At 36.5% G+C, this 144,179-nt stretch overlaps 7 protein-coding genes and 1 long non-coding RNA gene across 8 annotated transcripts; 6 read left to right on the top strand and 2 right to left on the bottom strand.

Moving 5' to 3' along the window:
• Nucleotides 1-21,138: 21,138 nt before the first annotated feature.
• LOC145006984 (uncharacterized) lies at nucleotides 21,139-30,104 on the bottom strand. The gene is made up of 5 exons (XM_078965994.1): nucleotides 29,083-30,104; nucleotides 28,503-28,559; nucleotides 28,323-28,418; nucleotides 22,039-22,123; nucleotides 21,139-21,261 (listed from the first exon to the last, which is right to left on the bottom strand). The coding sequence occupies exons 1-5, from the start codon at nucleotides 30,102-30,104 to the stop codon at nucleotides 21,139-21,141; spliced, it is 1,383 nt and encodes a 460-aa protein (XP_078822120.1).
• Nucleotides 30,105-49,598: 19,494 nt separating this feature from the next.
• LOC145006021 (uncharacterized) lies at nucleotides 49,599-51,879 on the top strand. The gene is made up of 3 exons (XR_013662754.1): nucleotides 49,599-50,299; nucleotides 50,394-50,562; nucleotides 50,684-51,879. It is a non-coding gene; the product is annotated as an uncharacterized LOC145006021 (long non-coding RNA).
• A 2,506-nt stretch (nucleotides 51,880-54,385) lies between these two features.
• On the top strand, nucleotides 54,386-55,739 carry LOC145005610 (uncharacterized). The gene is made up of 5 exons (XM_078964722.1): nucleotides 54,386-54,784; nucleotides 54,874-55,165; nucleotides 55,239-55,314; nucleotides 55,416-55,540; nucleotides 55,648-55,739. Exons 1-5 carry the CDS (start codon nucleotides 54,641-54,643, stop codon nucleotides 55,731-55,733), a joined length of 723 nt encoding a protein of 240 aa, XP_078820848.1. The 5' UTR covers nucleotides 54,386-54,640; the 3' UTR covers nucleotides 55,734-55,739.
• A 1,185-nt stretch (nucleotides 55,740-56,924) lies between these two features.
• On the top strand, nucleotides 56,925-58,244 carry LOC145006985 (uncharacterized). The gene is made up of 3 exons (XM_078965995.1): nucleotides 56,925-57,605; nucleotides 57,724-57,964; nucleotides 58,048-58,244. Exons 1-3 carry the CDS (start codon nucleotides 56,925-56,927, stop codon nucleotides 58,242-58,244), a joined length of 1,119 nt encoding a protein of 372 aa, XP_078822121.1.
• Nucleotides 58,245-58,295: 51 nt separating this feature from the next.
• On the top strand, nucleotides 58,296-59,687 carry LOC145006986 (uncharacterized). The gene has a single exon (XM_078965996.1). The coding sequence runs from the start codon at nucleotides 58,296-58,298 to the stop codon at nucleotides 59,685-59,687; it is 1,392 nt and encodes a 463-aa protein (XP_078822122.1).
• Nucleotides 59,688-59,792: 105 nt separating this feature from the next.
• On the top strand, nucleotides 59,793-60,200 carry LOC145006987 (uncharacterized). Its single transcript, XM_078965997.1, has one exon. The coding sequence runs from the start codon at nucleotides 59,793-59,795 to the stop codon at nucleotides 60,198-60,200; it is 408 nt and encodes a 135-aa protein (XP_078822123.1).
• A 95-nt stretch (nucleotides 60,201-60,295) lies between these two features.
• On the top strand, nucleotides 60,296-61,022 carry LOC145006988 (uncharacterized). The gene is made up of 2 exons (XM_078965998.1): nucleotides 60,296-60,910; nucleotides 61,017-61,022. Exons 1-2 carry the CDS (start codon nucleotides 60,296-60,298, stop codon nucleotides 61,020-61,022), a joined length of 621 nt encoding a protein of 206 aa, XP_078822124.1.
• A 9,313-nt stretch (nucleotides 61,023-70,335) lies between these two features.
• LOC145003981 (uncharacterized) lies at nucleotides 70,336-78,636 on the bottom strand. The gene is made up of 7 exons (XM_078962888.1): nucleotides 78,227-78,636; nucleotides 72,715-73,500; nucleotides 72,514-72,636; nucleotides 72,279-72,431; nucleotides 72,066-72,179; nucleotides 71,522-71,958; nucleotides 70,336-71,447 (listed from the first exon to the last, which is right to left on the bottom strand). The coding sequence occupies exons 1-7, from the start codon at nucleotides 78,612-78,614 to the stop codon at nucleotides 70,797-70,799; spliced, it is 2,652 nt and encodes an 883-aa protein (XP_078819014.1). The 5' UTR covers nucleotides 78,615-78,636; the 3' UTR covers nucleotides 70,336-70,796.
• Nucleotides 78,637-144,179: the final 65,543 nt, after the last annotated feature.

Raw genomic sequence — 144,179 nt, forward strand, 5'->3', positions numbered from 1 at the left:
GGAAGTCTTATGAGATTCCAATTAATAGCCAAATAGTGAAATTTAGCGATAACATAAAATTTGAAATAAGTAAAATTTTATTATTTGATTTTGTAAATCATCTCGTTAGAAACTTGTAGGCGAAAACCTTGTTGAAATCCGAGTTATAACGAAGAAGTTATGACCAACCGAAGATCTGCGACAAAAGCGGCACGGCGCCGAATGACGGAAAAAGGTGAGTTTTTGATAAACTACTTTTTAGACTTAGAAATCTAAATGAAACTCATAGTATTCGTTAAACCGAGAAATTCGATGAAAAGAACGCCAAAATCTTACTTCGTATGAGGAAGTTATGATTTTTCGAAGTTTCAACTTAGCAGTAGATAGCTATAAACTCGAATTTTAGATCGAGCGATATTTGACTGGTACATCCTAAACGAGAATCGAAGGTCTCGTCATATGTAGTACAACGGTAAAAAGTCTGACGAAAACAGATGTCGGATGAAGAAGTTTTGAATTTTTAACGGATTTTCCTGTCCCGGTCTGTTAAAAATAATAATATTAAAATTAAAGTCAAAATTAGCTGACGAAGTCTAAACAAAAGTTATAGATCGTAATTTTATCTATGCGTGCATATAAAGAACATCAAAAACGGAGCTTGTATGCGAAAGTTATGGATTTTAGAAGTTCGGGGCACATTTTCCGAAAAATCTCGCATGAATAGTACTAGCCATGTCACCTCGCACACGTGCGTCATCGGAGACGTGGCCAAATCCGAAGTCAGCAAGTGTCACAAGAAGATTCGCTCAGGCCGAGGTCCAGCATGAAGGGGACACGTCTCGCATCGGTGGCCAGTCCGACACGAGACACGTCTCGCCTACCCGCCTCACACCCGGTGCCACGTCCGAGCCTCGCAGTGGCCTCGTGGCCTTCGCTCCTCCTGCTAGATGTCCGAAGCTTGCAGGTGCACGTCTTCTCCCCTCCTCTCGCTTCGTGGCCTTCGCTCCAGCAGCCACGTGCTCGCTTCTTAACCACAGGATTCGAGCCTCTCGCCTATAAATAGGAGGCCTGCGAGCCTTCTCGGGTAATTTTGAGAAATTGCCATTTTTGGCCCCTTTTTCCATATTTTCACTATTTATACTTTTCCCAAAGCCCCGGTATCAATTTTAGCACCCGAAACACGTCCCGAGACCCCTGAGAAGCCCGAAAATTTTATCTTTTCGGTTTTGAAGCCTTACCTTCGCAGAGCCCGGTTTTCAATTAAGCTCCCGGTTTTCAACATAGAAAGACATATTTAAAGCCGAAATGATGTCCAAATTACTATTTTAACCCCCGGTTGACTTAAGGTGATTTCAATATATAGGAACAATTGTATGTTATGTGTTATATGTGCTATGTGCTTCTCAGTGTTATTATTCTGAGTTATTCTCCCGTGTTATTTTATTCGCTATGTTTATAGCAATTATAAAACCTTTGACCATGTGATCAGTGAAAGGAATTAGATTCACATTGGTACTGGTACGTAACCTCTATCCATGTAGAGCATGTCTCCATAAGAGAATGACTTCTATTCTATGGCATTGGCATAAGGTTTGATAGGAATGGTATGTAGCCTCTGACCATGTAGAGCATGACTCCATAAGAGAATGAACTCTATTCTATAGTATTGGCAAATGGTTAGACAGGGCTATAAGCCTGAAATCTACCAAAATGTTCATTAGAAATTATATGTCTTCTGTGCCAATTTGGCCAAAGCTTTATTGATGCATATCAAGTATTGAAATTGTTATGTCTTATTGAAAAGTATATCTTTGAATAAAGTCTTTGATTGATATGAACACTTGTCACATGATTTCACATATGTTTTCTTGCTCCCTTTTGCTTCCGTCATATTGGTATATGTAAGGCATAAGATTATATTGTATCTATCTATTGAATTCACTAAGCGTTATCGCTTATTCCTCTCAATATTTAACAATTGCAAGTGATGAGTATTCCATTATAGCATTATACTACTGAAAGATTTAGAATAGTTAATAGTATTTCTCTATATTTTTAATGTTCATGTATGTATATGAATAGTAGATTCCTGGGTAGACATGAAATTGTAATAAAACTTAGTCGGTTTGTATCTAATCCTTTGTAATCACTTTATCAATATAAAATATTGTTTTATAAATATGCATGTAGCATGTTTTGAGGAAGTAACTTAAGAAATCTTTTGAAATAGTATGAAAGTTTGAGTTTTTCATAAATACGAAAGTTGGGGTCTTTCAATAATATAGCTCGAAAAATGGTCAAAAGTTCTCAAACCAACATAAAAACCTTTAGACTTGTTTTCTTTGTCAATTTTGTATGTGATTGTTATTTTTGTGTCTACTCAAAGAGATTGGTCTTTTGTAGTAGACTATCAATTAGTTGCTTATTAAAAATATTATATAAGTTTTAATACCTATGAATGGTTAATCATTATTAAGAGACTTTTTAGTGGTGTTCATTCAAATAAGAGGTTTCAAATGAATATGGTTTGAGTAAAATGCATCATGGGAGTTTCAAATGAAAGTGGTGAAAGGAAAAATGATTCGTACATAAGTATATAAAGACATTTTCCTCTTATTCACTGAGCTGAATGGTTAAAAGGAAAATTACTGAAATACTCCCTGTAGTTTGGTTAAAACTACTAGTTTGGTCCCTATGGTTTTTTAGCAATCTCATACAAATTCGCCGTTATCAAAGCTTGCACAAGTGTCGAATATCTTGTAGAAAAGTTTATTTTTAAGTATGCATCATGTTATCCTATTGCCGTGAACCAATCATAAACAGAGATGAAGATGCTCATAGTTTTTTATTTGGAATTACTGAAATCATTTCACCTCTACTTTCAATTTCTATTAGCAAAAATATATATATACAAGAAGATCGATCTTTGAGCTATCAAATCACCTTCTAACAATTCATGGCAAACCATCAGTGCCATCCATCGATCGAATCAGAGGCAGAGCTATGAGAGGGCCCAGGGGCCATGGCCCCTTGATTTTTTGCATTCTAATACATATGTTATATATAATAATAGATTTATCAGTTTCCTAACGTCTGGCCCCCACGATCTATTATATATAGTAAGGATACTCCGTAATTGAAAAAATTATTTATAAAAGTAATTAATGAATATTAAATAATCAACAAATCGGTTATCTTCGATTATTATGCACATAAATTAGTTCCAACAGAAGCCAGAAATTTGTTGAAAAAAATCAATAACACTTCTAATAAAACTAGGATACTGATTTTATTAAACTAAAACTCTATAAAAGAAAACCAAACAACAAATTTAACATCCAAATTATTAACAAGATAAGAGATCATCAAACTTGCTTCTTCCGGAAATCATACCCACAGCCAGAGTGCTCATCCACTGGAGTCACCCTAAAATCCACCGCCTAAGTTCGCACGGGAAAAAAAAACCATTGCCGGAAAACATACCTCATGGGTCTCCAGTCAACACTGCCCTTGCTGATCTGTTACTCTGACCAACATTGCCTTGATATCTTCTGTGTTTCCGACCACAAATCGCTACACTAGCCACCATCACCGCTATCAAAGTGCTTACCAGATGCCCTTTCTCACTTCTGCATCTACGGCCACCGATAGATCGATCTCCGACCAGACTGTGCGAATCTTCAATCTCTCTTATCGGCTATATCCCCTGTAAGCTTCTTGGTTCTCTCTCGAGTCTCCTTTCTTTCTCTTTCTCTCTCTATAATATCACAACGACGTTTTTGTTTCTCTCTCAATAATATGTTAATGTTTGAAACCTAATAGGAATGGAGACATATAGGTATTAGTTGTCAATTTAAAAGGTTATAATTTTTAATTGTTTTTTATGATATGTTAATGTTTGAAACCTAATAGGAATGGAGACATATAGGTATTAGTTGTCAATTTAAAAAGTTATATGTACAATCCTGGAATCGCAAGAGTAGAGTTGAAGGGCTAAAAGTGTAAGTGTTAGAGGGTGACTCGGCGAGTCCATGGATAGACTCGGCGAGTCAGGTCGCGGGTATGGTCGCGTGTCAAGTGGCCTACTCGGCGAGTCCAAACATGGACTCGGCGAGTAGGTGTTGTATGGAGAAAACCCTAATTTTCGGGGTTGAGCCCTATATAAAGAGCATTATACCCCTCCACAGCCTCCCTTATCCCCCCCCCCCCTTGAGTTCCAGAAACCCTAAATTCATGGAGAGTTCATTTGTGGAGCAAATTAGAGCTTGGAGAGGTGTTGTTTGAAGAGATCTTGAAGGAGAAATGGATTGGATCAAAGGGCTTTGCTTGGATTCGAGTTTGGTTACTATTGAGGCATCTTTTGGAGGTAATACTTTCGTTCTTGGGCTGTATCTTCCTAGTTTCTCATTTTGGGGTTGTGTGGGGTGCTTGGTTGTGTGACATTTTGATGTTGGAGGATGGATCTGAGGTTGCTACCTCAGATCTGGAGTGGAGAAGACCTTAAGAGCATTAAAGCCCCTGTTCTTGTGTTGTTAATGAAGCTACCATGTCCCAAACCATGGTTTTAAGGTGAATATGGCTTAGATCTCGTTAGATTCACGTAAAGTTTGCCACTTTACGTGATGGATGGATTGTAGGAGGTTGGATCTATGTTTTGGATCAATTGCATGGCCTGAGATGCTTCTGTATGGATTCAGACCGGTGGTACTCGACGAGTCACATGGGTGGACTCGACGAGTTGCTTGAAGATGGCCTGGGACTCGATGAGTTGGAAGAACAACTCGGCGAGTAGGTTGAAGATAACCTTGGACTCGACGAGTCCATTTGGACTCGGCGAGTCTTGTCGAGGAAGTCCCAATATTTCTGGTTGAGTCGATGAATCGGTGAGTCAAGGGATGACTCGGTGAGTTGGGTGCGAGTGGACTCAGAGTTGTTAAACTCGACGAATCTTGGGGTGACTCGGCGAGTTGGGTCGCTGATTGAAGGAAGTTCTGAGCATATGGACTCGGCGAGTCATCGGGTTGACTCGGCGAGTAGGGTTAGTCGGGGGTTGGCTTTGACTTGTCCAAGGTTGACCAGTTGTCTTCCAGGGGTATTTTGGTAATTAAGGGTATTTATTGATTTGTATGTTTTGATGTTCAATGGAGGAGTTCTTGTCAGAGTTCGGAGTAGCGGGATCTTATCTCTTCAGCCGACAGTTTCGAGGTGAGTTATCCTCACTATATCAACAGGGTCTAAGGCACCAAGGCCGACCCTTTATTGTATTGAGATTCGGTTAAGGTTATCATGTTATTGTTTGATGTGTATGCATCCTGGTAGCTAGGATGGTACATGCTAGGAGGCCTTGCTTAGTTCAGTTTCCCGATATACAGAATGATGGTATGCTAGTGACCGGTTAGGTCGGTAACCCGATTAGGGTAATGAAATGCTATGTGATCTGGTTGCTCGGTTTGTTGACTATGACTGTTATATGAATGTATGTTTTGTGCACATGGTTGTTTGGACTGGAGATGGGTTGAGGCGGGTCCTGCTTTGTGTTGTAGGCCAAGATACCCAGGGCGGACCGGTTGCTCCGAAGGCCCAGCGAGCGGTCCGGATAGGCTGTAGGCCCCACGAGGGCGGACCAGACGTGCCGAGGCTCGGAGAGTGGACTAGGCCGACTGAAGGCCCGATACGGTGGACCAGTCACACAGTAGACCCGATATGCATGGTTGTTCTATGTTTTGTTATGTTATGTATGTTTTATATGTTTTGGACCGGAAGGTCGCAGCCTGGAAGGGCGTATGCGTGGTTGGTATTTTGGGGGTATCTCACTAAGCTTTCGGGCTTACAGTTGTGGTTTAATGTTTTTCAGGTTCATCAGGAGACTGTGGCAAGGCGAAGGCGCGATCGTACCGCTCCTCGTGATTTTGTAGCAATGTGATTCTGGGAATACTCTAATGATTTGTATTGAAAACCTTTTTGTAATCATTTTAATGAAAATCGGGTTGTTTTGAAAATTTTAAATTTGGTTGTATTTTTCGGATGTTACGAGTTGGTATCAGAGCCTTGGTTTGAGTGAATTGGAGGAACACTTGTGTGACTCCAGTCTCAAATCGAGGAGGGTTTTCAAAAAGAGAATTTAAAATGGTTTTCAAATTAAGTAAAGGAGGACGCGGAGGTACGATCTGCCGAAGCCAGTAAGTAACCCCAAAACACCATACATGACAATTGTTTTATTGAGCTTTGATAGAACAGCATGCTAGAGTTAGGCTAGGGATCTTCAGGATTTCTTGATGAGTTGCCTGATTTATGATTCCTGCTATCCTAGGGTTCCTTGTGAGAGATTTCTAGTGTTCCTCTAGTTGTGAGGATAGAGTGTTGTTATGTATGTCGCTAGGGTGTTGTGGGAGTACTTCATACAATATGGGTAGGTGTGGAAGGTAGTATAGGCTCGTACTACTGAAAGCACGGACTCATACGCGTATCAAGGAAACAATGACCTCTAGGGTTGGGATGAGAGCTGGTTCCCGGGATAGTGGAATATGTCTGAGATTTGGTGTTTTATTTTTAGTATGGAGATTTCAGGGCACACTGGGAGTGGATCTGGGTCAGGATCAGGAGCAGGAGAGGGAGTTCCGGGTGGGTCTGTACAACCCGAGGTTGTCAGCCAGATGAGTACGCACGAGTTGGATGCGAGGATTCGTGAGATCTTGCATGATAAGGTTGCTGCATTGTTTCGGGCTGAGCTGTCGGAGTTGTTTGGGTCGATCAAGACCGCCATGGTGGAGTACTTTGATGAGCGCTATGCGGCTCTCACGGAGACGGCTGCCGCGGCGGCTACAGCAGCTGTAGCAGCGGCAGGGGGAGGAGCTAGTAGAGTTTTTCAGTATCGGGACTTCGATAATACGAAGCCTCCCCCTTTCGATGGAGTTCAGGATCCGATCGTTGCTATGAGGTGGTTATCAGATGTGGAGGGATGTTTCTTCACGTGTTCATGCCCTGCTGATCAGAGGGTGAGGTGTGCTCTGAACCTGTTGAGGCTCGGACTAAAGGATTGGTGGAGATTGACCACGGGGTCGTACTCGGATGCGCAGAGGGCTGCGATTTCATGGGATCGGTTCAGAGAGATGTTTAGCACCCGTTATGTTCTGCAGGTCGAGAGGGAGAGGTTGGCTCAGGAGTTCTTGGAGCTGAAACAGGATTCGGAGTCGGTGACGGAAATCACCAGGATGTTTACTGAGAGGGCGATGTTTTACCCTGAGTTCGCTTTGGAGCAGGCTCAGATGTCCCGATATCTGAGTATGCTAAAGAGGGACATCAGACAGTTTGTGTCTGCGCAGAAGTGTGAGACTTTTCTGGAGTTGCAGGAGGCCGCCAGGCGGCGTGAGTTAGAGATTGAGTTACAGATGCGTGAGCTGAGGCAAGCTCCGGTTCAGTCGCAGCCGGCGATGAAACGGTCTAAGACCGTTGATTCCAGGATGGGAGATCAGGGTAGCCACGTCTGTGGAAAGTGTGGAAGGGGTCACGCCGGGGTTTGTCGGTCCGGTGGAGCATGCCGCAAGTGTGGAAAGGAGGGACACTATGCAAGGGATTGTCGGCAGTCAGTGCCGGTTCGGGATTTGAGGATATGCTATCATTGTCATCAGGTTGGACATATGAAGGTCAACTGTCCACGGATTGCTGCAGGACCGGTGCAGGCTCCAGCACCGGCTACGTTGAGGATCATAGGTGGAGGTCAGGGTGGAGCGGAGCCCCCAGGGGCTTAGGTCCGTGTTTTTCAGCTTGCTGGTACGGGTATGTTCTTTTGCTGTTTTTGATTATTTATGATTATTGTGGAGTATTGTTATCTGCTAGTTTCGTTGGTTGGTTATGAAATTGCGTTTCGGGTTTTCGTGAGGTATCCATTGTTCCTTGAGGGTTTGGCGAGTTGTGATCGAGATTTCGTTTTGGTATCCTTTATTCCCTGAAGGATCGATATGGTTATGGATTTGTACTTCGAGCTATCATTGATTATCCTTGTGGGGATTGGTGGTGGATGCGGCGTTGGTTTGAAGGTCGGGTAGATTCTGCAGACTGAGGAATGGATATTTGAAGATTGGGTTCCTTTCGAGCGGGTTGTTCAGTGTGGAAACATGATTTTTTTTATGAAAGTTGTTGGCGCTGGTGAGAAACATTTTGCCTGTAAGTGTTGATTTTCTGCAAGGTTACTTTGGGAGATCGGTGATGGCAACCGGTGATTTATTGTCAGTATCTTAAGTGGGGGAGAATTGGAGATTCTCCGGATGATCGTTGGGTCTGAGAGGTTGTTTAGCTGCTTGGGGAAATTCAACGATATTTCTATCAGTCGAGAGCAGGCTCGTATGGGTGAGTAACAGGTGTGCGGGGCGGAATACAGACCTAGACCAGTTGATTGTGGAAGGCATGGGAGCGGGCCGGGATCGAGTATGTATGATGGAGATAGAGTTCGGAACCCCTAGAGGGCTAGAACGGTATGCACGGGAGGATTTCCCGAAGGGATAGTTCAGAATGATGAATGTTAGTTGAGCGGTCCGGGTAGACTGAAGGCCGGTAGGCGTACCAGTCAGGCCGAAGGCTCGGAGGATGGTCCAGTCAGATTGGCTGAAGGTCCTGAGAGTGGTCCAGAATGGCTGAAGGCCTGGGGAGGCGGTCCAGTCATGCTGAAGACTCTGCGAGTATTGTTGGATCGGTTCGAGGTTATGGGTTGCGTATGTTGCAGTGGGATTTCATTGGGAGGTCTGGCCCCGGGTAGCGATCTTGAGTAGTGAAGGTAGTGCATGGGCTTGAGAGTCCCTGCGATGAGAGTCAGAGTGGTGGTGATGCATGGATGTCGGGTACGCTTTAAGGAGGTAATGTAGCGTGGGATGAGCACCATAGTGCCTGTCATGGTGACTGGGCGGACGAGTGGTTTCCTTGGTAAGGAAAGAGGGAGGAATGAAATTCCGAAAGGGGAGTGCGAATTCATGGAAGTGAAAGCGGCAGTGTAGAGTTACGATCGGAGTGGTTCGTCGATGGTCTTTGAGTAGTGTGTTGCGGCGGTAGAATAAGAGCTCATTCGACTTGATATATTGCTCTGGGCGCGGAGGGAATACCGCGGCGTAGAGCCTGGGAGAGGGGTTCGGAAGGGATACAGAGAAAGAGTCTTGGACTCTCAGTGAGATTCTGATCAGGGTTTTAGGTATGTATCAGCGGTTCATCTTGGAAGGATGTTTGAGGATATCATCTGTGTATCAGGTTATCCAAGCCTGAGGGTGCTAGAGCTAGATCGGCATATGTGTGGAGAACTCGGGTGAGTTGCTCTGGAGTGGAAGAATGGATCTTTCGGTCGACATGGGATGGATAGAGTGGAATTCGGATCGGGGATCCGATGGTTTGTGGCTTATTAGCCATATGAGTCAAGTGAAGGATGAGAATTGGAGCAGTAAGGCATCATGGGTAATTCTCGGTTGTTGAGTGCGGTTATCGGAGGGTACAGCTGGAGCCCGGTTTGAGTAGGTGGAGGGGACACCGTATGGAAAGAGAAAGTGAGCTTCTGGGTTCTATGATTGTACCTTGAGGGACTTGGTTCGGTCAAGGTCAGGTGGCGCGTCGTGGGAAGTAATTTGAAGATGAGATGTCGTAGGCTTCGAGAACGAAGCCTAATTTAAGTGGGGGAGAATTGTAACATCCCGGAATCGCAAGAGTAGAGTTGAAGGGCTAAAAGTGTAAGTTTAGAGGGTGACTCGGTGAGTCCATGGATAGACTCGGTGAGTCAGGTCGCGGCTATGGTCGCGTGTCAAGTGGCCTACTCGGCGAGTCCAAAGATGGACTCGGCGAGTAGGTCCTGTATGGAGAAAACCCTAATTTTCGGGGTTGAGCCCTATATAAAGAGCATTATACCCCTCCACAGCATCCCTTATCCCCCCCTTGAGTTCCAGAAACCCTAAATTCATGGAGAGTTCATTTGTGGAGCAAATTAGAGCTTGGAGAGGTGTTGTTTGAAGAGATCTTGAAGGAGAAGTGGCTTGGATCAAAGGGCTTTGCTTGGATTCGAGTTTGGTTGCTATTGAGGCATCTTTTGGAGGTAATACTTTCGTTCTTGGGCTGTATCTTCCTAGTTTCTCATTTTGGGGTTGTGTGGGGTGCTTGGTTGTGTGACATTTTGATGTTGGAGGATGGATCTGAGGTTGCTACCTCAGATCTAGAGTGGAGAAGACCTTAAGAGCATTAAAGCCCCTGTTCTTGTGTTGTTAATGAAGCTACCATGTCCCAAACCATGGTTTGAAGGTGAATATGGCTTAGATCTCGTTAGATTCACGTAAAGTTTGCCACTTTACGCGATGGATGGATTGTAGGAGGTTGGATCTATGTTTTGGATCAATTGCATGGACTGAGATGCTTCTGTATGGATTCAGACCGGTGGTACTCGACGAGTCACATGGGTGGACTCGACGAGTTGCTTGAAGATGGCCTGGAACTCGACGAGTTGGAAGAACAACTCGGCGAGTAGGTTGAAGATAGCCTTGGACTCGACGAGTCCATTTGGACTCGGCGAGTCTTGTCGAGGAAGTCCCAATATTTCTGGTTGATTCGATGAATCGGTGAGTCAAGGGATAACTCGGTGAGTTGGGTGCGAGTGGACTCAGAGTTGTTAAACTCGACGAGTCTTGGGGTGACTCGGCAAGTTGGGTCGCTGATTGAAGGAAGTTCTGAGCATATGGACTCGGCGAGTCATCGGGTTGACTCGGCGAGTAGGGTTAGTCGGGGGTTGGCTTTGACTTGTCCAAGGTTGACCAGTTGTCTTCCAGGGGTATTTTGGTAATTAAGGGTATTTATTGAGTTGTATGTTTTGATGTTCAGTGGAGGAGTTCGTGTCAAAGTTCGGAGCAGCGGGATCTTATCTCTTCAGCCTACAGTTTCGAGGTGAGTTATCCTCACTATATCAACAGGGTCTAAGGCACCAAGGCCGGCCCTTTATTGTATTGAGATTCGGTTAAGGTTATCATGTTATTGTTTGATGTGTCTGCATCCTGGTAGCTAGGATGGTACATGCTAGGAGGCCTTGCTTAGTTCAGTTTCCTGATATACAGAGTGATGCTATGCTAGTGACCGGTTAGTTCGGTAACCCGATTAGGGTAATGATATGTTATGTGATCTGCTTGCTCGGTTTGTTGACTATGACTGTTATATGAATGTATGTTTTGTGCACATGGTTGTTTGGACTGGAGATGGGTTGAGGCGGGTCCTGCTTTGTGCTGTAGGCCAAGATACCCAGGGCGGACCGGTTGCTCCGAAGGCCCAGCGAGCGGTCCGGATAGGCTATAGGCCCCACGAGGGCGGACCAAATGTGCCGAGGCTCGGAGAGTGGACCAGGCCGACTGAAGGCCCGATACGGCGGACCAGTCACACAATAGACCCGATATGCATGGCTGTTCTATGTTCTGTTATGTTATGTATGTTTTATATGTTTTGGACCGGAAGGTCGCAGCCTGGAAGGGCGTATGCGTGGTTGGTATTTTGGGGGTATCTCACTAAGCTTTCGGGCTCACAGTTGTGGTTTAATGTTTTTCAGGTTCTTCAGGAGACTGTGGCAAGGCGAAGGCGCGATCGTACCGCTCCTCATGATTTTGTAGCAATGTGATTCTGGGAATACTCTAATGATTTGTATTGAAAACCTTTTTGTAATCATTTTAATGAAAATCGGGTTGTTTTGAAAAATTTAAATTTGGTTGTATTTTTCGGATGTTACATTATAATTTTTAATTGTTTAATACTATTAGCTCTCAAATTAAAAGGCTATCATTTTTAATTGTATAACATACTATTATCTATTATTTGTTTTTTAATAAAACCTTTTAGAAGAAGTTTTTTTTAAAATAAGTTTTGTTTGTTTAGTAAAAGCTTTGAGAACAAAGTCCGATTATTTGTTTTCAAACATATAATAATAATAATAATAATAATAATAATAATAATAATAATAATAATAATATGTTAACTATTATTTTTTATATTATTAATATTTTACTTATTTGTTAACTATTTATTAATTATGCCATGTAGAGTAAGCCAAAACGAAAAAACAAGCAACACTTGATGGATTTTTTAAAAGAAAACATGAAAGTTCTTCTCAAGTATCGGTAGAGCCAGCCCCAAATGTTATAGATGAAAATACTCTTAATGATAGTGATCCTGTGGCCACGAATCAACCCAAAAAACCTTGTCTTGAAATGAATGATGTTGATCTTAATACACTAGAACGAGATCCTAGTTTGCGTATCCAAATTTACGATTATCCAATCAATCAATGAGATATAGTTCGGCAAGCTTATATGAATCGTGGTCCCTTTCAACCAACACTTTCTGCATATCCAAAATCTGGACCAGAAGACCATAAATGTAGCTTTCAAGGTTCTTGGTTCAAGCAATTTCCATGACGTTGAATCGAATAAATTTTTTTAGTGCTTCTTTTAAAAATTTAGTTTCGGCCCCTCGGGTACAACTTTTCGTGTTCCGCCCTTGGATCAAATATGACCGAAAGGTTTCCTATATTTACCTACATACGATCACTATTCAAAGAAGGTTGATTAATTATGATTCTTTGTTAAAAAGCTTCAAAAGCTAAAATTCATGAAACAGTGGAAAGTCACATGCCATCTCAAACAACGATGATCCAGATTATGCGCTCAAAGTTTTCGACAAACTGTGGCAACAATGAGAGCAGAACCGGTCAATTCATAGGTCTGCATCGCCAAATTCGTTGCCAAATCGTCACCATAGCAGTTCGGTCATGTCTGGTTCGGGTATCTAAGTTTGGTCATGTATTTTTCGGATAGCTTTGGTTCTATCACCAATGATCCATCATTAACTACCAAGGCATACATATGGGTCGATGTTAACGACTGTTGTGTTTCTTCTGATATTCAAAAATAAATAAATAAATAATAATAAATCTTCTACATTTCTTTATTCTTCGGTCTCTCCATTACCATGTTTACATATTCCATCTTTTTTCTATTAAGGCTACCCGATATGGGGGTAGTTTTACGCGTCTTGGGATGAGGTGGCAACCTCTCCCACTCGTGAACACCGCCCCCAAGTCCAGTGGGCTGCGTGTGGCGTGAGGCGGAAGACGGACGAATACGAGGTGTTTGATTGGGCAATTGATTTTCGAACGTTATATGACCGTTTAAATAAAAAATAAACTTTTTTTTAATTTTTTCAAAATCTCTATATATACATCTACTTTAACCACCATTTCTGCTAAACCACACCCACATTTGTTCAAAACAAACTCACACATTAAACCAAAAAATGGATAATTTTCCACCTCCAATTCATTCGTCTTCTGATGATAACAATTCCGATGAAGATTTGATTTCGTATACATTGTTATCCGTGGCACGAGACGTGGCAGGTGAAAGGGGCGAAAGTTCAAACGTCGACAAGAAGCATAGAAAATGGATCAACCGGGATCGAGAAGCGGCACATGAACTTTTGGTATGTGATTATTTTGTTGTTGATAGTTTATATGATCTATCTAAATTCGAAGAACAGTTTCGTATTAGTAGAACTTTATTTTTACGTATAGCTAGAGATTTGGCACGTAATTATGAAAATTTTCAATTACAATGGGATGTGAGAGGTAAACGCGGTTTTACTACAATACAAAAATGTACGGCTGCTCTTAGAGAGTTGGGATATGGTATAACCGCAGACGTATCAAATGTGTATCTGAAAATATCTGAGAGGACGGGTCGAGAGTGTACATATTTATTTTGTGAGTATGTCATAGAGCTTTACCGTGACATATACTTGCGACATCCGACTAAAAGCGATGTCGAACAGTTGTATGTCACGCATCAAGCGAAACATGGTTTTCCAGGGATGCTTGGTAGCCTTGATTGTAGACATTGGGAGTGGGAAAATTGTCCCAACGCGTGGCGTGGCCGATTCACGTGAGGTGATCATGGGGTGCCGACTGTTATTTTGGAGGCGGTGGTTTCAAATGACTTATGGTTTTAGCATGCATTCTTTGGTATGGCCGGGTCAAACAATGACTTGAATGTGCTCCAAGCATCTTCGATATTTAACGATGTTTTACAGGGCAAAGCACCAAAAATGCCATATGTTGTCAATGGAAATGAATACAAATATGGGTATTAACTAGGTGATGGGATATATCCAGAGTATGCTACATTTATCAAGTCATACACATTTCCGACTGATGATAAACGGAAAATGTTCAAGTTAGCACAAGAATCTGCAAGGAAGGATGTAGAACGGGTGTTTGAAGTCGTTAAACAAAAGTGGAACATAATCAAACATCCGGCACGAACATGGGACAGAGAAAAATTGAGGACGATGTTGACTGCTTGTGTTATTTTACGTAACATGATAATAGAAGAAGAGGGTAAGGCTATTTGCTCATATACCACAAACCATGTACTTAACCCACCCGCAGTAATACAAGTTGGCAGTCCGGCATACTTCTCAAGGGTTTTGGAAATACAAAACCATGAAACACATCACAATCTACCACTACTAGAATATAGGCCTTTAATGACGTGCAAACCACGACATGCAGTGATATACGATACGCATAAGCGTGCGTCTTTAAAATAATGTCATCTCTTCTAAAATTTAAAGGATAGTGGTCCTTGTGGAAAAAAAACTATTTCCTGAGACGGAAATAAAGATATCAAATTTCTACCAAGATAACTCGAGACACGCATTTTTGCGTGCCCTTAAAATTAGTGTCAGAACAAAAAAAAAACACGCAGGGCACTCAGCTTAAAAGGCGTGTCGTCTAAGTGTGTCATTTTATAAAGTTTTCATCAAATGCGCGTTCTCCATAAGGGGAAATCAAATCCAAAAAAATTAGAAAACCCCGCCTAGGCGATTTAGGGTTCATTCCATCCTTCTGGTTGCTTCCATCTCCGCTCTTCATCTCCCAACTATGATTTATCTAATCTGAAAAATAGAGAAATCCTATAGCAAATTCCACCCTCCCCTTCTCTCAAATTTTCTTCATAAGTATTATAATCACCAATTTTGTGCAACCCCTTCTTGGTCGCCTTATTTCCACACCACTGGAACAAGTGAAGCAAGGTCATCCGTCAATGATGCCAAAGCAAATTCCACCCTCCCCTTCTTTCAATTTCTCTCAGATTAGGGTTCATGAAAGCTCTTGAATGCTCCTAAAAGACTGCAAAGTGATTTAGGGTTCGTTTCATCCTCTCATATCTCTATTACGCTTGAACCCTAATTTCAGACATCAGTGTCTCTTTTTTTTTTCTTGGGACTTCGTTCTCATTCCTTCTTGCCTAATCGATAAATTTCTACCAGGAATATAAGAGACAAAGAAGATGGTTATAAACCTCCAACCTGATGACTTAAATAAAAACTTTTTTCCATTAATGGTTCCTGGTTTTCTACGTCAATGATTATCCATCTATACGATTCCTTATGTTACTCAAATTCCTTACTTTCACTTTTGCATTCACATTTGGATATTTCTTTTTTGGTTTTTTCCTTTATCAATGATTATCCTTGTCTTCGATTTCTTTTTTGATTATCCATGTCTACGATTCCATATTGACATTTGGATATTTCTCTTTTGGTTTTTTCCTTTATTATATGTTAATTTGGAAATGAGTTTTTAATAAAATGATTGACTTGGTTTTGTTTTCAATTAGTATGGATATAAATCAGATTATTGTTGTTTCAGTGAAGATCTTTTCATCTCATTCCTTGATGGCATCTCATAAATTGCTTTTTCACGTGGAGGTCATCTACTAAGGGTTCTACTAATTCGATTCAAACAAATTGTGCAAATTACATGTGCCTAGGTAGATAGATACTTTTTACTTTTTACTAGTTCTTGTCTTCATCTTAGTTTGGTTAATTCTTGTTGATGATTTGCTTATTTTTGTTATGATTGTTTGAGTAGGCTGACACTGTGGCAAGTAGTTTGGGAGTTATGTTTGATAGTGTTTTAAAGACAAGATGTGAGATAATTGAATATGGATGGACTAATGATCGGGCTCCTGTGGATACATTTTTCATGGGATTAGCTACAAAAATTCGTGAACACAATGATTATGAGGAAAAGGTTTGGTTTTTATTTATTCTGTCCTCAAGTTTTATAAATTGGTCATTGGAATAGCAGCTGTAGGAAACAAACATTATGAATTCCCTGTTATGAACAACCCAGAAAACAGAAACCAAAGGAAAATAGCAAAATAAGAAGACAATAGAAAAAAGGAGAACAATACAGGAAGAAAAACAACTCTGTTATGATACTTCTAAACTCTCTCTTATTAAAAAAAATGGAAACACTACATGTATTTATAGGGAAACAAAGAAAAGAGTCTTAAACCTTACGTTCTACTTGTTGAACAAGTAAACAACTAGCTAGCTTCCTAAACTAATTCAAATTCTAAAAGATAGATAGGTATTTCCTAAAATACCCCTGGGTATAATTTGTCCCATATTTCTGGATTAACCCAACAGCAGCATTATGTGTAATTGTTACCACTTGTATCTATTACTTCAGGATGTCAAAGATAAGATGGTTGTTCCTATGGGTGTCAAAAAAACCCAAACCCGACCCTAACCAAACCCGAATAAGACTAATAGGGTCGGGTTTATTAGGGTCTGAATGTTGAAACCAGGTTATCCGGGTTAACCCGATTAACCCATACCTTAATAGGTTCGGGTTTCGGATTAGATAGATTTTGTTTATTCGGGTGCGGGTCAACCTGATTAACCCGCTCCAGCCCATCAGCTTTAAATTAATTAAACATTTTCACATTTATGTTGTACTACTAGCCTAGTTTGTACCTCATGAACTCAACTAATCAAACAAGTTATTTCTTATATGCGTGATATGTGTTTATCGTGAGTCTCATAGCTAATTTCATGCATATATAGTCCTCAAGTAAGTTACTTTTTAAACCTTGTGGTATGTCCGTTGTTATTAGCAAAATGGAAGAATATATACTTATCGGATAAAATGATTTTTTTTAGTTTATGAAACTGCAAAATGGAAGAATATATACTTATCGGATAAAATGATTTTTTTTAGTTTATGAAACTTGATACAGGAACATATATTTAATAACAATTTTTTAGTTTTTGAAATTTGGTCGGCGTTCGAGACTTCGAGTATATGTGTCTTTGTTTTGCATAATATGAAATTGATTTTGAAATGATTGAACTTTACATAAAGTGGCTTTATATATAACATAAAATAGATTTTTCCTTCCATTATACATTTTCAACGCGACATAAGTATCTAATAAACTAAATGGCACAATATTAAACTATCTTACATTTAAAATTCTTAGACAACATTATACCCAACCCTTTTAACACGACACCCGATTAACCCAACCCCGACCGTACCTTAATAGGGTCGGGTTTAGGGTCAAAAATTCTTTTTCAAAACCCGACCCGAATAACCCGAAACCCGATCGGGTTGACCCGAGTAACACCCCTAATTGTTCCTACCATACAGCTGAATGTCATCCGCTTGCTTGCATAGCTAAATGTACAAATTAATAAAATTGAAGTGATTGACACAATATTACCATTATTCATTGAAAAACTAGAGAAGGGTGATGCTTCAACACCGGGCTTGTTGCGCCTCAGGGTATTATTCCTTGAACTATTTGTTTCTTTTCTTCACAAAGATTATATTTTGTTTGAATTTTTGTTTATATTATTTTTTGTCAGTAGAAGAGACTAATACGTTACGTCTTGAGGTATGCATTTTCATTTTCAATTTCATACTCATTCTCATTCTCATTCTCATTCTCATCCAATGGAGGATCCATGACCTCACCATCTGTTTTGTATCAACAATGATATTTTTTATGGCATCAGCTTTCTTCTGTTGATGAGCAGCTGCATTTCTTGCTCCTTTTTATCCGCATGAGAGAAGATGGAAGCAAACAAGTACAGATAGTGGGCTTGCAAGAATACAGAGTCTCAAATATGGAAACAATCAAGGAGTTAATTGATAGAGGGAATTCAACAAGGATCACAGGGACAATAGATGAAAATGAGGAATCTTCACGATCACATGCCATTCTTCATTTATAGATCTTGCAGGAAATGAAAGAGGTGCAGATACAACTGATAATGATAAGAAAACAAGATAAAGGTTGGAATATAGAATGGAATGAGTCATTCCATTCCATTTCTTCCCTCTCTATATTTCTCTCTCTCTTTTTTTTCTAATGATCAAAGTTCTTGTTTTTAATATCAGTTTCCCTGTTCTCTTTTATACTTGATGCACCTTTTATTTGCAGGCTTGGCCTATGCGTACTCCAAGGACTGTTGCTGATACCCCTCTTCTTACTGGACAGGTAAGTTTCAAATCTTTTGTCAATTACTCATTCTAAATATTATATGCTGAAACTATTATTATTATTATTATTATTATTATTATTATTATTATTATTATTATTATTATTATTATTATTATTATTATTATTATTATATTCACTCCCACCATTAATTGTTATGCAGTAATCAAATGCGGACACTGTTGTTATACGTTGGTTGTGGATAAAGAGGAAATGAAATGGCAGAAGTATGATTTCCTTTATTATTATTATTATTATTATTATTATTATTATTATTATTATTATTATTATTATTATTATTTTTCTTATTTAGTTTGTATATATACAGTGCTTCGTACTTCAAAAACAATGATATTACCATGAGCAAAGATTTTCCATGTCATGTGCTTTGAGGAGTATCTGATAATCTTAATCTCAAGTTGGTTGTGCATGTGACAGGTATCTAGTTTTCATTGTAGATGGAATGGATGGTGCTTTTCTTGTAGTCAAAAGTATTAAAAAGGGTTTGAATGCTGAGTGTAGGATCACAACCAATCACTCAAACGAGGAAGAAATTGATCTCCCTTGTTAAATTGATTGAGTAAGTATAAATTTGTTTCTGTTAACTATTTATCTTTACCATCATCATTATTAAAAACTCTTTTGGCAAAATTTTATTGGATCTTTCATTCTTTTTGTTGTGGATTTCTTATAGTTTACTTAGCTTCTTAAATCAAAGAGTATAAAGCTTTCCTAACGTGTTCTAATAATTAAGAAAATGGTGTTTTTTTGAAAAATGCTTCTCAATTTATCTTATTAGGAAGAATGGAGAACATGCCTCAAATCATATGTTTTTTTTCCAGTAACTTCCACTTCCTTCATGGGTTTGTAACAATACTGATGGACTCTGCTATTTTGTTGTATGGTGTATTACCTTGGTTATGGAAGGTGGGCAGTTTAGTCTTTCCTATAAAGTTCAATTATGTAACAAGTTTTTAGTTGTATTCACAACTTTTTGAATGACAACAGAAATCAGGTGATACTTTGGAATCAGTTGGCTTAGATTCAAAGAATGAAATATATCATACACTTGCATTCTTAGGTGGTGTTATGATTTCGTCTCAGGTATATACGTGGGCTCTTTAGTCTTTTTCACTGCCTTTTAATTTAATCTTACAGTTGATTTACATTTTTTATCTAATATACTTTTTGCAGTTGACAGACTTACCATTTTCTCTTTACTCGACTTTGTAATTGAAGAGCAACATAGTTTTAACAAGGTTTTATAGAACATGACTTCATTTGTTTTTATAGTCTTCTCTTTTTATTAAATTTAAATTTGGATATAAGTTTGTAACACATGGGATTTATGATTGCAGCAAACAATCTTGCTTTTCTTTCGTGACATGATTAAAGGCATGTTTTTGGCTGTAGTTATTGGACCACCTGTTGTGGTTGCCATCATTTTAATAGTACAAGTATTATTCTATCTCTGAGAAATTTCATTTGCCATGTCATCAAAATCTGCAAGATGGACTATTATCTTTCATGTCTGAGTTGGTTCTCAACTTGTAGAAGAATAACATAAAATATTTTGGCATCTGAGTGTAAAAAATAATATTTGAAATCATAAGTTCCTTAATAATACTTTATTGTGTTACACGTACTTTATTACTTACTCATAATATATACTTCAATCTGATTATTGATTATGTTTGGTGAGATCATGTTCTCTGTTCTTGATGCTGCATCTGATAGGGAACCAAAAGTGAGGGGTCAGGAGTGAGCATATGCTTTTACAAGCAATGCTTTACAATATTGAAGGAAATTTGGATAAAGTGCAACATGAACTACAAAAGGCAAAATTAATTCTTAATGAAACATTGATGACTTTTCCACTTGAACCTGCACTTTCAACAGTTTGTTAAAGAGGTACTGTTTAGAATCTTGCATGTATATATGACTATATGTACTTCATACAAGTTTACATGATACTCTTCAATAAATATAGTTACTTTCTACGACTTTGTGACTTTTTTTCCCCTGACACTTGAAATAACAGGGCAAGGAGAGCATTCTAAACATTCTGGAAACTTTAAAAGAAGAGGGATATGGGTACACAAAAGATTTTGGAAGTTTTAGTCATGTTTCTTGTAGATGACTTGGTCGTTCACTTTGCAACAAAGCCTCCATCACTTGGAGATTAAACTTTGAAAAGCATTTGAGGGTATATTTTTTTATATTTCTTGTAACTAATTAGTTTGTAAATTTTTGTTACAACTATTGATTTGTTTTATCTTTCCATGGAACGATTATTTGTATGATATTAAATTTTATGCAATGGACTGTATTTTTGTATATGATATTTTGTTTTCTATTATGAGACATTAAATACAAATTTAATTTGAAAATTAGTAAATCTATAAATAATATTTTTTAAAACATTTAAAATTATGATACGCAAAAATGTGTGTCATCTTCATTTATAACATGACTTTTCTTGACAGGGGCTTTCTCGATACGTATTGTGTGTCATTAACACACGCGTCGTAAGATTACGACACGCGAATGTGTGTCATCTTCCTTTATGACAGGGCCTTTCTTGATACGCATTGCGTGTCGTAAACATGCTTCGTAACTGCGCGTCGTAAATGAGCGTTGTCTATAGACGATGCGCAAAAGCGCGTCTTCTCTCTTTATGACAGGACCTTCCTTGACGTGCATTTGCGTGTCGTCTGAACCTTTTACGACACACAATGGGCGTTGTAAAAGGTTGTTTTTCTAGTAGTGTACGACATGATTTGACCGAATACATATGGGAACGGCAATTTCAATGGCAAAATGACGGTGAAGACAATGATGATGACGATGGTGACGATGGTGACGATGAGGAGGATGACGACGGTGGCGACGAGGCGGATGATACCGGTGACGACAACGACGACTTATTTTTCTATGTTTTTTATGTTTTTTAATTTTTATTTTATTTAGACAATGTAATGTTTAATTTTACTAATTTAAGTTTTAAATTTCTATGTTTTAATTAATGAAATGTGCTCTTATTTTTTTATGTTTTAAAAAATTAATGTATGTTATAAATTATGCGTTTTAGTTAATATAATGTTAAAAAAAATTGTGGAGTGGTAACGATTTCTAGTCTTTAGTGGGTTGGTGGTGGGTTGGGTGTGAAGCTGACATGGCGCACATTTGGCAGCACTTTTCCGGTGGGGTATGTGTGACCACTCCCTATAGCCTAAATGTCTGTGAAAGAAACAGATTTATATCTTTTAGGTTAAAGCAATTTATTAAAACATGTCTCGAAAGGGGAGGATGAACTATACACTCCAAGTGCACGACAAAATGCTCCAAAGAAAATCTTGCCGACACCAAACCTTTTGACAATCACAGGATGTGCAAGAAGATTAACAGACGGTTGACTTTCATTAAAAACATGCATCTCGACTCTCAACCCACCAAACGACCGCATAATTTAAGACCATGTCTACCACCTGATCTTACTAAACCACCATAATTACCACTCACTCACAGGGTATCTCTAGAATTCGTGGAACTTCTAATTGCATCACAACCTCAAAGAAAAACTCGATTTCCTAATTCTTTTTTGTTTATTTTTGTTCAACACTCAATCCCACCAATGGTATTAAACCCATTCGGTTGTCCAGTTCAATAAAATGCCAATTTGGATTGATACCAAACTACAAAAAGTTACCTGCATCACCAACTTATTTCCATTGCTTTTATGTGTTGGTTTCAACTCCGCACCAAGCTTTAAGTTTGATGTCGTCACCAATATCCTGTGTTATTGAAGACAAAAATAAAACCCCATACTCACTTCTACAATGCGCAAAATAAAATATTTTTATATACATTTTGGTTGACTTGAGATCATTTAACTTGGTCCTTGTCGATTCAACTGCCTAAGAAGCTTTCCACGGGTGCTATTACATATACACCTACACATATGTTTGTCTCTCATTAGCACCATTCAGGAGACTTTTGATTTCGTATTTGAAGCATTTGACCTTCCATAAGATGGGTTAAGCTACTTCCTAAAAGCACCTTATACTTCCAAACTACATCATACAATATGTGTCGAAAGGTACAATTTACATATTTTTAGTATGTTGTTAATAATAAGAAAATGTGAATAGACAAAGATAATGTGTGAATTGTACCACATACTTGTTGCAAACATAGTGTTTTTGTGCGATTCAACAATACATTTTATTGTTTGAATGTGATATTTTATTATTCCAAAGTATACCTTGCACGATAAATCAATTTCTCCTAACTCTTTGTTATGGTTTGATCACCAAAGTCATCTAACTCTCGGTAGCCAAATACATTGGTTTATACCAAAGCCACCATGATTCTTACAGCATAAGCCAACATCATATTTATTGGAATGAAATTTACCAAGATAACAATTATCGAAACGACGAGTACCACAACTAGTCGAAAAACAATCGGATAAGAAATATAAAAACGACTAGTACCGCAACTAGTGGAAAAATCTATTGAATAATATCGGGCTACACCCGATGTCATAGAATTGCTAAAACAACTTTTATCGAAATGGCAATCTTTGAAATTAACACATGACGAATATCGACGAATTATACATGTATAAACGAACATCGTGCTTCGTAAGATCCATAGAAACTGAATGTTGATGTTGTGTGTAAACCAACATCAATTTATTGCTTTTTAACATTCATAAAAAAAAACTCAAAAACAATGTTTATCGAATTAACAACTTTCGAAACGAAATCTATCGAAATAATACTTATCATATTGATAGTAAATGACACATATCAAAACGAAGTCCGTCCAAAAAAACGGATAAGTGAAACACTGAATGGGCCCATATAGAATACAAACATACATGTTTGTAACTTTCTATAATTAATAATTAATCAAAAGTTATAGTTAACATCGTAACTAACCAAAATCCTGACTCGCGCTATAATTCATTTTAGTATAAGTCCGAAGCGGGACCGAACATTAAATCGCTCATACTTCAGACTTAGGGGACTTATTGGACAGATCCCTTTTTAAGGAAATTCGAACAACGTTAGTTTTTTCTACACATCAGTCATATGCGACACCTTCGACACCTTCGATTTACTAAAGCTTCATGACGATAGGAAGTCATAGCGAAAAAATGTTAACATAAACAGTGTTGTTATAACTCTAAGCTCATTTACATGCGCTTGAAGACATTTGATTGCGTATGCATGCTACTATAAGTCTGAAGCAGGACTAGAGACCGACTCGCTCCTACTTCATACTTGGGGGACTTGTTGATATGTATATCTCATCGACGTGTTAGAAATGTGTAACAGCCGGATTTCCAGGTATCTTTTATGTTTAGGATTTTGGTGTTTTGAGAGGGGACTCGGCGAGTTGGAGCTCAGACTCGCCGAGTAGGATCCCGGATCTGGTCGCGGGTTTGCGCCTGGACTCGGCGAGTTCAGGATATGGACTCGGCGAGTCCGCGCTGTGTAATGAAACCCTAATTTCTCGGGTTTGGGACCTATTTAAAGGGCCTTTATGGCCGTCATTTGTGCTCACCAGTCCCTTGAGTGAAACCCTAATCGAGTGTGAGCGTTTGGAACAAAGTAGGAGGCCATTATTGATCTTGGAGGTGTCATTTTGCAAGGAAAGGGAGAACCAGCTAAGGGGAAAGCAAGTGGAGCCATTTTCTGAGAGTTTGGAGTCCAGAGCATCACTATTGTGGTAATATTTTCGAGCTATCCTTTTCCATGTTGATGTTATTTTGATTTAGGGTTTGTTGAACCCTCTTGTGGCTAGATCTAGTGCTCCCTTGGTCCCTTAAGCGATTTAAACCATAGATCTGGACCCTTGGAGGTCCAGAGTGTCCCTTTGCCCAAGCTTTTTGGGAATCAATGGAGGTTTTGGATTGGAATCCTTATGCCTTAGGTCAAAATGCTATTTATGAGCCATGGGGTGTGTTATGGACACCAAGCTAGGGGCTTTACATGATGAATCAGTCTAGGAAGGCCAGATCTATGAATTGTGGGAGTAGATCTGACCTTAGAAGCAAGTTGGAGTGGTTGCATGGCATGGACTCGCCGAGTCCGATGAACAGACTCGGCGAGTAGTTTGAAGATTGCCTTAAGTTCACTTAGTGAGTGGTCCAGTCGAGTCATAGGTTGACTCAGTGAGTCAGGGTGAGTTAGAGAGGGTCTACAAGTGGACTGAGTCGAACTGGGACTCGCCGAGTTGTTCTTGAGACTCGGCGAGTTGAGTCGGGGTGGCCCCGCGATTCTTCCAGGTGGAACTCGTCGAGTCAGGGGGAGTACTCGACGTGTAGGAAGGGAATCCTAGAGAGTTGGTGAAAACGTCTAGACTCGCCGAGTCGCCCTAGCGCACTCGCCGAGTCAGGTCAAAGTTGACCATTGACCGTTGACCGTTGACCGTTGACCGGAGTTGACCTGTGTTGACTTCTTAGGGATAGTCAACCTTAGAGGTATAAAGTGTTAATCAGAGACATATGATGTTATAGGAGGATTAGAGCTCAGAGGATCGAGCACGAGGGATTTCCAGGATTCGTGAGATACCGAGATACACGAGGTGAGTCTTCTCACTATACTTTACCTTGAGTAGGTAACCAGAGTTATGTGATAGAGTATTTGTATGCTATGTATGTTATGTGTTGTACTGCATTATTTCTATGTGATTTATGCGGTGCATGTTTACAGAGTTAGAACCTGAGGGTTCACAGAGTTTGGGGTGCACGGACCCACAGAGTTATAGCCTCGAGTGGCTGATATGTGTTATATGTGGTATTTTGGGGAACTCACTAAGCTTTGTGCTTACAGTGTTTAATGTTATTGTTTCAGGTACTAGTGACGACCGCAGGAAGGCGCCGGCTTGATCCGTACACACACACACGGAGTTTATATATTTGTGATCTTGGGATTTTGTATTGACTTGAATTGGATAATTAATATGGTTGTTTTATGAATATTAAATGAATTATGTTTTACGAAAATTTGAAAAAATTTGTTTTGAAATTCACGGTGTTACAAAATGGTTCGACCAGTTCTGCATGGAAGTTCGGTCGGTTCTAGACGGTTCTAGACAGTTCGACGAGTTCTAGGAAGTTCGGCCAATTCTAGGCTCGGCAAGTTCTAGGAAGTTCGGCCATTTTCGGCTTGGTCCTTCCAAAGACGAAAAGTACATCAGTCACCTCAACCTTCTCATGTTCAGCTGTTAAGCTTTCTCCCCAAGAAATAAGGTACATCTGATTATACTATATATATATATATACAGCTCTCAAGACACTTCAAAAGGAAGTTACATCTCTCGCTCTCTCTCTCTCTCTACATATAATCGGGTTTCCTTCCACTCGAAGGACCCGACCACGTTTCGTATCGATACTAACTTAACCGTCGGAGGCAGCTCCTGGGACGCAAGTCCTGGGGAGACTCTAACGATCTCGTTTATGAGTGTGACAGGAATCAAATCGGGGCTCACTAACAACAACGAAGCTCATATCTCAATCAGACTCGTGACGATTTCTGGGTTACGTCATATGCTTTTGTTTTTTCATAAATTATAAAGAAAAGGGCATATTTCTCCTTTTTCCCATATAGAAATAACCCTTTTTTTTGCATTTTTAAGCATAATTGGTGTAATGGTGATTTCGTAAATCATACTTTTCTACTATAAACAAAAGGGCAATTCTGCCATTATTTCTTTCAAATAGAAAAGGCCAATTCAGCCCTTTTCTATTAAGCTTGCACCTTGTCTAAGGACAATCATAAGATCTTTTGTCTGACTTTGCTTACGTACTCGACTTTATTTTATGTAATCAATCTTTTATTTTGATTATAAATATAGAATCAAATTTTAATGTTAATAATCTAAACTATGTTCGCAATTTAACTTTGTTACATATTAATGTTTGCAAATTACTAAGTTATCTAGTGAAAAAAACTGACATTATTTCTTTTAATAGAAAAGGAAAATTCTGCCCTTTTCTATTAATCTTGTAGCTTCTCAAATTACAATCATAAGATCTTTTGTTTAACTTTGATTACAAACTGGACTTAGTTTTATGTAATCAATCTTTAATTTTGATTGTAAATATATAAATAAAATTTAAATATTAATATTAATCTAAACTGTATTCACGATTTAATTTTGTTTCATATTAATCTTGCCATTGAAGTTTGCAAATTAGCAAGTTATATTGTGAAAAAAAACTGCCATTATTTCTTTTAAATAGAGAAGGACAATTCTCTATTAATCTTGCACCTTCTCAAATTACAATGACTTCAAATGAAAAAAAAAAATGAAAATACAATTTTGTAATACAGAAAAGCGGAAATATGATGCTATATAATACGCAAATAAATGAAAACAAGTTGCTAGTTCTAGCATTCACCAGGTTTATCCGGGCATCACTTAATGAGTAAAATGAGACTTACATTGATGGCTAGAACCGAACTTGTTTGAAGCATGAATGAATTGGGGAACAAATAGTTGAGGGGCAAATCGGGAATTATGTTAAAAAATCGAAAGTTTTGTTTGACGGTTATATGCATTTCTAGGATCCAGTGATGGTTATTGTTCCTCCTAACAAGCTACCACCTGCGATAAATCATGTTGATGTTTTTATTTAAGTAATGACCTCCTCATCTATGAATGAATAAATAAATTGTTTTCCTTCTTAACATCATTGTTTACAAAGAAAAACCATCTAACCCCCCAACACCGGGGATACATCCCTAGTTTGTCATAAAAATAGGAAAGGAAATTGTTATACTAAAATAAGAATATAACTTTTGTTTTTTTATATTTTGCTACGGAAACATGTTCCATAGCTACTTAACTACATAATATTTTGCATCTAAATAGCTACAGATTTCGATTCCATAACTATTTTGCAAATTCAAAACCAACCATATACACACTACTACAAAAAAAAAAATTAAAAAATTAAAAATAAATAAATAAAAGCTTATAGGACCCGGTTAAATTAATCAATTAACCCAGTTTTGAACCGGGTCTTGTGCCCAGCGAGGCCTATGCAAAAAGAGAAACAAAACCCGATTTTAAAACCATGTCCTATCAACCTAAAAACACATGGTTTTTTTTTATAGAAACTCGGACATATAAGTATATTAGAGACCACGAACCATACTACATTAGGAGATTAGGTCACAGTTCTACCAATCAAAAGCGGGTCATACAATGAGATAAGAGCTCGGATCCAATCCTAAAAGCGAGTCACATAATGACTAAAATGGCCCCAGTTCCTTTCAAATAACTAGGTCCTATAAGAAACCTGGTTTTTTTATAATACTTTCTTTTATAAAAATAACTATTCGGACTTGCATCAAAAAATCATACTACATTCCAATTAACAACCGACACATATATACTGAACTGAGACTTACATCCAAAAGATATATTTAATACAAAGAGTATGTTTTGATGAACAGGTTATGTTAACGTAGACATTCTAAATAACCAACAATGATAACCATTGACATAAACATGTTTGAATGTTACAAAAAACTCATTGATTTGGTTATATCTTACTACATAAAAAATTTCAAAAAATGAAATTGTTATCGCATCGAAGTAGGATTGTCCCGTAATCAAGTGTGGCAGCTATCCTTTGATCCTCTTTTGTCTAACATTTCAAACCAGTTGAATTTAACAAGCAATAATTAAACTAAAAGTAGGAAGTTATAAAGATTAACAACCAATCTTATATACATTTTAGACAACATCATTCGTATAATTATTTAGAAATTCTTTAGCCCCACATACCAATCTTCATAACCAACTCCCTTTCATGTAAGGGAGTTTTTCATTCCAAAGGGTACCAAAGTATATGAAACATTAAATTAAAACTAATTAATAACAAAACATATTGTTTCTTGCTATAGATAAAATGAAATAATAATAATAATAATAATAATAATAATAATAATAATAATAATAAACACTTACTCAATATTTGGGATTCCATATTGTCTAGTCATCCCAAAATCAAGCATCCATTTCATTACATAGTGCCCATTCAGCTCAATCGCCAATTTGGTTGCACTGAAATTGTGATATAAAGGAAACATAAAAAAGAAAAATGAAACTACAACATCTAATTGTTGGATAAGTAATAAGATGAATTACCTTAGCAAGCATCCATGCAATTGGAGTTGATGTGTTTTTTCATACTTAGAAAAAGCCCTAAAAATAAACAAGAAATTGACTTCTGTTCTAGTTTATAGAAATAATATTATCATACTGCAAACAAATTAAGTAATATCTTATGAGTAAAGGATAATGAAGATATTTTGAGTTAGAAAAAGGGCATGTCGAAGATTCTTCCATTTTAAGTTAATGTATATATAAGGTAGATAAAAAAAAAGTAAAGGATAATGAAGATGCACCTAAAGATTGGAATATGTAAACACGATTTTTTTAATCAAAATAACTCTTTGATTATATGAGAAACTCTCTCAAAACTCACGATATTACAATGTTTTCCAATGATCATAACTAGACCTAAAACCATGTGTATATATACTCCTAACTACCGACTTGTAATTAGATTACAATTAGGAAACTAGAAACCTACTTGTTTATGATTTTTTAAAAACTAGGTTGCTATTACTTGGTCTCCAAGTCCTACTCGACTTAGGATTCCAACAATCACCCCAAATCTCTAAGTCCTTTTAAAGAATTCTTCAACCTGATCCATTTTTAGAACACGGATTCGTCGATGTCGTCACGTTCCGAAAAATCATTGTCTTGTAATTTTTGGAGTCGTTCCGGACATTCAGAAGCAAAATGACCCGGTTTGTCACACCGAAAGCAAATCACTTTAGATCGATCCTTTTCCCTGTTTTTCCGATTCTTGCCACAACAACAATTACAATTTTTGCAATCAGAATTAGAGTTGGACAGTTGATTCGGCCGATTGCTTTGAGAAACCCTATTATTCCCTTTGGGCCCGTCTGATCCGCCGGACCCGGATAACCCACTAGATCCGGACCCACTTGACCCGCCAGTCCCATTAAACCCATTCACTTCACTCTTTCCTTTCCACTTTCCATTTTCCTTCGTTCCTGACAAGTTACCTCCACCATCGGCGAACACGACTTTCGATTCTTCTCCACCGTCATCCGCTTCCTTCACCCTCTCCTCGTAAGCTTTCAACCGCCCAACCACATCTTCGAAGCCCACCGTCTTCAAATCAAGAACTTGCTCAAGGGAGGCCACGATGTGGATGAATTTTCTTGGCAGTGACTCCAGGAACTTTTTCACCATCTTTGTTTCTTCAATTGTTTCCCCAAGGGTTGCCGATTGTGACGAAATTTCGTATAGTTTTCCGGCGAAGCTATCAATTGATTCCGTCTCTGTCATCCTCAGCCTGTCGAAGTCAGCGTTTAGGGTTTGAAGACGGGCCTCCTTTACTCGATCAGCCCCAATGTATCGAGCCTTGATTGCGTCCCAAAGCGCCTTCAAAGACTCGACTTCTCTGATTTGCATGATTAACGATTCTGGGATCGCCTGATACAATAATTCCATTGCTAGGTAATCCTTCTCATCGTTTTTCTTTGTTCCTGGGTCGATAATACTCCATGATTTATGAATTTTTAGAACAAACTTCATACGCAGGGACCAAACTGTGTAATTTGTGGAATTGAGCATGGGACGTTGAAGTGAAGTCGATCCAGTTTCCTTCATAGTCACTGGAGCAGATCCTCCCTTGCCCCCTGCATCAACCATATTGACCTGACTCGTCAACAGGTAAAATCGATCTCACGGTTTCTTGATTCAAGGCTCTGATACCAATTAAAGATTGGAATATGTAAACATGATTGTTTTAATCAAAATAACTCTTTGATTGTATGAGAAACTCTCTCAAAACTCACGATATTACAATGTTTTCCAATGATCATAACTCGACCTAAAACCATGTGTATAAATACTCCTAACTACTGACTTGTAATTAGATTACAATTAGGAAACTAGAAACCTACTTGTTTATGATTTCCTAAAAACTAGGTTGCTATTACTTGGTCTCTAAGTCCTACTCGACTTAGGATTCCAACAGTACCTTGGTGAGAACAATTGCAATCCACGGCCAATGAATTATAGTGTCAACTTGATCTTGTAGGATACCGACTTAATTTGATATCACAGGAGCATAAGATTGTTATTATTTTTTTTTTCTGCAAAACTCTCAAAAATTAGCATATAAGAACAACTAACTACAATATTTTCATGAGTCTATACATACATATTTACATCAAAGAATTTCCAATTTTTTTCCTTCAAACTTCCTATTTTGAGGTATTTCCATTTAAATCAGCATTATTATATGATTCCATGAATATATACATGCATATATTCATCCACAATTTCCAAAATTTGAACTAAAATTCACTAAAGCATCGATCCATGATTAGTTGTGAAGAAATGAAGCAAATCTTATTCACAAAATGCATGTTATGAATTAAGATATCAGTAATTATGTAAAATTTAAGCATGTAAAAGAATTAGGAGATGATGGATTGTTAATTGATTATATTCTTTATATGTGGATGTGTGTCCCTAGTACCCGACCTTGTTTCTTGTTGCCTCCAACATGGGCATTTTCTGGTAATATGTTTACTAAAATTTCCTAAAAATAATTGAAAACCAATAACGGTAATACAAATAAACAACAGAAACATGTTGATTGTACATGAATCATGTCGTATAATGTTACTAGATATGTGGGTTGTCATAAATGTTTATTACTAAATATGTGATTGAGCAATGATAAACAACAATTACAAGTTCAATCTTTTGAACCAAATATTCTACAATACCTTATGTAGACTTTTCTAGTAAAATTTTCAAAAAGAAGATAACTAAAATAGGGTAACTGCATAATGATGTCAAGAACCCATTTCATCAAATCTATGATAATGAAATGAAATAATAAAATCATATACCAATGAATAAAGCTTACAAAATATATCACTAGAAGGACGTTTAGACAAGTTTTGTTGCACTGGAAATGAATTGTCGACCTAGTCAGACGATGTAGGGGATAGGGTAAAAGAGGAACGAAGAAGGGTTTGAGGCACCAGAGTGGCTATCCACACAATGAGGTGGAGTCTTTGTGGTGGCACAGGAGAAGGGTTTGAGGCGACTGTGCGGTGGTCAAAGTTGTTTGTTGCTGCAACGGAGAATAAGGGGAGGGGTCGGAGTGTAAACATGGTGTAGGGTTTGAATATACCTCAAAATTTGTGTAGGGTTATGAATTAAGATATCAGTAATTATGTAAAATTTAAGCATGTAAAAGAATTAGGAGATGATGGATTGTTAATTGATTATATTCTTTATATGTGGATGTGTGTCCCTAGTACCCGACCTTGTTTCTTGTTGCCTCCAACATGGACATTTTCTGGTAATATTTTTACTAAAATTTCCTAAAAATAATTGAAAACCAATAACGGTAATACAAATAAACATCAGAAACATGTTGATTGTACATGAATCATGTCGTATAATGTTACTAGATATGTGGGTTGTCATAAATGTTTATTACTAAATATGTGATTGAGCAATGATAAACAACAATTACAAGTTCAATCTTTTGAACCAAATATTCTACAATACCTTATGTAGACTTTTCTAGTAAAATTTTCAAAAAGAAGATAACTAAAATAGGGTAACTGCATAATGATGTCAAGAACCCATTTCATCAAATCTATGATAATGAAATGAAATAATAAAACCATATACCAATGAATAAAGCTTACAAAATATATCACTAGAAGGACGTTTAGACAAGTTTTGTTGCACTGGAAATGAATTGTCGACCTAGTCAGACGATGTAGGGGATAGGGTAAAAGAGGAACGAAGAAGGGTTTGAGGCACCGGAGTGGCTATCCACACAATGAGGTGGAGTCTTTGTGGTGGCACAGGAGAAGGGTTTGAGGCGACTGTGCGGTGGTCAAAGTTGTTTGTTGCTGCAACGGAGAATAAGGGGAGGGGTCGGAGTGTAAACATGGTGTAGGGTTTGAATATACCTCAAAATTTGTGGCGGGATATGAAATTTTCATGGCGTGATATCCAAAATTTTTATCTCAAAATATGTTAGCCATATGTACTTTTCGAATGGTAGATACTGATGGTAGCCGATGGATGCCTTTATTTGGTGAACTACTTTTAAATGCTAATTGAATTTAGTCAATAATAAGTTACATGGTTAATTAGTGGCATTGACTTTCGATGGAATGCAATCAAATTCAATTTCATATTCGTTTCATTTATTATGAAGATGAATTTATTTACATTTTCACTCCCCCCCCCCCCCCCCCCACCCCACCCCACATGTTAGTGTTAAGAATTTACTTGCCTATTTATCAAAATTATCATGAGATTGGACGTATGACGGATTTTTATGGCTTAGATTAAATGACGCCAAAGGTTGACAAATTCCAATCTCTTGAGCAGTTTAATAATATATTTCTGATGCATTATTTTCTTTAAAATTTTAATATTATATATATATATATATATATATATATATATATATATATATATATATATATATATATATATATATATCATAACTTCACCACATTTGTATTGATTATCGGGAGTTAACAAGTTAACTGTGAAGAACCGTTACCCACTTTCTCTGATTGATGATCTTTTTGATCAGCTGCAAGGTGCATCTTGGTTCTCCAAGATCGATTTGAGGTCAATGTATCACAAATGAGGGTAAAAGAGGAGGATGTGGAGAAGACAACATTTTGGACTCGTTATGGTCATTACAAGTTGGTTGTGATGTGGTTTGGGGCTCACCAATGCACCTGAAACATTTATGGATTTGATGAATCGAGTGTGCAGACCGATGCTCAATCGATCTATTATTGTTTTCATTTATGGATTTGAAGACAACATTGGTTTGGTTTATTATCCCCCCCCCCCCCCCCCCCCCCCCCCCCCCTTCCAGCCCACATGCTAATGATAAGAATTTACAATTTGTGCCAATGTATCAAAATTATCACGAGACTGGACATGTGACATATTTTTACGGCTTAGATTAAATGACGCAAAAGGTTGATAAATTCCACTTTCATGATCAGCGGTTTAATAATATATTTCAGATGGATTATTTTCTTTAAAATTTTAATATATATCATAACTTTGCACGAAATTAAATTTGTATATAGAATTCTCTTTTGAAGTTTCGTTTCAGTCCTCTAATTTTTAGTGCTCATTTTATGCCCTTGTTTTTAGGTGTGATTTCGGTAAATAGTGTTTTTTATCAAAACAAATATACATTTATTTTACTGTTCAAGTATCGTGTTTTAAAATATAGCTCGGTTATACTATGTTACTACAAATTTATAGTCACTTTGCTGTTTCATATTGAATAACTTCTTTTACCTGCCAAAATACGAGAGTTATACTATGTCACTACAATAAGTAAGTAGTGTCATCAACATCAGTGTTTGGAGATGGAAAGCTTATAGAAAATGGGGGTAGCTAAGCAAATTATCATACTCTTTCTCGTCCACGACATAAAATACTTGGGTAGCTTGTTTAGCTATAATAAATGGTTTCAATACATAGTTGTTTAATTGTGGAAAGGTTAAGAGCTATAAAACCATCATTGTCAACTTTAACGCCTTGTTGGTTGTTAAACAATTCTCACTTGAAAATAGGTATAGTGATAGAATCACGTTTCACTTCCAAAATTTCTATATATGTGGGAAATACATCTCGAGCTAGCATAACATCATGATAATATCACTTTCCCATGACTCTAACACCTGAGGATCAATAGGTTTTATAATGAATCATGTTGAAGAACAGACATAGTTTTAGCATTGTGTATCAAATGCGAATTGGTTTATTCCACGAATTGCCATGGGAACATATATGGCATCAAAACATGATGCGAAGCTCCACTTTCCACGAGGCATGATGAAGAAGGCATAAAATTTGTGGTGGCAACTTGAACCTAAGCAACTTTGGGGTTGGTATAAGATTGACTGGTTGTGTTTTGGGTAGAAGGCAATTGGATATGTGGAAAATTTTGTTTAAAAAACAGGTCATTAAGAAGCATAATGACCTGGTACATAATGACCATGTAGGTATGATACCATTCGCAATTATCAAGGAACTGTCGAGATGCTCGGGTACATGATATTGATCCAGATTGTGGTGTTGGTAGCAAGTCATTGGAATGGGTTGAGGAACGTGTTGAGGTATGAGATTGAAGGCTATTAGGATAGGTTGAACGGGTGGTCATGGCATGTGTACTTGTTGGGAGGGATGAGATGGGAGATGACTAATTTTTAATGGTGAGTTCAGGTTTATAAGTTTCTTGTGAAGTTCTTCAAATGCAAATAGAGGTATCTCTCACATTAATAGCATCAACCATGGGCTTGTAGAAATCATATCGGAGGCCTTCAAGAATTTTTTTCAAAGATGTCTTCATGATCTAAGGGATTTCCAAGAAGTGAGAGTTCATCGGTACAACTTTTGATGGGTTGCTTGTAATCAGTCATAGATCGAGTTGGTCTTTTTGTGATGTGACAAAGATGATCTTTGATCTGATGGATGTGACTACGAGATGGTTCGGCGTATGCTGAGGACTGAATATTCCATGCATCATGAGAGGTTTTGGATTGGGAGATGAGGGGAACCAGAGTAGGAGAGGTGGTGCCAATGATTGCACCAAATAGGAGCTTATCTTGGCAAACGCAAGTTGAATAAGCAGGGTTAGGTTTTGTCTTGGAATTGACTAAGATGGTGTGAAGAAGGGAAGGATGGGAGCCATCTATGTGCGTGTAATGGTCAAAGCCAAAGAGCATGAATTCAATTAGTGTCTTCCAGGGAAGGTAATTCGTTGGAGTTAGTTTGAGAGAGTTTTGGAAGGAGATGAGAGTGAGTGGTTTGGTGGTTTCATTGGGAAGATGCAGGTATGAGGAGTTACTAATTTAATACCATGTAAATGAGAAGAAACTTAATTTTTCTTATTAATGAGAGTAGTGTAATTACTATTACAGAAGCTACAATTGAGGAGAAATTACAGCTACAAAGTATGTAAAAAACCCCATATGATTTTGTTTCCTAACATAAGAGATATGTACAGCTAGCTATAACATATTACATATATGATTACTATAATTTCTTATCTTGATTGACATGTGGTACAATATCATTAACATTATTTAAAGTATAAAATCGTCTAGTTAGAAGCCTACACCAAAACATAAAAAGAAAGAACCAAGACAATATAATGGATGATGAGGATAACGTATGTGGCATTTCAAAACAAATGTCCAACCATATCCATTCGAGCAGCTGTTGTAAGGCCGTACTCACCAATAGAGAAAAGTTTTCTGATTGCAGAGACATTCGTCAACTCGTATGCGCACCTTATAAAACAAATATTAACAAATTGTAATTTTTCATTTGTGTCAACTTTTTGTTACATTGTTCTTTTGTATACGTGTTTGGATATCAAGATTTTAATTAGTTTATGTGAAAGTTTATGATTTCTATGTTGCTTAGATCTTTTGTGTCATCTTATTCCATTATGAAAGTTTTATTTCATATTTACACTTCCATTTTGGTTACTTGAATGTTGGTGATTACACAAATGGCGAATTCCTTTATTATCACTACAAGAATAATGACCATTAGTGTGTCGCCGTTAAAAGTCCCGATTGTCGCCGTTAATAATTTAGCGGCGACCCGTCGCCGCTGTTGGTTCGTCGTTAATACCCATTTGTCACCGCTAAAGGTGGTTGTCGCCGCTAATACCTTATCGCTACTAATACTTTTCGTCGCCAATAAAAGTGTCACTACTAATTGTAGTTTTCTCATTTTTTTAATTTTTTTTTAAAACATTCTTCCATATACAAAACAAACGTTATAAAATTATAAAAAATTTTATAAAAATATAAAATTTTGATAAAACATATAACCAAAAACACATCCATACATACACAAATACATACATAATACACATACAAAAACACATATACTTACATGATACACATACTAATACACAAATACATACATAATACACATAAACACACACATACACACACACATATATATATATATATATATACACACACACACATATATATATGTATATATATATGCATACTAATACACAAATACATACATAATATACATATAAATTCACAAACATATATAAAATACACATTCTACATACAAAGAGAAGTGAGTTCATAGAAGAGGGAAGAAGGAGCTGAGAAATGAGTTCATAGAAGAGGGAAGAAGGAGGTGAATAGGTTATATCTTCGAATCGAATTAGCGGCGATGGCTTTTAGCGACGACAGGTAGAGTATTAGCGGCGACATATAGAGTATTAGTGGCGACACCTTTGGGTGGAAATTTTGATGGTCAAAATTTTAGAGTATTATCAGTGACAACTTTGGGGGGAAACTTTGGCGGTCAAAATTTTGGAGTATTAGTGGCAACACCTTCGCCGCTATTGGTGTCGCTGCTATCGGTTTGTACGTTATTGATTTTCAGTCCTTCGATTAGGGACAAAATCAACGGCCAAGGTTTCACCTCATATTTCGACGCGGATCGTGGTTGATAGGCATTAGCGGCGACGCTTTTAGCAGCGACCGCCACCTTTAGCGGTGACATATAACGCGAAAGTTATGTATCGTTGCTAAAGGTGTATGTCGCCGGTAAAAACATCGTCGCTAATGCCCATTATTCTTGTAGTGTATTTGCTTGTGAGATGGGTGTTTTAAAAAATATATGTAAATATTTCAGATATAAAATTATATTTAACCAAGGTATTTTCAGTTTGTGAGATGGATTATATAAAATTTAAATAAAATATAAAAACATCAATTAACATAATTCTTAGTTTTACCAAAGAGTGAAATCAATTCTCTTTCTCTACCTTATTATCTCTCGCCATTTTCATACTCTACTTCAATGCTATTTCTCATTACCACACGCACACTTAGTATCTTTAAACATTTAAATACATTGCACCCTCCTCTAATGCAAGGATTCATATATAACCCCATCCAAAAACCACTTTACCAATGAAGCGTTAACCTACAATGGCAATGAACTGTACACTTAATTAAGTTACAACTATTATACATCTCAAAGTACCAACATAATAGAGTTACAGATCGAAATTTACATGTTTCACAACTTTCTTCTCCTTCCTTATGAGGATTTCATTAATGGAATAGCCCTGCAAGTCATCTTGGGTCTCGTATGTGAGGTTCGACACGATATATCTTTGTTTGTTTGAAGATGCATATTCATTTCACTTACCGAAAAATAAGCGAATGTTATCCGGATTAAATATAATGTTATTGTGGTTGCTTGGCTTTCCAAATATTCGTACATATGTCGACTGAAACAAATCTACTATGAGGGGGATTTGAAGAGAACCAAACGAAGCAACTGGAACAGAAGCTAATACACATATTAAAGCAATATTCCATGCTTCTCCATGACATAATACCAAATACAAGGTCGCACCAAAGGCCACCATCATAGTAGTTGTAGACAACATCAAGCTACAAAGACCAATAATCAATCGTCTTGGCAAACTGACTAGAAAATCTTGCTTGGAAAAACGTCTAGTGACAATGGACAAGAACATTAGTAATGATGTACCACTACAAGAAAGTAGAGCATTATCGGCGACAGGCATCGTCGCTAAAAGTGCGGCTTGTCGCCGCTAATAGTATTAGTGGCGATGTGTCGTTGCTAAAAAGTCGACGCTGATGTTTTGTCGCTATTAATCAAACTGTCGCCGCTAATGTGTGTTTGTCGTCGCTAAAAACTTGTCGCCGCTAATAAGCACACGTCGCCGCTAAAGACGTGTCGCCGGTAATAAGCTAGTGTCGCCACTAAAGGTGTCGCCGGTATTGGTGTTTTTCTTATATATATATATATATATATATATATATATATATATATATATATATATATATATATATATATATATATATATATATATATTTCACTTTAAAATAATAATAATAATAAAAACTTGGTATGATATTAATTAATCTAATCCTACATCATTCCATTCCAAAATATTAATACAATATCTGTTTAAAATACTCGTCTGATTTAACATATAACAACATATCGAAAATACTAGTCTAAAATACTTGCACAAATAAAACATAAAAAATCCTACAACTATCTACTCGTCATCATCGCTCTTCTCGTTTCCTCCAGTTTCATTTCGTTGTGGCAACGAACGAAACCAATCTTCAAGTGCAGCACTACATGCCAGATCTTATAAGTAAACTAGCATTATAACATTCTATATACAAAATAAAACAACTACAAATAAAACAACATAGTCTTATAAGTAAACTAGCATTATAACATTCTATATATAAAATATACATTCCACATATTGGGTATAAAACATTCTAACATTGTACTATAACTAACAATTACCAAATTTTGAAACTATTACTAAACCAACAATTACCAACATTTTAAACAATTACCAAAATTAAATAATCTTGTCACCTGTGATTGTGGTGGTGGCTGTGTCATTGGTTGTTCCTGATCGTACATCAACACAGCCGTAGAAGGTTTACGCCCGATGCCTCTGATATGGCCCGTCGAACACCCAATATTTTTTCAAAACAATTTTGTGTATCCTTTGTTGTTAGACTGCTGGCTTCAGAGGAAGCTTGAGTTTGTTGACTGATCTCAAAGAGTAAAGCATTCTGTATTTTCAAATAAGAAATAAATATAATAAAAATTAGATTACTAACTACCCTTTGACGATATAAGCACTTATATGAAAATACAAATTAACCACTTACGTATTTTTGCTCGACTGGAGGACTACTAAACACCCCTTGGCGATCAGTATTGGCCTTATGAAATGCTTCGATTCGAGCGATGTTCTATTTAACATTAAAAATTAGATTAATTATAATTTAAATAAACAGTTAAATATATCATAGCTTACTTCTTTGAAACATGCATTGCTATAAGAGCAAGATCCCCCTCTGTTTACAACTTGTTGTTGTGCACGGACTCCTTTGTTTGACGCCGAACGCTTTAGAAATTCAGGACTTTGAAAATGCCCTTGGGATATCTATAAGCCCCCCGACATTCTCAAAATAAGTATGCGCTTTATTTTTTCGTCCTCTATAAATTCTTTGCAAGGTCGCATCAATGCTCCGCAACAACTGAGCACGCTCGGGATCCGAGTTAACCTTATCTAAATCAAACTTATTCTACAAATACAAAAAAGTTAGTTAAATACCAATTAGAACGAAATTTAAAATATTGTCCAAGTTACCTTTAAATGAACCATTGTGGCATTCCTTAGAGCGGGGGAAACATTGTCCCAACCAGATACGTTCAAAGGGATGTTCATCTATATATACTTCCCAATCTCACGGGTAAACCAATTACCATGGTTGCCGACACGGGAATATGTCAGCTTCCCTATCGAAATCCAAATCTACAGGTTTTCCCTTGTTTGCCCGTATTATCTTTGATACTTGAATGTTTTTTGCTAGGCCTCTTCTTTTCTTAGGGAGCTCAGCTGAAAAATATAATTAAAAATATTAGTTATGATAACTTATAATAAATGGATAAAAATATCTAACAAATATATAATAATAAGACTTACCATCTTGTTCGTGTTGACCACGACCAAAGCCTCCGGGAGGTGGTGGATCCCCGACTCCATCACCTCCATGTCCTAAGCCCATAACATCCACCATCACGTAGAAGAGTATCGCCCAACTAAACCCCATATATAGCTTGCAAAATTACAATATGAATAGAATTTACACATTACATATACAAAAATAATACAATTTCTATTATAACATTGTAGTTTCCAAATTGCATACAAATACATACACAATATAACATCATACTTTTTTTTCCATTATTGCATCCTACTTTTTTGTTCAATTTTTTCCATGAACTAATTCATTATACAAAATAACCTTTATAAAAAATATCCTTTAAGTCACTAACAAAATGGTAAGAAATTAATAATTTCTAAAAATTAATTAATCTAAGGCTTACTTAATCTAAAATAAATCAATATTATAAAAAATATAAATAAATTTCTGAAGTTGAGGTTTGATCATATATATTTTGTAATGGAGTTTGGTTAAATCAGGAGGTTTGATACCTCCTGTATCCTCATCATCGTTCATCCCAAATGAGAAGCAAGAAAAAAAATACAAATTAATGGCCTTCTGTTTATCATCTACCAACGAATCAAGAGATTAAAAGGGCCAATAAATCAAGAGATTAAAAGGGGATGGATGGAGTAGACTTAGGAAGAAGGAAGCAGCAGCACATGTGCTATAAACAATATAAAATGCATAAAATCCAACAAATTGCACAAACACTTTTAATCTCAAAATTACTAACAATTTATCATACAACATAGCAACAAAACTGGAAATAATAGAAAATTAGAGAAATTTGACCTTGAATGTGGGCAATTTCGGTATTGAGCTCAAGGATCGCCGGTTTTGGAGGTTTTGAGGGAAGCTATGGTGGTCTTGTGGCAGCAGAAGGGGCTAGCACCGGTAATTTACCTTCGTCCTCCACCTAGTCGAAGTGATCAAACCGAGAAGCAGCAACAGAAACGAGAGAATGAAAGGATACAAGCAGAGGAAAAAATGTCACCGAAAAGGAAATTGGAAAGGGTAATCTATAATGCGTATTAGCGGTGACAGAAGGGTAATAGCGGCGACACCTTTGGAGGGAAAAGTCAGCGTGTTGTCGCTTTCCTCTACAACCGTTGGATTGAAATCAAATCGGACGGATAAGGGTAATTTGACACGGATCGCCGATTTTGAGCATTAGCGGCGACGCCTTTAGCAGCGACGTGTAGCAATAGCGGCGACGTGTAACACGTCAACTACATGTCGCCGCTAATGCTCCTCGTCGCTGCTAAAAGCATCGCCCATAATGCCAACATTTCTTGTAGTGTACTTGATGCAAATAATGATATGGCATCCAATAAAGCAAAGAACGCGAACGGAATCTTGCCTGTAAACAAGGGTGTGCCTAAATTTTAATCGTTTCCACCTGGTACGGTAATTGCTGCTGCAAATACAATTGTTGTAATTAGTGCTCCAGTGATGCTGCATGATTCTGCTACGTCTTTCATCCACTTTTCCCCCTCCTTTACCAAGTTGGCATGTTCCTTTGAGAACACCATATCAGGTGTCTCCATAAAAATATTCTCTCTAGTAATGTATGATGGAAACACGAGCTTCTGTACTTCCTGTATAAAATTAATTCAGTTAGTTTATGCACCATACAACAAGAAATAAAATCCTACAATTCATTAAAGGATGTACCTCACGCCATTGAAGCTCTCTTTGTAGTTGTAATGTTGCACCAGTTCTCAGCTTTAGTTTATGCAAAGGAGCTAATCTTCCAGCCAAGTGCAACATATTATTCTTAGAAGAATCTTCGATCATTCTATAAACACTCCTACGCTCCCCAATGATATTGATAAGGTTGTAGATTTTTTCTGAACGGTGTATTACTGCTAACTGTATGATGTCATACCCACTTTTATCTTTATACCGAATTGCTTCGGAGCATCTCATTAAAATCTCATCAACAACCTCATAAGCGTTTTGACGTGCAGCCTCAAGAATCGAGTTTGTGTAATAGCGAGGATGAGCATCAGGGAACTCCGACTTGTCTATTTCACACTACTAGAAAAAAAAAGGTGTTTTCCTACGGATAATAGCTACGGAAAATTTCCGTAGCTAATTAGCTACGGAATGGCTACGGATTAGCTACAGAATTGGACGCCCTAATTTAGTAACGGAATAGCTACGGCATAACTACGGATTCAATTCCGTAGGTATTCCGTAGCTAATTAGCTACGGGATAGCTACGACATCACTACGGATGCTACTCCGTAGCCATTCTGTAGCTAATTAGCTTCGGAATAGCTACGGAATAGTTACGGATCTTAACCTATAGCTATTCCGTAGCTACTTAGCTACAAAATGGCTACGGAATAGCTACGGATATAATATTAAACAATTAAATGAATAAAGGATCTCGAAGGTGCAAACGACTGTATCAACACTATTAATGACTATAAGTTGTTGAAAATAAAGATAATCGTGTATAATAGAGGTGGGAAAAAAACGAAGAGAAAAAAACGATGTTTAATGCCTGGAAAATAAAAAATAATAAAATCCGTAGCAACTCCGTAGCTAATTAGCTACGGATTTTTTTTATTTTCTATTTTTCGGGCACCAAACGTCGTTTTTTTTGCTTCGTTTTTTTTACACTTCTACTATACATCATTATCTATATTTTCACCAACTTATAGATATTAATAGCATTCATAAAGTCGTGTGGACCTTCGTGATCAAGTATTCGTTTCATAGTTTTAACAATGTAATTACTATACTTTTCACCAAATTGTGATGAATTTATTTTTGTATATGTATATTTACATACATGAAAGAGTTGTGGTATATGTGTACGTGTATGTGTGTGTATACGTGTTTGTGCGTATTTATATGTGAACGTAGATCATAAGCGTGTTAAACCATTAAACGAGTAATGGATCTCATATGTGCACACAACTTTATGAATGATATTAATAGCTATAAGTTGGTGAAAATAGGGATAATCATGTATAATAGAGGTGTGAAAAAAACTAAGCGGAAAAAACGATGTTTGGTGCCCGAAAAACTGAAAATAAGAATTATCCGTAGCTAATCCGTAGCTAATTCGCTACGGATTAGCTACGGATAATTCTTATTTTCAGTTTTTCGGGCACCAAACGTCGTTTTTTCCGCTTCGTTTTTTTTCACACCTCTATTATACATGATTATATCTAGTTTCACCAACTTTTAGCTATTAATATCATTCATAAAGTCTTGCGCACCTTCGGGATCAAGTACTCGTTTAATAAGTACTCGTTTAATGGTTTAACAATATAATGACTATATTTTTCACCAACTTGTGATGGATTTATGTTTGTAGACATGAATGAGTTGTGGTATATATGTATGTGTATATGTGTATGTATACGTTTTTGTGAGTATTTATATGTGAACGTAGAAGATAAGCATTAGAGTTTAAAACCATTAAACGTGTAATGGATCCCGTATGAGCACACGACTTTATGAATGACATTAATAGCTAAAAGTTTTAGAAAATATAGATAATCATGTATAATAGAGGTGTGAAAAAAACGAAGCGGAAAAAACGACTTTTGGTGCCCGAAATGTCGAAAATAAGAATTATCCGTAGCTAATTAGCTACGGACTAGCTACGGAATTCTAACGGAAATAATAATAATAATAATAATAATAATAATAATAATAATAATAATAGAAATAATAATAATAATAATAATAATAATAATAATAATAATAATAATAATAATAATAATAAGATGTTTAAATAGAATAGTCAAGCATGTTAGTATGGATGTGGCATGCTCGGCCGGTTGGTAAGTTTGTGGTATTGTACGTAGGCAACCCGAGTTCCAATCCCACAAACGTTTTTTTTTTACAGGTCGTAGCTAATCGGTAGCTAAACCGTCGCTAAATGTGTCCGTAGCTAAGCCGTAGCAGATTCCGAACCTATGCCGTAGCAAATCGGTAGCTATTTTTTTTAATTAAAATCCATTTTATTTCCTTGTTATATTCATCCCACGACAATAATAATAATAATAATAATAATAATAATAATAATAATAATAAGTAGCTAAACTGTCGCTAAACGTGTCCGTAGCTAAGCCGTAGCAGATTCCGAACCTATGCCGTAGCAAATTGGTAGCTATTTTTTTTAATTAAAATCCATTTTATTTACTTGTTATATTCATCCCACGACAATAATAATAATAATAATAATAATAATAATAATAATAATAATAATAATAATAATAATAAGATGTTTAAATAGAATAGTCATGCATGTTGGTATGGATGTGGCATGCCCGGCTGGTTGGTAAGTTTGTGGCATTGTACGTATGCAACCCGAGTTCGAATCCCACCCATGTTTTTTTTTTGCAGGCCGTAGCTAATCGGTAGCTAAACCGTCGCTAAACCGGTCCGTAGCAAATTCCGAAGCTGGGCCGTAGCAAATCGATAGCTATTGTTTTTAATTAAAATCCATTCTATTTCCTTATATCCCACGAATTCCCCCCCTCCCGTTCACCCCTTGAGTTCAGCGAACAGATCCAGAAAAGAAAGAACCAAACTTCTCCCCCCCCCCCCCCCCTCTCATTCCAACAATCACCGGCGATTCTTCCCGCTCTCACCGTTGCCGTCGCCGACCGGCGCTGCCGTCGCCGGCTTTCTTCTCCGGCGCAGTTCCCTTCTCTCTCTCGGCCTTTTGCTCGATTCTTCCCTAAAAGGCAAAACCCTAGTGGTTTTTTTTTTTTTTTGAAATTACTTGATGTATACAATTTAGATGCTTTATTCATTGATAATGCTAATAAGTTTTGTTGAATGTGATGTCGAATTTAAGGATTTAGATTTAATTTGGTTGAATATTTGGTTAATTTCATAGCTTGGTTGAATATATGGTTAATTTCAATTTGTTAAAAATGTTAATTTTGTTGAAATGTGATATATAAAAAATGTTGTGAGCTTTAATTTGTTAAAAATGTTAATTTTGTTGAAATGTGATATATAAAAAATGTTGTGAACTTTAATTTGTTAAAAATGTTAATTTTGTTGAAATGTGATATATAAAAAATGTTGTAAACTTTAATTTGTTAAAAATGTTAATTTTGTTGAAATGTTAGGCTAATTTTATAAATTTGTTAAAAATGTTTGATTAAATGGGATGTCATATATGTATCATTAGTTATATATGTGTATTATGTATGTGTATTATGTTAATAATTTTTATGGGCTTTTTATGTATCATTAGTTATATATATTAGATTAAATGAGATGTTACACTATTACTTCATGTTTAGTTTAGTTTAAAGTCACCGAAGCTGAAATGGAAGCAGATGAAGTCTTTCAGGTTGAAGAACGGTTTGAGTCACCCCTTACTGTAACTCGTGTGGAACCGCTATGCCTAGCCTCAACTATAAATACATATGAGCAAATATCTAATGAAGCGAATGAGAGAATTGAGGAGGAAGACGAAGAAGTGGAAGATTTTGAAGACGGAGGTGATGAAAACGAGTTTTATTATTCAGAAGAAGAATTTGAAGACGAAGATGATGGGGACGAATGTTAGGAGCATTGTCTTTTGTTGATGTTAGGAGCATTGTATTTTGTTTATGTTAGGAGCATTGTCATTTTGAAGCCTGTTGTACTGTTTAAACGTTGTTTTGTTAATGATTTTGATTTGGATATCCGGTTGTTTTAAACATTTGTTTTGTCATGACTTATCAATCTTATATTATATATCTGACCATTCTTGTTCTATTAAATGCAGCATGTCAGGTAATCGACGCAAGGATAAAGGCCACAGTACCAACACTTCTTCTAGCAGTGTGGGGAATAGGAGGGGGGAGGGTTATCCCCTAATTCTACCGACGAGCCACGTTATAGGACATCACTCATACCGATTGATATGCCGATAGTGACAGGAGTCGCAGGCTCCAACAGTCAGGGTGCCATCAATGAACAAACCGAAATGGCTGATCCTTTAGCAGATTTGGCTGGGATTCTTCGCCATCAGGCTCGAGGGCTGGGTCATATGTCCCAACTCATACAGACAGATTATAGGCTCCAATCCCCACAAATGGGTTATACGCCTCAGTTTCCAAATACAGGTGCTGAGTTGCCGACCCCACAAACGGTTTTGAGGCCGGGTGGTCGTGATGGATTTGAGGAGTACTATTTTGAGGGTGCAGATGCACAGACAAACTTTCGGTCGCCACAGACCCCGCACACGCCACGGCCACCGAACACGCCACCGACGCCGCATGGCTCCACCTCTAGAGGTGTTACGGGCGGCCACGACTCGAATGCGAGTGATTTTCAGGAGTCTTCGTTGCCCCTCATCAGCCGAAAAGGGAGAAAGTTAGTGTTTTCATACTTTAAAACTTTAATTTTTGATGTTAAAATTCTACTTATATAGTTTTTTTCAATGTAGGTTTGGGTCTAGGAAAATCCACAGCACGTGTATTAGTCTCTATTGGGAGAATATGGATCATCCGTGGCCCCGATTTAGTGATATTCCCAATGAGGCCCTTTTGCAGATGTTTTCGCGTTTCAAGGCAATATATTAAATATAAATTATTGTATCTTATACTCATTTGTTTTTACTTTGTATTTTTAGATTTACTTTTTATTTTTTTACAGACCATGTACAGGTGGAATTCACTAGAGAATAGTAACATATTTGATGCCTTCAAGTGTGTCCTCAAGGATAGATACAGGGATCGGATGAAGCGTATCAGGATTAAATCTGGGGAAATGGCACGAAATGATGGGAAACCCGTCCCCTTAGGTCATTGTACCTACTACGAAGGGATGCATGACTACCGCCCTGGGCGCGTACCGGAGAATGTGTGGCGACGTTTGTGTGATGTAATGGATATGATACTTTATTATCTATTTTGTTGAATTTTAATCTCTTATTGTATTAGTATCCTTATATTTTTTTTCTTTTCACAGCATTGGTCGACAGATAAGTGGAGAAAGAATTCAAAAATTGCTCAGCAGAACCGCAAAGTCGCAGATGCTAATGGGTCGACAGCTAGGCACACCGCGGGTAGTATAGGATTTGACGAGCACCGTAACAACTTAGTAAGTATCATAATTATAAATTTTATTATCTTATTTTTTTAACACTAACTACATCAACTATACTTTGTATTTTTATGTAGGAAAAGGTATTGGGTAAACCACCCACACAATTTGATGTTTTCATGAAGACGCATGGTACAGCTGAGGCGAAAAAAAGATATTTTGCGGGAGATCATGAAAATCTCGAATATTGCTCACTAACTGCCAAAGAAGCACAAGTAACTTATCTTTTATCATTTATTATCTATTTTGATGTCTTAGTATTTTTGTACATGACAATGATACTTTTTTGGTAATTTGTAGGAGATGTATCTACAGGAGATGGCCAAAAAACACGGAGAAGACTCTTCAAACCATAAAGATGATGCGAGGGTATGGGAGGAAATTCAACTTAGGAGAAAAGGAAAGAAGAAGGGTGATATCTATGGCATAGGAGCATCAGATATACATTTTGAGATTACTGGGACACCGTCTTCCCAATCCACCCAATCGGATAGTACACAACAAGAGGTATGTTGTTATGGTTTAAACGTTAATTAGTATGTTGATAATATTGATATAATAAACTAAAGTACATTGCTAATATTGTTTAACTATTGCATTGTGTTGCCATTTTTTTAGGTTGATAGGTTGCGTGCACAAGTTTCTACCATGGAACAACAACAACAACAACAAATGAAAGAACAAATGGAAATGGTTATGAGGATGATGAATATGTCTGGAAATCAACCCCGTGCTCCCCCTGATAATCCACCTGAGGACAATTGATAAGTATTTTGGAACAATTTAGTTTGTAAACATTTGATATTGTTTGTTTTGTTTAGTGCTTACTTTTGTAAGATATTTTGGATAATGGATTGGAATGTGTCAAACTTGGTATGCCGGACGTTTTTTGGTGTATTTTATACGGTATTTGGGACAAATGTGAATTTAATGTGGTATTTGACAAAAAATTGGAAATTTTTAAATTATTTTTTTTTTAAATAAAACGAAGTTAGCTACGGAATCGCTACGGATTTCCGTAGCTATTTACTTGCGTAGCGATTCCGTAGCTGTTTTGTTCCGTAGCTATTCCGTAGCTATTTGTAGCCGTAGCTATTCCGTAGCTATTTTCTTCCGTAGCTATTCCGTAGCTATATAGTGTCGTAACTATTCCGTAGGAAATCCGTAGCTATTTAATTCCGTAGCTATTCCGTAGCTATAGTAGCTACGGAATATTCCGTAGCTATTCCGTAGCGATTTTGTAGCTAATCCGTAGCTATAATTTAGCCACGGGCCATTATGCTACAGCCAATTTTCCGTAGCAATTTCGTAGCTATCCGCTTATAGCTACGGAATAGCTACGGATTGTGCCGTAGCTATTGCACCAATTTTCTAGTAGATCACATACTAATTTTATAACTTCTTTTCCTTCTTCCCATTCCTTTTTTTTCTTATGGATATGCTTAATGGGTGCAACTGCAAGTTAATATATATAAACTTATTTTAGAAGTATATCCTGTAAACATATTAGATTTATATCTAAAACTCACTTAGCATTGGATTAGCTCCATATTCTCTTACCTACTTTTGTAGCAACGTTCCACAAGAGGAAATAAAACATAAAGAATGGGATTACTTTTATCAATATGAGGAGGCGAATGAATCGATAGATCAAAATAAACATCAATACTGGACATGTACAAGCACAAAACTTTTATTAGAAAAATACGATTACTTTTCAAGTTCATATATGATTATTTTTTAAACTGTATCTACGGGTTATAAATAGCTCACCGCCAAAGATGAAGAGTAGTATGAGTGGTATAATAAGAATTGTCATTAGCTATATCTTGTATGAGTTCGGTTACAGCTTCATAGTAATCTTGTAATATTTCAACCAATTCCCAACTTCTCCTTACTATCCTTTCGTAGATATTATCCTTAACTGAATGAGGAAATTAAAACCATAATAAATAACAACAAAGAGACTATATATATTAAATATATCTCTTCTATATTGCCAGCAGTACATTATCATTTTCCACAGCAAATTTTGGAAACTTTTTGACAAACTTTGTTGCTAAATCTGACATGCATATTTGAAAAACTGTGAGCATTTAAAGATGTAAGTCTTTGGATCATCGTATTTCTGGGATATATATATATATATATATATATATATATATATATATATATATATATATATATATATATATATATATATATATATATATATCTATACTACCTTATAATAGAAATCCAACTATTTCCATAAATAGATTCAATATAATAATAATATTTTTTAAGACGTCCAAACCATTAAGCTGTTAGTACAAGTAATCATTAATAAAATAATATTAAATTTTAAGAGGTATAACCCTTATTACGCTATTTACAATGAGTTTATGCATAGAAAAATACCAAATCTTACGCGGTTAACATGAATTACGTACATATTGAATAGGCTTTGGCTTTCTTCTTCAAATTGAACTGGTCAAAGAAGAACCCGTCTTCCTCAGATTTTGCCAATTGAATCGGTCTATAGATAAACTTTATATATCATCTCTTATCTTAGTATCTATAGCCCTTCCTTGTAGAATAACCCTAGATGAGTCGCCATCTCTTCTCTCCTTGAACTCTCTCCCTCTCTATTAAATACTCTAAAATTCCTCCCATATTCGACGCAGTTACCCACCACACCTTGACCACTGAGACCATTACAGTCGCTGCTAAACACCTCTGCCTTTCTCTTCTCTTGCATATCTCCTTTAGAAACCCGAATATCGAACATCACAACACCATCAGTAAACTTTGTTGTCACATAACCTTCACTACCATCAAACAGGCCACCTTCATCATCATCGCACTTCATCTTACCACCGTTCACAACCCCCATCTCTCGACATCTAGCATATGCTACTGTTCTATTCTCTAATTATTTGATTTTGATCGATTGCACCGGTCAAGTCTAGAACGAATCTTTTTCTTCATATCTCTGCCCCATCCCCTTATATGACCAATTGACTGCAAAAAATTTCTTATCTGTGAGGTCGTAAGTGTTACGCATTTTACACACATACCTGGAGACCTAACCATCTACTACTCACAGCTGGTCGCACTCGACTCTCTAGAAACCTCAGACAACCATTTTCACAAGTGTCACAGTGGACCAGGATCCAACACGATTTCAAGGTTAGTGCTCTTTAAGCCATATGCACACACATATTCTCTTTTTGTGGTCATAGGTCTCCAACCATCTCTCTCTCTCTCTCTCTCTCTATTGCAGAACCAGGAGGCAAACACTATTAATTTACAAACGTTCTCTAACAATACAGGTTTTTGTTAGCAATTTTAAAGTGTTCTTTTCAGTCATTTATCACATAATCGTCAATGTTTACTCTCAATTTCCGGTGTTTCCTCTCCATTTCAGGTTCTGATGTTTGTCTACATTTTGGGTAATCATTTGTATATTAAATATTCTTGTATAAGTGTATCTAGAGTAAAGCTTTCTTGTTTAAGTGGTACTAAGGGTATTTGTGTCCTTTTGACATTTCTCAACTATCTGTATCAATTCAGGTATATCTTCAACTATCTGTACTGATATGGACTCCAGTTAATGAAGGAAATATCTTATTACTCTATCATTTTACTATAGTTGTTGAATCCTTATCCATTTAATTAATGTTTGTTTTCAAGAAAAATAACAATTTTTGTTATGAATTGGGTGAAAATCACAGAAATCGAACTGTTATCATGACCTCACCACCATCGTCTACCATCTTTGTCTTCTCCCCTATCTTTGTATTCACACTCTAATTAAACCCCAACGTTGAAGCCTTCACTAACCATCTCCATCTTCACCACTATCCAGGTAAATAGTTCTATCAAATTCTCTGTTCCATGTTTTTTTTTAGTTTTACTTAATTGTCATATAATGATTTTACTCTGTGTTTCATGGATATATCGATTCTTACACTCACCTATGTTGTTTAAGATTATTTAGAGCTATTCATAAATGCCAGATTATTTGATGAGATCAGCACACACTATTTCCAACCAGTTTTAGGGTTAGTTGTTTATTTTATTCACAATTTATGAGCTTGTTTTACATTATTTTTTGCAGGAGTATATTGAAAATTTCATAGTTAGTTTGATGTTCTTAAAGAAATAAGCAACTAGAGAGCTTGTTAATTTGTTTAGTTCAAGGTATTACTTTCTTTCCTTATCGTTTCTCAATTTGGTTGTGTGTGTTTGTATGAGTCTATGTTTATCTTGCAAATCACCAAGAGTCAATTAGTTGTTTATAAAAATTCCTAGATCATTGTTGTTGCGAGACACTACCTTTTTTCTCCTTCCATGGCTATCTTTGCTTGCTAAACCCACCACCTTTGTTATCGTTCTTTGCACTTCCCCTTTCTGTCTCTCTATCAAAAAGCTACCTCATAGCTTCCACATATTAGTTTCCTCTATGCATCCTTCTAAAATTCCGGTGCTGCTGACCATCGTCCTGTATCTATGCGTATGTCTAACTTTGTGTTTATGTGTGTTTACAGGACTTGAAATGGATTGATATAAACCAACATCTCAAAGAAATCGTGGGTAAGCTTCTTAAGATCTGAATATGATCTTCTTGTTGGGTTTTTAGAGCTCTTGTAGTTGAATGTTTAGTTTTTTCTTTAAAGTTGCAATATGTAAGTTTTTGTTATTGTTTGGGGTAAACCCATTTGTAAGTTTTGTTTTTGAAAATTGCAATGCATAAGTTTTTGGTTTCATTTATTGTCAGACAACAAAAAAAATTTAACTGACAAAATTTTGTGAATTTGGATTGATTTGTTTCAAATTTTATCATATACATATTTGACTATTGTATCATTCTTATATTTGAAGGTACCATATGAATAATAGTTTCTTCTTTGTTTTGTATGTATCATGTACAAGAACATGGGAGTGTTTTGTTCTTAATATTTTGTATGTAAATGAAAAAAATAAGCTTTATTTATGCATTATACCATTTGTGAATGAAAGTTTTTTTTTTTTTTTTTTTTGTTAATTCTCATGTGTCTTTCTTTGACATTCGTAATTGGTTTGGTGGGTTCACGTTATGTGGTTATATTTTGGTTTTCGATTTTGTTTTCGGGTTAAGTATTTTGTTAATTAATTTATTAGGAAACTATGATTTCATTTAAGATTAAAAACTTTCTTCCGTCTTTGAGTTCATTCGCATTTATACATTAAAAACTTCGCATTTTCATTCAAATTCTTCGCATCTTGCATCCATCCGTCTTTGAGTTCATTCGCATTTCATCGCATTAACTGAGAAATTAATCAGTTGTCTCATATTCGCATTTCAGTTGTTTGAGAAACCCAGATACGAACCCAAATGCGAAACCCACTGATTTCAAATGCGAACCAACCAAAAATCATCAACCACGTACTTGTGTCACCAAATGCGAACTGAATATCACCATTAAATTCTCCTCGCATTCTATAGATGCGAACACAATCCAGATCTCCGACTCCAAGCTTGCGAAATCAAAATCAATTAACCTCAAACAAATCGTGAACTTCTTATGCGAACTGTTTTGACCCACAAAACCAAATGCGAACTCAATTGATGTCATATGTGAACTGATTTCATATATGCGAACACAATTGATTTCTTATGCGAATCCACATCCATCGATATGAAACCAATACCAGTTACAAGCAATTAGTAGCAACCATCGATCCTCTAATTTTCAATTACTCAGCCTTCGCTTTTCATACAACCCGTCGACCCTGAAAAATCGATAAACACCAAATGTCTCATTTTTAGATCGATTTTCTGATTAAATGTCATATTTGAAGAATGATCGATTTTCTGATTAAATGTCATATGTGTGACATTTAATCAGATTACAAAACATGTTTGTTATTAATGGATGAGATAGATTTAATGTATATCATCAGTTTTTTTTTTAAATGACAATTTAAAAAATCCTAATCAGTTTGGATAGAATTTGAAGTGCTTATCTGATAAGCACTATGATAATTTCGAAGTTAGTGTTATCTTTTTCTAATGAATAATGATATAAACTGTAAAGATAATTTCGAAATTAATATGTTGACTAACATTGATCCTTAAAATTTGGGATATGAATGGTTTTGAGCGGGAAAATATTGACACCTGGGTAACCCTCTACAATAAATACCTATGGATTGTGTGACATTGGTTGCCTTTTAAAAGACATAAAAACAAGGCATGCATTTATACCCCAGAAAATAATAATGTAATAGCAAAGGAAAAACAACACCATAAAAACATGTTACTTATTTGAAACAATCCAAAAAAAAGACAACCATAAAAATTCCAACATCAAATAAATCTACTAAAAAACTTAGGTGTTAACAACTGCATCTTCATCATCCTGAGATGGCTGGTTTTCAGCTGTAACAGTAATCAAACCACTCCTGACAAAAAAATAAAATTTAAGGCATTCATAAGTTTCTTGATCCTTGAAATATATAAAAAAAAACAGTTTTTCATGATCGTTTGTAAAACAAAGTACAAATGATCTTACCCGACATCAACAGGAAATTCACCATCTTCTTCATCACGAAGCCTATAACATCTGTTTCGGCTTTGAACTTTGACACGGGGTCTCTTCAGTGGTGGTGACAAAGTTTTTGGTTTTGTTGAATCTAATGTGTCAGACTTTTCCACAGCTTCATCATCCAGCTTTTCATCTTCAGAACTTAGAATATCAATAACCTCATCCCAATTCCAATTTAGCAATGCCCATTCCCTTTTCTTTTCTTTCTCATGTTTCTCATGCATACAAAGTTGAAGGATGATTTGTTCACATTCCTGCTTATTTACAATGCTACTTGAGTTCGACATTATGGCCGTTTTTCTATGTCAAAAGTAGTATTAGTTACAACGTAACAATTAAATCAAAAGAGAAAACAAAAAATATGTGAACATACCTTCTTCCCAGGTGGAAGAATCAAGTCATTATCGAATTTCAGAGAAGCAAACATAGGTATTTATTGTAGAGGGTTACCCAGGTGTCAATATTTTCCCGCTCAAAACCATTCATATCCCAAATTTTAAGGATCAATGTTAGTCAACATATTAATTTCGAAATTATCTTTACAGTTTATATCATTATTAATTAGAAAAAGATAACACTAACTTCGAAATTATCATAGTGCTTATCAGATAAGCACTTCAAATTCTATCCAAACTGATTAGGATTTTTTAAATTGTCATTTAAAAAAAAAAACTGATGATATACATTAAATCTATCTCATCCATTAATAACAAACATGTTTTGTAATCTGTACATATATACGTATTTAAGATTACGAATCTTGCTTCCATACTTTACCATCAAACCATTTGTTCCATTGATTTCATAAAACCATCTGTTCTATATGCTATATCAGAATCAAACAGGTATTGAACTTTTACTTTATTTCATAGTACAAGCAATATGTATTAGAAAAACCATCAAGTATAGCAATTATTAACTGAAGTGTTTTTCAGTTGAAATGGATATTTATCATACTACTGTTAATGAATTTTCTGCTTTGGGGCAAATATATGAATGGTGGAACATTACAAGTGTTAGAGTATTGTATGTTTGGGAGGACATGGAAAACAACAGGATGCTCTTGTGGATGATAGATCGCCAGGTAAGGTTTTTTTCCAATTAAAATATTCAACTTCTATTAAAAGTTTAATTTTGTAAATAATACCATTACCATTTTGTTATTTACACCAGAGAGAAAAAATATTAGCAATCATACCTCGCCATTTAGTGCCCGGATATCGAAACATGAATCTGAAAGGAAATGTATTCTCTGTGCAACATTTCCAAGTTGATGAATACCATTTGGACAATCCAATGTACCAACAGTACAAAATCTGCACCAGTGATAAGGCGATAATGATAAACCATGCCACAACTTTTACTCGGTTAGCAAGCGATTTTGCCAGTGGATATCCACTTTATCCAATTGTGTCTACTGTCACAACTGTTGCACAAGATCATACAAATAAAAGAAGGCTTGTTGGTATATTTATATCTTTTCTTTAATCATTTTTATATCATCTACTATAAATTTAACAAGAAAATATGTTTTTTAGATGTGGTTGGAAGAATAGTATGGGGAAATCGAATCAGACAGCTGCGATCATTTGAGTTAATTCTCCAAGATGAGACGTAAGTATATATGTATTTAAAAAAAAATTAAAACAACATAGTTTTTTATTAAATTTATTATCATTCATTATAAGAGTTTAAACAGCATTACCTTTTAATAGGGGGAACGTAACAAAGTTATTGTTGTATAACGTACCAGCAAACCTTATGATTAAGGTTATTGTTGCAACATACAACAAATCCATACTCTATGTTTCTTGCATGAAGCTGGTCCACAACAATTTGGGTCAGTTAAAAAATATGATCAGTATATAATTTATATTAATATCAACATATTCCAAATTGTAAATACATATTATTAAATTTTATGCCACATGTTTCATGTTTTTGCAGGTAATTTATTGGTTTCTACTGTTTTAACCGACTTTGATGTTGAACCACAAATGTATGAAGCTGATAGGATTAGAGCTAGATATTGATGAGAGAGTATTAGAAAAAGATTTTCTTGAAAACTTTTTTAATTCCCGTGTTTTCAATTCAGTTGTGGAACTTTTAACACATATGGTTTTACCACATTATATCTTTTATCAGTTCTAAGTTTTATTATTGGTTTTGTTAATTTGTTAACTTTTCATTCGTGAATGTGGTGTTTTTATTTTCTTTTTGACTTACTATCTATATATATATATATATATATATATATATATATATATATATATATATATATAATTGCTTGTAACTGGTATTGGTTTCATATCGATGGATGTGGATTCGCATATGAAATCAATTGTGTTCGCATATATGAAATCAGTTCGCATATGACATCAATTGAGTTCGCATTTGGTTTTGTGGGTCAAAACAGTTCGCATAAGAAGTTCACGATTTGTTTGAGGTTAATTGATTTTGATTTCGCAAGCTTGGAGTCGGAGATCTGGATTGTGTTCGCATCTATGGAATGCGAGGAGAATTTAATGGTGATATTCAGTTCGCATTTGGTGACACAAGTACGTGGTTGATGATTTTTGGTTGGTTCGCATTTGAAATCAGTGGGTTTCGCATTTGGGTTCGTATCTGGGTTTCTCAAACAACTGAAATGCGAATATGAGACAACTGATTAATTTCTCAGTTAATGCGATGAAATGCGAATGAACTCAAAGACGGATGGATGCAAGATGCGAAGAACTTGAATGAAAATGCGAAGTTTTTAATGTATAAATGCGAATTGGGGAAGAAAGTTAGAGTTTCGCATTTGGCACCTGATCTTTTCAAGAAATAATATAAGTGGTCCAACTTCGCAAAATGGGGTCATAAAAAGACAAGTGCAGAATTTTCATTTCGCATCCCTGTAGTTGGACCACTTATATTATTTCTTGAAAAGATCAGGGGCCAAATGCGAAACTCTTAGCTTTCTTCCCCAATTCGCATTTATACATTAAAAACTTCGCATTTTCATTCAAGTTCTTCGCATCTTGCATCCATCCGTCTTTGAGTTCATTCGCATTTCAAAGTCAGCCTGACGTAATACTACCTCCACGCGATGAATTGATAACTCAAATTTCAACATCAATAGGTCAGTATTTGATTTTTACCGAAAAATATCATATATATTGGCTAATAATTATGTGTAATTATTTTAATTTTATTTATATTACATTTAACTAATGAATAAAATGTCTACAGATCCACAAGGTTGTATCCATGGCAATGTCACTCCATCAGTACAAAATGGTAGCATCTCGGATGATCCATATAGTTTTGTTTTCGCCGGTATCCGTAAAAAACATCGTGTGGTGAAGTTCAATGATATATGTAGTTATTGTGGGTCAAAACGACTAAAATTTGAATCTGCTGGCTTTTGTTGCATGAGTGGAAAGACAAAGTTGGCAGACTCATCTATTCCTGACGAATTACACAATCTTTTCACCTCAGAAACAAAATTAGGCAAATTGTTTAGAAAGAATATACGTGCATACAACACCAACTATTCATTTGCATCAATGGGCGTAGAAGTGGATGAATCGATGGCCAATATGACATCTGGGGTATACACTTTTTGTGTGAATGGAGGGATATACCATAGAATCGATCAGTTAGTTCCAAGGAAAAAGGATGAACCTAAGTTCTTACAATTGTATTTTTACGATGTTGAAGCTGAGATGTCAAATAGACTCGAATGGAAGAATCTTGCTAAACCAATTGTTGAAATTTTGACTCGCGTTCTTGCTACAAACCCATACGTTGCAATATTTCGTAGCCTTGCTGATCTAGGACCGCTCGACAATTACAGAGTCACTTTAAATGCATCAGTAGAACTAGACCAAAGGGTGTACAACCGGCCAACCACATCCGAGGTTTGAAATTAATTATGTACATATGTTTTTGAGAAAAAAGATGTTTCATGTATTAAATATAACTATGCAAATTACGTACCAGTTTTAATCATATTTTTTCTATTGTATAATTTCACAGGTTGCTGGTATTTGGATTGAAGGCAATGACAACATAACCGCATATAAAAGAAGTATTATAGTATATGGAAGGTCCGACAAACCAAAAACAATTCAATCTTATTGGGGATGTTATGACCCATTGTGTTATCCTTTATTCTTTCCAAATGGTGAGCCTGGATGGCATTCTAACATACTAAGGCAAGGGGTTTCATTCAATGAGATGGTTAATGACGACCAAATCTTCGATGAAGATCTAGAAGGTACGCATAGCCACAATTTTAATATTGTTAAATTTTACAAATGTAAAAATTGATATAATTTATTCAATTTAATCATTATGTAGAGACTGATATAAGAACGGGTAGGAAAACTGTAACTATGCGGGAGTACTACTGTTACAAGTTGCAGATTCGATCAAACTTGAACGTAATTATGTTAGGAGGGAGATTATTACAACAATTTGTGGTAGATATCTACATCAAGATTGAGACTTCGCGTTTGGAATTTTGTAGAAAAAACCAATCTACAATAAGAGCGTAGTTATACCAAGGTGTTGTGGATTGTGTCAATGCCGGTGAGGTACAAGCAAGTATGATTGGGCAACGTGTTGTTTTGCCAGCAAGTTTCATCGGAGGTCCTCGTGACATGCGACGACGATTTCTCGATGCTATGGCTTTAGTTCAAGATGGAGGGAAACCTGATATATTCCTTACAATAACGTGCAATCCGAATTGGCCTGAAATCCAAAATGAGTTACTTCATTTTCAAACAGCACAAGATAGACCAGATCTGGTTGCAAGAGTTTTTCGTGCTAAGTTACATGACCTTAAGGAACAACTCTTGAAGAGGCACGTCCTTGGTGTGGTGAGTGCATATGTTTATGTAATAGAGTTCCAGAAACGTGGTTTACCACATGCTCATTTTCTCTTAATAATGAAACCTGAATGGAAGCTCACCAATACAGACCATTATGACAAGTATGTGTGTGCCGAAATTCCAAACCCGACAAAGTATCCTATACTACACGATCTGGTCAAATCACACATGATACATGGTCCTTGTGGTACATTAAACAAAAAATGTTCTTGTATGCAAGGTGATCCACCAACCTGTCGTTTTAGATACCCTCGACAATTCAACGAAGCCACAACACAAGGAAAGGACACATATCCGGTTTATCGAAGGAGAGGTAATGGAATTGCTGTGAATAAACAAGGTATTATGATGGATAATAGATGGGTTGTCCCATATAACCCAAAGTTGTTGATGATGTTCAACTGCCATCTAAATGTTGAGGTTTGCTCGAGTATAACATCAGTGAAATACATCTTTAAGTATATTTACAAGGGTCACGACAAGCAAGTTATCCATATTGATCCAGATGCACAACCTGTTGTTATCAATGAGATACAACGTTTTCAGGATGCACGATACGTCTCCGCTCCAGAAGCAGTATGGCGAATTTTTAGCTTTTCTCTTAATCAAATCCACCCTAATGTGATCACTTTGCAATTGCATCTTCCAAACCAACAGTTGGTTAGGTTCACTGATGATGATGCAATGAAATCAGTTGTTGAGAGGGAGAAAGATAAGAGATCAATGTTGACTGCATTTTTCAAGATGAATAAAGATAACGTTAATGCAAGAGAATATTTATACAAAGATTTTCCCAAACACTTCACATGGAATAAAGAATCGCGTCTATGGAATCCTCGAAAAGTATCACGAGCAGTTGGTCGTTTGGTTTCTGCAAATCCTGCTGAAGGTGAGCGATACTATCTACGTGTGTTATTATGTCATGTTAGGGGTCCTACATGTTTTGAAGATCTGTACACAGTCAATAACGTAAGACATCCCACATTTCGAAAAGCGGCTCTTGAAAGAGGGTTAATAGAGACAGATGATAGTTTATCGCAGTGTCTTGTAGAGGCCTCCTTGTTTCAGTTTCCAAATGCTCTCAGAAGGTTGTTTGCAACGATATAAGTTTTTTGTGATCCTGGAGATGTTCGCAAGATATGGAATTCCCACTACAATTCTCTCTCCGAAGATTATAGTAGACAATACGATAATGTCAATCGAGTACAAAATATGGTCCTTACAGACATAAGCGTATTCCTACAGTCTATGGGTAACAAGCTTGATAACTTTGATCTCCCGACTGTAAACACCGATTTGAATTTTCAGTCTGGAGTTTTTCGAGAGGTACAAGAAGAATGCTCTATAATTGTGGAAGATGACCATTTGCGTGCCAAAGAGTTTCTCAATCCTGAACAAAAATATGCATATGATGAGATCATGAGGCATGTGTGTACTGATTGTACAGGAGTGTTCTTCATAGATGGTCCTGGCGGAACAGGAAAAACATATCTGTACAAAGCTTTACTTGCTAATATATGCAAACTTGGTCATATTGCACTCGCCACAGCTTCATCGGGTGTTGCGGCTAATAACATGCCTGGGGGAGAACAGCTCACTCGCGTTTCAAACTTCCTCTAACTCCAGATAATAACTCATTCTGTAGAATCCAAAAACAAAGCGGTACCGCTCAACTACTTCGGCTTGCAAAAATAATCATATGGGATGAGGCATCGATGGCAAAGCGACAGGTGGTGGAGGCGTTTGATCGGACAATGCAAGATATCACTGGGGTGGCACTCCCTTTTGGTGGAAAGATAATGGTTCTGGGAGGCGATTTTAGACAAGTATTGCCAGTCGTAAGACGTGGGACACGAGCACAAATTGTAGACTCTAGCCTACGAATGTCGCCTCTTTGGTCTTCGATTATAAAGTTGCGGTTAACAATAAATATGAGAGCACTTACTGATCCATGGTTCTCAAACTTTCTATTACGGGTTGGTGATGGAGTTGAAGAAACAGTGGACGGAAGTTTTATTCGCATCCCTGATGATATGGTCATTCCATACACTGATAAAGAAAAATCATTAGATTCTTTGATTGATGCAGTGTTTCCCTCATTGGAATTTAATAGGTCTGAATCAGATTATATCATATCGCGGGCAATATTATCTACAAAAAATGATAGTGTCGATGCGATTAACGATTACATGATCGATCGATTTCAAGGAGAAGAGAGAATTTACTATAGTGTCGATGAAGCCATAGATGATAAAAATGGCTTCTATCCGTTGGAATTCTTAAACTCGATCAGTGTTAGTGGTTTACCTCCGCATTACCTTCGATTAAAAGTTGGATGTCCGATAATACTGTTACGGAATATTGACCCAGCAAATGGGTTGTGTAATGGCACCCGATTGATATGTAGAAGCTTTCAGCAAAATGTTATTGATGCAGAAATAGCTGTTGGTCAACATGCAGGAACAAGGATATTTTTGCCTAAGATTCCTTTATGTCCATCTGATGATGATATGTTCCCATTCAAGCTAAAGAGGAAACAGTTTCCTACTCGATTGTGCTTTGCAATGACAATCAATAAAGCTCAGGGACAAACAATTCCATATGTAGGTATCTATCTTCCAGAACCAGTATTCTCGCATGGACAACTTTATGTTGCATTGTCCAGAGGGGTTTCACGTTGCAATACAAAAGTATTAGTACAGCCTAACGAAAATTCAAAAGGTGATGGGGTTTATACAGCAAATGTGGTGTATAAAGAAGTATTGCACGATTAATATTTTGTATTGTCTTGACTGGTTGCTTTTTATTGGTTATTTGATGCATGATGTAACAAATAACACCATAGTTTGATTATATTGTCTTCAACATGTACTTTTTTTTAACATAACAATTTTGTAATGGAAACATATCACCGAAAGAACTCACGTGCCCCGCCGCTTTGCGCGGGTAGACGGCTAGTGTATATATATATATATATATATATATATATATATATATATATATATATATATATATATATATATATATATTGGGTACGCACCATATTGCTTTGCAGAAAGAGCGTTAACAAGAAGGTTAACGCCTACTTTCACACCAGGGCCCGGCTAACAGAATCCTCTAAAGTACAAGATTGTTTCTTGGGTTTTCCATCATCATCCATAGCTTTCAACAAATATTCGACGGTGTCAAGATGCATATTTTCATAAGCTTTCTCCAAAGGTATTTCACCTTTATGGTCTGGAATTTCCAACAAACCTCTGTCATTTTTAATCAAGATCATTGCTGCTTCTGTGTTGCCAACAATTGCTGCAATCTGAAGGGCAGTGCTTCCATCTAAATTTACCATTTTAAGTAATTGCCCGGGTTTGATTAAAGATAATATTTCACTGACGATAAAATTACGACCTATTCCAACGGCTATATGAAGCACAGTGTTGCCATCACTGTTTATTGCCTCTGTGGCTGCGGCTTTATCTTCTTTTAGTGTTGATTCTACTTCCCACCATCTCCCTTGCACAATAGCCTTAAGCAACTCCTTGTTGCGTGTGATCTTGTTTTTGCCTTCGCTTTTTGGGTCTTCAACTTTTATTTGTATATCTGTTAAAATTATGTCTTGAGGTTTTGTTTCTGTTCGAAGTGTTTCTTTTTCTTCTATTTTTGTCTCAATTGGAACATTGCTTTTGTCGTCTGTTTCTGTTTCTAGTGAATCCATATCTATATCTTTTGTTGTTTCTGTTGGAACCCTATCTTTGTTTGGAGCTTCTGTTTCTGCTGAAACAATATCTGCGTCTTCAGTTTCTCTTTCTGTTGGAACTCTATCTATGTCTTTAGCTGAATGTGTATGCCATTTTGAAATTTCAGTTAAATGACATAATTAAGAACCTTTATTAGAAATTCGTTATAAAGATGTTACATAATGAGTAAAAAAGTAAACTTACTAAACTAATCGATTACATGATATAAAGAAACATCTACGATCCTTAAATATAATCTATATCATTCGCATGATTACTCACTTGGAGTTTTATGCTGTATATTATTGCTCGTTGCCATTTTGGTATGGTTACAAAACAGAAGATAAGGTCCATTTAGATATGACTTACACTACAAGAAATTCGAGTATTAGCGGCGACGAGTGTCGCTGCTAAGGTATTAGCGGCGACCTATCGCCGCTAAAGGGTCGCTGTTTTTGGTTCGTCGCTAATGCTCCACTGGTCGCCGCTATTGCCTTCCGTCGCCGCTAAAATTGAGTCGCCGCTAAAAGTGTGTCGCTGCTAAGACTATCTGTCGCCACTAAAGGTATCGCCGCTATTTATATCTATTTTTATACATACAAATAAACATACAAAATACACATATACATACAAAAACACATACATATACATAATTCACATACAAAATAAACATATACATACATAAAATACACTCAAGATACACGCACGCACACACACACACACACACACACACACACACACACACACATATATATATATATATATATATATATATATATATATATACAAATGCAAATACAAATACATATCCACATCTACAAATACACATCTAAGATATCAAAATTTCGTCATGAACAGTGGTGGTGGCGATAAACTCCGGAGAGAACGGTGGGGGATCTCAAAATTCCGACAACCAACACAAATTTAGTTAGGAGAAGAGAAAAGGAAAAGAAAATAGGAAAAAATATAGAGGAAGAAGGGTGAAATATAGAAGAATTCGATGAAATTCCGATGAGATTGACAGTGGTGAGTAGAGAGAAGAGAGAAGAAACAGAAGATCAAGGAAGAAAGTGAAGATGAAGCAGATTTTATTGTCGACACTCTTTAGAGGTGACGCCTTTAGTGGCGACACATCTGAGGGAAAACAATATGGGGTTTCCAAAGTCGTTGGATCATTGTTTAAATCGACGGATAGGGTTGAAATGACGCGGATCGCCAGAACAGGCAATAGCGGCAACGGATAGCCTTTAGCAGTGACAAACCGAAGGGAAAACAATATGGAGTTTTCTATGTCCTCCTATTCGTTGGATCATCGCCTAAACCGACGGTTAGGGGTGAAATGACGCGAATCGCCAACATAAGCCCTTAGCGGCGACAAAAAAACGTGTTTGTTTGATTGGAGAGAAATTGAGGAATCAAGTATACTAGTCCTAGTTTTCAACTTTAACTTAAGTTTCTATGAGACTTTAACCTAATTTCTACTTCTAGGTCAAGTGCATGATGTGTCTACATGATTCATGCAAAGTGGTTCAATTCAAGGAATGACTCAAATATGGATAGTCATTACAGTTAAGTAGTTGTAGAATCCACATACCAATGTGAAATCTAAGTACATTATCTTCGATTCTACTTGTTTCCATGTTTCTAGTAGGTTATAACATAGCTTCTAGTTACCAAGTCTAGTATGTGTCATGCCTATACGTGCAACTAAGTTTATTCAAATTTAGAGTTGTCTCAAATTTTGACAGTTGTCACATGACGGATTGGTGGAGGTTTGTTACTATCTCTTACACTCTGAAGAAGAGAGCTACTATTTCATGGGAGCAGTTCTCTGAGATGCTCCGTACGAGATATGTTCTATTGGTTGAGAGGAAGATATTGGCCCAAGAGTATTTGTATTTGAAGCAGGGGACTGATTCGGTTATGGAGACCACTAAGATGTTTACTGAGAGAGCACTCTTTTGTCCTGAGTTTTGTGCTTTTGAGTAAGCTCAGATGACCTGGTACTTGAGCATGCTTAAGATGGATATCAGCTACTTTGTGTATACTCGGCGTTATGGTTCGCTTATAGAATTACAGGAGGCTACTAGGAGGCGGGATATTGAGGTGGAGCTCCTGGCGAGGAGCAGAGGCAGGCTCTGGTGCGGATGCAGCTTACGTTGAAGTGGTTCAAGGAGACTGATGCGAGATCTGGGAGTTAAAAGAACCGCACTTGTGGCAAGTATTGGCATTATGCCAAGGACTGCTGCTAGCACATCCCCACACCGACCACCAGTACATGTTATCATTATTATCATGTTGGCCATATTAAGGCCAACTGTCCTTTGTTCACAGAGGGACCGAAACAGCCCCAATGCCAACTACTTTGAGGATCATCAATGGGCTCCAGGTTAAGGTGGAGCCCCTGAGGGCTTAGGGTTGTGCTTTTCAGCTCACGACAGAGGAGGTCGGTGCGGCATCAGACGTCGTTCCTAATATGTTTCCATTTATCATCTTGTTGATTATTTATGGTATGCTTATGTTTATTTGACTCAGGTGTGAGTCAGTCCTTTGTATCTCAATCCTTCAGTAGGGATTTCTATATGCTCCTTGGCGAGCTGGAGTGCCTGAAGCGGGTTTCTATCACTAACGAGCTTGGGGTTTCTGCATCCAGGGTGTATCAGGGTTGTGAATTAAAGATCTTCGTGGTGCCTTATCCAATTTATTTGATCCCTATCCACATGGGGGATGTATGTGTAATAGTAGGGATGTATTGGCTGAGCAATTTTGGTGATATAATAGACTGTAAGGGTCAGCAAGCGGTAGTTTGAACCCCAAGTGGGGAGAAATGGTCATCTATAGAGAGGGTACCAAGATTGGGCCACGGTTTTGTTCGGTGGCCAAGGCTCGATAGAATATTCAGCATGGTTGTATGGGTTATCTCGCCTATGTGTTTGATACGCGGGTAAATGAGCAGACATTTTTTCGTCGATGTTTATCTTTCTTCCGTCATTATTTTCGTCTCCTTAGAAATTTATTTGGTTACAACTACTACTTCTTGATTTCATGCTTCACATAGATTCATGACCTAGTGGGGATTTCTTTATCCCGACAACTTTGTGGGTCGATTTTCCAAACCTAAATTCCAATTACTAGATTTATATTTATGGGATGTTTGGGATTGTTTTTTAAAATGACTTAGTAACTTATTGGTTTTTCAAAATGTTGTTAAAAGGTGTTTGGTAAACAGTAACGTTTAAGTGAAGAAAATGGCTTTTTTCAAAAAGTCAGGAATTCCTGACTTTCCAAAAAGTCAATAAAGAGTTTGAGAAGCAATCCTAAACACGCCCTTATTATGTTGATTTGGTCGATTTATAGTAATATCCAAAAAATATCAAAAAAAAATCATTTTAAAACATCAAATCCATACATCAATGCTTGTTTCCCAAAATCAATCATAGCAAAATGTATTACAAACATAAATGTAGACAACAATCATTAGTGCGGAAAAATCATCAGGGGGTGTAGTGCAGTCAAGTCATGCCCTTCCCTTTGGTACCGGAAGTACCTAAAAAATGTTTAAACCACAAAACCATAATCACAAAGCTTACTAAGTTTCCTAAAATCTCACATACCATACAACGGGCGCAATCCAACATAAAAAGGGGGCCCAACCCAACATACTAAGAGACCCAACCTAGCATTTGAAAGGGTCCAACCCAGCATTTGAACAAGCCCAACCCCATAAGAAAAAAGCCCAATCCAGCATATAGACGGGCCCAGCCAAACATGCAATGGCCCACCCCATCATTCGAAAGGCCTAGCCCAACATACAAGATGAGCCTGACCCAGCATACAAACGACCCAATCCAACGTAACAACGAGCCCATCCTACTATATAAATAAACCCAACCCAACATACAAACAGGCCGAGCCCAACATATCAATGGGCCCAACCCATAATTCGAACGGGCCTAAACCATCATCCAAACATGCCCAACCCAACATTCGAACGAGCCTAGCCTAACATACAAACAGGCCCAACGCAACATAGAAATGGGCCCAGTCCAACATAGCAATGGGCACAGCCCATCATTCTAATAGGCCTAGCCCAACATACAAATGGGCCCAACTCAACAAGCAACGGGCCCAACCCATCATATCAATAAATAAGTCATAAAGACAACTACAATCCTACAGAGTATAGTCAGAAGACTCATTTATGTCTCGAAGTCAACTAAAACTCAGCTCAATGCCATACAAATGGTGCTACAACACACCTATCGAATCAAACAAGGTTTAACCTTAGTCTATACTCAAGAACTAGCAATAAGCCAAAATTCAAACTAGGTAAACAAGCCAATGGTCAAGGAATTAGTCTAAGTCAACCTCAGCATTCTATTAGCCACGTCGTGGTAGAATAAGAAAAATAGTTGACTAATCCCACAGTCACCACATCGTGACGACTTGATGCCATATTGTGGGTATCGCGTTTTAACAACTTAATGCGTTAATCTATTTGTTATCCATTCCATGAGTCCCAAAGCTCACATCTAATTCTTCCCAAGGTCATGATGGATAATGTTTGCAACTTTATCCCTTAAGACATCCCAATAAGCCAAGATCTCAAATCCTAAGTCCTTCATGGCATTCAAGGCATGAAATCACCTATTAAGAACTTAATCCTTAAAGTCTCCAATTCAAAACTTCCAGAAGCATTTTAGGGACCATAATGATCCCTAAAAATTTAAACTTTATGGATATGTATGCCCCATGCATGCCCTTTCCCAAATTTATGTCAAAAGACGAAATATGACCTAAAATTCATGCAAAGTCTTCAAACCACCGCCAAATCCTATATTGATGCTCAAGGGGCTCACATAAACCATAAAGTTGCAATCTTTATCTCTTCGAACCATACAAACCACATCAAAGGTAACAAAACATGACATAAAACCCAGATCTAAAGAGGAAAAGATTAACATATGGAAACTTAAGGACTTACCAAGTTCCAAAATATGCACAACAAAATAATGATGAAGTTTCCTTGTTGGATTAACACACTAAAACATCTTCTTATTATTCTTCAAGCTACAAAACCACCAAAATGAGCCAAGAATCACCAAGGGGGATTGGGGTTAGGGTTACAGATGAGTTATAAAATTGGAAAACTGGATCCGAACCGGAATCGAATCGGAACTGGAACAGGTATAACCGAAAAATGGTTAAACGGTCCGTATATTGGGTTTCAAAATTACTCTCATCTGGGTTCAGGGTATTTCGGGTATGGGTCCAACGGTCCGGTTAATCCGGGTTTTTGAACCGGTTTTGTTAAAAAAACTGTAACCGGGTTTAATGGACCGGGTCCGGGTTAAAAAATCGGAACCGGGTTTAATGTGGAACCGGTATAGGAAACGAGTTTATTGTGGAACTTATTTTCTGAACTAAACCAAAATTTATATTTGCTATGTAACAAATTGATTTATGTACATATAGTATATATATAGTATAAAGTTCAAGTTTAAATTTAAGAAAAACAACGTATTTTTAAAGGAGTTTAAATGTCAAAATAAACAAAATCAGACCTCCACAAATTATCAATAAATGCAGAATAAAACCCAAATTTAACTAAAAAATAAATTGGGGGCCTATATGTTTCGCACGCGAGTCTATTTTGCATGAGCACATGGCTTTACCAGTTGAGTGCAATGACATTTTTTGAACCGGTTTTGTTTAAAAAATTGAAACCGGGTTTACTGGGCCAAAGAACCTCTTTATGTTCATCCCTATAAACATACATTACATATTACAATCACATAACTTTCACAGTAACCTAAATGTAATTTTTTTTAATCCTATTATATCACACTACTTTAAAAAAATCAATGTCATCAATAGTCTAAATGTAATTTTTTGTTTTTTAATTTTTTTTATAATGGTTGAAAGATTATGCGATTGAGGTAATTACAAAATAATAATAATAATAATAAATATAATAATAATAATAATAATAATAATAATAATAATAATAATAATAATTATGATGATAATAATAATAATAATAATAATAATAATAATAATAATAATTCGGGTTTTTCGGCTCTAAAATCATTTTACCCGGTTCCACCTTACCCACTTTCCTATTTCTGAGTTTTTTGGTTCTAGACCCACTTTACCCGTACCATACCCGGAACCGGTTCCTATATACCAGTCCAGTTTCTAGTTCTAAAAAATATCGTTAGACGGTTCCGGGTTTTCCGGGTTCGGGTCCATCCGGTCTGGGTTTGGACCCACTTTCATCCCTAGTTAGGGTTTCTATGGTTTAAGAGTAATGGAGGCCAATGAGGATACCCTAATCCTTGGGATATGACGGTTAAATATTAGAGAACCCCTGAAATCATGGGCTTAGGCCAAAACAACTGCCACATCATGGACACCTTACTGTCATGTCGTGGTACTCATGAGATGAGCGCGTTCCATATTTGGCTCGTTAGGTTGTGACATATGATTTTTCCCCAAAACCATTATGTGGACTCCTTTATGCCAATTTATGTATCTGGCATGAGTTGATTTCTAGTTAGACAAGGCGTTGATCCGTTTTATCGGTCTTCAACGATTTGTTTCCTTTCTTGACTTCAAGTTCACGTTTTTAGAATTAGTTTTGCTTATAGAATGGCTTTTGGTTTAATGACTCTATTAGCTATATGTAAACAACTTTTGTTACCAAAGTTTTTAATGATTCCTGTTTCTTATTACTTCTTATTCTTGTTTCTTGATATGTTTTATTAGGCTTCATTCTTACTAAAACAAAACTCGCATTCTCTGATATGGAAACCAAGGTTTTCTTTCCCTTTTTTTTTGGAACTACGTTTATTACTTGGTTTGAACAAAAGTCTGAAAACAATGACTAAGTAGTTAAATTGATCCTTTTGGTTTAATTAAGGGTGACTCCTTTGATTTTGATTTTTATTCTTTTCATGTATTTTCTAGGCATCAATTATGAAATTTCACGTAAATGTATTCGCATTACAATGTGATGGAGTGCAAATCACGATGCGTAGCAATATAGTATCTGTGTCCGTGCTTCTTTCACTCATGTTTATTACTATTGGTATCTCTATTTTCAATTTTAATGTGTTAACTGTAAGGGTAGAAAGAAAAGAGTTGTTCCTAAAAGGTGAAACTATAAACAAAAATGAATCAACCCAACCAACAAAAATAAAGAACATGAATTAGAGTCTTGCAATTGTTCAACCATGATATTCATGCTCAGCTAGTAGGAATTGATGTATTGTTGCAGATGTCCAATAACAAGGTATTTAGTGTATCAAACTGTCTGGTTAGAAGCCTACACCAAAACTTAAAAAGAAAGAACCAAGAAAATATGATGGATGATGAAGATAACTTATGTGGTATTTTAAAATAAATGACCAACCATATGCATTCATGTAGAGTTTGCAAGGTTGGAGCAACTAATAGAGACAATCTTTCTGATAGTTGCAGAGAAGTTCATCAAGTTCCAGTGAAGCAAAAAAAGGATATAAACCTGCTTGTGCACTCGATGCATATAACAACATTAACAAATTGTGATTCTTCATTTGTGTCAACTTGTTTATTACATTCTTCTGTAGTATGTGTGTGCTCTCAAGATTTTACTTTATTAAGGATTAAGAATTTTATGTTGCTTAGATCTTGTGTTTTTATTTTGTTCCATTATGAAAGTTATATTTCATATTTGCACTTCCATTTTGGTGACTTAAATGTTTGTGATTACCAAATGGCAAATTCCTTTAAAAATATCTATGTAAATGTTTATGATATAAAAATATAATCAACCAATGTATTTTCAGTTTGTGAGATGGGCTTTAAAAAATTTAAATAAGATACTTTATAAAATTTAAATAAAATATCAAAATATTAATTAACATAATTGTAAAAGATTGTTTTTGAGAAGTATAAACATGGTAAAAATTCATTTTCATTTCATTGACTACTCCAACCAAACAAGATAATTGATTTTCATGTACATTCTTATGGTTAATTCTTAGTTGTACCGGAGAGACAGTGGAATCAGTTTTCTTTCTCTAGCTTAATTATTTTTCTCGCCATTTTCATTCTCTACTTCAATTCCATTTCTCATTACCATACGCACACGTAGTTTCTTTAAACATTTACATACGTTGCACCCTCAATTAACGCAAGGATTCACATATAACCCCATCCAAAAATCTATTTACCAATTAGGCGTTAACCTGCAATGCCAATGAACTTTACACTTAGTTATGTTACAACTATTATGAATCCCAAAGTACCAACATAATAGTGTTACATATCAAAATTTACATGTTTTACAACTTTATTCTCCATCCTTATGAGGATTTCATCATTCAAATCACTTTGCAAGTCATCTTGGGTCTCCTATGTCAAATTCGACAAGATATTATGCTTTGACTTCACTTGAATCTGCTCTTTATCTTTGTTGATTTGAAGATTCATATTCATTTCACTTACCGAAAAATAACCGAATGTGGTCCGGATTAAATCTAATATTATTGTGGTTGCTTGGCTTTCCAAATGTGCGTACGTATGTCGATCGAAACAGATCTACTATGAGGGGAATTTGAAGAGTACCAAACGAAGCAACTGGAACAGAAGCTAATACACATGTTAAAACAATATTCCATGTTTCTCTATGACAAAATACCATATACAAGGTCGCGCCGAAGGCCGCTATCATGGTAGTTGTAGACAACATCAAGGTACAAAGACCAATAATCAATCGTCTTGGCAAACTGACTAGAAAATCTTGCTCAGAAAAACGTCCAGTGAGTATCGACAAGAACATTAGTAATGACGTACTTGATGCAAATAAGGAGATGGCGTCTGATAAAGCAAACAAAGCGAACGCAGGGTGGCCTGTAAACAATGGTGTGCCTGTAGTTTGATCGCTTCCACCTGGTACAGTAATTGCTGCTGCAAATACAATTGTGGTAATTAATGCTGCAGTGATGCTGCATGATTCGGCTACGGCTTTCATCCACTTTTCTCCCTCCTTTACCAAGTTGGCATGTTCCTTTGTGAACACCATATCAGGTGTCTCCATAAATATATTCTCTCTGGTAATGTATGATGGAAATACGAGCTTCTTCACTTCCTGTAGAGAATTAATTCAGCCGGTTTATGCACCCAACAAGTAATAAAATGCTATACAATTAATTAAGGATGTACCTCACGCCATTGAAGCTCTCTTTGTAGTTGTAATGCTGCACCGGTTCTAAGCTTTAGTTTATGCGAAGGAGCTAATCTTCCAGCCAAGTGCAACATATTATTCTTAGAAGAATCTTCGATCATTCTGTAAACACTCCTACGCTCCCCAATGATATTGATAAGGTTGTAGATTTTTTCTGAACGGTGTATTACTGCTAACTGTATGATGTCATACCCACTTTTATCTTTATACCGAATTGCTTCGGGGCATCTCATTAAAATCTCATCAACAACCTCATAAGCGTTTTGACGTGCAGCCTCAAGAATCGGGTTTGTGTAATAGCGAGGGTGAGCATCAGGGAGCTCCGACTTGTCTATTTCATCACATACTAATTTTAGAACTTCTTTTCCTTCTACCCATTCCTTCTTTTTCTTATGGATATGCTTAATGGGTGCAACTGCAAGTTAATATATATAAAAACTTATTTTAGAAGTATATCCTGTAAACATATTAGATTTATATCTAAAACTCACTTAGCATTGGATTAGCTCCATATTCTCTTACCTACTTTTGTAGCAACGTTCCACAAGAGGAAATAAAACATAAAGAATGGGAAATAAACTATCAATATGAAGAGGCGAATGAATCGATAGATCAAAATAAACATCAATACTGGACCTGTACAAGCACAAAACTTTTATTAGAAAAATACGATTACTTTTCAAGTTCATATATGATTATTTCTTAAACTGTATCTACGGGTTATAAATAGCTCACCACCAAAGATGAAGAGTAGTATGAGTGGTATAATAAGAATCATGTCATCAGCTATATCCTGTATGAGTTCGGTTACAGCTTCATAGTAATCTTGTAATATTTCAACCAATTCCCAACTTCTCCTTACTATCCTTTCATAGATATTATCCTTAACTGAAAGAGGAAATTAAAACCATAATAAATAACAACAAAGAGACTATATATTAAATATATCTCTAGTATATTAGAAACTTACTTGGATATATAAGTGTTTCCCAGTAGTCCAGCCCCATGGGAAAAGTTTTAGCTATTGCCAGCAGTACATTATCATTTTCCACAGCAAATTTTGGAAACTTTTTGACTAACTTTGTTGCTAAATCTGCAAGCATATTTGAAAAACTGTGAACATTAAGTCTTTGGATCAACGTGTTTCTGTATATATAGATTGGGTACGCACCATACTGCTTTGCAGAAACAGCATTAACAAGAAGGTTAACGCCTACTTTCACACCAGGGCTAACAGAATCCTCTAAAGTAGAAGATTGTTTCGTGGGTTTCCCATCATCATTCACAGCTTTCAACAAATATTCGATGGTGTCAAGATGCATATTTTGAAAAGCTTTATGCAAAGGTGTTTCATATTTATTGTCTTCAATTTCCAACAAACTTCTGTCTTTTTTAATCAAGAGCGTTGCTGCTTCTGTGTTGCCAACGATTGCTGCAATGTGAAGGGCAGTGCTTCCATCTAAATTTACAATATAAGGTAATTGTCCGGGTTCTATTAAAGATAATATTTCATTGACCAGAATGTTACGACCTATTCCAACAGCTATATGAAGCACTGTGTTGCCATCACTGTTTATTGCCTCTGTGGCTGCGGCTTTATCTTCTTTTAGTGTTGATTCTACTTCCCACCATCTCCCTTGCACAATAGCCTTAAGCAACTCCTTGTTGCGTGTGATCTTGTTTTTGCCTTCGCTTTTTGGGTCTTCAACTTTTATTTGTATATCTGTTAAAATTATGTCTTGAGGTTTTGTTTCTGTTCGAAGTGTTTCTTTTTCTTCTATTTTTGTCTCAATTGGAACATTGCTTTTGTCGTCTGTTTCTGTTTCTAGTGAATCCATATCGATATCTTTTGTTGTTTCTGTTGGAACCCTATCTTTGTTTGGAGCTTCTGTTTCTGCTGAAACAATATCTGCGTCTTCAGTTTCTCTTTCTGTTGGAACTCTATCTATGTCTTTAGCTGAATGTGTATGCCATTTTGAAATTTCAGTTAAATGACATAATTAACAACCTTTTTTATAAATTCGTTATAAAGATGTTACATAGAGAGTAAAAAAGTAAACTTACTAAACTAATGGATTACATGATATAAATAAACATCTATGATCCTTAAATATGATCTATATCCTTCGCATGATTACTCACTTGGAGTATTATGTTGTATATTATTGCTCGCTAGTCGCTACCATTTTGGTATGGTAACAAAACAGAAGAAAAGGTCCATTTACATATGACTTAGGCATGTTTCGCAAACAAGCTTATAAGCAATACTTGTTTTCTCTTAAAATGAAGGAATGTTATGTTTTGGAAGGGCATTTGGATGAGCTTAATTTCATCATAATAGATTTTTTTTAAAAAATGAATTAAAAAAACGACAGAGACATGAACGTCACGCTTCTACTATCATTTCCACCTTTATTTGACAACTTCGTAAACGTATTTGTAGTTGAACAAGACATTGTTACATTAGATGAGGGGAGACCATGTTTACGTTCTCAAGAGTTGAGGCACAAGGAATTGGGTGTTGTTTGTTGGGGGATATTAGAATATTAGGGTGATGGTGGAGAACCGGATTCGTGATGGATTGGGTAACTTCACTTTCCAAACTTATATTTTCACACTATGCTTCGGTTATAGGAGATCCAGTTTAGGATAATTCAAAAGGGCACTTGTGTATGTAGGCATAGAAACACAAGCCAGATGGCCATATAATTTTGGAGAAGGGTTCTATCTACGGCTCAAAAGAGGGCTCATGTATATACATGACAGATTAGGGTTGTTATCTTCCAAATTAGTTAGGAGAATCTCAAATTTAATGGCATAATCAATAGTTTACAAAACCAACAAGATTTTTCAATATTACCACAATCACCCACCAAAATTCGTTTTTCTGTACCGATTCAAATTTCCTAAGACCACTGTCTTTTGGTCGTACCGGTTGATAATTCGATCGTATATATTCATGCATTTCGTATTCACCAAACATATATTATAGAGTACAAACAATAAGCCTCTTAGCTCACATGTAAGTTCCTATTACATAAAATGTCCAATAACACTAAAATCACTAACATTTTTTGGTATAGATCAAATAGTTGTGTCTTATGTGGTGAAGGTCAAATCATATATGTGTCAAAATTGGGAGCATAAAAAAGCAAATGAGGGGTAGATCAAGATATCCTGATAAAAAGACCAACCGTGAGATGGTTGCCACAAGTGTGGCAGCAATGAGCATTTGAAATAGGATTGTCCTAATAATAAAGGAATTATGTTCCAGACGAATGTGGTAACCGATGACCTCAATTTAAGAAACTATTATCATCTTACGATTGTGGATTACAATCTTCAAATCAAACCAGTACTCAATTTTTGGTGTTCCTTTCATGTATACCTAAATCGGGCAGGGTATGTTACATACAAAAGAGTTTATGCATGTAACGTATTCATGGAAACTAAAGATTAATGTAAGATTACTAGCATCAATTCAATCAACATCCAGATTCACGGTGAAATTGTAAGAACACTCACATAGGTACGACATGTTCCGAAGAACAAGAAAGTAAAGAAGTTGGAGTTTGTGAGCATTATGTGTACTGTTAGAAAAATCGGCTTGTTTTCACTAAATTCTTTCAAGGGTTAGGGAACCCTTATAATTTACATTTGGACAAGTGGAGTCCCACCCATAAGCCATATTTAGGATGTGAAAGGTATTTCTCTCCATTATAGATTATAGTTGGTTTTCTTGATGAAAACTGTGGATATAGTCTTTGAGAAATTTGAAGGTTAGAAGATTTTTGTAGAAAATCAAACAGGTTATCCAAGTGGCTCCAACTAATCAAAAACATGATGGAATTTTACTCAAATGAGTTTGAAGAACTTTATATGGAAAACAACATTACAAGACAAAACATGGTCAATACACTCTTAAATAAAACTTATGTTTGTGAGCATAGACCTAATATCTTTTGAAAATGATAGGCGGTTCCTCTTAAGCATCTGGTTGGTTAGCATTATGGACTAGGGTGGTCAACACAATCTATTATTTTGTAGGATTGGTCATCAATGAAGACTATCGAGTGTAAGAATCCCTTTGAGGTTTGTTCATGGAAATCAACAAATTATGTAGGTCTTAAATTTATTAATTGCATTGCTTATTTCCATGCTAATGAAGAAAAGTTGGAATCTCTAGCAAAGAAAGAGGCATTTTTGGACATGTTGATGGTGTAAAAGGGTATCAGCATTGGTGTTCGTCCAAGAGGTGAGTTATTATGAGCCTGATAAGCGTCCTATGGTCCACAAACACTCTTGAACATGTGAAATTTGATGGGTTTGAAAAGGCATTATATATATATATATATATATATATATATATATATATATATATATATATATATATTACCAAAAATGAGCCGTGCAAAGTAAGATGGAAGACACATAGCTATGAGTTTTATTAATGGGGTTGTGAGTTACATTCCAACAATTGTAGGTATCCTTCCTACACACCTGAGATGTCTATGAAAGAAGAAACATGGTGTTTCCATTCCGAAAACCATGGGAAGTTTTACACAAACATGGAAAACCCTATCCCCAACCTTGGTCTTTTTCCGTAGCCATTGGAAAGGTAGTAAGTACCAAATCATGGTATTTTTCCCCTAACCATGGGAAAGGTAGATTTGTTCTTTTAAGATAATGACTTTCTTCATTAATAGTAAGGGTTAAACCTCATATAAATAGGAATACATAAGGGGCCCTTGTCCTAACCTAAACCCGAAGGGCCTTGGGCCTAAACCCTTGATGCTAACATACCAACATCCCCCACAGTTTGTTCGGGAGGAGATGATTAAAATGGAGAAAGAGCGAAAAGAACAAAACATAAAAAGGATAGATGTAGACAACGGAAATGGAGGTGACGGTGGCAGAGCTCTACCGATGGCGGCTAACAACGGCTACTCGTCGAAAAAGAACAGAGAAAAATCGACGGCCAAAGGCAGTTCCATTGTAGAAGAAGAAGATAGTCGACGCCAGTGGCAACGTTCATGTATCTGATGGCTGAGGAGTCCGGAGAAAGGCAGCAAGAAAGAAAAAGAGTTCGGGTTGTGGCGGATAGAGCCCATGTGGCAATATCGGTGACTGCATTGTTAATAAGGAGATAAATGACTATAAATCTGAGGCTTCCCGACGGAGAAGGTGTCAAAGGAGGGAGGCAGCAACAACATCGAAAGAGTAGAGTCATGGAGAGGGGGCCATCTCAGGATGAGGTAGAGAAGTAAGGGTCATTTGAGGAGGAGAAAAAAGGATCAGAGGCAGTAAGAGAAGCAAGGAAGGGGATTTCGTTTGGGGCCGATGGTTGTATTATTATTTAGGAGGAGAAACATGAAATGGAAAAATAATCGAACCAAATTAAGGCACCTTTGACGACTAATAGAGAAGGTCGTCAAAGGTAGAGGGCAGCGGTTGCGGGTTGTGGTCAGCAGGGTTTCAACCTACAGCTCCGATAGCATGTAAGATAATGACTTGTTTGATTAATAGTGAGAGTTAAACCCTCATATAGATAGGGATACATAAGTGTCCCTTGACCTAACCTAAACCCTAAGGGCCTTGGGCCTAAACCCTATATGCTAATATACTAAACCCTAAGGGCCTTGGGCCTAAACCCTATATGCTAATATACTAACAGTTCTTTGTTTTAACATGGGAAGTTTATGAGGTTTTACCTCAAGGTGGAACCAAATGGTTTTGTTCTTTATTGGTCAGGTTCATTTCATTGTAGTGTGATGTTCTCCAGATTGGTTGTTTCTTACCATGTTTGTTTGTTGTAACATGAAGGTTTCAGATGTGAAAATAAAGTGTCTTCCTTTTATCTTAGTGAAGAAAAATAGTTTATGGACCATGGAAGGAAGGAATGTGTGTACCGAGTTCATGAATCCATAGTTCAGTTGGAGCGTTTGTCACAGCAAGAGTACAAAGGTTTGTATAAAGTTAGTATGTAGTAGATATGAAGGAAGATTAGGGTTGGCTAATTGACATTCATTTGAGTGTGAAAAACACTAGTCCGACTTGAAAGGCGTTTAGTAAGGATTGCTTGTCCAAGTTTTCAAGTTCGAGGAGGACAAGGTGTTTTTTGGCTATACTTGTGTTGTTGTGTGTGAATTTCTATATTAGACATCTGGTTGGACTTTGTTTGAATGCCAAGGAGGATAGTGTAGTTAAATGGTGTATTAACCATAAGCTGAGGGACTGTTTCTATCAATAAGGAAAAGATTATAACTTAACCACATACAGTATATATAGATGCGCATCTGGGAGATGAGTTGCAAAAAGAGTCTCACTTCTTTTGTTTCTCACGTTCTCTATAATTTTCTATCCATAAAGAAGTATATAATTGTTTTTTTCATCTTTCAAGTCAATTTCTTCTTAGTTCATGGATTAGGCTTCCGCGAAGCAAAACAAAAGAAATTAAAAGCGTTTAGATAGTACGTAGTTCATGTGAGAGCAACTTGTATTGTAAATAATTTCTATATGTAATAATGCCATAGATGTTAGGTGCAGGCCCTTTGGATGAGTAGGAATGTAGAATGACTCATTATGTATATAAGGCTAAGAGTATTTATAATATATTCAAAATTGTTGTAGATAATTTATAAATGTAACGTCATAAGTATCGATTCTGTTTGTTAGATATGTACCTTGATGAGAAATTATCATAGCTGGATCATAGAACGATTTCAGCTTCTCCCAAACCTCTTTTGCTGAACCAAGATCGACAACAGTGCCAAGTAGCTCTTCGCTGATTGAACCAAAGATCCAACCTTTGACAAGACTGTTATATTGTTTCTCGATCTCTGGGTTCAAAGTTCTTGGATGGATAAATGTAGCGTCTACAATGCCATGCAGATTGTAAGTCTCCAGGAGGCAAAACATCTGTGTCTCCCAAAGATGATAATTGCGATCACTGGAAAGCTTCACAGAGACAAAGTTAGAAACATTAGTATTTGATGCATATAAGTACTTTAAGTCTTCTTGTGTTTGCGCTAAAGCATGTGGAGGGCAAAGAGGGATTGATGAGTCGGCCATTTGAATGAAGAATAAGTATATATGGATTTATAAAATATGATGTACAAACAACTAACTTCCTCATGGTTTATATATAGTGCAAACAGGTTGATTTATTTTATTCGATACTTGCCTTGTTTAGTCTCCGCTTTATCGCATTCACTTTGCTTTTGCTAAGGGCATTAAAAATGAATAAACAATGTTTGATGTAGATCCAGTTAGCCTCTTCATGGTTTATATAATCATAAATGTATTCGATACGTGAATTGCAAACTCTCTGCTTTATCTTTTTTCACTAATTTGCTTTATGAATCTTATCAATATGGGGAGGGTTTTATGTCGGTGGAATGAAATGCATATATATGGGAGTTATTTCATTTTAAATTTTACAACAATAATGATTGTAATACAAATAAAATCTCCGTGCTAAAATAATTAACCAATTTATGCACATCATGAGCAAAACAATTTTTACTATAATAAATAAAGATAATTTTATTACATGTCAATCTCTAATGAGTTTTAACACTTGTTACTTTTTAATATTTTTTCAATAAATAATATTCACATATCAATTTATGGTTTTTTTAATTTTCAAAATTAAAAAACCAAATAATCTATATATATATATATATATATATATATATATATATATATATATATATATATATATATATATATATATATAATAATTATTATAATAAATTGCAATTAATATTTTTCTTCATTTCTTATTTCAAAATTTTATTTTAAAAAATACTTATTATTTACATTTTAATATTTTATTTTCTTTAATCAACTCGTGTAATATACAGGTTTTAGACTTGCAAAAATGAAACAATATTAAAAAACTTAAAATTCGAAAAAAAAAAAAGAAGAAGAAGATTACAGTTATTAGTTACCAAAAGTATTTCTACCTGAAATTTTCATATACGTAAAGATACTATCGAATTTGAATCACCAACTATGCAACAAAAAAGTGCTTATTAGTAACCAATTTGAAAGAATAATTTGTCAAACTTAATTGATATTTAATCATTTATGATATTAGCTCACTTTTTGTACGATTGGAGAAAAATAAATGTTATGAATGATCCTTAAGGCTAACTGGTATGGAAGGCTAACCCATGCGTGACGTCCGACGTGGGTTTGTTGTGACTTGGTGTCAGGGCCAGCCGAAGGGATGAGCGAGTTGGGCCATGGCGAGGGCAGCAGTGGGCTGAGGGGCATCAGATTTTCTAGGTATTTTGTAGGTTCATATTTTATTTGGGAAAATTTTAGGGAGAATTTCATATATACCATTCTTAAACTTCAAAATATCATATTTGCCCAGCTTAATTTCTTAATATCATATTTACCCTTCATAAACCTTCAAAATATCATATTTGCCCAAATCATTTTTTATAATCATTTTTTATACCTTAGAATTATTATAATAATTAAGAAATTTAATCATATTATCCTTACATCTATGATAATGGAATGTGAACTTCTAAATTGTTGGAATGTCAGCCTCTTCACAAACAAAAAGATTCATCTTCAACCATTTCTATGGAATATATATTTTTGATTGTTTATTTTTTATTGTTGTTGATTATTATTATATTGTAGATGAAGGATATTTTAGATATTACCACTGATATTTTGATGTTTAACAAGTGCATATATGATATTTTGATATTTAAGAAGGGTATATATGATATTTTGATGTTTAAAAAGGACATATATGATATTTTGAAACTTTATGAAGGGTAAATATGATATTTAGAAGTTTTATGAAGGGTAAATATGATATTTAGAAATTAAGTTGGGTAAATATGATATTTTGATGTTTAAGAAGGACATATATGAAATTCTCCCAGTTTTAGTAGGGAAAATAAATCCATAGTGATCTATGGGGGCCGATGTATAGGTAAATGCAACGTCGCATCAATGTATAAGCATGCGATATTATTGAATCTATTGGTAAATGCAATGTTGCAGACTTCTAACCCACCTTGATCGAGGAGCCTCCTTTATTATCGGGGTTTGATTTAAAATCCGAGTTCTCTTATTTTTTATTCAAAATCTGAATTATTCTTCTTTTTTATTTTTGATTTCACTTATGAATTTAGTATTATAAATAAGTTTTGGTAGTATTGCTCAACTGTAGACACAATATTTGTCGATCATTGTTTTGCCAGTAGTAAGCAGCAAGTCGGCATACGTTAAGCAAATTCTCGAATATCTTGATGGTTTACCAAGGTAAATATTATGATTTCTGATATATGTTTTCTCACTTTCTGAAATTATAAATACTTTTACTATTTTTAGATGAACTTGTGAACGTTTTAAGTTTTGTTAGGAGATTTGAAGGCAACAGTTAATTTAATTTGGTATAGAAAAAATTAACTTTTTCTAGAATCCGTCATGATCACATCCATTGATCATAGTTAGTTATTTCCTATAATGCAGCATGCATAAACTAAACATTTGGAAGCAAAATAGTTTATGGACATGGTTTGTCTAATGGTTGTATCGTTTTGGTTTGAAGTTATAAAAAATATTACAAAAGATTTTAATTATTTGTTGTACTGGATGTCATTCACCAACATAATACTTTGATAAAAAAATATCAATCAAATAAAAGTTTTAATTATCTGTTTATAAAAAATGATATAAAAAAGGTCTTGTACTCATATTTTATTATGATATGTAAGTTGGAAATATAGGCCATATTCCTTGACCATTGTTCAAGTATTTAAAGAGATTTTTCTCTATTTTTTATTTATCTAATAGCACAGAGGAATAAGAGTTTTTATATGTAATATTGATTAAATTGGTCAAGTAATTAAAAGTCATATTGTTTGTAAATTGAATCATGATTTGAGTTTAATTTCATTCTTTTGATAGGCTACAATTGTGCATTTCATGTTTTGTGATACAGTTTTAGCAGTTTCATTCGTATACTAATTTTTGTTTTATTTGTTTTTCACATTCCAGGTCAATTTGATTCACACTGTCAAGCATTTTCAATTAACAAGTTGTAACGAAAACTTATTTGAAGCCTTATCCCTCTTTAACGAGTATTATCTTATAAGATATAATTGATGTTTTTGCTTTAAAATAACACATCAATACAACAATTTACGTGATTGCAAATTCTAGTTTTATAGATTAAGAATTTTAGGGTAAATGGCATAAAAAAACACTTTGTTTACACAGAAATTCGATTTTGACAACGTGTTTTTTTTTTTTTTTTTTTTGTTAATTTTGACATTGTGTTATTAATTTTTTACTAAATGTAACCATATGACCTACTACAGTCGGTTAACCGGTTACGTGACCCTAATACGTCTTCATGGCATCGTCCATGTCACCCCCTTTCCCCTACATGTCATCCCCCTCATCCCCCTCATTTATCATCCTACGCAAAACAAAACAAAAAAAAAAAATTGTAACACCGTAAAGTTTAAAACAAATTTTCACATTTTTAAACACATTTTATAAAACACCTTTAAAACAAAATCTCCTTGTGTCAATACTTTGGTTCACAAAAATAGTTCCTAGATCAAATACATAAAAATCCATGCGTGTGTACGAGTCATGCTGGCACCTTCTCGCGATCATCACTGGTACCTGAAACAATAACACTGTAAGCGTAAAGCTTAGTGAGTTCCCCAAAATACCATACATAACACTGCTAGCCACTCGAGGCTATAACTCTGTGGGCCCGTGGGCCCTAACTCTGTGGACCCTCTAGTCCTAACTCTGTGAACCTTTCGGTTCTAACTCTGATATACGCATGATATAAACCACATAGAAACAATGCAGTATAACACATCACATAATAGCATACGATAACTCTGGCACATAACTCTAATTACCACTCTAGGTAAGTATAGTGAGAAGACTCACCTCAGATGTCCCGGTAAATCACTAACTCGGTAGAAATACGATCTAGCCTCCGCCTAAACATATAAAGTAATACTCTCATAAATATAACTCTCAGAACTAGACTCTACTCTGTCTAAGAACCCTCAAAAGGGTAAAAGACCATTTTACCCCTCCTTTGGCTCAAAGGCCCTCATTGTTGACCAAACCGTAAAAGTCAACCAAAGTCAACGGTCAAACTTTGACCCGACTCGGCAAGTGCACTTGGGCAACTCGGCGAGTCCACCTGTGACTACTTAACTCTTTCAGTCCCATATAACACGCCGAGCCCCTTCCTTTACTCGACGAGTCCCCAGGTAAGAATCGCGGGGCTACCCCGACTCAACTCGCTGAGTCTCAAGAACAACTCGGTGAGTACATGCCATGCACAAACTCCATTAACCTCCTGAGGTCAGATCTGTTCATCTAATCCATAGATCTGTCCTTCCCAAGCATAATAATCACGTAAAGTCCAGACTTTGACACTCATATATCATCTAGATGGTATCATTGGTGATTTAGCCCTAAAAATGACATCCTAAGCTCATAACTCCCAAGGTAACTCATAAAGCTCCAAGGGTTAAGGTCTCTGGACCTCTTTGAGTATAGATCCAAAGCATAAACTCGATAAAGGACCAATTGCTCCACATAAACATACTCAAAGGAGGTTAGAAAACCCTAACTCTAAGTACCAATACAAAATCTAAAGAAGGTCCGAATAAATACTTCAAGTTAAAGTCTCTGAACTCTGAAACCACTAGAATCACATCTCCTTCGGCCTCCTCTTGCTCTTGATCACCTTCTTCTTGCTAAACAAAAGATAGAAAGATGAAATATGGCTTCTCCTTCCTCCCAAACGATCTATCTCACTTAGGGTGCTCTCAAGGGACTGGTAGCCGCAATGGAAGGCTAAGAGTGCCCTAAAATAGGCTCCAACCCCAGAGGATTAGGGTTTCATTAAACAGCGTGGACTCGCCGAGTCCAACGCGAACCCAGATCATAAACCGCGACCCTACTCGGCGAGTCTAAGCATCAACTCGCCAAGTTCCTTCACAAATTCCAAAAATAAATTACTAGAATAATATACCTGAGATTCCGGATGTTACAAAAAAAAGGAGAAAAAGTTTCTACCCTCATTAAATAGGGTTTCTACCGTTTGTAACTACGAAGAAAGGTGAAAGCTTACCATGAGGAACCCACGACCTAAGATAAGGAGAGCACAACCGTCCGATGAAATGGAAAAGGGGCCATATTACGACTCTGATTTCGAAGAAAGTGAATTAGATTCAGAATCATATAATGAATTAGAAAGGGCATTTGTTGTCGATGAAGAAATGGGTGACTATGATGAAAATGAACACACCACTTTTCCATAGTTGGAGGTACCTTTTGATGCCTTTCTTTATGATTTCTGCAATGTTCCTGTTTAAAATAAGAGGGAAAATGTTGATGATGAAGTCATTAGAGAAGAAGGTCATTCTGATAATGAAATTGAAGATGACAAGGATGAGGTTGATCAAAAACCAACCAAATATAGTGTTCATGACCCTTCTGTTCATTGGAAGAAAATGAAACCACATTTAGGTGAAAAGTATGCTAATTAAACTGAGTTAAGGTTCTGCCTGACTAATTATGAAGTTCACAATGGTTATCCAATTGAGGTGACCAAATCTTCTAGTACAAGGCTTCAAGCAAAATGTGGTTTAGACAATAAAGGCAAGAGATGTACCTTTAAGTTGTGGGCATCTTGGATGAACAAAGAGAAATCATTTCAAATTAAGGGTCTTAATAATAAGCATACTTGTGTTAGGGAGTACAAGCATGCCACATTGGTTAATCCTGACTGGATAGCCAAACAGTTCTTGGAAAAATTGTGTATTAGAACAAAAATGAAAGCCAGTGAGATGAAAGAAGAATTTTTTATGCATTGTGTCTAAGAGACAATGCTATAGGGCTAAGAAGAAAGCACATGATATTTTAACTGGAAGGTTATCATAGCATTATGCTCGTATATGGGAATATGGAGGAGAGATCATCAGATCAAACCCTGGTAGTACAGCAAAGGTTGGAGTTGATATCAAAGAAGATGGTAGTAGTGTTTTTAAAAGATTCTATGTATGTTTTAAGGCTATAAAGGATGGGTGGATTAGGGGTTGCAGGAGAGTCATTGGACTAGATGGTTGTTTTCTAAAAGGGCAATGCAAAGGGGAGTTACTCACTACAATAGGTAGGGATGGGAACAACCAGGTATATCCAATAGCCTGGGCTGTGATTGATGTTGAAAACAAGGACAATTGGGAGTGGTTTATTAAGTTGCTTGTGGAAGACCTTGGCTTAGATTTAGGTGAAGGGTTGACAGTTATTTCTGGTCAGCATAAGGAATGTTTACTCTTTTTTGTTTGTTTAATCTTTTATATATGGTTAGTCTTTTTTGTATCTTTATAGTATTTTGTATGAATGTAGGGATTAGTAGAGGCTCTAAAGGAGAAGATACCATTAGTTGAGCATAGGCAGTGTGCCAGACATGTGTATGTCAACTTTAAAAAAGGTGTACAATGGGATTGATTACAAGAGACATTTTTAGGCAGCTTCAATGTCAACCACAGAGTCATCTTTTCTTGAGACAATGGAGGAAATCAAAGAAATGAATGGGGGTGCTTATGACCACCTCATGGAAAGGAACCCAGAAAGTTGGAGCATAGCATTTTATAAGGAAGGTAGAGCATGTGAAGCAGTAGAAAATGGTATATCAGAGAGCTTCAATTCAGTAATTCTGGAGGCAAGGACTAAGCCACTTCTTACTATGTTGGAGGAGCTCATAATGTACATTATGGAGAGGTTTTATAGGATGTCTACAATAGACTTAACATGGAGGGGAGATGTATTCGCTACAATATTGACAAAGCTGGATGACTGGTGTAAAGATATGAGGTAACATTATTGACTAACATTATTTAGTATTCATTAAGATTATTCACTAACATGTATTGCATGAATTACAGGTTGTGGAGTGTTGTAGCTAGTGACACAAATGTATTTCAAGTGAGACTAGGATTTGAGTATTTTCAGGTGGACTTAGGAGAACAATTATGCACCTGTAGATTATGGGAAATATCTGGGATTCCATGTATCCATGCATGTGCAGCTATGAACCACACACAACAACAACCTGAAACACTGATCAGTTCATGGTTTTCCATAGAGAAGTTTGTAGAGACTTACAAAGGCAATATCAGGCCTCTAAATGGTAGTAAAATGTGGGCCAGGACACCATATGCCAAGCCACTGTCACCACCTGCAAAGAGGATGCCAGGAAGACCTAAAACCAGAAGAAGGAAACATGTCATAGAGAAGGATGGATAGTATAGGAAGATAAAGTTTGTTGGATGTAAAAAGATATGCCAAAACTATTGGGAGGAAGCGCATAACAAAAGAACATGTAAGAATCCAACTAAGCCCCAACCTCCAAAGGAAAAGAAAAGAAAGGGTAGGCCATTGACTAGGGATGTGGCAATGAAAAAAACAACAGCATCCACAAGTTAAAATAGTCAAAATAGTCAACACACTCAGGAAATGGATGGACAGGAAAGGTGTAACAATTAAAAAAAGGTAAGCTTTACTATTTTTATCAAATCTTTAGTGTCTACTATTGTTAACACAATTACTGTTTTGTTAATAGGGTAAAGCAAAGGCATCCCAATCTGTTAAAGAGATACATGAAGGTAGTAGCAAGGACTTTGAAGATGAAGGGATGCAAGATGTTATATTGGTACATGATTTGAAGGGGGATGCACATGCTACAGAGTTGCTTGCATCAGGATACTCAGAGGATGAGGTGTATCATGTACTATATGAACAAGATTTAGATGTTGAAGTTTTTGCTGAAGTTCCACCTATTCTTGAAACTGTGCATGAAGAAGTTCCAGAGGTTGAAGAAGTTCCAGAGGTTGAACAAGTTCCACATGTGTCTCAAGTTGACATGGTACCAGAAACAGAGGATGAAGGCGTTGCTGAGACACTTGTAACGCCCAAAAAATTTCAAACAATTTTTCACATTTTAAAAACATATTTTCATTCATAAACATTATAAAATCTCATTGTTTCACATATCAATCCATATATCACAACCCAAGATCATAACGTATAAAAACTCCTCATGTGTGTACTGATCATGTCGGCGCCTTCCCGTAATCCTCACTAGTACCTGAAACACATAACACCAAACACTGTAATCATAAATGTTTAGTGAGTTCCCCAAAATACCACATACAACACATATTAGCCACTCAAGGCTATAACTCTGTATGACCCTCTGGTCAAAGTGTCTCAGTGGGACCCTCCAGTCCCATAACTCTATGGACCCTCTGGCCCTAACTCTGTGGACCTTCCGGTCCTAACTCTGTAAAATCCGAATCACATATAGCACAGAATCACATAGATAACATATAGCATACAATATACTATGTCACATAACTCTAAATACCACTCTAGGTAAAGAATAGTGAGAACACTCACCTCGGGTAACTCGGTAAACCTCGATCTCTAAAATACTACACTAGCCTCTGCCTAATCACATAAATAATTACTCTAATTAATACAACTTCTAAAGGCTAGGCTAACCCCTCTCTATAAGTTCTCTAAGAAAGGTAAAAGACCATTCTACCCCTCTAATGGCCCATAGGTCCAAACACTGACTAAACCCTAAAAGTCAACAAAAGTCAATAGTCAAACTTTGACCTGACTCGTCGAGTGCACTCGCGTGACTTGGCGAGTACATGCATGTCCTCATTGCCCTTGGTCGTCACTCGACTCGCTGAGTCAACCCTTCACTCAACGGGTCATAACAAGTCACGAATCGCGAGGCAACCCGACTTGACTCGTCGAGTCCACTTGTGAACTCAGTGAGTTACTACCATGCCAACACTAAAATGACCTCCTGAGGTCAGATCCGCTTTCCTAAGCTATAGATATGGCTTCCCCATAACCAAAAACCACGTAAAGGTCGAAACTTGACCCACATGCAACTTGTACAAGGCTATCTTTGGCCAAAAGGCTTCTAAAATGGCAATCTAGACTCTTTTCTTCCTTAAACCAACATAAAGCGGATTATGAAAAGCTCTCTAGACCTCTATGGATCCAGATCCGAAGTCCAACACCACAAGGGACCATGAAATCAACATAACAACCTCAAAAAGGGGTATGGAAAACCCTAGATCATAGATATTAATCCCTAAACAGAAAAGGGAATTCGATTTGATACCTCAATTGTGTAGATCTGGGCTTGAAACTCTGGATCCACAACTCCCTTGACCTCCTCTTGCTTGGAACCACTTCTCATATGCTAGAACACACCAAAATCAATCAATATGGTCTTATCTCTCTATCCACTCGCTCAAGCTCTTAAGGGGGTACTCTCTCTGGACAGGTAGCCGCAAATGGAGGCCATAAAGGTCTTTAAATAGGGAACAGACCCCGAGAATTAGGGTTTCAATCCACAGCGCGGACTCGTCGAGTCCATTCTTTCCGACTCATCGACTCCGTTCATTAATCCAGTCAGCAGTCGCGGTCCTACTCGACGAATCTACGACTCAACTCGTCGAGTCCCTCTCTTTTTCTCAAAAATAAAATGATAAAATATAATACCTGGAAATTTGGGTGTTACATGCCACCATCCCAAAGGTTGATGAGAACAAGGAGGCCTTCAGAGAGAATTACTAAAATTCAGACTAGAATGAAGGATGTTGGAAAGAAGGTTGTTGGACCAGGTCGAAGTAGGTTGGACCCTGTTTCTTTGGAGTAGATTAGCGTGCAGAAGGTTAGGGGTTGATGGGCATCGTTTATGTTATCCTTTTTTGTATTAAGTAATGGACCCTTAAGTACTCCTGTTGACTATAAGTATCTTTTGTATATGGTATACCCAAACATTATTGCCCCTTTTGTAAATGGGGTGGGTAAATATTGCTAAAATGGTCAATTATCTTTTGTAAATGTTATCATTGGTATGGTGTTTATGGTAATTTTTTGTTACATAAGTAAAGGGTAGTGTTGGTATAGTGTTTATGGTCAATCATTTTTATATTTTATAATCCCAACTGTTTCATAAGGTAAGGGTATTTAGGTCCTTTTTGTGGTTACTGGTTTGTTCAATAAGTAAAGGGTAGTTTGGTCCACTAGCAACATATAGCGTCATACTTCCAATTCACTTGGTTATTTTTTCGTATTTTTCATAGCACTTTGGTCAAAATATGTGTAATGTTGGTATAGTGTTTATGGTCAATCATTTTTATCTTTTATAATCCTAATTGTTTTGTAAGGTAAGGGTATTTAGGTCCTTTCTTTTTTGGTTACTGGTTTGTTCAATAAGTAAAGGGTAGTTTGGTCCACTAGCAACATATAGCATCATACTTCCAATTCACTTGGTTATTTTTTGGTATTTTTGATAGCATTTTGGTCAAAATATGTGTAATGTTGGTATTTTTCATACTTCCAATTGTTTCATAAGGTAAGGGTATTTAGGTCCTTTATTTTTTGGTCACTGGTTTGTTACATAAGTAAAGGGTAGTTTGCTCCACTAGCATCAAACTTTCAATTCACAATCACAAACATATACACTTCACCATATATATCAATATTGGTCAACATTGGAACATACAAACTTACAAGTAGTACATCAATACATGCAGACACAAAAATGGCCAACATTGGACCTTAATTGGCATTAATTCATACTTAAAGACCTACCACAACCTCTTCCTACTTAACACTTGTACACCATCCACATCAAAATCCCTACCATGACTACTAAAATAACAAGCAAACCAATCACAACCCTAACAAGATCCATCAAACTTAATTCACCATGATGAGGGTTCCCTTTTCCCAGTCCAGTGCTTTTTTTCTTCTTTGCCATAACTTCAAACAGAAGTTCCTTATACCATGGACTTACTTCACCGTCATACCATTCAAAGTAGCCACAGTCTTCAACTTCATCGAGCCATTACCTGCACCCAAAGTATCTTCTTCCAGGATTCTTCTCACTCGTTGACATCTTCAAGGGGGCAATTACTCCACAGTAGCACGTCCTTGAGGGACCATTGTTGGACTTGTTTACCTCACTCGTTGATCCAGCTGATCGAGACGAAGACACCATTGCACAATCCTCGTGAATAACTGAGATGAAAAAGTGAAGATCGATCTAGGGTTCTAAAGGGTTGAAGTCGTTAGGGATCATTTATAAAGGCTCAATTGCCATGTAGGATCTTACGTGTATGCCACATAAACAAATGACCCACTCAGCAAAATTCAAACTGGTTTACCTGAAGGCTCAACCAGTCATATGGTTACATTAGTAAAAAATTAATAACACAATGTCAAAATCGAATTTTTGTGTAAGCAAAGTGTTTTTTGTGTCATTTACCCAGAATTTTAAAATAATAATAGGTGTTGTAATTTTGGGGCACTATTAAGATTTTTCGCTCGGGGCATGAAAATCTTATGGGCCACCCCTGCATGGTACTAGAGACGGAGGAAGACGACCAAGGAGGGCTTTTCCTCATCTGAATCGTATTTGTTATCAAAATTATTTGTCAATTCTTGATTTAATCCAGATTATTCTATTTGGTCATCATAATTGTAATCCCAATTTCTTTGAATTTTCAATTTCATCATTAAATTATGTTGTTCTTCAGCGTTAAAATTGTTTTAATCGAGCTCTAATTTGCATCTAATTCTATTCATTTGAGCTCTCGAGTTCAATGTTCGGTTTCAAATCGCAATTTCTCATCACTAACGACAATTTGAAATTTTTTAGCAATCAAAGTGCTTGGTGAAGTTCACATGATTTGATAATTTAATAAAGTCAATCTGAATTGGTATCCATAGTGTTTATGTGCTTCATTATTGATGAATCGATGTTATCCTGTGTTAATTGACGAATTGATGAATTCAATAATTGATGTTAGGCGGTAATGTATATGTGTTTTGAAGACGAAGTGGTGAAATTGGATTGAAGAAAACTGGGGTCGTTGTTGTTTTAAATGGAGAAACTAAAAAGTCAAAATTGGATTAGTTGTGGTTCAATAGAAATTAATCCACGAAAATAGATTAACTCCGATTTGGTTTGGAAGGAAATCTCAACTGTGATTCATGTGTTCGAAGGTGAAGTTTGGTGTAAAAAGAGAAACAATGATATAGATGTGGGACAAGTGTCTAGTCAATTGAATTTAAAAGCAAAAATTGATATTGCTACATGGGTTGAGTATTTTAAAAAAAAAAAAAAAAAAAAAAAAAAAAAAAAAAAAAACCGTTATGTTTTAACCAAAAATTCGATCAAAGCCGGTTATGTTTTAACCGAAGCCCAAAAAAATCAAAACTGGTTACTTTTACCAACGACATGTGGTATTTTTAGCGCAGATAAATGTCACCGTTAAATAGTTTTTTTTGTAGTGAATTTTACTCCAACCAAATAATTACTTGTTTAAGACTATGAAGACATGATTTACAAAGGGGCTTCCTACACACTACACTCTGGTGTTTCGTATTTTAAGGCGATGTAGCAATCGTTTAGGAAGTATGTGTTGCATCGGGAAGAATTTGGGTTGTTTGTGCAGTCAAATGGAAAGATGAACGCATTCACACATTGGAATGGATGATCGAATCGATAGGGTGGTTAACCATTTTTTTCGGTTCGGTTTTCTGGTAAACCAATTAACCGTTAGTAATTGAAAAGATGCATTTCATAATTAATAAACTCTGAAACTAATTTTCAAAATAATGATAATTTTTTGATATAATCTTTCCAAGACACCAAAATAGTAAATATAAAGTTTGAAGTTTAAATCCCACTTCAAAAATAAATAATATATGCTGTATAGAAGTTTAGATTTCTTGATGGGGTTTGTCTTTCGAATGATTTATATATGATTGATTGGATTTTAGATGAATACGAGAAATCAGTTTCTTTTATTGTCTACTAGTTGTTTTTTTTAATACTGAAACGGCATAAATTATCAACTAACTATGGTGTTTGGGAAATAATAATACTAATTGATGAAAATTTTCATTTTCTAAAATATATAAAAATAACATAATATTCCTTTACTTGGGTTAAAACATATTGAATTGAAGATGTAGACTCTATAACTTTATTATGTATTAACGATATAGGTGGATTTAAGATGTAGTTTAGGAATAGGTTAGATTTATCGTTTCAAAAAAAAATTAACGAAATAGGTTAATTAAAATTGATAACTCCTAATAATAAATCCATTATTAACTTGAAACTTCAAACCTAATTATATATATATATATATATATATATATATATATATATATATATATATATATATATATATATATATATTTTGACAATTGTTAAATGAAACAGATAATTCCTAATAATAAATCTATATTAACTTGATTCTTTAAACCTAATATAATCTTAAAATATAAAAATAAAAATTTGGTTTTGCGGTTAACCGTCCGTGTTAAACAACATGAACCGTAACCAAACCGAAAAACCAAAAATCGTACCGGGCAGTTAATCAAACCGGAAAAAAATATATAATAAAAATATAAGGTCAAAATAGTAGCTTCAGTTAACCTGAAAATTAGTACATACGGTTCATCAGTTTTTAGGTTTGGTTTTTCAGTTTCGGGTATTTTGAACATGATTGTTAGGTGGTACCATTACTTGTGCTTTGAGAAAATTAACTCTTATGGGTGTTGGTTGTGTCATTCATGAAGTTGACCGCTAGTACAAACTTAAATGATCACAAAAGAAAAATTAAAAAACGATGGTCTTCTAAAATTATAAAAGTCATCCAAAACCGTCGATTCGGTTATTGTTGTACCGGGTATTGAAAAACCAGTTATAGTAAAAACTAGTCGGGTTTTTTCACAGGTTAGAAGACGGTTTGTTTGTGCATTCTAATTATAATTGTTGTATTCTGTATATTTTAGAGTATTTCGTTTAGCCTTTATATATTGTATTTAGTCTTTGTCATTAATGTAAAAGATTTTAATGCAAAAAAATGTTTACAATGTTAAGTAGTATTTAATTTTTAGTTTTATTTTTTGTAATGGTTTACTATTGTAGGTTTTCTTTAGTTTTAAAATGTTGGTAAAAAAGGGTTTTTTTTCTTTTTCCTGCTAAGTGGTGTATGTATAAATGTTTGAATTATATATATATATATATATATATATATATATATATATATATATATATATATATTCTCTAATAAATGAAGGTTTTTTTTGTTACTTTTCACACTCTTATTCATTTTGGCACATGTCATTTTGTGATTATTTTAAATTAATTTTTATTTCATATGTAATTTTGTAGTTTTCCTATTTTATTAAATTCCATATGGTATTTAAATTTAATAATAAATGCTTATCAATTTTCATTAATTGACTTTCCTTATAATTTCAAAATTTTAAATTAAAATCTCATTAATTTGCTTTAATTATTTTATCTAAATGATTTGTTTAAATTTAAAAGAGAAAAAAAAAACACTTTAATTTTAGTAATTCAATATTTTTCTCATTTTCTTATAAATTCAAATTTCTCAAATGTTTATATATATTTAATTGTTTTAAATATACCCATGTAATTCATGGGGCTCACACCTTGTGTGTGTGTGTGTGTGTGTATATATATATATATATATATATATATATATATATATATATATATATATATATAGAGAGAGAGAGAGAGAAAGAAAGAAGAGAGAGAGAGAGAGAGAGAGAGAGAGAGAGAGCAAGAGAGAAAGTGATGTGTATATAAAGTTTGTTCCTTTTACACATTCAATTGTGACATTGTTTTTCATATATTATCATGAGAGATGTAACCCATTGATGAGACAAGTGAGATGATTTGATACATTGGCAAATAGATTGGGTGAATAAGTTGTTAAATACTCTAAATATGGTAGAGAAACATACTTAGAAAACATGACATGTTTGGATGAATGTCACTACGCGACGATAAGTACACATGGCTTGATGTAAGTAACACATAGGAAACGCGACACGTTTATATAAGAGACGTGACATGTTTATATAATAGACATGACGTGTTAATGTGGTTCGTTTTTTGACGTGTGTGAAAGGAATAAAATACATAGAAATACTTGAGGTACACATATGGATGTGATGTGTCCACTGTTGGGACGCCACGTGCCTTCATAGAAACCAGTCATTCAAAAAATGAGTCATTTGTTCGGTTTCTTTCGAATATGGATCAGCAGCTTCTGGTGATGAATGATGGAGGGAGGAAGTGAATATTAATGTTAGTATACAACGGTACAAGAGTTAAGTTGTTAACAAATTGAAGTATCCGTTTTCCTCCTTTCACGTTATTGTGTTCACGTAGCGTAACTGTGACCGGTTGCTACAACCTGAGCTAGTGATTAAAGTTCATAATATGGTGCTATTATGAAGACAATTGTAAGTTTAATGAGTTTAGCTACATAATGCAATTGAGTATTATGTTTTAGATGGAAATATCCAGATAAACACATGAAATAGTTATATCCTAATTTATAATATTCAAGAATTATGTGTTTTTTTGACAGCACATGGGATGGGATGAGGATTGTCACGGTCTTCCTGGAATCTCGCAACTAGTATATTTCGGGTGAGTAACTTTATCCTTATCTAGATGATTGATATATACATATATGATACTTATTTTCCTTCTCTAGATGATTGATATCTACATATGCGATCATTATTTTGTATGTAAAGAGTAGTTATAATACATAGACCGTTGTAAATTGATATTTTATGAATCATTATTTTGTATGTAAAGAGTAGTTATAATACATAGACCGTTGTAAATTGATATTTTATGAATCGAATAATTAGTGTAAATCAGAATTATAGTTGTTGAATGCCATATGAGTACTTGAGAATAATAGCTGAGAATCTCCTTTCACGTTATTGTGTTCATGTAGCGTAACTGTGACCGGTTGCTACAACTTGAGCTAGTGATTAAAGTTCATAATATGGTGCTATTATGAAGACAATTGTAAGTTTAATGAGTTTAGCTACATAATGCAATTGAGTATTATGTTTTAGATGGAAATATCCAGATAAACACATGAAATAGTTATATCCTAATTTATAATATTCAAGAATTATGTGTTTTTTTGACAGCACATGGGATGGGATGAGGATTGTCACGGTCTTCCTGGAATCTCACAACTAGTATATTTCGGGTGAGTAACTTTATCCTTATCTAGATGATTGATATATACATATATGATACTTATTTTCCTTCTCTAGATGATTGATATCTACATATGCGATCATTATTTTGTATGTAAAGAGTAGTTATAATACATAGACCGTTGTAAATTGATATTTTATGAATCGAATAATTAGTGTAAATCAGAATTATAGTTGTTGAATGCCATATGAGTACTTGAGAAGGATGATTGATATCTACATATGCGATCATTATTTTGTATGTAAAGAGTAGTTATAATACATAGACCGTTGTAAATTGATATTTTATGAATCGAATAATTAGTGTAAATCAGAATTATAGTTGTTGAATGCCATATGAGTACTTGAGCATAATAGCTGAGAATTTTAGCAAGGTATTGACATCCAGGTAAATGGGAGAATGTAGACAAGATACATAGCGAGTATTACAATATGAATTGATGAGGACATATTATTAAGATACATAGTGTAGTGATGGTATATGTTATATCGCTAGGGAGGTTTTGAACTCATGACCTCCACCTCTTGTAACCAAAGTCTTAACCAATTGAGTTGGATGCGTTCTTGGTTTATTCTTTCTCAAAACTAATTTATATAATAATAGAATCCTTAAAAATAAACAATAAATAAACTACAAAAAACATTTTTTTAAAATAATTTTTTTAAATAAAAAAACATATTTTAGTTATATTATAAAAAAAATACTTTTATACAAACAATTTGTACGTATTTTTATGTATTTATTTTACGTAAAATATATTTTTTTGTTTTTAAAAAATACGTTTTCTTAAAATATATTTTTTATCTTTGAAATAATAATAATAATTAATATTATTCATGACATAAAAAATTGTATAAATTCTTTTGGATCGCTAGTTCTAAACTCGTTTTTTCGTTTATATATATATTAAAAACAACTTAACAACGATTTTGTTATGTATCTAAACAATTATACGGTTTTTTTATGTCAATAATAGTGTTAATAATTGTTATTTCAAAAACATGGCACCAAATACGTATCTTAAAAAGGAAAAAACATAAAAAGGGTTTTCAGAAAACCGATTGAATCAAACCAAAAACATATGCGGCAAAGTTTGTCTTTCAATACAACATAATAACATATTATACCAAACCAAAAAAAACCTATTCGGTTATATATCTTATTTAAAATACGTTTTCAGTTATATGTATTTAAAAAAAACATATTCGATTATATATCTTATTTAAAATATGTATTTCATCCTAATCGAAAGTTCTAAATTGTATGTTTAAAATGAAGATGGAAAGATATAGTAATATATCTTTTTGAGATAGTAATTATTAAAACAACTTTTGATATTAAAAAAAACCGTATAAATTGTTTAAATACATAACAAAATCGTTGTTAAGTTGTTTTTAATACATATAAACGAAAAAACGGTTTTAGAACTAGCGATCCAGAAGATTTATAAAAAAATTTTATGTCATGAGTAGTGTTAATTATTATTATTATTTCAAAGATATAAAATAAAAAAAATTAAGAAAACGTATTTTTTATATGAAAACGTATTTTTTAAAGAAAATAAAATATATTTTACGTAAAATAAATACATAAAAATTGTTTGTAAAAAAAATATTTTTTTATATAACTAAAATACGTTTGTTTTATTTTAAAACAAAAACTTATTTAAAAAAATGTTTTTTGTAGTTTATTTATTGTTTATTTTTAATGATTCTATTATTATATAAATTAGTTTTGGGAAAGAATAAACCAAGAACGCATGCAACTCAATTGGTTAAGGCTTTGGTTTTAAGAGGTGGAGATCATGAGTTCGAACCCTCCCCCAGCCATATAATTGTCTTTTTTGTAACATCCGAAAAATACAACCAATTTAAATTTTTCAAAACAACCCGATTTTCGTTAAAATGTTTACAAAAAGGTTTTCAATACAAATCATTAGAGTATTCCCATAATCACATTGCTACAAAATCATGAGGAGCGGTACGATCGCGCCTTCGCCTTGCCACAGTCTCCTGAAGAACCTGAAAAACATTAAACCACAACTGTAAGCCCGAAAGCTTAGTGAGATACCCCCAAAATACCAACCACGTATTCGCCCTTCCGGGCTGCGACCTTCTGGTCCAAAAGATATAAAACATACATAACATAACAAAACATAGAACAGCCATGCATATCGGGTCTACCGTGTGACTGGTCCGCCGTATCGGGCCTTCAGTCCATCGGATCCAACCTCCAGGTCTAGTCATGTCCTTCGAGTCTACAGTGGGGTTGGTCCGCCCGCATCGGGCCTTCAACCCACCTAGTCCACTCTCTGAGTCTACAGTCTGACTGGTCCGCCCGCATCGGGTCTTCAGTCGGCCTGGTCCACTCTCCGAGCCTCGGCACGTCTGGTCCGCCCTCGTGGGGCCTACAGCCTATCCAGACCGCTCGCTGGGCCTTCGGAACAACCGGTCCGCCCTGGGTATTTTGGCCTACAGCACAAAGCAGGACCCGCCTCAACCCATCTCCCATCCAAACAACCATGTGCACAAAACATACAATCATATAACAGTCATAGTCAACAAACCGAGCAAGCAGATCACATAGCATATCATTACCCTAATCGGGTTACCGACCTAACCGGTCACTAGCATAGCATCACTCTGTATATCGGGAAACTGACCTTAACAAGGTCTCCTAGCATGTACCATCCTAGCTACCAGGATGCAGACACATCAAACAATAACATAATAACCATATCCGAAACTCAATCCAATAAAGGGCCGGCCTTGGTGCCTTAGACCCTGTTAATATAGTGAGGATAACTCACCTCGAAACTGCTGGCTGAAAGGATAAGATCCCGCTGCTCCGAACTCTGACACGAACTCCTCCACTGAACATCAAAACATACAACTCAATAAATACCCTTAATTACCAGAATACCCCTGGAAGACAACTGGTCAACCTTGGACAAGTCAAAGTCAACCCTTGACTGACCCTACTCGCCGAGTCAACCCGATGACTCGCCGAGTCCTTATGCTCAGAACTTCCCTCAATTAGCGACCCAACTCGCCGAGTCACCCCAAGACTCGTCGAGTCCAACAACTCTGAGTCCACTCGCACCCAACTCACCAAGTCATCCCTTGACTCACCGATTCATCGACTCAACCAGAAATATTGGGACTTCCTCGACAAGAGTCGCCGAGTCCAAATGGACTCGTCGAGTCCCAGGCTATCTTCAACCTACTCGCCGAGTTGTTCTTCCAACTCGTCGAGTTCCAGGCCATCTTCAAGCAACTCGTCGAGTCCACCCATGTGACTCGTCGAGTACCACCGGTCTGAATCCATACAGAAGCATCTCAGTCCATGCAATTGATCCAAAACATAGATCCAACCTCCTACAATCCATCCATCATGTAAAGTGGAAAACTTTACGTGAATCTAAAGAGATCTAGGCCTTATTCACCTTAGAACCAAGGTTTGGGACATGGTAGCTCCATCAACAACACAAGAACAGGGGCTTTAATGCTCTCAAGATCTTCTCCACTCCAGATCTGAGGTAGCAACCTCAGATCCATCCTCCAACATCAAGATGCCACACAACCAAGCACCCCACACAATCCCAAAATGAGAAACTAGGAAAACACAGCCCAAGAACGAAAGTATTACCTCTAAAAGATGCCTCAATAGCAACCAAACTCGAATCTAAGCAAAGCCCTTTGATCCAAGCCACTTCTCCTTCAAGATTTCTTCAACCAACACCTCTCCAAGCTCTAATTTGCTCCACAAAGGGACTCTCCACGAATTTAGGGTTTCTAGGACTTAAGGGGGGAATAAGGGAGGCTGTGGAGGGGTATAATGCTCTTTATATAGGGCTCAACCCCGAAAATTAGGGTTTTCTCCATACAGCACCTACTCGCCGAGTCCATTTTTGGACTCGCCGAGTAGGCCACTTGACACGCGACCATAGCCGCGACCTGACTCGCCGAGTCTATCCATGGACTCGCCGAGTCACCCTCCGAAACTTACACTTTTAGCCCTTCAACTCTACCCTTGCGATTCCGAGATGTTACATTTTTAAACAAATTTCAAAAATGGTCCCTATCGTTTACTATATGTCACGGATTCAAGCCCTTTATACATGAAAAGACGAAAATGCCCTTACAGATTCAGTCCCTAACGACTGAATATTAACGGTGTTAGTAAAAAGGGCCATCAGTGTAGCTTTTGCAAACCACAAGGACCATTTATATCAAAAAAAAATTAGGAGGGACTAACTTTGTGACTTTTGGCAAACTACAAGGACCATATAATCTCACAATTTTCAGCATAAGGGTATTTTGGTCAATTTACCTATATTAAAAAAGGAAATTTCCAGAATTTAAGGGATAATTAATTCCTTTATTTTTAAAACTCTGAATATTTTAAATTAATTCAATTTTAAAAATCCGATTTTATTTTTTCAGAATGACAGAATGCCAACCATAAACTAGTAAATATATTTTCGGTTTTATTCTTGTAGAATACATTTCCAATGCAGTTATATTTAGTAATTGACCTGATTTAAGAATGAGATATTATTCATATACATCCAACTTGGGTCTATGATTTTATTCTTAATATACATCCAAAATTATACATATTCTAATAGAATATCATCAAAAAATGAATGAAATTCTTTAAAAAATAGCATTCTTGAACATACAATTATTGAACAAATACATTTGATCCTCTTTAGTGGTCCATATAACCAGCTTGATCTTCACATATATACTTGTTGTTGAACTCGATTCCAAATATTTTTCTTGTATGATCAATATTGAATTCTTTCTCCATGCAATTATGAAAGAATAAGATACATTACTCGTTAGTATTACTAGTTAAACAAATATACTTGTTGTTAACAAACATTCTCAAAGACATTCTAACAGAATGCATTTATATAAATAAATTCTAACAAAATATATCACAAAATGCATTTAAATCATAGTCTTTTCTTCTATATGCATAAATATTCTAAAGCATGTATAAATATATTCTGTCAGGATTACTAGCAACACATGTTTTATATAATATTTATATTCTCATAGAATGAACATGTGTTTGCATTTTGATATGAAAAAAAATTAAAGAATAAAATTTGAGTTCATTGTTAGAGAACAATCATTATAAAAGAATAAAATTAAAGTTTCCCTGGCTTTTTTAGTTGTCTAGGTCTGATCAGTTTTGCAGGATTGCATGTGAATAATATTTCCCTTCTTCATTCTAAAAGAATAGTAGCCTTCCTCAAACTAAAACCCTCTTTATTCTAAAAGAATATTGCCCTGATTCTGAAAGAATTTACATGTTAACATTCATTTGGTAAAGCAAACAAGTTATATTACTGTAGGTGAAAATGAAAAATTATAAAGTTTGAAACCATTTAAAGCTAAAGTTTTCAAACCTTTAAGTATTACTCAATTAACTAAAATATTAAAAAGAAAAAGAAAAAAAAAAAAGAAAAAAGAGCACAATCATATCCCATTCTTAATTTATTAAAAACGTCATTCTTCACTTCTTAATGAGTCGTGCAACATTACAACACCAATTATAAGATGATTTTAAAAATTATAAATCATAAATAGGAACTAAAAACATCATAACCCACCTTCTGCTCATGTTTAAAAGACCCGGTTTTCGGATCAATATAGATCACTTGAGTGTCATTCCTAAAAGACAAACTCACAATTATATATACCTTACTCGTATCAAGTGTAACAATAACAATAGATGTATCCCGCAATCCACCACCTGCAAGAAAAAAATGCAAGGAGATTAGAGTCGGAATCCATCATATAACTTTCTTCACAAAATCAATCAGCAAATCAAGTGATGAAACTGCAAAAGCTTTCAAAGGGCTAACCAGGTGATTCCATGATCTCATGTCGCATCTGCCTTGGATGTTGATAACTGTGTTAAGGCTCATGAATCCTATTGGAGATAAGATACAATATGATTAAAAATTCTGTGGTTATTCGATTTTCTTCATGGGACCGCTAGTGAGATAAGGTTTACAAAGTGCAGTGTATATAAAACATATCTATGTTTTCTAATAATAAATTGGGGGATTGTATTCGGTATGCAATGCACAAAGCTACTTCACATTTTGAAATTTCGCAAGGAAAAGTTTCTAGAAATCAGAAAGTATAGTCACCTAAGTCGAACATATTAGAAATAACATACTTTGATTCTCAAGCTGCGAGATCAGGAATATTTAAGCTGATAATCACTAGCTATGGAGTCGAAACATACATATTTCTTAAGCAACGATCTACATGAAATAAGCATAAAGATACCTTAGAAAGAGGTGATCCAGAAGAAGAATGAAAGAGATGTTGTTGGCAGCCACAACGGGAACTGATTTGCAAATAGGAAGGACCCAAGGACAATGCATCGATACCGGTTTATGAAACCCGGATTCAAAACACGAATCTTGATTCTTTGTTGGTGGTTGGTATGATTACTGATCTTGTTGATATTGTTGTTGTTGAATATTGAACAGATAAAAATCATTGAGACCACACCCATAGAAGAAAAAGCAGAAGCGGAACGATGATGAGTTTGATTTAGGGCTAATGTTCTAAATTTATCTTTTGCTTCTTGCGTAATATAAGGAATTGTTGTTGATCTACCATAATTAACTATGAAAAGATTACTATAATACCCTTAAATGATTTATTTAATGATTTACTTTTTCCTAAATTCCTATTGGTGCATTCATGCATACAATAGTTGCTAGAAACATTTGAACCTAACTCTCTCTCTCTCTATCTCTCTCTCTCTATATATATATATATATATATACACATACACACACACTAGCCGTTTACCCGCGCTAATCGACGAGTGATGAATAGTTTCAAAAATTAGTTTGTAGAGGCAGGCAATGATTAGTTTCAATTCAAGGATAAGTTAGCTTTAGAAAACATATCATATTAAAAATAAGACATAATGTATTGCCGAATTACAATGTTTTGAATATTGAAGTTAAGACAAATCTATACCATTTCAAACACATTTAGCAACTACAACACATCTTTTATAAACATTAGATTTGAATGAATATTAGAAATTAGAACCAACATGTTGGGAAATACATATTTGATTTTGATACATAGTGACTCCATGCCTACAACAAAAGGAGCAAAACATAAAGCCTTTTATCCCAAAAAGTTTGGTTAGAATAAAAAAGAACCATACTTTTATCTCGGTCGAAACTTCCTATTGCTGATAAGAAACTTCTCAAAATCACTTATAAAGAATACATCAGGGTATAGAACTCCCAGCTAGTATTAAAACGATGCATGAACCGAAAGATATACTGTTATTTTTGCCAATAATTTTTTTGATATGAAAAATAGAGAAATGGTTGTTTTTAAAATGAAAGTCATATATTGAATAAGTTAATAATATTTTCACTACAGAATACAAGGAACTTGCACCTCAGGAACAACTTATCCAAATTGACTCTCAAGAAGCTCAACTATCCTGTTTCTATGTACGCAGGGAAGACAATACTACACTAATATCCATAACTTGAATATACAATAAAACGATACATTTTAGAAAGATAAAAAGACATAAATTTCTTACCAAGATCAATAATAATAAACATGAATATTGTTAGGTAATTAACAAAAAACAAAGAAATATGAAAGTTGGGAGATTTAAAATAAACCAAGGGTAAAAGGGAAAAAGAGACATGCCAAAGCTAGTATGAAAAATAATAGAATTATCAATGGTAATAGAAAGTGTGTTCTTTTTGGGGCAAAATGGTCATTATGATGATAATATGAAACATCGATGGAAGCAACAGGGCCAAGTAATTTATGATGGAACAAAGTATCTTCAACATGCCATCATCAATATGATCAAACATAACTATGAAAGTCAGAACTAGCAATGTGATCTTTTAGGGGCCACATACAGATCGAACCTTCATGTTCCTTAGCATCCTAAGGTTATTACTTAGGCCGTATACATATCCGGTGATTTTAGTAGTACGGACCGATACTACCTTCCATACCAACCTGTAGTCATCCCAATTCCTCCTCCTAGGATCCTAATTCACAAGTACTTTATCCCGTATAGATATCAAACTACTCTCCCAGTAGATTCCTCAATGCTCATCTAGGTATCTCTCCTAGATTACTCAAAACTCTCTCTAAAAGGTACTTGTTAGGTACTCCTACTAAGCAAATACATAGAGCAAATAGCAGATAATATCAATCAATAACATCCCCTAGGTTAAGGCATCATCAATCAGGCAACTCTAGCCCTAATTTCCGAAAAATATAGCCTATCCTCTAGCATGAAACTCTAATATCTCATAAATATCTCATAATCTAAACAAGTAATGGTATCTTGGGAAATCATCGCTCGGGCTCTGGTTGATTGTACACACTGCTACATCTCGTTTTCTCTTTAAAATCTTTCTCGTATTAGAAAAATCATTTCTTTTTAGAAAATTTTCTCAAATCCTCAGTTTGAGTCCAGGCATACCCGAGATTACATTTGAATCCCTCAAACCAAGGCTTTGATACCAACTTGTAACACTGTAAATTTTCAACTAAAATTTTTGTTTTTAAAATCACATAAACTCAATATCATATTTCCCAAAAGACCACAAAATGTATAAGTTGTCAAAACACATTTCAACAAATGTTTATTAAAATCCCATAATCCTCAAAATCATGATCTCTAACTAGTGTGTACAATCAAGCGAGCGCCTTCCCTCGATCCTGAGAAGTACTTGAAACAAATATCATACAACACGGTAAGCATGAAGCTTAGTGAGTTCCCCAAAATACCACATGCAAATAATTATCCTCTCATGGCTATATCTCTATAAAGACCCTCCGGTCCATGTGTCTCAGTGAGGACCCTCCGGTGCATAGAATAATATACAGCATAAATCACAAAGACAAATGCATAATATCACATAACTTAGCATAATCATATAAGACCCTCCGATCACACTGTATTACCACTCAGGTAAGTATAGTGAGAAGACTCACCTCGTATGTAAAGCAAGTATGTCTCGTACTCCAACCACCGATCTAGCCTCTGCCTAACATATATCGTAATTAACTATAGTTAATAAACGACCCCCAATGATGTTATGATAAACCCTCTACTAATTCCCAGAAGGATTAAAGACCATTTTACCCTTCCATGGCCTCCAAATTCCGCAGTTTGACCAAACCCTAAAAGTCAACAAAGTCAACACCATGTGCATACGTTGGGCGTATGCATGCATTGGGAAACTTTGATGCTATGCTGCATGTATCCGGGAGTACGCTTAGCATACGTCCCAGACTTATTTTTCCGACTCTCCTGGTCTTAATCCGTTAAGGCCGTAGCTATAATCTCAAATCTGGACTCGCTAAAGGCTAATACTCCATAAAGTTTGTGACTTTAATCCTTAGGATGGCTGAGCAAGTCTAAAACTCATAAACTCTCACTCCTTACTCACAAAAGTTCTCATATATCATGAATGGGAGATCTTGACGTCCAAGATCTCATTTTTATGGGTCCAGGCAACTAGAGACACTTAAAGGAATAGGTCTTATGCTCTAGAGTTCAACAAACTCATAAATCTTCAAGCTTTGGGAAATAAACCCTAAAATGAACCACAATATGCACAAATCAAAACAATGAGAATGCTTTGAGCTTGATACCTCCAAATGATGCACCAACCACAGGGAAACTGAGATCCAAAGATTGGAATCCAACTCTACACTCTTCAAAGCTCCTTCTTCACCCAAAGAATCCCACAAAGATCACTGAAAAGCTTCAAATGGACACTCAAGTTTAGAAAACATAAATTAGGGTTTTGAGGGGATTTGAAGACTGGAAATGGTGGCTGGAAATGAGGCCATCATGTTCCTTAAATAAGGACACACCACACAATTAGGGTTTTCACTCTGAGCCTAGTATATGCTCGGCGTACCCTCTGGTACACCCAACGTACTAGGTGGCCTCCTCTTCCATAATACACACATGAGTACGCTGAGCGTACACATGCGTACGCCCTGCATACTCATTTGCCACCTTTTTTCAATTAAGGGCTAACTTTGACAATTAAATAAAAGTAAGGGTTATCGATACATACCTTATTTCGGGTGTTACAATTCTCCCGCACTAGGATTAGACTTCACCCTCGAAGTCATCCTCTGGAAACAAATCTGGGTACTGCTCCCACATCTCAAACTCCGGCTCCCAAGTCCACTTGGATCCCTTCCGATGTTGCCACTAAAATTGAACCAAAGGTACCTCTTTATTCCTCAAGACCTTCACCTTCCTATCCAAGATTGCTATTTGCTTCTCAATGTAGGTCAGGAGATCGTCAATCTGAATGTCCTCTAAAGGGACCATTATCGTCTCATCAGCTACACACTTCCTCAGCTGGGACACATGGAAGGTGTTATGAATCTGGCTCAACTCTACATGCAGCTCTATCTGGTAAGCTACCTTACCTACTCACGTGATCACTATGAATGGACTAATGTATCTAGGGACCAGCTTTCCCCTCTTCCTGAATCAGATCACCCCTTTCCACAGGGATACCTTCAGAAGGACAAAATCCCCGAGCTGGAACTCTAGCTCTGAATGTCGTTGGTCTGCATAAATCTTCTAAAGACTCTGGGCCATCAGTAACCTCTGTCTGACCTGCTAGATCTACTCTATCATCTTGAGCACTATATTAGTGCTCCTCATCACTGTCTGCCCTACATCTCCCCAACATATGGAAGTCCGACACCTCATCCCATATAAAAGCTCAAAGGGAGGCATACCGATATTGGAGTGATGGTTGTTGTTGTATGACAACTCAGCCAAGGGCAGATAAGTATCCCAACTTCCACCGAAGTCCATAAGACATGCGTGTAGCATGTCCTCTAGCGTCTGAATCGTCCGCTCGCTCGCTCTGCCCATCTGTCTGTGGGTGATATGCGATACTAAAATGCAACAGGGTACGCAACTCCTAATTAAATTTCTTCCAGAACCTGGAAGTGAAATGCACATCTTGATCTGACACTATCGATGTTGGCACCCTATGGCGTGTAACCACCTCTCGAACGTAGATCTCGGCTAATTTCTCCGCAGAAGAGCTCTCACTGATAGGAAGAAAGTGAGCACTCTTTGTCAACCAATACACAATCACCCATATCACATCGACACCTCACGCGGTCCTCAGTAATTTGGTGATAAAATCCATGGAAATTTGTTCCCACTTCCACAGGTGAATCTCTAAAGGCTGTAATTGGCTATGATGATGTTGGTGCTCCGCCTTGACCTGGCAACAGGTTAAGCATCTCTCGACTACCCATGTCACATCTCTCATCATACAGGGCCACCAATAATCCCTTTTAAAGTCCAAATACATCTTGGTGGTCCCTGTATATGGCACCTATACCCGCCTACGGAAGGTCATAAGCCCCCGACTATCCATCTTAAACTCAGAAATCTGCCTGATCACCCACTCTCTCTTACGGCTCTCTAGTTTCACGGCCACCACCTGGGCCTCTCGGATGCTATCTAAGACTGGAGTCATCACCGTCATCCTCATGCACACGTCTTGGATCAAAGCACTCACTACTCTACAACTCAGGGCATCGGCTACCACATTAGCCTTGCCAGGGTGATACAAAATCTCACAGTGATAGTCTTTAACTACATCCAACCACCTCCTCTGTCTCATATTCAGGTTGGGCTGATCCATAAGGTACTTCAGGCTCTTATGGTCCGTGTACATGGTACACCGGACACCATAAAGATAGTGGTGCCATATCTTGATGGCAAACACCACTGCCCCCAGCTCCAAATTGTGGGTGGGATACCTCTTCTCGTGAGGCTTCTACTGCCTCGACGCATATGCTATCATGTGTCCCCTCTGCATCAACATGGCATCCATCCCTGATATCGATGCATCACAGTAGACTACGAAGTCCTCCACTCCCTCAGGAAGAGCTAACACTGGAGCTTCGCACAATCTCTGGAAAAGAGTCTTGAATGAAGCCTGCTACTCGAGCCCCCAAACAAAAGTAACACCCTTCTTGGTCAATCTGGTGAGAAGAATGGAAATATTGGAGAAATATCTTATAAACCTCCGATAGTAGCCTGTCAGGCCCAGAAAACTTTTGATCTCGAATGGGGATCTTTACACCTCCCATCGCATGACTGCCTCGATCTTGATCGGGTCAACTAAAATCCCATTCTAGTTAACGAGGTGTCCCAAGAACTGGACCTCTCGTAACCAGAAATCAAACTTTGAGATTTTGGCATAAAGCCTCTCCATCCTCAATACTCCAAGAATCTCACAAAGATGCTCCTCGTGTTGTTCTCTAGACCTCAAGTACACCAAAATCTCGTCGATGAACACGTTCACCGAACTGTCCAACATGGGCCTGCACACTGGGTTCATGAGGTCCATCAACACTGTCGGTGCGTTGGTGAGCCCGAAAGGCATCACCACAAACTCGTAGTGGCCGTAACGAGTCCTAGAGGACGTCTTTCGGATATCCTCCTCGCAAACTCTCATCTGATGATACTCAGATCTCAAGTGAATCTTGGAAAACCAAGATACCTCCTGCAACTGATCGAATAAATCATCAATCCTCGGTAGTGGATAATGGTTCTGACCATCAACTTGTTCAACTCCTGGTAGTCGATGTACCTCTGGTGTGAACCATCATTTTTCTTGACAAAAAGGATTGGTGATCCCCACGATGAGCTACTCGGTCTAATAAAACCCTTCCCCGGCAGCTCCTATGTGACAACCGTCAAAATTCGAGTCGGTTTTAGATTTGAATCAACTTGGCTACACATATATGCACAACACATACTAGACTTAGTAACTAGAAGTTAAGATATAACCTATTAGAAACGTGGAAACAATTAGAAACAATGGATAATATGCTTGGATTTCACATTGGTATGCGAATTCTACTACTACTTAACTGTAGAGGTTATCCATATTCGGGTCACTCTTTGACTCGAACACCATTTCATAAATCATACACACACATCATGCACTTGACATAGAAGTAGAAATTAGGTCAAAGTGTTATAGAAACTTAAGTCAAAGTTGAAGACTAGGACTAGTATACTTGATTCCTCAATTTCGCTTGAATCTCGGAATCAGTACATAGAATGCCAATAAACCGATAGAATAAATGACAAACACTATTTATAATTATAAAAGAGTTATAATACAATAAGATAAATTGAAGTCTCAAATATTCTATTGATTTTGATATCCAAAGATTTATTAAATCTCGAAACCCTAAAAGCCCTAAACCCTAAATCTTATAAAGTTTAACATCAAGAATTCTATAAAAATAGCTATGAGACTTATAATATTATCTTAAAATGATTAAGTTTAAGGAAATATAATCAAGGAAAATAAAAATTTAAGTCATTAACATGTACCCTTAATTTATAAGTCAAAAATCAATATTTTATGAGTAAAAACTATATTAAGGTGCACATTTTATAAAAGAGTTTGATATTTTTATAAAAGATTTGAACTTTATAAAAATATACGAGAGGGAAGCCCTTTCTTATCCTCCAAAACCGGCCACCCTCTTCCCCAAGACACTCCTCTCTTCCCAAAACACATAATTACTTCTTTCTCTCTCACACTCCACTTTCTCTCTCATTTTCTCTCATTTTTCTCTACCTTCACCACTCCATTTTCTCTCTTCCTCTCTCTATACCCACAAAATTTTCCAGAAAATAAGTCCAAGAACACACCTCATACTCAAAATCTTCATAATCTAGTGGTGTTCATTAAGGTAGAACACGATTTCCCTTTATTTTCCTTCAAAGTTTTGTTATTTTTCTTACATTTTCTTTTTCTTCTACTCCATTCTATTGTAAAATCATGAACACTTGCACCTACTCACGATTTTGATGATGGTGGTGGTAGGATTTTACCCAAAAACAACATGCATGTTGTAAATGGTGAAATCCAAGGACCAAAACCTAATTCGAAATCAACATAATGCACTTTTTCTACAAGTTTTGGGTGAAAAACACCACATGCATATTTCTATCAAAAACGATTTTATAACATTTCAAACTCATAAATGGTCTTCAAACAAACATGCATGTAATGATCTTCAAGCTTAGATGCTAGATCATCAAAGTAAGTTGTTAAAAGCTTTCAAATATGTTCATGAAGGATTTATTTCCAAATAAATATCTAAAACTCCTTTTCTGATCAAATACGATTTCCCTAGATTCCCATCAACAAAATGAGATGTTCAACAAATTTTCAAAAAATAATTCTTTTTTTTCGAATTATTATAATTATTGAAATAAAATAGGACAATAAATCATATAAAATACTTTCTGAGGTCTATAAATTCTTGGTAAATTCGTGCATGACCCCTATGCTAAATAATGACCCCACATTAAATTTTATCGGATTTGTTACTTTTTAATATGGTTTTGAATTTTCTTTTTATTTGGCTCCAATAAATCATAAAACCACTTTAGAGAATGTGAAAATGATATATAACAATTTTCACAGTTGATACCAGAGGTACAAGACTCAGAAAAATATTTTCATAACTTTTCATAATGCATTCCTATTTTCCCCCGATTTTTGTATTTTATAATGGTCTAAAAATATAAAAAAAATAGTTCTGCTCATTCAAAATTAATGAAAAATTACCAGAACACCTTGTAGTACATTAGTATGCTACATAAAATTTTTTGATGATTTTTCTCTTCTATATACTATTTTTCTTCTATTTTCCTAAGATTAAATACACTTAAACCCAATTTTATTAAAATACATACACAAAAATCATAAAATTGGGTTAAACAGTTTAGAAATTCATTTTTATATTTTTCCCAGATTAATAATGTTTAACAACAGTTCTAAAAAATTTTTGGGCAATTTTGGAAACTATTTTCTATTTATTTCAATTTTTATTAGAATAAATGCATAAAAATCATAAAATTGGGTTAAACAGTTTAGAAATTCATTCTTATATTTTTCTCAGTTTAATAATGTTTAGCAACAGTAATACAAAATGTTTGGGCAATTTTGGAAACTGTTTTGTATTAATTTCAATTTTTATTAGAATAAATGCTCAAAAATCATAAAACTGGGTTAAATAGTTTGAAAAGCCATTTTTATATTTTTTTCCAGCTTAAGTATGTCTAATTACAGTATTATAAAATTTTTGGGAATTTTTATCATCTAGATTCTATTTTCAGGAATTTAGATTGTTATGAAGGCACAAAAATTTGGAAAAATAGTTAATCACATCAAAAATTCAAGGGAAAATGTTTGGAAGACGTCTACTGTATTTGGAACAAATATCTAAAATTTGATGAATTTTGGAAACTGTTTGGTAATATTTTTGGATTTTTAGGAGTTTAAAACACCTTTAAATGTATTGAAATACCCTTAATTAATATTACAAAAATATGGAAAATGATATCCAAAACTATCTTAATCACATGAGTTATAAAATTTCACCATTTCAGAAAAATGTTTTTAACTTATCAATGTGAAATTTTAACACAATATTGACAAAATTCTATTGTAGTAGCAAATATACTAGTGTTAGCTTCCTATTAGAGACTCATTAGTGTGTAACATCGTGTAGGAATCGATAGTGGTACAAGTGGATCATAGTTGAAGGCACCATTTGCATCATCTCAATGCATATTGTGAGTATTCACGCACTCCCCTTTTTTCAGTTTTTATGTTTTGGGGTGGAAAAGCATGTCCCGGAAAACTATTATTTGTTCGTTGTATTTAAATTGATTTGTATCAAACATGATTTCTATTTTGTTGTTGTATCTCTCAATGTATGTCTATGCAACACGGAACATGAGAACTTATCGTCTTAAGGCTCTTCCCTTACACTTTTCTCTAACCATTAACTCTTTGAGCCAATGGTCATTGTGGATAGCGCTATTAGGAATTGACAACTCCTCACTCCTCCGATTGCTGGAGTGCATGATACCATATAATCTATGGAACGATAAGCATAGATCTTGATAGGGCTTCAGTCATAGTCTTGGTTGAGAACTCATTGTTTGCCCATACACATACAAACTCGTTACTTATTATAGCAATAAACTTTGTATCTCATTATAACAACGAACTTTTGTTACTAAATACTTATTTACTTGTTTTAGCAACAAACTTGGTTGCTTCTTATAGTAACAAACTTGTTTGCTCCTTGTAGCAATGAAACTTGATTACTCATTTTAGTAACAAACCTTATTTCCCATGAGGATATGAACATTGCATCTCTTTTGGGCAACATACTTTATTTCTCATGATGACAACGAACTTTGTTTACACAAACTTATTTACTCATTTTAGCAATATATTTTTATCTATGGAAACTTATATCAAAATTTTGATTTCAATTCATGAAATCAATATTATTTTTAAACTTGTGAGTACTCACCAAATATTTTTATAGTTGACGCTCATTTTACATGCTTTTTCAGGAATCATCAAGTAAGTGGCACTTAGGGACAATTCACTTTTAGGAGCATTCGCATGTGTTGTATTTCAATTTACATTGTAATTTCTTTTAAAAGTTGTTCAAACCCATTGTAAAATTATAATGATTTTTAATACTATGGTTGGTGTTGTCTTTTAACTTTTGCTATGAAACCCTTTATATTGTCACGCCTCGTGTTTCCGCTTTAGCGGGGTGTGACATCCTAGAGCTGCGAGGACAAGTCCTGCATCTCGAGCGGTGCAAGGTGATAAGGTGCCTTGGCAACAGGCGCCGCACCCTGAATCAAATCAATCTGGAACTCCACCTGCCTCTCGGGAGGCAAACCTTGCAATTCCTCGAGTAAAACATTTGGGAACTCACACACAACCAGAACATCGAAGATAGAACTCGGCCTCTCAGTAGCAACTCTCGTATCCATCACATATGCTAAATAACCCATGCATCCCTGCTGTAAACTTTGCCTCGCCTTGGAGGCAGAGTAGAAAGTTGATCCAGATCTAGTCCCCTCGTCATACACAGTAAGTAATCCCCCAGTAGGATCTCGTATGGTCACCATCTGGCGCTCATAGTAAATCACAGCTCCAAATCGACTCAACCAATCAATGGCCACTATGACACAGACATCACCCATCGTTATCGACCCCAGATCTATCAGGAACTCAACACCAAAAATCTCTAATACACATCCTCGGAATACATCAGTGGCAAAAACTACATGCTCATCAGCTATAGAAACCCTCAGTGGTCGACTCAGTGCCTCGCATCTAACACTAATGTGATGACTAAAGGATAAAGACACGAAAGATCAACTCGCACCCGAGTACAATAACACCAAGGCAGGCACAGAACTCACAAGAAAAGTACTTAAAAGCAACATAGTATAAGCATAAACAAACCTTAAAGTAATATAATTAAGGAGATATGTACCAAAAACAACATCAGACATCACTCATCGTTATCGGCACCAGATCTATCAGGAACTCAACACCAAAAATCTCTAATACACATCCTCGGAATACATCAGTGGCAAAAACTACATGCTCATCAGCTATAGAAACCCTCAGTGGTTGACTCAGCGCCTCGCATCTAACACTAATGTGATGACTAAAGGATAAAGACACGAAAGATCGACTCGCACCTGAGTCCAATAACACCAAGGCAGGCACAGAACTCACAAGAAAAGTACCTATAAGAAACATAGTATAAGCATAAACAAATCTTAAAGTAATATAATTAAGGAGATATGTACCAACAACAACATCAGGCGCGGCGCGGACCTCCTCCGCGGTCAGCTGGAATACTCTCCAACGTGCTCTCGGAGCCTCGACCTTCACTGGCCGGCCATTAGTAACGCACAAAGCAGTAGGAGCAGAAGCCTGGTATTATTGGGACATGTTATGTAAGAATTTATAAATTAGACTATTCGTGGGTTAAAGTGCAAGTTCAGGACTTGTCTCGCAAACGATTTTTGAAGTCAAGGGAGTGTTTGGTATTATTGGGACGTGTTATGTAAGAATTTAAGTAGGCGGGGGCTGAATAGTAACTTTTGGACTTCATTTGAAAATAAATTGTAGGACAGGGGATGTTTGGTAACTGTTGGATTAATTATGAAAATAATTATAAGATTAAGGGTGTAATAGGTAAATATAGGAACTGTTTTGGAAATAATTTCATGGAGAGGGACTGTTTATGCCATTATGGCAATAAGATTTGAGGGCACCGGGTATATAGCCATAACCCACCGGTCCCTTAACCCTTATCTTAAAGAAGTACAGTTGCCATCCTCCCACCCTCATCCCCCACGATACCCGGAACCGCACCTTTGACTGCCACCGCCTAGCTGGGTTCGACCACCACCTCCGGACCTGTCTCAACCGCCATTACCATGCAAAGCCTAACCACCATTCTAATATTTTCCACACTATCATCATACGTCGCCATAACCTCCTCTGCCGCCTCCAGTGAAATCGTTAACGGTTGGAGAAGCCCCACCAAGAACAAAGGCGGAGCTGTGACCGGTGGACATTAGTCATGTGCGATCGGAATGCTCACGGTGAGACTACCTTTCATCTCCTTCATCCATTTTTCTATCTATTTGGGGTCGTAACTGATGGCTCTTGAGCATTCTAACACTTCCTAAGTGTACATGCAACCCTAATAAACCTTGGATCTATGTTTGTCTAAGATACATGCAAATAATTAATTTTCCAAGGTTCATAACCTAACTAGCATGGCATGGGGAACATGAATCAAATAAAGCTAGTAGAAATGCTTACCTTGTAGTAGTAGTTGATTGATTGGAGTTTTAGAGCCTAGCACCAATAGTGTGAATGCCTCAAATGGAAATCACAAATCACCATAAACTTGGAACTTTGAGAGAATAGTTACTACTATCTTGAAATCCGCCCTCACCTCAACAAGTGTCAACTAGTGTGATTTCAAAAACCAAAGCCTCCTTTATATAGTGTGGTGGATTAGGGTTACATCCATTTAAACCCTAATACCCATGTCTCTTCATTTCCATGAGATCCATGGGTTAAAGCTCCATGGAGTATCCATGGACTTTTCCAAGCAAGCCTAGCCCATTCAAAATAAGCATTAGCCCACACTATATAAATATAGAAGCCCATATTTAATTAGTAATATCTTTGATCTCTAAATTAATCCTAGATTAATTATAGATCAATACTAATTAAATAATATGATCTTATATTAATATATTAGAACTTATAATATATTAATAAATCATAACTTGTACTATTCTCAAATATTATCCATAAATTGTTCGGGTGAAGTGCAACCCAAATGGACCATGCCGGGTCGGGTCAAGTACATACCAAATATAGTTATGGACTTAGACACTATATCCAACAGTCTCCCACTTGGATAAGTCTAATAACTATAGTTGCAAGTATGACTTCAGGAACCGATCAGCAATCGTAGCTCTTTAAACTCTGTTGAACTAGAACGCGCCATTTTAGATAAGTGATCATATAATCCTCTGCTAAAGATATCAGGTGGACAAATACATGGAACATGGTCTTACTTATTTTCCAGCATTTGTTTCTTGATTTCCGATTTGTTTGACATAGAACTTAACTGAACACATCAATTTAGTTCTGACCGGGCTCGGTACATAGGTCAAAACACAATCATCGAGGGGCCCAGATATCAGCTTCTAATCCTAGAAGGAACAGATAAACTTCGACTCATATGTTTGTTCTACCACTCATTGAATTATAAACAAAGACACGTTTTATAACATCGAGTTACCAATGCGTTTTCGTACAATCAATGCATAATCAACTCGTAAGTAACAAATCATATCTATAGGTTTGAAGACTTATATGATATTACCGTCTCACGATCACTCGAGATAAAATTCCATGAAGTAATTCTATTGAGCATGGGTTGAGTCCAATGTTCAGAACTTATGAGCACTCATGATTGTTGTAGCCATGTCCAACACCTTAGACCTCTACAACCAATCATGACTGTCTTGATTCATACCTACTTTCGATATATGACCAACTGTGGAGGTTTGAATAATATGATATACCAAACATAATTATTCTGGAAGTCAAAACATGCAAAATAATTATAGTAAACGATCAACAAGAGATAGCAACACTTTACTCATAAATAAAACACCTTTTATTAATCATCTAATGTCAATTACACTTTACAAATTTCATAATTTATCTAACTACTAAAACTTATATCATCCATCAGCCCTATGCTCCGAGCATGCTGGAGATGCTTAACCCTACTCAGTCCCTTCGTGAGGGGATCCGCTGGGTTCTCATCCGATGATACCCTCTTTGCCACGAGGATTCCTTCTTCTATTCGATGTTGATATTTTCTGTCAATGTGTCTGGATCTCCCATGATCTCTTGGTTCCTTGGCTAAGGCAACCACACTATTGCTGTCACAGAAAATCTCCATTGGCTCCTTTATATCTGGTACAACTCCAAGGTCTCCGATGAAGTTTTAGCCATATAGCCTCCTTTGCTGCCTTGCTTGCTGCTATATACTCTGATTCACAAGTGGAATCAGCCACTGTCTCCTGCTTGGAACTCTTCCAAGTAATTGCTCCTCCATTTAAGGTAAAGACCCAGCCCGACTGAGAGCGGAAATTATCCCTATCAGTCTGGAAACTAGCATCACTATACCCTACAACTCTCAAGTCATCACTCCCACCGAAGTTAAGGACCTAGTCCTTAGTCCTTCGCAGGTACTTGAGGATATTCTTTACCGCAGTCCAGCGTTCCTTGCCAGGGTTCCCCTGATACCTGCTAACCATGCTCAAGGAAAAGGCTACATCCGGTCGAGTACACGTCATAGCATACATGATCGATCCTACAGCTGAAGCATAAGGTAGTCGACTCATTTCTGCTATCTCAGCCTCATTACTAGGGCTTTGTGTCTTACTCAATCTGGTGTTACTCTGAATGGGTAAATCACCTTTCTTTGAGTAATGCATGTTAAATCTTTTCAACACCTTGTCCACATAGGTGCTTTGACTAAGTCCAATTAGTCTTTTACTCTTGTTTCTCAAAATCCTTATCCCTAGGATATAGGCAGCTTCACCAAGGTCCTTCATAGCGAAACACTTCCCAAGCCAGGACTTTACTTCCTGCAGGGTTGGGATGTCATTTCCTATGAGTAGTATGTCATCCACATATAGTACCAAAAAGCTGACTATACTTCTACTAGCCTTGACATAAACACAAGATTCATCTTCACTCCTAGAAAAGTCAAATTCCTTGACCTTTTCATCAAAGCAAAGATTCCATCTGCGAGGTTCTTGCTTGAATCCATAAATGGATTTCTCAAGCTTACACACTCTATTAGGGTACTCGTTGCTGACAAAACCTTCTGGCTGACTCATGTAAACATCTTCACTCAACTTTCCATTAAGGAAAGTGGTTTTGACATCCATTTGCCAAATTACATAGTCATGAAATGCAGCTATGGCTAACATAACCCTAATAGACTTAATATTGGCTACTAGAGAAAAGGTCTCATTATAATCCACTCCAGGAATTTGAGAGAAGCCCTTTGTAACCAGTCGAGCTTTATAAGTGTGTACATTACCATCCATGTCGGTCTTCCTCTTGAAGATCCATTTGCACCCTACAGTCTTACAACCTGGTACATTCTCAACCAAGTTCCAAACTTGATTGTCATACATGGATTGTATCTCGCTATCCATAGCCTCTTTCCATTTAGCAGACTCGGGGCCTGCCATGGCTTCCTCGTAGCTGTTAGGGTCATCCATACCTACTAGTGTCCCATCACTAATAAGTGTCTCACCTTCTGCAGTAATATGGAAACCATAGTAATGCTCAGGTGCATTCCTAACTCTCGTGGAATGCCTCAGAGGTACAGATTCATCAATTGGCTTAACAGGAGTTTCCTCCTCAAGTTGAGGGCTAGCGTTTGAAGTTCCTTCACCACTTGACTCTTTAATTTCTTCAAGATCAATTTTCCTCCCACTGTCTCCTTGGCTTATAAACTCTCTCTCTCTCGAAAGACTCCTCTTCTTGATACAAAGACCACATCATCACTAGGTCTGTAGAAGAGGTAACCAAAGGATCTTTGTGGGTAGCCAATGAAAATACACCTCTCACTTCGGGGTTCTAGCTTGTCATGAGTCTCATGCCTCACAAAAGCCTCGCAACCCCAAATCTTGATGTGGTCTATTTTAGGTACTTTACCAGTCAACATCTCGTGAGGAGTTTTGGCAACTTTCTTTATAGGGACTAGATTAAGGATATGGGTGGCAGTCTCTAAGGCATACCCCCAAAATGAGATTGGTAGCGAAGCTCGACTCATCATGGAACGAACCATGTCCAACAAGGTTCGATTACGCCTCTCAGCTACACCATTCAATTGTGGTGTCTTGGGAGGTGTCAATTGTGAGATAATCCCACATTCCCTAAGATAGTCGAGGAACTCTGAACTAAGATACTCACCACCTCGATCGTATCGAAGCATCTTAATGTTCCTGCCCAATTGATTCTCGACTTCCTGTTTGAATTCCTTAAACCTTTCAAAAGTCTTTGACTTATGCTTGATTAAGTAGACATATCCATATCTACTATAATCATCAGTAAAAGTCAAATAATAATGATTAGCATCCCTTGTGGCATGTTTGGATGGTCCACACACATCCGTGTGTACAAGGTCCAACAAACCTTCACCCCTCTCACAAGAACCTGTGAAGGGTGACTTTGTCATTTTTCCAAGTAAGCATGATTCGCATCTATCATCTGACTTTAGGTCAAACGACTCCAAGACTCCATCCTTTTGGAGTTGGCCTATGCGTTTCTTGCTTATATGTCCAAGACAACAATGCCATAGTGATGCTTTATCCAAGTTATTATTATTAATAGAATCAATACACAATACATTATTTCCTAAGTAAACAACCACAGATACTGTTTCATATACGCCATTACAAGGTAATGCTTTAAAATAAAGAACATTATTAAAGAAAGCATCAATAGAACCAACTTCATTATTAAATGAAAAGGTAAACCCTTTTTTATACAATGCATGAAAGGAAATAATATTTCTTGCCATTTCTGGTGAATAACAACATTTATTCAAATCTAAATTTAACCCACTATTTAGCGATAAAGTATAAACTCCAATTTTGGTGAGAGGTGTAACTTTCCTATTCTCACTTCTTCTTAGTCCTTGCAATCTTGATGGGTTTTGAGCATTCAAACACTTCCTAAGTGTATATGCAACCCTAATAAACCTTGGATCTATGTTTGTCTAAGATACATGCAAATAATTAATTTTCCAAGGTTCATAACCTAACTAGCATGGCATGGGGAACATGAATCAAATAAAGCTAGTAGAAATGTTTACCTTGTAGTAGTAGTTGATTGCTTGGAGTTTTAGAGCCTAGCACCAATAGTGTGAATGCCTCAAATGGAAATCACAAATCACCAAAAACTTGGAACTTTGAGAGAATAGTCACTACTATCTTGAAATCCGCCTTCACCTCAACAAGTGTCAACTAGTGTGATTTCAAGAACCAAAGCCTCCATTATATAGTGCGGTGGATTAGGGTTACATCCATTTAAACCCTAATACCCATGTCTCTTCATTTCCATGAGATCCATGGGTAAAACTCCATGGAGTATCCATGGACTTTTCCATGCAAGCCTAGCTCATTCCAAATAAGCATGAGCTCACACTATATAAATATAGAAGCCCATATTTAATTATTAATATCTTTGATCTCTAAGTTAATCCTAGATTAATTATAGATCAATACTAATTAAATAATATGATCTTATATTAATATATTAGAACTTATAATATATTAATAAATCATAACTTGTACTATTCTCAAATATTATCCATAAATTGTTCGGGTGAAGTGCAACCCAAATGGACCATGTCGGGTCGGGTCAAGTACATACCAAATATAGTTATGGACTTAGACACTATATCCAACAGGTAACCACTATTGGTCACAATTTCATTGGTGTTTCGGCGATGACTTACCACCTTGTAGGTGGCTGAATGCACGTGTGTTGCCTTTAAGGGCCGTTTATGGAGCTAATTGGGGTATATGTGCGATATTTTTCTCACGCGAATCAAGAGAATTGCCGCCACTACCGTGAGGTGGTGGCTGTTACCGCAATCCACCGTTATGCCATCATTTATGTTGTCGATGCTGTCGCAAATCTCCGCCTACCACCTCTAGATTGATGATGGGTGTGTTCTAAGTGTCCAACTCGTGTTTGTATGTGTTGTAGGTAGTGTTGATGGCAGGAAAACAGAGAAGATAACCATCATGGCCACCAGTCCTGGTGGTTGCCACCGTGAACCACCACCAGCCACCACAAGGAGTGGTTGTGTGTGTATTATTTTATGAGTGTGTGTGTGTTATTTAGACATTATTGTAAATTGTATTGCAATCCGTAACGAAATAATGAAAAAGAAAAATCTAAACCACCACCGTGAGGTGGTGGCTGCCGCCACCGACCACTGTGTTAGGTGGAGGTGTGCCTTGCCTTGTTGTGTTTAACTCGGTTGGGATGCTTGAAACCATAATGGGACCAATGAAGCCTTAATGGGCTTAACAAACCCTAATTGATCATAAGACCTAGCTATTGGCCCTATTGGGATAAGATGGGTTGGAAACCCTAATTAGGGTTTGGAAAACCCTAATGCCATGAAACCTTAATTTTGGGGTTGATCGGGATATGTTCGGGAATTATTTAATAAACTTAAATTATTAATTAACAATCATTGGCAAATTAACCTAAAGGCAATATTGGACTTAATAGATTAAGTCCTTAATGGGTTAAGTAGGAACACTTAACCCTAACCGACATTTTATGTGAAAAACCCTACTTATCATTTTATGTAAAACCCTAATTTCACTTGGGCTTTATGTTGGGCCTTTTTGGTGGGCTTTGGTGATTGGGCCAATAATGGGCCATCCAAGAACAATCAATGAACTAGAATAATTAGATGGGCTTTAGGGTAAGGCCCATATGAGGGTTTGGGCCCAATTTGGAAAATTGGGCCAAAGATGGGCCATAGTTTGGGCCTTAATGATTATATGATATTGGGCCATTAGAATGTCAAAGGTTGGAGTGGAATAAATGCTTAGGCTTTAGAATAAGACCATGTAAAGGTTTGCGCCTAATTTGTTAAATTGGACCATATGTTGGGCTTTGGCCCATTAATTGAATATTGAGCCTTTGGAGTGGGAGTTGGACTTTGGGCTTGGAACCTAATTATTAATTAGGTATTGTTTGATGTTGGCAGTTCAGGAACCCGTCAACTAATAGTTAGAGTTAGGGATGGCAATGTGTACGGGTATATCGGGTTTTGTGCTCCCCATCCCCGTACCCGAATCTCCATCCCCATCCCTGTACCCGAACGCATCCCCATTGGGGATTAAAAATCTATCCCTATCCCCATCCCTAATGGGTATCGAGGATTCCCAACGGGTAATCGGGGATTTTTCCCCGTTACAAAGTTTTGAACTTTTATGAAAAATAACTAATAATTATATATTAACCAACAAAACAAAAACTAACAGAACTAATATAAAACACTATAATCATTGAATGTCTTCAAACACGAACAATAACATTCAAATCATTTTTGTCAAAAAAAGACATAAAAATTCTTCCCAAAACTATACGTTTGATTGTTAAAAAACATTACTTTGTCTATTGAAAATTTGCTTATGCATTATTAAAAATAAAAACATAAGTAATACTATATATATATATCGGGGCCGGTTTCGGGTATGGGTATGGGTACCCGATAGGTAGAACCATCCCCATCCCCATCCCCACTTTTTATATTCGGGTAATACCCATCCCCGTCCCCATCCCCGGTCAACTCGGGTTAGGGTTTTCAGTACCCATCGGGTACAGGTGTTTTTGCCATCTCTAGCTGGAGTTGAAACCACATGACTTCAGCAATGCCAGGTGAGTCTCCTCACCATACCAGTGGGTCTAAGGCACCAAGTTCGGCCCATTTTACAATATGTGATACGCTAGCTGATTATGTGTTATGTTAGTATGACATTTGCATGGAAGACCTCGGGGGTTCCCGAGGCAGTAGACTAAGACCATGTGGGGGTTCTTATGCAATTAGTTATATGTGTTATGTGGTATGCTAGCTATCATGTGATATATGGTATGCTAGATATTTCTATGATATGCAGTGTGCTAGTTGACTCTATGTTGCTTGCATGGAAGACCTTGGGGGGTTCCCGAGGCAGTTGGATATTAGACCATGTGGGGGTTCCCATGGCATTCCAGTCTAAGACCATGTGGGGGTTACCATTGCATTTGGTGTAAGACCTTGGAGGGTTTCCAGGTCATCCTTGGGCTAAGACCTCGGGGGGTTCCGGAGGAACCCAGTGTAAGACCCTGGAGGGTTTCCAGGGCATCCTGATATGTTTGTTTGCATTACTTGTGTAGTATATATGGTTTATGCGGTTATGTGGATTATGTGGATTATGTGGGATATGCTCTGGGGAACTCACTAAGCTTCGTGCTTACAATTTTGTTTATGGTTTCAGGTATCATTGTTTAGAAAGGAAGGGCTTGGCTTGATCGCAACGCACACACCCGTGTTTTCCGCATTATGTGATTTTGGGGCGAACTCTGATAAATGTTTTAATTAATCCTGTTTTTAGAGTGTTTGGATTTGGTTCGTTACAAGTTGGTATCAGAGCATTGGTTTGAGCGATTTGGACATACTTTCGGGTGTTTCTGAACTCAAACTGAGGATATGTAAAGTTTTCAAAACGAAAATGTTTTCAAGAAAAGAGTTTTTCTAAAACAAGAAAGGGTGTGGTGCATGCAATCGGCCGAGCTCAAGTAAGTTTCCCCATAATATCCATTTATTTTATTTGTTCTGATTTGATTTATGAATATGAGAATTGCATGCTAGTTAGGACTAGGAGAAATGCCTTTATATGTTGTATGAGCTGGTAGACTTGCATGCTAGTGCTGAGTAGTCAGCGATAGATTGGCTTGATATGTGATTTCGGTAGCCTTGGAGACATTGGATGCCATGATAGAATGAAAATGATCATTGGTACTAGTAACTACTAAGTGTATGCTTTTAAAATTGTATACGGTTAGGAACATATAGCCTTAGAATAACTGATTAGCCCCAATTTCCTGTTCCTTGTCTGATTGTGGTCCTAGGGGAGAGTCTATTATTCGACATTCTATTAGATCCTATTGTGTGTACAATTTGCATGCATAAGGCAGCCGATAGTGGGATTGATGTGATGGGTTTTATATAAACAATCCTATGTGTGCATGCAACCCTAGATTTGGATCTATGTTTTCACTATTAGATACACAACATTATGAACACATGAATAAAACCCTAAAGTAGATTGCTATTTTTCGAAATTCATATATAAGGTTAGATAACATACCTCTTGTTGTTATATGGCAATAACAACTTAAATCTTCAAACCCTAAGTCTTGAAAGCAAGCACCACAAGTATAATGCCTCTAATGGCTCACAAACACCACAAACAATTAGAGAGGCTATAGAGAGAGAGAAGAAAGGAGGTAGAAATCAGCCTAGGGATCTCTTAGAAGCAAGTGGGATGATTTCTTAAGGCCTAAGGGTCTTTATATAGGATTGGGATTAGGGTTTCAGTCCTCATCCTTATCTAGTTACTTGAATCTCTTGGACCATATGGACGATTTCAAGAATATCCAATCCCTTGAATTCATCCACCCTTCTCCAAGGATAACCATTGCCCTATTTTCAACTATCACATAATTACAATTCAGCCCCTCTAGTTTAATTAATTGCACTTGATCACAAAATTAATTCCTAATTAATTATTGACCAATATTAACTAAACAAATATGATTTCTCCTTTAATATATTATTCTTATAATATATTAATAAATCATAATAACCTCTCTCTCTCTCTCTATTTATTTCTCCAGTCAAGTTGTTTTGGTGAAGGTAACCCAAAAGGACCATGCACAACTAGGTCAAGTATTTACCAAGTATGGTTGCGAGCTTAGACACTAATCCAACAGTCTCCCACTTGGATAAGTTTAGTAACCACAAATGTAACATACAACTCGATTATCAATCGTAGCTCTCAAAGACGTTGTCGTACTCTGATCTTATCAGTAACATGTCCTTTAGATAAGGGATCATACAGTCCTCTGTTTAGATATTGTGCGGACAATTTCATGGAACTAATTTTCCAGCAGTTGGTTTCTCGATCTCAGATTCATTTGACATAGAACTTAATTGAACACATCAATTAAGTCCTGACTGGGCCCGGCACATAAGTCAAATTAAATCATCGAGCGGCCGTGATATCGCTTTTACCCTCTTAGGATAGAAGTAACAGATAAACTTCGACTTATATGCATTTACTATTTATTAATCAACTATACACAATAATGTGTTTTATGACATCAATTTACTGATGCGGTTTCGCATTATCAATGTACAACCAATTAGTAAACAATAAACCATATATCTTGGGTTTAAGACCATATGATATTATCGTCTTGCTATCACTTTTGTCACATTCCATAAAATGATTCCAGCAAGCGCGGGTTTATTCCAATGCTCAAAACTTGTTCATAAGCACTCATGAACGTTGCAGCAAACCTTTTCTATGTCTAATACCTTTTAGACACTCTACTTACCAATTCATGACAATCTTCATTCATAGCTACTTCCAACATATGAACGATTGTGGATCATTCGAATAATTCGATTATTCTTAATAACTCAATTATTCAGGAAGTCAAAACATGGAAATTGAAACAATAGTTAAACAATTAACATAAGACAATAACCTTACTTATAAACAATACTCCTTTATTTAACCATCTAATGTCAATTACATTTATCCATTATATGTTTCTAAAACTATCTAATCTAAACTAATATCATCCTTCAACCCAATTCTCCTAGCGTGCTGCAAGTGCTTAACCCTACTCAGTCCCTTCGTAAACGGATCTGTTGGGTTATCTTCTAATGATATCCTCTTAACCACGAGGTGTCCTTCTTCTACTCGGTGTCTAATAAAATGATACTTTCTGTCGATATGCCGAGATCTACCATTATCCCTCGGTTCCTTGGTCAAGGCAACCGCTCCTTCATTATTACAGAAAATTTCCATAGGCTCATTTATGGCAGCCACAACTCCAAGGTCACCAATGAAGTTCTTCACCCATATCTCCACCTTTGATGCTTTTCTTGCTGCAATGTACTCTGATTCGCACGTTGAATCAGCTACAGTTTCCTGTTTGGAAATTTTCCAAGTCACCGCTCCTCCATTTAGGGTAAAGACCCAGCCCGACTGCGAACGGTAGTTGTCTTTGTCGGTCTGGAAACTAGCATGACTATACCCTCGCACCTTTAAGTCATCACTCCCTCCGAGGACTAAAAACCATTCCTTGGTCCTCCGAAGGTACTTAAGGATATTCTTAACCGCAATCCAATGAGCTTTGCCTGGGTTCCCTTGATATCTACTGACCATGCTCAAGGCAAAGGCCACATCAGGGCGAGTACAAGTCATAGCATACATGATCGAGCCAACTGCGGAAGTGTAGGGTACTCGGCTCATCTCTGCTATCTCGGCTTCGGTACTCGGGCTTTGAGTCTTACTCAACTTGGCATTACTCTGTATCGGTAGTTCTCCCTTCTTTGAGTTTTCCATACTAAAACGTTTTAGTACTTTATCTAAGTAAGTATTCTGACTAAGTCCTATTAGTCTCTTACTTCGTTCTCTCACTATCCTTATTCCCAAAATATAGGAAGCCTCTCCGAGGTCCTTCATAGCGAAGCACTTCCCGAGCCAAGACTTAACCTCCTGAAGATTCGGGATGTCATTTCCTATAAGCAGTGTGTCATTAACATATAAAACGAGGAAGCTAATTATACTCCCACTGGCCTTGACATATACACATGATTCATCTTCACTTCGTACAAATCAAAACTCTTTAACTTTCTCATCGAAGCAAAGATTCCATCTGCGAGATGCTTTCTTAAGTCCATAAATGGACTTTTCAAGCTTGCACACTCTATTGGGATGCTTCGTATCAACAAAACCCTCTGGCTGAACCATGTAAACATCCTCAGCCAACTTCCCATTAAGGAAAGTCGTCTTGACATCCATCTGCCAAATCTCATAATCATGAAATGCAGCAATGGCTAGCATCACCCTAATAGATTTTATCTTGGCAACTGGTGAGAATGTATCATCATAGTCAACTCTGGGAGTTTAAGTAAAGCCCTTCGCCACTAATCGCACCTTATACGTGTGCACATTACCATCCACGTCGGTCTTCTTCTTGAAGATCCATTTGCACCCAACCGTCTTACATCCGGGCACATTGTCAACCAAATTCCAAACTTGGTTGTCATACATGGACTGAATCTCACTGTCCATCGCCTCTTTCCATTTAGCAGACTTCGGACCTGCCATGGCTTCCTTATAGCTGTTAGGTTCATCTAGATTTACTAGTGTACTGTCACTAATATATGTGTCCCCTACGGTAGTAATATGAAAACCATACAATTAGGGTTGAACTTTAACTCTTTCGGAACGTCTAAGAGGTAAGGATTGGTCAATTGGTTCAACCAGAGTTTCCTCCTCGGGTTAAGTGCCAGCGTTGGAGGTTCCTTCATTGCTCGATTCTTAAATCTCTTCAAGATCGATTTGCCTCCCACTATCTCCTTGGCTTATGAGTTCTCGCTCTCGAAAAACCCCTCTTCTCACAATGAAGACAACATTGTCACTCGGTTTGTAGAAGAGATATCCCAAGGATCTCTTCGGGTATCTGATGAAAATACATCGCTCACTACGAGTTTCGAGCTTCTCGTGAGTATCTCGTCTTACGAAAACTTCACAACCCCAAACCTTGATATTTTCCAATGAGGGAGCTTTCCCTGTCCACATCTTTTGAGGTGTTTTGGGAACCTTCTTTGTAGGGACTCGGTTAAGAATATGGGCGGCAGTCTCTAAGGCATACCCCCAGAATGAGATAGGTAATGAATCACGACTCATCATAGAACGAAACATGTCTAACAGGGTTCGATTACGCCTTTCTCCCACACCATTCAATTGCGGTGTCCTAGGTGGTGTCAATTGCGAAACTATTCTGCATTCCTTGAGATAGTCGTGGAATTCAAGACTTAGGTACTCTCCTCCTCGATCGGATCGAAGCATCTTGATTTTCCTGCCCAATTGATTCTCCACTTCATGCTTGAACTCTTTGAACTTTTCAAACGTTTTTGACTTGTGCTTGATTAAGTAAATATACCCATATCTACTATAATCATCGGTGAAAGTCACTTAGAAGCGGTTTCCATCCTTTGTGGTGGATCTAAAGGATCCACATACATCGGTATGTATGAGATCCAATAAACCCTCATCCCTCTCACAATTGCCAGTGAAGGGTGACTTGGTCATCTTTCCAAGTAAACAAGATTCGCACGTGTCATCTTCCCTAAGGTCGAATGACTCCAACACTCCATCCTTTTGGAGTTGGGCTATGCGCTTCTTGTTGACATGTCCAAGACGACAATACCACAAAGATGCTTTATCCACATCATTTCCTAGGTTATCTACAACCATAATAGTTTCATAAATTCCATTACAAGGCATTGCTTCAAAGTATAAAACACCATTAAGATAAGCATAAACAAAACCATTCTCATTATTAAATGAATATCTAAATCCTTGTCTAAACAAACCATGAAAATAAATGATGTTTCTTGCCATATCTGGCGAGTAACGACAATTATTTAAATCTAAACCTAATCCATTACTAAGCACTAAAGAATACACTCCAATCTTGGTGACAGGCGGCGATCTTCTGTTTCCCATGATTAGATTTATTCTTCCATGCTCCACATCCCTATTTCTTCTTACTCCCTGCAAATCAGAACAAATGTGGTAACCACATCCTGTATCAAGAACCCAATAAATAGCATGAGATGAATCATTAGATTTAATAGTGTATATACCTGCATAAGATGGCTTGATCTTTCCATCCTTGATGGCTTGCAGATATTCCGAGCAGCTTCTCTTCCAATGCCCTATTTTGTGGCAATGATGGCACTCTGCCTCCTTTGGGTTAGAGTTGGGCTTAGCAAGATCAACCTTGGTCCCACTATAAGAGGAAAATCTTGGGACTTTCCCTTGTGGTGGCTCTTTGATAGAGCCTTTCTCTTATTTCCCCTTCTTTTCCCAATTTCCAAAAGAGTAGCAGCGGGTGGATTAGGAGTTGGTGCAACAGACTTGTCATTTAGGTTGCTCTCAACAATCCTTAGGAGCCCTTGGAGTTTGCTTAGGGTGACATCTTCCTTGTTCATGTGGTAGGTCATCCTAAATTGGTTGTAGCATGAGGGAAAGGAGTGAAGAACAATGTCGATAGCCAAATCTTCCCCAAAGTTGACATTCAACTTGCGAAGATGATCAACATAGCTTTGCATCTTTTCCAAGTGCACGGTTAGAGACTCTCCACTTCCCATTTTAGCAGTGATCATATTCGTAATGATCTCATAGCGCTCGTGCCTCGTGCTTTGGTGATATCTCTCCATCAATTCTATATCCATCTCGTAAGGATACATGTCCTCATAGGACTTTTGGAATTCGGAGTTCATTGTGGCTATCATGATGCAATGAACTTTTGTTGTATCACGCTCATGGGTCTCAAATATAGCCATCTCTTCGGGAGTAGCAGTTTCTGGATTCATCTTCTCAAGCTTCTCATCGAGAACATACTCTTTGTCCTCGTAACGCGCAATAGTGCGAATGTATCTTATCCATTCGCTAAATTTCTATCCATCGAAAGTCACTTTTTGACAAAGGCTCATTAGCGTGAATGAGGTAGCAGCAGCGTTGTTTGCGTTAGACATAGAAATGAAAAAGTTTGATTAGAATTGAATCCCTAATTAAACACCCATAATGAAAAATTAGGGTTAGGATCCAACAACATTATTTACATATTAGAAAAGGGATGCCGTAATCCAACACGCAAATAATTTGGAGGTAAGTGAATGACGATTCACTAATTCTTCACCGTGAAAAACATAAGCTTAAGTTTTAAATGTATTGAGAATTCCTAGATTTTCTTAGAGATTCATTGAACTTTTCAATGGCATGTTTAAATCTCGATATGCCCCTCTCGTTTGTGACTGGGATGCCGAGGATCACAAAGTGGGTGTGAATAACCATGCATATCTACATGGTGCCTTCATTGCTACAATCACATATTTAATGTGCCGGTAAACCACACACGCTCTATCAAACTATGACAAACAATGAATAACCTTTTCCCACCTTTGCTTAGAACCAATTAGTGTGCCGGTAAACCACACACGTTCCACTAACTTCTTAGCAAGGGTGCAAAGTGTAATTTCATGGGATTACTGTTGGATAAGGTGTCTAAGTCCATAACTTATTTGGTACATACTTGACCCGACCCGGCATGGTCCATTTGGGTTGCATTTCATCCAAACTGTTTATGGATAATTTTATGAGAGTTGTACACATATGATTATTAATATATTATAATTTATAATATATTAATATGAAATCATGTTATTTAATTAGTCTTAGTCTTAAATTAATTATGAATTAATTTAGAGGAAGACTAATTAGATTGTGGGCTATTGGTTTTATATAGTGTGGGCTAACACTCATTTGTTAATGGGCTAGGCTTGTATAGAAGTCCATGGATGATCCATGGAGATTTTAACCCATGGATCCTTGGAAAAGTAAAGGTCATGGGTTATTAGGGTTTCACCCTAATCATGTACACTATATAAGCATGCTTATGTTGCATGAAATAGCCACTAGTGAAACTAGTGTAACTAGAGTATGTGTGTTTGTGTGTGACCAATTTTATAAGTGGTATACACTCTCTCAAAGTTTTGCAAGAGTTTGTGGTGATTTGTGATTCCATTTGAGGCATTCACACTATTGGTGCTTGGCCCTCAAACTCCTTAGGAATCAAACTCATCATCAAAAGGTATGTAATCTCATCTAATTCTTTTATGTTTAAAAGTACCCCATGCCATGTTAGATAGGTTAAGAACCTAGGAAAAATTATTATTTTGCATGTATTTAGACAAACATAGATCCAAGGTTTATTAGGGTTGCACACACACTTAGGAAGTGTCAGATTGCTCAAAACCCAACAGTGGTATCAAAGCCTAGGCTTGCTTGTTTGAATACCTGATGCAAATTGCTAAAAATCGAAGTTTATGTGCTATCTGCACAGCAGACTCGCCGAGTCCATGAAGGGACTTGATGAGTCCAAGGCAAAACTCATCCAACTCGGCGAGTTGGTTCATGCACTCGATGAGTTGGACCCCCAGACAGCATATCTTCGAGTTTTTGTGCTGGGATTGGCCTAGAATCATTACCTTAAACTGTTTTGGACTCATAAAACCTGTTTTTGATATGGTAATGATGATGGTGGACCAATTTCAAAGTTATAATCAAAATTTCAAGTTTATATGTGTTCATATGATTCTTGAAATTGTTGATGTGGATGTTCATGTTCATATGAGTTTTGTTAGATCATAGGAATTATTTGCAAATTGTTTGTTAGTTAATTCTTGATCTTAATGTGTTTTAATGGAATTCTTAATTTGTCCTCAAGTTATGGAATTCCAAGAGGTTTTCTTTTAAATGTTTTTTTTTAAGAAGTTGTAGGTTACATTTTCTTGAAGAGTTTTTCCCATAAATGTTTTATGGACTCCATAACTTGTCCTCAAGTTATGGATTTCCAAGAGACTCTTCATTAAAAGTATTAAACACTTAATTAAAACTCATAAGTTATGAATATCCAAAAGTTTATGAATTGTTCAAAACTTGCCCTCAAGTTTTGGAATTTGGAATAGTTTCACACACTTTAATAAACTTTAATTCCAACACTTAGAATTTTAAAAGTTAAAATTCAACACTTATACTATTTATAACATTAATGGTTAATTATATATATATATATATATATATATATATATATATATATATATATATGTGTGTATGTATGTATAAGAACAAGTCGTTTTACCATTAGTAGGCCTCATTCACGAAGCCGGTCTATAAGGTGGGTATAAGGTTGTTGCCTATAAAATGGTGACTTAATGGGTGTTCACTCTCACCCACCGCTTGCTTGATCGGTGGATGGTTGTTAGCCGAACGAGTAGGACAATGACTTTAAATTCTCGTTAAAAGTATAATGATTATTATAAAGTAACTAAATATTTTTTATTTAATTCCCAATCTTAGTTACTTTAGGAAAAATGTGAATTTGGTGCTAGCCCATGGAATTCACACTTTGTACTTTACCAAGTCGTTGGTGAAGCGTGTGTGGTTAACCGGCACACTAACTTGGACTAGTAAGGACCATGAAGGGTGACTTAATGTTTGTCATAGATCAATGGAGCGTGTGTGGGTAACTGGCACATTGATTAGGTGATAATATTAAGGGTGCCAAGTGAATTGGTATGGTTATTCACACCTTGTTTTGTGATCCTCGGCATCCCAGTCACAAAATTTGAGAGGGCCCACTCGCGATTGAAACATGCCATTGAAAAGTTCAATGAATCTCAAAAGATCTAGGAATTTCAAATCCAATTAAAACCTAATAAATTATTTTGTTTTTCACGGTGGAAATTGGTGAATCGTCATTCGCCTACCTTCAAATATTTTATAGCTTGGATTATGGCATCCCTCTTCCAAGTTATAAAATATTGTGTTGGGTCCTAGCCTTAATATTTCATATTGGGTGTTATATTAAGGATTTTGAATCAAATAACTTGATTTTCTCCCATTATAGATGTCTGGTTCAGACAACTATGATCTTTCCAAATCTCTTGAAGATGGTGTCCCTCAACATCATGCTTCACTTCCTCCACCTACTCCAATTATTCTCCCTCACCCACATGTTCTTGAAAAGTTTAAAGTCACTCAATCCCTATTGGCAAGCATAGTATTTGTATGCTCACATCTTGGAGATAAAGTCACATATTGACAAGCCGGGAGAGTTGGGTGTCAAAGTCTCGTGAAAGTTGGATGTTCAATCACTTTCTTAGTAACATAGTGAGTCTCTTTGGGACTACTATGAGGCAGACTATGACATGACCCTTAATGATGTTATCTATTTGCTTGGTATTGTGGAATCAGCAATGATTTGGAACACCAGTAAAGCAAATTTGATTAAAAGATCAAATTCCCAAACCTTAAATGGACATTGGCAATGGTAGCATTGAATATCTAGAAAAGCATTTCTCTTCCCAATGGAAAGGGATCAGCCGTAGTCAACTCGGTTGACCAAATGGTAAGGAGAAAGGCTAAGTCTGAGATAGTCTCATGCGCCATTACCAAAGGGTCTATATGTTTTATTGCAAAAGGGAGGGACACTGATTGCGAAGCTGCTATATTTACCTGAAAGATCATAAGATCGATCAAGTCAAAAAGTTTGACTCTACTTCAGTTAAATTCCACTGTCTAACTCTATTAAGTTCCTATTTGGAGATTCTTATTACATAATGTGAATGGGTCACATGCTGATGTTTTAAGAATCAAAGAAAAGATAGGAAGCTTAAAGTAAGTATATGTTAATTCTGATTGCAAAGGTGGGTTTCGATCGTATGGTTCGCTAATCAGAATTTTGAGATGTTGCTTAAGAGTTATAATATATTGCTTATGAATAAATAATAACAAGGTTTTCATGTGGATTGTAAGGATAAGTTTTTCCGCAAAGTTTTAAAATAAAACAAAAAAAGGTTTTTAATTTTATTTATTTTAAAAATATCCTTACAATGGCATCTATGGAAAATTGTTGCTTATATGGTTCCAGTAATAGCAATATTGGAAAGTGGATTTGATACTTTCATTTGTGATAGTGTCTGAATTTACCAAATCAAGAAAGTTTTTCATCACCCAAGTTTCAATTGGACCGAAACTTGGAATCATACAAGCTGTATTATATGATGGAATGAGAATTTTCATCTTTGAAAATTAAGACTAATTCTTTGATCACATGTATATGTGAGTCAATTGAAGGACTAAGGAATTAGGTACACTGGGTGTGCGCTGGTCAAGGTCCACCACAAAGATTGATTTGTCATGATTTACTAAAGATTAGTAAATATGATTATACTTATAAGGTTAAGTATAATTCTGTAACATTGGAAAGGTTACAATGTATGAAAAAACAAATGAGAAGAATCAAATTAGGCAGAAAGATAAAAGTTTCTCAAATCCGAAAGGATGGGAGAGTACTCTAGTATCATATTTCATGATCATCTTAATGATTATGAAACCATATCACAAATTCATACTCTAAGGACGTCTTAGTGCATTGTTATGGCTAAGAAGAGAGGTCATGAATTGTTGGATTAGTTAAAATCAAGAAGATGAGTCATACTTCGTTCCAAAACAATTCTTAGAGTCATACTCCAAGATTGTAACCTTGAGTGACATAAAGGAAGATTTATTAACACTATTCAAATGTAAGAGTAAAATGTTTTCTACTCTTGTACATTTGAGATTGGTAAGTTGTGATGTCTTGGATGAGACAAAGACCAACTAAGACCAATTGTGTGAAGTGTTAGTCTTGATAAGAATCCTCACTATCCCTTGAATATTTATTTTGTTAAGGAATGGTTCTTGACTGCGGAAACATATATGTCAAGGGGACAGTGGGAGCCTTAAAGATCCTGAAAGAGTTTCAAGATTTAATCAAGAGTAAAACCTGTAATTTATCACTAGCACACGACTTAAGGGTTGCAACCTATCGTGTTGACATAATTATTATTTCTGTACCTACTTCAAATAAGTTGAATTTGCATGTGAGTTATCAGAGTTCAACTTGGAAGCATTGGTGGGCCTTGTGCTACCACGGTGACAAGAAACTAAGATTGAACAAGTTTAATCCATGTAAGGCTGAATTTGTCACTAACCTTATCTTGTGATTATGGTTTTGACAAATTCGCATTAATAGGAACTCATACACTATAAAATCTAAGTGTCATAAGGTTTCTCTCCGATTCATGAAAATGATGGTGAGGAAACGCTTTCACTAAGTGGATTTTAAGTAGATAGCAATTGTGTTATTTGCATTTTCAAAAGTCGTTAGTGGAGCGTGTGTGGTTAACCGGCACACTAACATGGACTTGTGAGAAATGGCAAATACCTAAGCAATTGAGACTATAATTACGGCATCCCTTTTCATAGTTATGAAAATTGTTTAGACACACATCTGAGCTATCTAAGAAAGAGTGTATGAATCTAAATTTCAGAAGTCCAGCAGATTTCTGGAAATATGCCAGAGCTAGTGGGAGCATAAGTGTTATGTTGATAATCATCATGTTAGTGGGAGCATGATTATTACGTTTAGTGTTGCAAGTTAGCAATGTTAATTATAGAAAACAAAGTTTCAATTCGTGAAGTTGAAGGGGTTGAAAAGTTGTTTTGCTATAATTAAGGGAGAGGAAATTATACTTCATTTCAATTCTAAAGCTTAAATTGAGATTTTAATCATCTTTAGTCAAGAATATATATGAATTTTGTGTTGGAATGGTTCAAATTGAAGAAATTCTATATATATATTGCGTTTTCAAAATTCGATTATGATTACGGCATCCCTCTTCATAGTTAAATTTTGAAAACATGGCAAATAAAAAATATTGTAGCAAAAGACTGGTCTACTATCATGTCTTTATGTGAGACATCATGAGTTGTGTCCCATATGCTTCGGATATAGGATCGATTTCATGTGCAATAATATTCATCCTTTCTAAATTTTCTAAATGCTTAAGGCATTGAGAAGGGAAAATTCTAGAACTGGATATGACTAAAGTGATTAAGCAATTGTCGAGGACAATCTGAGGTTCGCCAAAGATTGGTTGCTCAGGGAAAGTTGGAAGTATGATGTAAGTTGTTGGAAAGGACTGTATTGACATGTTCTGAAAAGAAGTAACTCTTGTTCGGAAGTGATAGTCAAAATGGGACTATGGAAATGTCTCCATAGGTGGAAGTTATTCAATCTATGTAAGATTAGAAAACCTTAATGCAAGAAAGATGTTCAAAGCAATGTACTTTGAATATGAGACTTTCGTTCCATAGAAGTTGACCTTCTTTGGAATACTCTGTAATGACTGGTGACAAGGTTCTAGTGACTTTATGAATAATCATTACAAGAGGAACATTGCATAAAAGTTTAAAATCTAACAGATTTTTTGGTAAATGATAGGAATCGGGGATTCTCACATTTACAATAAGGATTTAGGATTGTGAAATGAGTATCATTGGAATCATGTTCAATTGATCTACATCACAATGTAAGGGTCGTAGACAAACATAGTGTGCATACTTGGAGTATGGCATAACTATTGTTTAGAAAAACAAAGTGTACATGCCAGGAGCATGGGACGGCTGTTGTTTTTTTATTCAAGTCTCAAGTTGATTGTTTGAAACATCATACAATGAATAATGTGTAATCAATATGGTGATAAATAAAAGGTGGTTCTATTTATATTCAAAAGGGTTCTGAGACCATATTGGATTCGATGACTATTGTGTTTCACTTTGCATGTTTTGACTTCCAAAATAGCTAGGTTATTTTTTCTGAATGACTAAGTTATTTAAACACTCCACAGTCGTTCATATGTTGGAAGTAGGTATGAATCAAGACTGTCATGAATCGGGTTTGTAGATGGCTAAATGGGTTTAGTCATAGCAATGGTTGCTACAACATTCATGAGTGCTCATAAGTTATGAGTATTGGAATAAACCCACGCTCACTTGTATCACTTCATGGAATTTATCTCGAGTGATCGTGAGACGGTAATATCATATAAATCTTCAAACCTAGAGATATGAGTTGTTACCTATGAGTTGGTTGTGCATTGATTGCACGTAAACGCATCAGTAACTTGATGTTATAAAACGTGCCTTTGTGTACAATTCAACAAGTAGTAGAACAAGTATATGAATCGAAGTTTATCTGTTCCTTGTAGAAATAGATGCGATATCTGGGCCCCTCGATGATTTTGTTGTGACCTATGTACCGGCCGGTCAGAACTAAATTGATGTGTTCGATTAAGTTCTTTATCAAACAAATCGAAAATCAGGAAACAAACTGCTGGACAATAAGTACGACATTGTTCCATGTATTTGTCCGGCTGATATCATGAGAACAGAGGATTATATGATCACTTATCTAAAATGGCGCTTCATAGTTCAACAGAGTTTTCGAGAGCTACGATTGCTGGTTGGTTCCTGAAGTAACATACGCAAATATAGTTATTAGACTTATCCAAGTGGGAGTCTGTTGGATAAGGTGTCTAAGTCCATAACTTATTTGGTACATACTTGACCCGACCCGGCATGGTCCATTTGGGTTGCATTTCATCCAAACTGTTTATGGATAATTTTATGAGAGTTGTACACATATGATTATTAATATATTATAAGTTATAATATATTAATATGAAGTCATGTTATTTAATTAGTCTTAGTCTTAAATTAATTATGAATTAATTTAGAGGAAGACTAATTAGATTGTGGGCTATTGGTTTTATATAGTGTGGGCTAACACTCATTTGTTAATGGGCTAGGCTTGTATGGAAGTCCATAGATGATCCATGGAGCTTTTAACCCATGGATCCTTGGAAAAGGAAAGGTCATGGGTTATTAGGGTTTCACCCTAATCATGTACACTATATAAGCATGCTTATGTTGCATGAAATAGCCACTAGTGAAACTAGTGTAACTAGAGTATGTGTGTTTGTGTGTGACCAATTTTATAAGTGTGTATACACTCTCTCAAAGTTTTCCAAGAGTTTGTGGTGATTTGTGATTCCATTTGAGGCATTCACACTATTGGTGCTTGGCCCTCAAACTCCTTAGGAATCAAACTCATCATCAAAAGGTATGTAATCTCATCGAATTCTTTTATGTTTAAAAGTACCCCATGCCATGTTAGATAGGTTATGAACCTTGGAAAAATTATTATTTTGCATGTATTTAGACAAACATAGATCCAAGGTTTATTAGGGTTGCATTCACACTTAGGAAGTGTTAGATTGCACAAAACCCAACAATTACATCAATTTCACTTTTGCCTAAAGTAACTAGGACTGGGAATTTAAAAAAATTTAGTTACTTTATATAGATTCATTATACTTATTAATGAAGAGAGGATTGCCCTATCTTACCCGTTCGACTAACGACCCTTCACCAGTCAAGCAAGCGGTGGGTGTGAGTGTACACCCATTAACCGCCATTTTATAGGCAGCAACCTCATACCCACCTTATAGATCGGCTTCGTGAATGAGGCCTACTAACGGTAAGACTAGCATTTTAATTATACATATATATGTATTAAGCTTGTAATAATATAATAGTATAGGGTGTATTTTAAACATTTCAAAAATACTAGGGTTTTAATCTTCAATTTAAAATTTTCAAAATTTAATACCATTTAAATTAAAATTTTAAATATTAAAACACTTGATTTAATAATTATCTCAAATTAAATATTAATTCAAATTATTAAATCATAAAGGATTATTAAATCGTACAGGATAATTACCATTTAAACAATTAACTTATGCTAATCCCTTTTATCCCTCTAAGTCTCGAAAATAATGAGAGGGGATAATTCAAAATCTTTAATTACCATATTTAACTATTAAGAGATAATTACAAGATATGAGATTATCCAAATCCCTAAAATTTAGGATCTTATCTTGGGGAAGGAGGCAAATCTCGAAATCTAAGGGTTTGCAAACCCTAGATTTCAAAATCTTGGATTAAAAGGAAATGATTCAAAAAAACCCTATCAAGATTTTCGCAAATTAGGGTTAGGAATCCCTAATATCGAAATATATTGCCTCCTAGGGTTTATTGGCTATAAACCCTAATTTGTCAAGTTCATACAATTGAATAATACTAATTGAAAACAAGTTAACCAAAGGCTCTGATACCACTGATGGGTTTTATACAAACAATCCTATGTGTGCATGCAACCCTAGATTTGGATCTATGTTTTCACTATTAGATACACAACATTATGAGCACATGAATAAAACCCTAAAGTAGATTGCTATTGTCTAAATTCATATATAAGGTTAAATCACATACCTCTTGTTGTTATATTGCAATAACAACTTAAATCTTCAAACCTTAAGTCTTGAAAGCAAGCACCACAAGTGTAGTGCCTCTAATGGCTCACAAACACCACAAGCAATTGGTGAGGCTAAAGAGAGAGAAGAGAGGAGGTAGAAATCGGCCTAGGGATCTCTTAGAAGAAAGTGGGACGATTTCTTAAGGCCTAGGGGTCTTTATATAGGGTTGGGATTAGGGTTTCAGTCCTTATCCTTATCTAGTTACTTGCCCACCAAGCAACCACAAGATAAGCCTTGATAACCCTTATCTCTTGGACCATATGGACGATTTCAAGAATATCCAATCCCTTGGATTCGTCCACCCTTCTCCAAGGATAACCATTGCCCTATTTTCAACTATCACATAATTACAATTCAGCCCCTTTAGTTTAATTAATTGCACTTGATCACAAAATTAATTCCTAATTAATTATTGACCAATATTAACTAAACAAATCTTATTTCTCCTTTAATATATTATTCTTATAACATATTAATAAATCATAATAACCTCTCTCTCTCTATTTATTTCTCCAGTCAAGTTGCTTTGGTGAAGGTAACCCAAAAGGACCATGTACAACCGGGTCAAGTATTTACCAAATATGGTTACGGGCTTAGACACTAATCCAACATGATGGATATGAATAGCATGAGTTGTGGTATGTGGGATGAATGTTCTATGATAAACCTTTGGTTCATAGTGCTTCTGCACGAATGTTGCTTGCTTAGTGCTTTGTGGAACTCTTGAATGATAGGAGTCAGTTACTAAGTGAATATGACGATATTCAGGAGGTAGATGGTTAGCATCATGAGAAGTTCTTCAGCAGCTGATGGCAGGGAGAGGTTGGGAACCTAGGAAAACCTGGGATATGCTTTAGTAAGTTAATGGGGCAGTTCGGTGAAGTTGAAAAGCTAAGGAGAGCCTAGGAGTATCTTCGGTGAGTATTATGCTATTGACTAGCAGACATTTGGTGCACCAGTGGAGTAGGTAACTTAGAGGATTCGATAGGATTGCTGAGAAAAGTATGGATATGTGGGGAAGGTAGTATGGCCCGTACTACTAAAAGCATAGGAACCATACTCAAATCAGCGAGAGTCTTGGAGAATCTAAGAAGCTTATAGGAAAGAGGATTCTTGGTTATGAGTTGATAAAGGGATAGCTTCTTTCCCAGACAAGGATGAGACCACATGAGGAAGGATCAGGGTTTAGTCCCGACTCTGGTAGTGAGCCGATTAATGGAAGGACTGTTAGGGTTTTGAGTTCGCCTTGGATCTCGTGTATCAGGTGTCAAGGATTGATTGTGCGGTCTATTGCGCTTTCGAATGGGAGAATATGTATTGGGAGTAGTGGTAACCCCATTTAGGGCAGAGGTTGCTCCGACTATTGCAGATCAGCCATTGACGATTGAGCGGGTGAGTGTGTCAGGGTGCGAGACCCTGAATGATATGACTTCTAGGGCCCGAGAGCTGGAGATTGATTTGGAGCACATTAGAAAGAGGGGACCAGATCAGGTGCATATATTGGAGGGTCTCAGGAGGAGATCCAAGATTTAGGATCATCTTTCGAGAGGCTTGCAGGGCCAGATTTAGTGCAGCACTTGCGGGAAACTGCACGATGGAGTTTTTTGTTCCAAGGGTTTGGTGTTCAGTGTTAACTTGGTTTATGTCAAGATCGATTCAGGGTATATTATATGGGATGGTCGATGGTCAGGGTTCAGCAGGGTGGTTATCCACCCTTGTTAGGATTCGGTGATTTTAGTCATTGTGCTCAGATTGTCTTCTGGAAACGCTAAGGGAAATGGTCCATTGTTGGGGCTTGATCTAAGCATCTGTCATTAGGATTTCAAGATTTGAGTGTAGTATCATTTCAAAGCTATTGGGATTATCAATGTGTCGTAATTCAACAAGTGTTCATCTAGTCTTCAGTGAGTGTCCGTCCTTTTGAGTTGGCTAGTAATGGATCACTAGCAAAGTTAAGCGTCGGCAGTCAATGGGTTGTAAGGTAAGAAGGATTAGGAATCCTTCAATTCTCGCGTGTTTTGAGAACCTTGTCAATTCAAAGTGGGGGACACTCGTCCTAAAATACGGAAGCAAGAATAATTTTCAAATTGGAAAGCAAAGGCTCAGCTTGATCGCAACGCACACACCCATGTTTTCCGCATTATGTGATTTTAGGGCGAACTCTTATAAATGTTTTGATTAATCCTGTTTTTAGAATGTTTGGATTTGGTTCGTTATAAAAATTCTCAAAAAGTGTGGTTTATTAGACTCAAACATATCTGGTATGGCCTCTCTGATAGTCGCGGACACCTCCTCATGAATGATCCTGCGGATCTCCTCGTCACTGGTATCACTGCTCCCGGGGTTATTGCGGGTAATCACCATAGTGTCTTTGAAATGCAAACACAAAATCATCAAAGATTAGCTCAAACACTCACACACTCAATTACCTACCCCTACATGTTCCTTAGCATCCTAAGGTTCTTACTTGGGCCGCATACAAATCCGGTGCTTTTAGTAGTATGGGCGTAATACTATCTTCCACACCAACCTGTAGTCATCCCAAGTCCTCCTCCTAGGATCCTAATTCACAATTACTCTATCCCGCACGGATATCAAACTACTCTCCCAATAGATTCCTCAATGTTCATCTAGGTATCTCTCCTGGATTACTCAAAACTCTCTCTAAAAGAATCATGTTATGTACTCCTACCCAACACATACATAGAGAAAATAGCGGATAATATCAATCGATAACATCCCCTAGGCTAAGGCATCATGAATCAGGAAACTCTAGTCATAATTTCTAAAATACCTAACCTATCCTCTAGCATGTAGCTCTAATATCTCATAATTTAAATAAGTAATGGTATCTTGGGAAATCACCACTCGGGCTTTGGCTAATTGTACACACTGCTCCATCTAGTTTTCACTTTAAACTCTTACTCGTTTTAGAAAAATCATTTCTTTTTATAAAATTTTCTCAAATCCTCAGTTTGAGTCCAGGCATACTCGAGAGTACATCCGAATCCCTCAAACCAAGGCTCTGATACCAACTTGTAACACTGTAAATTTTCAACTAAAATTTTCATTTTTTAAATCACATAAACTCAATATCATATTTTCAAAAAGACCACAAAATGTATAAGTTGTCAAAACACATTTAACTAACTATTTATTAAAATCCCAGAATCCTCAAAATCATGATCTCTAATTGGTGTGTACAATCAAGTCGGCGCCATCCCACGATCCTGAGAAGTACCTGAAACACATATCTCATAACACGGTAATCACAAAGCTTAATGATTTCCCCAAAATACCACACGCAAATAATTAGCCTCTCATTGCTATATCTCTATAAATACCCTTCGGTCCATATGTCTCAGTGAGGACCCTCCGGTCTCACAAGTCGGTTTGGACCCTCTGGTCCTAACCAATAAAGCACATAATAATATAAAACATAAATCACAAAGACAAATGCATAATATCACATAACTCAGCATAATCATATAAGACCCTCTGGTCATATTGTATTACCACTCAAGTAAGTATAGTGAGAAGACTCACCTCATAAGTAAAGCAAGTATGTATCGCACTCGAACCACCGGTCTAGCCTCCGCCTAACATATATTGTAAATAACTCTACTTCATAAATGGCACCCAAAGATGTTAGGTTAGACCCTCTACTAATTCCTAGAAGGATAAAAGCCCACAGTTTGACCAAACCCTAAAAGCCAACAATGTCAACACCACGCGCATCCGCTAGGTGTACAACCCTTTACGTTGGGCGTACTACTTCACCATGCATGCATCGGGAAACATATAATTATTTAAAGGTATAATTATTTTTACACTATGTAACCGCTATGGAAAAGTAATGCATTCATTTACAAGAAAAATGGGTTTTCAGTGCACGTAGACCAATTGATACAATTTTGTGATACATTTGGCTTCATCTTACCCACCAGAGTACACACTAAGTCATGAATTATAACCAGAGTCTCTTGTAGGGAGAGCTTGACACTTGTGTATAGATCTATATGGGATTGACAACCCCACACCTGAGCTGTTAGCTACAGTTAGACCAATCAGTCTGGGGTGACAAATGTCTAACAATTCTGACGCTTGAAGAACGTCGTAGCAAGCCAACTAGTCATTAGCATGGTTATGATAACTTACATGGGGTATTAATAATACATTTGGTTTACGGGGTTAACATACATTCAAGTAGTTTTATATAAAGATAAAACTTCATAACACTATTTTCCAGTACAACATTACTTACATCTTAGTCTTGGGTTTAAGACTTACAGTTCATTTTTAAAGAAAATATTGGATTTTCTGAAAGCACCCTCTATCATTTTTTACAAGGAATAGCTACCGATTTGTCTCATACAAAATGCTTATGAACCAACTTATTTGTTGACACTTTTCGAAATCACTTGTATTCTTAGTACAGGACATCAGTAGACAGTTAACCGGTGCGGTTTTAAGGACGGGACGTTGCAACATTACATCATTTATTTTTAGTCATATGTATATGGTATCAAGTAAATAAGGTTTTGGATACAATGTAAAATTATTATTTATCAATATGATAGTTCTAATGCTTTGATCACTACTATTCATTTGTTATGATACTGTACATGAATGTCATCCACCCCCAGATGTTTCCGCCGTTTCTGGTTGGGGGTGTGACAAATTGGTAGCAGAGCATTGTTATAGTGAACTAAGTATATCAAACCATGTAGATATACAACTATAAATAAAATGGGGCTAAAAAACTCTAACTAATAAGTATACTTTTAAAATATAATAGTGTTTTTATATACATACATGCATACATACTAGAAACAGTATCATAATAAGAACCATATAAAAAGTATTATGATAAGTTGAACACTACGATTAAGCCTAGACAATTATGTAATTAGATTTGGGATAAATATAGCCTGATCAACTATATTTATACGAGATATGACTAACATGTGTTTAGGAATGGTCGTGGTGAACAACGAATCAAAAACAAACCAACTCTATATACCAAGAAAACTCTAGAATCAAACATAAATTTAAAATACTATAGGAGTATTTTAGAATACTACAGAGTCATAAACTTAAACCCTTCTTGTCTTTCTCATATCCCTTTTCTTGCACAGACGTCATGGCAGGATCCCATATGCCTGGAGACCCCTATTTCCCTAACCAGGGAAATGGCGGTTGGATCGAGGAGGATCCCGAAGAGGATCATGAGGAGATAATGGAGGAAGAACCCAAAGAGGATCCAGAGGAGGAAGAAGATGAGGACGCGATAAAAGAGGACTAAGATGCAAATTCCAAAGTCATCAATCCACCCTATGTTGCCCAAGTTCCCGCACATCGTCTGGGTTACTAGGGACCCACGCCCCGTTGGGCGGAGGACCTGGAGAGGTAGAGCAGATAGCAACACCAATGTTCTCTATACGACATGGAGCGAGGTTTCTATAACCTCGCTCAAGGAGTTCTCGTAAATAGGGCCCTCCCTGTCATGGTTCAGCTAATCACGCACCTTGGGGATCAGACCAGGGCATCAGTAAACTGGGGGCTGTTGTGGAAGTCACTGACGCACGAGCTCGACGACTGGAGAGGTACTACCCCCGGACATGTCATATCATTTACCGCCTCCATGAGGACCTCACCACCACTCGAGCGGAAATGAGGGAGTACTAGGAGAGGCACTCGGCCCTCAATGAGAGGGTGATTGCAGCAGAGCGTCGGATAGCGAAGATGCAGGCCTCCATGACTTCATCCCATGACACACAGGAGGCTACCCTCCGTGAGTATTTCTTATAATACTCACGTTTTGTGACCGATTATATTTATGGGTATGCGTTGGTGCTAGTCTTTCTTGTAGACCTTCTTAAAGATCAATTTTGAGAAACTATATACAAATGCTATATTATCAATGAAATGGGCATGCATTTTATTGCATTGAGTGTTGTTGTATGTTATGAAAATTGTTTACTTGTTATAGTAATTTACATTTATGAATTACTTGTGAATTTCAATAACCACGAGACTTGATACATATATAAAAAAGCATTGCATTACGGTAACGCCGTATTTATAACTCTTATCAAAGACTTATCGTCATTCCACCCTGAAACTTTATGGCAGAAAAATGCCACCACGGAAATCTAACAGGCGCTTCAACAATACATCAACACCACCGCCACCAGCACCGCCTCCACAGATGGACTTTGTCGTGTTCCAGGTTGCTGCAACAGTCGTTGTGGCTGTCGCCGTGTCCCAAATCAGCAGTAACAGCAACGGAAGCGGAAATGGAACTAACAGTTCCAATCAAGGCAAAAACCAAGGGCACCAGTGAATGTGCTCCTACAAAGAATTCATGAACTGCAAGCCCATGACCTATCATGGAGACGGCGGGGTCGCTACTTTAACAAGATGGTTTGAGAAAACTGAGTACATCTTCAAAATTTGTGCATGCACGGATGAATTCAGAGTCAAATATGCAGTGTGCACATTCGCGGACTCGGTTTTGTTGTGGTGGAACGGCCACGTTAAAACTCTGACCCTAGCTGTAGCAAACGCCATGAGTTGGGAGGACCTGAAACTTATGATGCTCAAGGAATATTCTCTAATGAGCGAGATGCAAAAATTGGAACAAGAATTGTGGGAACACTCCATGAAGGGCTCCGATATTGCCACCCATACTTCTCGATTTAGCGGATTGGAAACTATGTGCCCGGGAATGGTCACCCCAGAGGCCAAGAACGTGGAACGTTACATTTGGGGACTATCCCCTCAGATCCAGGGATGGTCATATCCACTAACCCGAGCACCTTCAACAATGCCAAGAGTTTGGCACAAACTCTTGTCGACCAGGGAGTTTGTCAAGGCATTATGACCCCCACGCCTGAACAACCAAATCGGTAAGACAACAAGCGGCAGATCAGAAATAAGAAAAAGTTCCAACCCGCTCAAGACCCGGCCAAGAAACAACAAACTATAGTCGCCCATGCCATCATCGCGCCTGCGCCAGCCAAGCAATATGTTGGGACTCTTCCGAAATGCGACAAGTGCAATTACCATCATCATGGAGCTTGTCGAGAAATGCAATGTAACAATTGCAACATGAAGGGGCATACTGCCCATTTCTTCAAAGCAACAACACAACAAAGTGCCCAAGCTGCTAATGTTGGGGTGAGTCGAGCATGCTACAAT

Source organism: Lactuca saligna, chromosome 7, assembly GCF_052625555.1.
Source record: "Lactuca saligna cultivar CGN05327 chromosome 7, ASM5262555v1, whole genome shotgun sequence".
NCBI lineage: Eukaryota > Viridiplantae > Streptophyta > Magnoliopsida > Asterales > Asteraceae > Lactuca > Lactuca saligna.

Bases quoted from the DNA above. Each gene is read 5' to 3' on its own strand.
- LOC145003981 (XM_078962888.1), bottom strand. From the start codon at position 78,614: ATGGCCGACTCATCAATCCCTCTTTGCCCTCCACATGCTTTAGCGCAA. The intron at 72,637-72,714 runs GTGCGTACCCAA...ATATGCTTGCAG, and splicing joins TGTTTCTGCAAAGCAGTATG to ATTTAGCAACAAAGTTAGTC. The intron at 72,432-72,513 runs GTAAGTTTCTAA...TTCCTCTTTCAG, and splicing joins GGAAACACTTATATATCCAA to TTAAGGATAATATCTATGAA.
- LOC145006985 (XM_078965995.1), top strand. From the start codon at position 56,925: ATGTCTACAGATCCACAAGGTTGTATCCATGGCAATGTCACTCCATCA. The intron at 57,606-57,723 runs GTTTGAAATTAA...ATAATTTCACAG, and splicing joins ACCGGCCAACCACATCCGAG to GTTGCTGGTATTTGGATTGA. The intron at 57,965-58,047 runs GTACGCATAGCC...ATCATTATGTAG, and splicing joins CTTCGATGAAGATCTAGAAG to AGACTGATATAAGAACGGGT.
- LOC145006987 (XM_078965997.1), top strand. From the start codon at position 59,793: ATGGTCCTTACAGACATAAGCGTATTCCTACAGTCTATGGGTAACAAG.
- LOC145006988 (XM_078965998.1), top strand. From the start codon at position 60,296: ATGGCAAAGCGACAGGTGGTGGAGGCGTTTGATCGGACAATGCAAGAT.
- LOC145006986 (XM_078965996.1), top strand. From the start codon at position 58,296: ATGATTGGGCAACGTGTTGTTTTGCCAGCAAGTTTCATCGGAGGTCCT.
- LOC145005610 (XM_078964722.1), top strand. From the start codon at position 54,641: ATGGATATTTATCATACTACTGTTAATGAATTTTCTGCTTTGGGGCAA. The intron at 55,166-55,238 runs GTATATTTATAT...TATGTTTTTTAG, and splicing joins AAATAAAAGAAGGCTTGTTG to ATGTGGTTGGAAGAATAGTA. The intron at 55,315-55,415 runs GTAAGTATATAT...ACCTTTTAATAG, and splicing joins TTAATTCTCCAAGATGAGAC to GGGGAACGTAACAAAGTTAT.
- LOC145006984 (XM_078965994.1), bottom strand. From the start codon at position 30,104: ATGGTTGATGCAGGGGGCAAGGGAGGATCTGCTCCAGTGACTATGAAG. The intron at 28,419-28,502 runs GTAATTCATCTT...TCACAATTTCAG, and splicing joins TTGCATGGATGCTTGCTAAG to TGCAACCAAATTGGCGATTG. The intron at 21,262-22,038 runs GTAACTTTTTGT...TAAAAAACATAG, and splicing joins GAAATAAGTTGGTGATGCAG to AAAAATAAGTCGTCGTTGTC.